Here is a 124,246-nt window from a genome sequence, read left to right as displayed (position 1 = left end):
TCCTCTTAAAAAATGAGTATCTTTAAACTCAGGTACTGAGATGCTAAAGTATGAACCTTTGTTTCCTAACTTTCTATTTCATAGCTCTGAGTGCTGTTGATCAATCTGTACTAAATGCATCCATATAGCTGACAAAAGTTCTCCCTAAATACCAAGTATTTAATAGAAATTTCTTTTTCAATAGATAAAATGACTCTTGAAGTATTATTACTATTATTTTATTATTTACTTTTATAAAATAATCATGTTTTTCTTTTCTTTTTAAAATTTTAACTTATTGATTGATTTTAGAGCAAGAGGTGGAGAGAGAGAGAGAGAGAGGAAGGGAGGAAGAGAGAAACATCGATTTGTTGTTCCATTATTTATCCATTCACTGGCTGATTCTTGGATGTCCTGACCAGGTATGGAGCCTACAACCTTGGTGTATCGAGAGGACACTCTAATCAACTGAGCTACCTAGCCAGGGCCATGATGATTTTCCATTAGTTACTTGAAACATATAGAATCATAGCTGAGAATTTTTAGTACATCTCATGTTTTTAAGCAATGTCCTAAATGAGGATTGGTATCTCTCAAACTCTAAAATTAAAATGAGAATTTAGAGGCAGGTGAACAAAAAATTACTATTCACAGGTCTCCAAAGATGCAGAGGGCAAGTCCTAGGAAAGGCTGATTATCTACATGAACAAGTCCTATAAACTGGCATCTCCTTTGAGCATCGACAATCCTAAACACAGAAAAAGTCCAGTCCACAGGGGTAGCTTCCCTAGTCAAGCTTATGGAGCATAATTATAACAAACTAAAAACTTAGTACCTTTTTAAAAAATAGAAACTGAGAAATATAGCTATTGTAGTCTGGATATTCATGTTTCCATATCAACCCAACATACAACTCAATACAGGAAGATATATTTATATGGTTGCTTGGTGAACTGGCACTCAAAACAAGGTGAGCTGGTTGTATGGTTGGTGTCAAAACCATCCCCAATGAGGGGATCCATATTTTGGTGCCAGGACGCCCTGTCCCTAGAACAATGCTAGGAATAGACAACCTTTTTTCTTTATTTTAATTATTGATTTTAGAGAGAGGAAGGGAGAGAGACAGAAACATTGATCTGTTCCTGTATGTGCCCTGACTGGGGATTGAACCCACACCCTTCACATTTTGGGATGATGCTCTAATTAACTAAGCTAACTGGCCGGCACAGGAATAGATAATCAAATATTGTCATTCTAGCTTCCTCTTTTATAGATGGAAAGCAGGCCAATTCCTACCCATTAACAAATTTCCTTCTTTAGACTAATTCAATGCAAGCATTACTCATGTGTATAGCAATGAAAATCCAGTTGTGTCTTTCTAGCTTTCCACCCAAATCTCTGAATTTTGGGTGTTTACAATCTTGCAAGTTATTTCTAAAGACTATTTATTTTGTCTTGTATTTTATTTTTTTTCTAATCTCAAGTTTTAAAGGTAAATTAAGTTCACTTTGGGAAGTACCATACTGTTAGCCCAGCATACTACTTACATGAATTTTTCACATACTCTTTGTAGAGTATTTCTATTTCAAACAATAAAATTTCGGATTAGACAGACCAATTATAATCTAGTCAATATCACATAGTGTTAAGAACCTTGAAGACAGAAAAACAAAGCAAGAAAATTAAAATAAAACAAACAGAAAAGAGCCCTGAAGATAGAACTATCTTCTTGGGAAGGTGTTTTAACCTGTTTTCTTATCTCAGAATGTTGTTTTGAAGATAAAATGAGGTATTATCAATGCATGTAAACTGATTGACATGGTGTTTTGCATGTAGTAATTCTGTTACTTACATTATTAATCCTGAGGCTAGATTTTTGTTCAGTTTTTAAAATTAGATTTTGATTTTTCCCAAATATTTATTAGCAAATCATCAAGAAGCTACTATTTTACTAGGTGGAGACAACTGACAATTTTTACTATTGGGTTTAGAGCTAGCATTATAAAGTGTCTGAAGAAAAATAAAGCAGGGTAATGGGATGAACAGTAATGGACATTGCCTGACTGGTGGTGGCACAGTGGATAGACCGTTGACCTGGGACACTGGGGTCCCAGGCTCAAAACCCAGGGGTTGCTGGCTTGAGCATGGAATCATCCACATGATCCCATGGTTGCTGGCTTGAGCCCAAGGTTGCTGGCTTGAGCAAGGGGTCTCTGGCTCAGCTGGAGCCCCGGGGTCAAGGCACATATAAGAAGCAATGAATGAACAAGTAAAGTGACACAACTTTAAGTTGATGCTTCTCATCTTTGTCTCTCTTGTCTTTCTCTGTCTCTCTTCCTCTCACACTTAAAGAAATAAAATAAAAGAGTAATGAGCATGTTAATTTAGATAGAGTGGTCAAGAAAGGTTTCCCTCAGGAGATGGCATTGGAACAGACTGGAATGAAAGGAGGGAAGGAACTGTATGACTGAGCCATTCATTAGGTGAATGGGTGCTTGTTAGCTGCATCCTTTTGGTTCTTAGTCACATGTCTTTGTATGGGTACTAAACTATTTCTATGTCTATGATTTCGGATGTCTAGGAGATCTTACATTCCAGGACGGAAGTGCCTACACTTCCCATGCTCTTTAAATAGCCGTCAGCAATTACACATTTCCCGTTACCTAGTAGTACTTTTTGGTTTGTCAGTTCTGTAAATGAACTTATTATCAGAAGTCTTTTGAAGAGAAAGGTAAACCGCTCACAAAAATTAGGGGATATTTCAAAACGAATATGAAGCAATAAAATATCTCCTAATTTTTGTGAGCAATATATTTGGAAGAACCTATCAGAAATAATCTATGGTATATAGGAAAGACTTTTGGAGTCAAGGGAATTGGGTTTGAATTCCAGCTTACCACTGGCTGTATATACTTGCATGTGCCCCCTAACTCTACTCAGTCTGTTTCTTTATCTCTAAAATGGGGATGATAATGTTTAATACACATAATTATGATCAAGGGCAAATGAAATAATATGAAAAAATACTTGGTATGTAATAGGAAATCATTAAATGTTAGTTTACTTTGAAAGCTTGGAATATCCTTAAAGATAATAGACTGGGGTGGTTCACTGCTTAAAATAATTATTAAGTATATTACACAATACTAAAAGTAGAAATAAGAAATTTACATCATAATATATCATGGAATTATGGTTAACATTGCTTACTATGTTACAAGAGCTATTCTAAGCATGTTACATAGATTAACTCATTTATTTCTCACACTGACCATATAAGATTAGGGCTGACCTACCGTGGTACAGTGGATAAAGTGTTGACCTGGAACACTAAATTTGCAAGTTCGAAACCCTGGGTTTGCCTGGTCAAGGCACACATGGAAGTTGATGCTTCCTGCTTCTCCCTCCTTCTCTCTCTCTCTCTCTCCCCTTTCTAAAAATGATTAAAGTCTTTAAAAAACAAAAACAAGTTTAGGGCTATTGTTATGCTCATTTAACTCAGGACAAAAATGGGGCAAAAAGAGACTGCTTGTCATCACACAGTAACCAGATAAGTGACTTTGTATCAGAGACTTCCTTGTTTGTATATTGGATCAAAGGTTTTGGTTTCTACACTCTAACAACGGTAGAGTTGAAATTATAACCAAGATAGCTTGACATCAGAGCTCATGTTCTTAAATACTAAATTATACAATGGTAACTTAAAATTATCCTGTTAGAAACCATCATCTTCCATCTTCTCTTTCCTAAAGAAGTATCACTGTAGAAAGTGACAATAACAACAAAGATAGAGCATAAAGTTTAAGTATAACCAAGTTTCTTTTTAAAATTTTTATTTATTGATTAATTGATTTTAGAAAGAGAGGGAAAAACCAAATGTTGGGCAGATGAAATATATTATGTTCACTTTTTTTTTTATTACAGAGACAGAGAGAGAGTTAGAGAGAGGGATAGACAGGAATGGAGAGAGATGAGAAGCATCAATCATTAGTTTTTCATTACACATTGCAACATCTTGGTTGTTCATTGATTGCTTTCTCATGTGCCTTGACCATGGGCCTTCAGCAGACCGAGTGACCCCTTGCTCGAGCCAGTGACCTTGGGCCCATGCTGGTGAGCTTTTGCTCCAACCAGATGAGCCCGCGCTCAAGCTGGCGGCCTCGGGGTCTCAAACCTGGGTCCTCGGGATCCCAGTCCGACGCTCTATCCACTGCGCCACCGCCTGGTCAGGCTATGCTCACTTTGTTAAAGATGGTGCTGCCCACGTGGAAGCCCATCACGCAGGTGATGGTACTGGTTGCCCTTCTTGCTTGGGATGGGTGTGATTATATTAATGTGTGTTGGGGTGGGCTGTGGGCAGGCTTGTAGCCTGGGGCTTGGTTTTGGAACTAAGCCTTTCCCACTCTTTTTGATGTGGGGTGGTGCACTCTCATGAGGAATCCCATTATTCCTCAGATAAGAGCAGTTATCCGGCCCCGCTGCACTTCCGGAAGGGGCACCTCTTTCATTGGTGGTCAGTGAGAGGAGCACATATCACTTGTTACGGCTAGCAGTGACAAATATGGAACCGGATATTGACCATCTCATTAGCCAAAAGCAGGCCCATACTTCCCATTGAAATACTGGTCAGCTTGTTGATTTAAATTTACTTGTTCTTTATTTTAAATATTGTATTTGTTCCTGCTTTTTTTTTTAAACTTTAAAATAAGATATGTGCAGTGTGCATAGGGATTTGTTCATAGTTTTTTTTTTATAGTCCGACCCTCCAACGGTCTGAGGGACAGTGAACTGGCCCCCTGTGTAAAAAGTTTGGGGACCCCTGTATTAGAGACTTCTTTGATTGTATTTTGGATTAAAGGTTTTGATTTCTACACTATAAAATGGGGGCAGACTGGGAGCTTGCTCTCTCGGTTCCTGAGATTAGCATTAGAGAGGAGAGCAGAGAAAGGCCATGTGAAGGAGGCCAGGAGAGACAGCCAAGATGGTGGAATTCTAAAGGAGAAGTCAGTTAGTGCAGAGTTTGTGTAGGAGAAGGAGATGAGGAACAGAAGTGAATAAGGCTGGTGAGCTAGAAACCTTTGATTCTAGGAAACTCGGATAAAGTCAGTAGCTTTGTTAGCACTGAATGAGTGGGTTTTGGAGCCCAGTGTGTGTTTTTACTTGCCCACCGGGTGCAAGCTAGGATTAAAGGTAATGACCCACCAGTTCTTGGCTCTGTTGTTTCATTACCGTCTGTCTGAATCCAATGCGAACCTGCATGGGCCAGGTGGCTACTGGCTTTACACCAAACAAGACATTGATTTGTTGTTCTACTTACTTATGCATTCTTTGGTTGATTCTTTTTTTTTTTAGATTTTATTTATTCATTTTTATTAGAGAGAGAGGGAGAGATAGAGAGAGAACAGGGAGAGGAGCAGGAAGCATCAACTCCAATATGTGCCTTGACCAGGCAAGCCCAGGGTTTTGAACTGGCGACCTCAGCATTCCAGGTTGACACTTTATCCACTGTGCCACCACAGGTCAGGCCTCTTTGGTTGATTCTTGTATGTGCCCTGACCAGACCTTAGTATATTAGGATGATGTTCCAACCAACTGAGCTACCGAGACAAGGCTGATACATAACCAGGTTTATAAAGATAGTGTAGATATATGGATATGCAATAGAGCAAATGCAGTAAAATGCTAATGTAAAAATCCTTCAGGAATGCTGTATATTTGAGATTTTTCATAATAAAATGTTAAAAATACTAAAAAAAGAGAATCAACAAAGTAAAAAAACACCCTGTTAATGTTAGAGATCATTTTATATTATATTTAAAGTTTATATTATAAAGTTTACAGCCAACATTGCAATATTAAGGATGATCTATTGTGTAATTTAATATCCTCTATCTCAAAACCTACTCACTTAAAGAAAAGTGGCTGCTTAGTGGCTGGGGGTAGGTAGAAGATGGAGAAAGGAAAAATGGCTGCTTGGTACTGATCAGAGACTAAGAAAGGCATCTAATCTAAACAGATGTCTAAAATTCTGAGACCTCCTCTTTTTTTTTATTGTAGACAATGTATCAGTAATATTTTTGAGGGATTGATCACAGGAGACATAGTTGAACAACACCCAGAAACCAATGACTTTGGTTTTCTAGAAAATGTAAATAAGCCTGACCTGTGGTGATAGAGTGGATAAAGCATTGACCTGGAATGCTGAGGTCATAGGTTCAAAATCCTGCGCTTGCCCAGCCAAGGCACATATGAGAAGCAACTACTACGAATTGAATCTTCCTGCTTCTCATCACCCCTTTCTCTCTCTCTAAAATCAATAAATAAAATCTTAACCAAAAAAAGCACAAATAAAATTCCAATGACAAAGATACATACATGATAAAAGCAACTTGGGTTCTATCAAATTATTTAAAGTCTTTTACAATGAGTTAAAGACTAATAATATACCAGCTTTAATATATTATGTACAGATAAGGTCATAATCATTTACAGATGCTAAATGATAATCAATTATTCCAGGCTTATAAATAATAGTTACCATGATATTATGCTGAGCCACAAGTAGTTATGTATTAAACTAGATAACCTGATCATATAGAATAGTATTTTAATACCATATCATATACCTTTTTATTACTTTAAGTATAAGCACAAATATGGTAGTAAAGTAACAAATGTAGTATTTTGTGGAATAGAGAAAAAAGTATAAAATTTCTGTTTTGTATATTTCAGGTTGGCAAAGACAATCACATACACATATAGATAAAAATCTAAACACTAATCTTTGACAGGCTGGAATCCAATGGTGACATTAGGCATAGACAAATGTACCATAAAACACATGCAACAAAATGCACACAAGAAGGAGAAAAATACAGTGATACAGAACAGGAGCATATATAACATTGTAGAAGTACGAGGATGACTGACAAAAGTGGGCAGTTTTTTAATCAAGACAAGTGTTAAATGGAAGTTATTAAAATAAAGGTTTAAGAAAATCACTGGCTTTCAGTCCCATATAGGCATTTAAAACTTCTTATTTCTTTGGTCTGTTATCTAGTAGCACTGTGAAAACAGTATATCTATGGTATCTTCTCAAAGAAGACACCCAGATACCTTTAGCCAACAGAAAATACCACCGAGGTCAACTGTAATTTATTTGGATAATTTAAGTGCTGTAACTATGATGGTTACTAGTTACTAGTTAGAGATAATTTTTGTAAGTAGAAACCCATTTATCAGTTAATTTTTTAGAATTCCATCTACCCTAAATCTACTAGAGCTAAGCGGACTAAGTTTTTCATCAATGACCTCTGACATGCAGGTAAATCAAAACATGAACAGGGTAATAGTTTTGAGTTCTTATACAGCCTCAATTATGTGTTAGTCAACTCAAGCAACCATTATGTACTCAATAATAGGTATGACACAACTCTGGACATCAGTAACACTATAAGCAGACAGGTACAGGAAGCCTGATTATACTGAGGTTTATATTAATTTTTGGTGTTTACATTCCTAAGAAGCATGGAAAATAATAATGTCTTCCTCATTAGAACCTTATAGTAGTGGTCTACCAGGTTTCTCTATTTGTTGTATTAATAACCAGACTGTGAAGAATAACACTGTCTTGAGAGAGGGAAAGGTAGGATGCCAGGGTGGGGATAAATTACTAATTGCCAGTGATTGTTGTGAATATAAAAAAGTTTTCCTGAGGATTAAGTCTTCTACTGAGGGTAGCAACAGTTACAAGGAAAACTCTTGTCTTTAAACATTAAAATTGCACTGGCATACATGATCCGGAAACAAAGTAAATAAAACTTTAAAGCATTATTTAAAGAATAAGAAAACAAGATTAAGCATTGTTTTAAAAAACAGTAGGGTAAGTAGCCGATCCTTAGGAAGGCATGAGGTTGCTTATTATGAAGCATTTATAGAGTCTGATGCATTTTCAAAGCCGGTTTACAATCATTACCACAGCACGCCCTTGTGAGGTAAGTGTATTATCAGCTGTGGTTCATAAATGAAAAAGCTGAGGCACTGAATGATTAAGTCACTCGCCTAAGGAGAATGAGTCAACGTCGAGTCATAGTTGACCTGGCCTAACGACTCCTGAGGACCAGTCCAGGGCTTAGTCAGCGGGGCCCCGAGTGGCTTCCCTGGCTGGCACCTGGACTTGGGCTATTTCCCTTCACATTATAAAGCAGAATAGTGGAACCGGGAGGACGGAACTTCCAAATAATTTTTACTTCCACGCAAGATTTAGCCCTGAGGTCTTAATCTCAGGATTTGGGCCAGGAAAAGCTGCCGGGTGCACCCTCCACCCCTACCTGTGGCGAGTGGGTACTGCGGGCAGTTTCGGCCACCCCTGTCGCAGGATGGCGAGTGACCACCAGCGCTAGCGGAGCCGGGGGAAGCTTGATTGCTTAAATAACTACTCTCCGTCGCCGCAGTCACTTTTTGAAACTAAGCAAATGGTAGGAAGTCAAAAAGAAAATTAAATAAACACACAGGCAACTTGTCCTAAGACCTCGACTAAACAAATGAAGCCTTACTGTGCGTTCTGAGCCTACAGTTCCAACCCTCCGGGGAAGGTGAGAGGACTGGGCAACAAATGGCACAATAGGCATGCCCGGCAGTAAGTGCGACAGCAGCTTCCCAGGCGGCAGAACAGTGAACTGAACACCACTCACAGCACGCGGGTGTCCGCCGCGCTGAGAACCGCGGTCCTTACCCACCGGCCACGTGACCAGTCCTTTTTAAAAAAAAAATTTCTTTGCCCTTAAAAAAAAGAGAGACAGAGAGAGACTGCACTTCCCAGAAGCCTCTCGTTACTCACGCAGCCGCAGTCTTGCGCAGGCGCCGCCAAGGCCAAACGGACACGTCCGTCACGTGGACATTAATCGACCAACGCGGTTTGAACCTCATTTTTTCCCTCTCACCCCCCCTTCAGGAGCGGTTGTGCGATCAGATCGATCTAAGATGGCGACTGTGGAACCGGTGAGTATTGCCTTTGGCCCCCACCCCCACCGATCCCCGCGCTCCGTCTCCCTTCGGACTGCGGGACTCCGCGGGACGGCGTTCCCGGCGCGCACGCTACCCCTGGTCGCCCCCTCCCCCTCTTCTTGGCACTGACCTCCCCGTGGGCAACTGGGGGCGCCCCGGAGGCTGGCCGCCGCGGCGTGTAGCGCACACGTTCTGGTGGGGGCCCGAGAGCTGGGGGAGAGGGGTGGGGGATGGGCAGCGCCGCGCCTCCTGCCGAGTCGCGAGGTGGCCCACATGGGTGGAGGGTGGTCCGGCCCCTGGGAACCGGGATCGGTGGGGATTGCAGTGCGCGGGGCTGGCTCCGAGCGGGCGCCGGGGGCCCCGGAGGGTGGGCGGCCAGCCGGCCTGGAAGGAGATGGAGGAGGGAGCCCCGGGGCTGCCTTTCCCTCCGCCCGCCCAGCGGCTCGGGCGCGGGCCGCGCGCGGGTCCTCTAGACCGGTGGGCCAGAGAGCCGGTGGGCGCGCAGCACGCGCGGAGAAGCTGCGACTTTGCCGAGGGAAGCCGACAGGGGCGAGCGCATGTTACTCCAGCGCGCCCGAGAGTTGCCGGGTTTGGAGGCAGGGGAGGCGAGAAAGGTTTGGGGTGGGGCGGAGATCCCCGTGTCTCGCGGGAAAGCTCTCAGAGTAGGATGAAGGGTGGAAGTGGTGAGAAGCGGGATCACTTTGTTCTCGCCCCTCCATGCTTGAGACTGGGCTGTCATGGAGGAGGGAAAGGGGAGGAGCAAGGCCTACCGATCGCTGCTGCGGGGCTGGTTGCCGGCCGGACCTGCTGCATTTCACACACGCCTGTCTTCCATTCATTCATCCTTTCCGCGCAGTGCGCACGCCTCAGAGAATGCGAATGGGTCTAGATCCAGTTCTTACGAATTTGTATCTTCCAAAATATTTTTAAGGCACGCTTTATTGGAAATAGGAACTTAACTTTTAAAATTAATTTTCCATTTATTTTCTCTCCATTCGTTCTACAAACTTTTTTCTCAAATTAGGCACCATTTAAAGGTAGTTGAAACAAGCTGATCCCAGAACAGAAAGCTTGTAGTTACCGCCCTAAAAAGAGGGTATCTTCGTCATAGTCTGGGTTTGCCGGCACGGGCTCACTGAAACTTCTAGGTCTGTGTTGCCGTTTAAGGACTGTCACATCTAAGTGATCCTGTTTTAGAGGCATAATGGAGTTTATTAACAAACAGAAAACCCTTGACACACGAACCAGTTCTAGACCTGGGTTGCCAGATGTTTTTGTTTGTCTTTAATGGTAGTTTGTGATTTTGGTTGGTAATGGTCTGCCATTTGCTTTGCCTCTTTAAGGACTTGTATAATTATGACTATTTCAAAAACTAGTCATGGAAAGACCTGTAGAATAGAAAAAAAAGAGACTTTTTCCCCCCATCCCATTGATAAAAACTATTCTTACCTTGTTGCTAGAATTTAAGGTTATTTTTCTTTTTCATTACTTGTTTTATTGGTATGACTTTTCATTTATGTGCCTGGAAATTAGATTGACTGCAAAACAGTCTCTTAAATTGCTGATATAATTTAACCGACTTTGAGACATTCATGTTACATAGGTAAAGCTTAAGTATGTAACATATTAACTTAAAACCCTTTTAATGGGTCTTATGTTCATTTTTGACTGGATCTACTGGCCTACCCACTGTACCAATGTCGTTAAAAGTCATACAGCTGGTAATAGGGGCAAGGCTAAAACTTCTAAACAATAATGTATTTATTCCATGAAGCTTCAGTAACATTTAGATCATTTAGATTTTGCAGAGCGATGCAATTTTGTTTCAACAGCACAAGCCAGATCTACTGAGTGTTGTACTATTTTGAGTCAGTAAATATTTAGACTCTAATCCATAAAGTTAGGACATTCTACCAACAAAATTATGTACATGTGCTTCAGTATCTTGTTTAATGTAAACGTTTAGTGAGCTTAATTCCCAGTTATTGATATAGTATAGTGTTTGTTTAGTGCTGTCCCAGGATTATTTGGATACTACATTTAAATTTGACGAGTAGGAAACATAAAAACCTAAAGTGTTTGAAGGTAGAAACCAGACTGAAATTAGAGTAGTTTGAGGATGTATATAAAAGAGAATCAAAATGTTCATTTTTAGTGAAAATGCAGATATTTAGTACTTTCAGTGCACTTTTGTCCAGAGGTTATTTAGAATTCTTTTTGGCAGCTTTAGTGAATTTTTTTTTAAGCAGCTGATTAGTATTGGTTGCAGTTGAGGTATCCCTGCCGAAGCTGACAAAATAGCATGTTTGTTCATTGCTATTTCAGCTAGCTTCTGAGTTTCCTGGTTTTCCTTCCTGCTTTTCTGCTGGGCATAATAAGCACTTAAAAGAGTCATGGTCTTTTCCTACTTGTCCCAACTTTCAAAGACATTTGGGGACTTTTTATCTATGTAAATTACATAAAATATCAGTCATTTCCATTTATTACTATCGTGATTTTTCACAAGTGTTTGTATGAGTTCAGTTATATTAAATTTGTTGAGAAGCTTGATAAGGGCAAATTAAAGAAAACATTTTCCCTCTTTACAGGTAAAATGGCAAAATTTTGAACATTGGGGTAAACAGTACTCTCCTGTTATTCTGTTGGCATTTGAATTATGGTTGGACCAAAATTAGACTTAATATTAGTTGGTGAAGATGGCAAGGCAGTTTCCCCAGGCAGTTTTGTCTCCAGTGGGTCATGTTTCTTTGTAGTTATAACTTCATTCTGTATTCTTGATTATTGGGCTGTTTTTGTTTGTTTTATAGTTTATAAGGTTAATTAATATTGCCACATTAATTTTTTTTTGTTAAACTGAAGGTATATAATTTTACTTGTTTTACACTGTCTCTTGAATTTTTTAAACTGTACATTAATTTCAGGAGTGATATCAACTTGGATGGTTACTTGATCCGTTTCATTTTTTATACTCTAAAAACATGATTTGTATCGCAAAGAGTTTATTTATTAAAAGTAAATAAGGCTTAAATATATATTGGCAACTATGTTGTTTTATAATTCAGTGTTTTTTTGTTGATCAAAGGCTACTGATAGACAAGCAGACCTTGCAAATTAATATGTGTTCTTGCTTTTAGGAAAGAACCCGGTATATCAAAATTCATTCATAAAGCAACTAAATAGTTCTGGTGTTCACATTCCAATTTCACTTCATTTTATACTTTGAATTACTAGTATGCATAATTGACAGAGAAATTCAGTTTAAAAATAGAAACAGTTTACACACTGAAGCTGTAGTGAATAACTTGTGAAATCAGTTATGTAAAAATCCAATTTGGGTCCTAGCTGGTGGTTCAGTGGATAGAGCCTCGGCTGGCATGTGGATGTCCCAAGTTCCATTCCCAGTCAGGTCACGTAGAAGTGACCATCTGCTTCTCTCTCCATCTCTCTCCCCCCCTTCCCTCCTTTGAGCAAGTGGCTCAAAAGATTCAAGTGTGGCCCTGAGGTAACTAGCTCAGTTGGTCCAAGCACATCAGCCTCAGGTGCTAAAAATAGCTCGGTACTCATCAGCATCAGATGGGGTTGCTGGGTGGATCCAGGTTAGGGAACATGTGGGAGAGTCTGCCTTGCTATCTTCCCTCATATCACCTAAAATAAAATACAGAAATTTTTAAATAAAATATTTTGTTTATATATGGTTAAGAATCTAGAACAGGGGTCCCCAAACTTTTTACACAGGGGGCCAGTTCACTGCCCCTCAGACCATTGGAGGGCTGGACTATAAAAAAAACTATGAACAACTCCCTATGCACACTGCACATACCTTATTTTAAAGTAAAAAACAAAACGGGAACAAATACAATATTTAAAATAAAGAACAAGTAAATTTAAATCACCAAACTGACCAGTATTTCAATGGGAACTTTGCTCCTCTCACTGACCACCAATGAAAGAGGTGCCCCTTCTGGAAGTGCAGCGGGCCAGATAAATGGCCTCGGGGGGCCGCATGCGGCAGTGGGCCATAGTTTGGGGACTCCTGATCTAGAAGTACCAATAGTTCTGAATAGAACAAGGAACCTGTGAAACTAGTTGTAGCAATGGTAATTTCTACTTTTTTCTTTGCTACTACTGGAAATTTTCTGACTCTTTTGATACCTGTGACTTGCTCTTTGTTATAGAAACTCTTTTGAGAAGTAGAAGCAAACATAGTTCAGTCTAATTTTAGTATCTGTGACCTTGAAGACTGAAAATTTTAGCAGAAAAATGGAAATAAGATACCTTACAGTGATTTTCATGTTCTAATGCAGTAGTCTGAGATGAGTTTGTCAGTTCCGAAGAATTAGATAAAGTTCATACTCCATCAATATGTTGCATGCAGGTGTATCCCTGCATACATGGCATACACACCTTTTCTTTGCTAGGAAATTCATATAGCTGCCTTTTGGTTATCAGTCCTTGCCATTAGCAAGAAATGCAAACAAAGCTTATGATCCACAAACTCTTATCTCTACCATAAAAATCACTAGTGTTTCTTCAAAAGTTCCTATTTGTGTCTGGAAAAAAAGAGATCACTTTTGTCTTTTATGTGCTGAATATTCAGTTCTAGAACCTGAGAATAGGGTCAGTAGAATAAGATTTTTTGCTCAGTTGGAACTTTTGATACATTGTTTCACAGAAACAATAGGAAGCTGTAGTTTAGTCACACTGGGTTCAGTAAGTTTCTGTGGAGTTATGACAAATTTAACCGGCGTTAGATTTCCAGCAACTGGCTTAATAAAAATAACCTTTTGTACATGATCTATTAAATCTGTTTATAATATAGGCAGATCTTTATTTATTTATTTTCTCATTGATTGGGGGTTGGCGGGGGAAGGGAGGGAAGGAAGCACCGGTACGCCTTCTCTTTAGGTATCCTGACTGGGGATGGGACCCATGACCACCAGTGCACTGGGACTTTGCTTTATCCACTGACACACCCTGTCAGGGCTTTTATTTCTTACTTATTTTTTTAACTGATTGATTTATTTAGTGAGAGATGAAGGGCAAGGGAGACAAACATCGCTCTGTTCCTCTTTGTGCCCTGACTGGGGATCGAACCCGCAACCTTCACATTTCCAGGCAATGCTCTAGCCAGCTGAGCTATCCGGCCAGGGCAGGGCTTTTATTTATTAATAATAGCTAAAGTATAGCACTTGCTGTATGTCAGGTACCACACTAAATGCTTTACATATATTTAATCCTTACAAGTAGCCTATGGAAGTATATTGATTATTCTTATTTCACAGATGAGGAAACCAAGGCATAAAGAGATTAAGTAACTTTGTATGATTTACTTGTCCAAGATCACACAGCTAGTAAGTGGTGGGGTGGAGTTCAAATTAAAGCAGCCAGTTTCCATAACGTGTGTTCTTAACCATTACACTCTTTCCAATAGGCATGTAATGTGCTTTCCCTGTGCAACTTGGGAAAATTAATTTGATAAACTTCACTAGATATTTTACTATTGCTGTAAGAGAAAACCCCTGGACATGTGTTTTTAGGCTACTACACTGTTTGATAACTGAAGTAAGAATCATAAGAAAACAAATAGCACCTTGGTGTCTGTATTTGCGGACTAAACAGTAACACTGGTTCTATTTTAGTAATAGGTCCAGAACTTTACGGGTAGATTCCTCGAGAAGGTGAGTGGTCAGTTTCCATTGCCACTTTCTCATTTGATTTCTGGATCTTGTCAATTCAAATGATTTGTCAGTTAAAATATTTTGTTAGTGAAAACAGTAGTATATTTTTACAAATTTGAGATTAGAAATTTATTCTCAATTACCCTTGCTTTAGTAATTTTGGTGAGAGGTTTGGCAAATATATTGCTCACAAAAATTAGGGGATATTTCAAAATGAATATGAAGCGATAAAAAGCATTTGATTTTTTTTTTTTTTTTGTATTTTTCCGAAGTGAGAAGGGGGGTGGGGAGTGGAGGCAGACAGACAGACTCCCACATGCTCCCTACCAGGATCCACCCAGCATGATGCCCACCAGTGGGCGATGCTCGGCCCCTCTGAGGTGTTGCTCCGCTGCAATGAGAGCCATTCTAGTGCCTGAGGCAGAGGCCATGGAGCCATCCTTAGTTCCTGGGACAACTTTGCTCCAGTGGAGCCTTGGCTGAAGGAGGGGAAGAGAGAGAAAGGAGAAGGGAAAGGGTGGAAAAGCAGATGAGCGCTTCTCTTGTGTGCCCTGGTCAGGAATCGAACTTGGGACTTCCACACCCCGAGCTGACGCTCTACCACTGAGCCAACCGGCCAGGGCCAAGCATTGATTATTTAAATTATTTTTGTGACAGAGACAGACAGAGAGAGGGACAGATAGGGACGGACAGACAGGCAGGAAGGGAGGAGAGATGAGAAGCATCAATTCTTTTTTTTCCCGTTTCTTTTTTAGACAATTCATTTAACGAGGTGACATTGATCAATTAGAGTACATAGATTCAGAGAAAAACATCTCCAGATATTTTTTGACATTTGATTATGTTGTATACCCATCACCCAAAGTCAAATTGTCCTCGTCACCTTTTATTTGGTTTTCTTTATGCCCCTCTCCTCCCCCCACCTTCTCCCTTTCCTTCCTTACCCTCCCCCTGGTAACCACCGCACTCTTCTTGTCCATGTCCATGAGTTTCAATTTTGTGTTCCACCTATGTATGGAATCATACAGTTCTTAGTTTTTTCTGATTTACTTATTTCACTCAGTATAATGTTTTCAGGGTCTATTCATGTTGTAAATGATCCGATGTCATAATTTCTTAGAGAAGCATCAATTCTTCATTGTGGCTCCTTAGTGTCCTTAGTTGTTCATTGATTGCTTTCTCTTATGTGCCTTGATGGGGGGGGGGGCATTGGCTATAGCAGAGCAAGTGACCCCTTGCTCAGCCAGCAACCTTGGGGTCATATCTGTGATCCCATGCTCAAGTTAGTGACCCGGCGCTCAAGCTGGTGAGGCCCCCCCTTCCTGCTCAAGCCGATGCCCTTGGGGTTTTGAACTTGGGTCCTCCGTGTCCCAGTCCAACGCTCTATCTACTGCGCCACCGCCTGGTCAGGCTGACCGTTTTTTATTCAACAAGAATATCAGTAAAGCAAATGACAAGTCAAATAAAGTTGTCTGATTATGCAAATGAGATGCAAAACAAACTTATTTCATTGGTGAAAATACACTATACAAAAGGCTGAAAGTACTGGAGTATCTGCACGTTCCCTGATCCCCTAATATTTGTGAGCAGTGCAGTTAAACCAGCAGTTTTCAACCTTTTGAATCTCAGGGTACACATAAACTAATTACTAAAATTCTGTGGCACACCAAAAAAAGCATTAAATTTTTTGCCGATCTGAGGGAAAAAAAGGGTAGAATTTTCATTCATTCATATAGGACAGCTATTGTTGTGTTGGCTGTTGTCATTTTTTATTTGACAATCTAAGGGAAAAGAGGTCAGTGTCCCTTATTGAATAATCAAGTATTACATGTTTTAAAAATTCTTGCGGCACACTGGTTGTAAGTCACTGAGTTAAACAGTTGTTTTGAGAAAGTATCAGCTATAATATGTTCTTATTCGTAAAAGCTAAATTGTTTTGGGAAGGTAGTAATAAGACCATAAGAATTCCCTGAAACTCATGGCTTTACAGTAACCTTTAAAGTTAGAATGTAAAATTGCATGTTTTCAGTTGTATATTTAAAAATTTTTATTTCAAATATTTTTATTTATTGGTTTTAGTGAGAGAGGAAGAACAAGAGAGAGAGAGAGAGAGATACAGGAGCATAGATTTGGTCCTGTATGTACCCTGACTGGGGATCAAACCGGCAACCTCTATGCATTGGGACGATGCTCTAACCAACTGAGCTCTCTCTGGCCAGGGCTAGTTGTATATTTTTTAAATTAAATAAAACATTTTTCTTTTTTTAGTTGTATATTTTAAACTTGTACTCTAAAATGCTATACAAAAATTATATTCTTTAAGTTTTTATTAACAAGACAAGAAAATGTGGTATTTTAATTGGAAAGATAAAATACATCTTGTTTCTCCTAACCCCCTTAATATCTTAGGATAAATACTTTGTATAGGTGAGAAATTAATATTTCAGATGCTTTAAAAAAAATTTCTATCAAGGTCACATAGTTCCTAAATGAGAGATCTGGAATTCAAAACTGGGTTCTCACCTCAAGCTTTATTCCTCTCCTGTTCAAAAAAGAAACACATTTCAACCCAAAACAAAAAGTCCAATTCTTTATCTTCAGTCAAACTCCTCCTACCCTAAGGATGAAATCAATGCATAGGACAACACAGTGGATAAAGCCTTGACCTGGAATGCTGAGGTCGCCGGTTGGAATCCTTGGGCTTGTCCAGTCAAGGCCATGGTGGGGAAACAACTACTATGAAGTGATTCTTCACGCTTCCCCATCCTGTCTGTTTCTCTGTCTCTCTCAAAAAAAAAAAAAAAAAAACAATGCATAGATCATTATTAAATCCAATTAAGTTAAATACAAAATCATATTTAAAAGGTGATTTATGGGCAGTGGCAATAGTGGGGACAAGAGTCATACCCTTTTTTTTTTTTGAACTTTGTAACCTTTATTTTTTTAAATAAAGCTTAGGATTATGAAATCTCTTGGATTTTGGTTTAATCAGTGGTATTTAGCTTTTATTTGTTTTTTGTTACTTTTATCTTGATTTAGTAATATATGCTCATGGTTGGAAATTTATTTTATTTTTTAAGTTAAAGGAAAAGGGATGCGCATCTGGGGCTTCTCACAGCTGAGCTGTTTTTAGCACTTGAGGTGTCTGCGGTGCCTTGCTCTAATCAGAGTCATGGCTGTGGGAGTGCAAGAGAGAGAGAGAGAGAGAGAGAAGGAAGGGGGAGGGAAGAGAGCAGATGGTCACCACTCCTGGGTGCCCTGACCGGGAATCGAACCCAGGGATTTCCACACTCTGGGTTGACGCTCTACCACTGAGCCAACCAGCTGCCAGAGCATGGTTGGAAATTTAAATGAATCTCTTGAGCAATCTGGTGAAGCCTACTGCATCATTCTCAGAATTCTGTTTTAAAATACATTATATAAAATTCTTAGGATTACAAAAGAGTTGTTTTATTTAAGTATACAAATAGTGAATTAACATGAAACCTTAAGGACACTGCCTGGCACAGGCTAAGTCCTATCTTACTGTGAAAACCCATCTCCTACCTCTCTTCTTCAGCCACCTAGTGCTCTCTCCAGAGTGTCCTCTGTTAATCAGTTTTTTGAGGATTCTTCTAGAAATGGGTGTTCCAAGATAACTTTCTCTGATGATAGAAATGCTCTCTATATAGTATGTGCCATCCAGCATGGCAGATACTAGCTGCACATGGCTATTGAGTACTTGAAATATGACTAGTACAACCAAGGAAATGAATTATAAACTTTAATTAATTAATTGAAATGTAATTTTAATTACTTGAAATTTAATTCCATATGTAGCTAGTGGCTACCAAATTGGACAGTATAGTTCTAGAATCCAGATAGTCTACTGTATACAAACATGCATATTGTATTTGGCTTAATTTTGTACAACTGAATGTGACCAGTGTGGTTGGAAAAGTTATTGTTTAATTTTATCCTAGGAAAACTTCTGTCTATATTTTAAACTTTCAAAGATTAATTGTATGGTCTTGTATGGAATTGTCCTGGCATTTTTTGTTTTTTATTTTTATTTTTGCTATTTAAAGTGTGTATTCAAAACTCAAATTTTGTGCAAAAGAGTTTACAGTGAAATCTCCTCAACTGATCTCACCCAGGGGGATCAGCTCTGGAGGTAGCTAGCATTGTCACTGTTTATCTTTCCGTAGGGGTCCCGTGTGTATGTGTGTTTATGTAGTGTATGTATTTACATGTGCAAATGTGTATATTAAAAAGTTAAATGTTAGTCAGCTGTACACACCATTCTGGCACATTGTTTTTTGTTCAATATGTCATTTAGAGTATTGTATATCAACACGTAAAACTTCACTTTTTTTCTGATGATGTGTATTACATGGTTTAGCCTTAAATGTGCTTATTTATAGATTGACATTTAGGTTATTTTCAATCATTTACTATTTCAGTGCTCTGATCAATAACCTTTTTATCTATATCATTCCATACTTGAAGTAGGATGTCTGTAAGGTAAATATTTTGGCAACAAAACTGAAAATTGAAAAAAAAAATACTGGTCAAATAAAAAACACTCCTGTGACTACAGTTGGCTGTTACACTACTTTTTTATTTTTAGCGTTTTTCCTCTTTCAAACTGAATGTTTATATGTAGAAAAAATATAAAATACATACGTGCATAAGTGTTAGAGTAAGAGACTGAAAACCCATGTGTCCGTGACCACATTCATATTTCTTTGACCCCCATCCTTACTTTGTTAATTATTTCCTTGAATTTTTAAGTAGTATAATTATCTTTAGAGTTTAATCTCCAGTATGGTATCTTTTTTAGTTATGTTAGTTTTGAAAAACTAAAATTTTAGATAATGTAAGGAAAGGATAGTGTTGCTTCTGTTAGAAGAAGTTTCCAAGAGAAGACTAAGCGGAACACCTTTTCCGGGTTATCGTCTGGCTTTAGCTTCCTGGAATTTCTACTAGAGCCCCTCTGGGGAAACCAACAGGCAAGATCATAAGGTGTTCTGAGAAACACAGGACTGACAGTGATCTGATGGGGCTGCGGTGTGCACAGATAGAGAACCTATATTTAGGAGAGTGGTCTGTGGGAGTGACTGCTCTGGATATCTTATTTTAAGAGTTAGGCTAAAGCTGATCTGTTCTGGTGTGAAATATTTAGCTGTTCCAGGGAGCAGAGCACCAAGGAAAGAAAGGGAGCTTCATTAACACATAGTTAAATATAGATAGTTGAGCCAGACAATCAAGTGTGTGTGTGTGTGTGTTTGTTAGTGTGTTAGAATAATAGGCCTCTTTGTCATCACAGCCTTACCAAATGAAGGTAGCCTGAATGACATTGCTCCAGTCGGTACCACTGCTCTCTGTATTTGGTGCACACCTGTCTTTCTTGGATCTCCTTTACTGGGCTCCTGATTGTCTCACCTGACTTCTTTGTTTGTTTTTCCATTTTTAAAATAAAAATTAAAAAAACCCTACCCCCTCTCATCTGACTTCTGAATTGCACCTCTCCATATGTTGTGTCCCTTCCTGTGACTTGGTTTCTTACTCACCTTGATGGCTCACATCTCCAGTTGTTTTTTGAGAACAGTTACAGGAGAGATTTTGAGACCATAACATCTTAAGCAATACATATCTGTAGTTTGGCTAGGTGTAGAATTCCTTTTTTCAGAACTTGAAGTCATTATTCCATGGCCATTTTATGTTGTGGTTGTTGATAAGTCAGAAATTATTCTGATGGGTGTTTTCCGTTTTGTTTTTTAATGGGACCAATTCCCCGGCAATTTGTAGACTCTTTCCTTGTCTCCATTTCACAGTGACATGCTTTAGTATGAGTATTTTTATTCATTGTGCTGAGTACTTATTGGACTTTTTCAGTATGGCAACAACTCTTATTCATCACTTCTGACATTATTTATTATTTTTCTCCCTCTCCCCCCCCCCCCCCCCCCCCGGGAACAGTTATACAGATAGGGAGTCTCCTGGTCTGGTTCTCTGACTTAAAAAAAAATCTTGCTCTCATTTTCCATCTCTTTTTGCTTTATTTTCTGGGAAATTTCTTTTCCAACCTTTTCTGCCTGGGAATTTTAATTTTCAAGTATGTTTTCTCTCTCTTGTTTTTTGAATGGTCACTTTTATAGCTTCCTGTAATTGTATGCATACAAAATCTTAATTTAGCCTTTTCAGGATATATATAGACACTTTTTTTCTGAAGTTAGAAGTGAGGAAGCAAACAGACAAATTCCCACTTGTGCATGACTGGGATCTACCCAGTATGCCCACCAGGAGGCGATGCTCTGCCCATCTGGGGCGTTGCTCCCTTGCTGCCTGAGGCGGAGGCCATGGAGTCGTCCTCAGCCCCCAGGCCAACTTTGCTCCAGTGAAGCTGCAGGAGGGGAAGATAGAGATAGAGAGGAAGGAGAGGGGGAGGGGTGGAGAAGCAGATGGGCACTTCTCCTGTGTGCCTTGGCTGGGAATCGAACCCGGGACTTCCACATGCCAGGCTGATACTTTACCGTTGAGCCAACTGGCCAGGGCTTATAGGTACATATTTTAAAAGGCATTTTCTTTTTGCTGTTTCCTCCAAGTTGCTTATTTTCTTTTTATTTTTGAACCCATATGGCAGCATTCCTGGTGACTTGGAGTAGGGAGAGGGGATCTAGTTATTTCATGAATGGCTCTCATAGAATTCTCTTTAATTACCTCCTTTCTTCCTTCCTTCACTACTCCCTTTTAAAGGTGCTGCCAGGTTCCTAAGACTTTAAGGATCTGTGTATGTTGATCAATTACCACCTTTTTCTCCATTTACATTCCAGCTCTTTTTTCCCCCTACTCTCCCCATAATTGTGGGCTTAATTTTTTTTTTTTTTTTACTATAGTTTCAGTGGAATTTTGAGAGGGAACAAAATTGGCATCACTCATTCAAATAGTTAAGTGCTCTTCCTGGACCTTATAGTTACCAAATGACTGAAAAGAAAGGCAATAGGTCGGGTCCCGTCTGCCCGGCATGTGGATGTCCCAGGTTTGATTTGCTGTCAGGGCACACAGGAGAAGCACTCATCTGCTTCTCCACCCCTCCCCCTCTTGCTTTTCTTTCTCCCTCTCTCCCTCTCTCCCTCTCCCCCTTCCCCTCCTGCAGTCATGGCTCAATTGGAGGGAGTTGGCCTGGTTTTAAGGATGGCCCTGGATGGCTCTGTGGCCGCTGCCTCAGGTGCTAAGAATAGTTTGGTTGCCTGAGCAGTGCCCTAGATGGGCAGAACATGCCCATAGGGGGGCTTGCTGGGTGGCTTCCTGGGGCACATGTGGGAGTCTGTCTCTGCCTCTCCATCCCCCTTAAAAAAAAGAAAAAAAGAAAAGAAAGAAAGATATAACACAATGACATTTTAGAAGTAACTTATTTTTGCATCCTGATTATAGAATGCAGTGTTACACTTTTTCTATAACTATGCCAGAGCCTTCAAGTGCCCAGGAATTATATATCTAAGAAGCAATTTCTAAGATCCAAGATTTATAAATAAAAGCTATACAATAAGAACCATAAGAAACGTCCAAACCTGTAGAGAATTTTTATGCGTTTTTTTGACCCAGACTCATGACAGTAGCCAGGAAGCAAATTCCCAGTGGATTGAGAAAATGCTTCTAGAGAATGGCAGTTTTGCACCTTTTTTACACATTACAATCAAAGGAGGAGACTTAAGGGGGTTACATGAAATTCATTGGAGATAGATTAGGGAGGCAGGAGAAAGCGGGGGGGGGGGAGGGGACCTATGGGATTGGATAAAAATAAAAGGCACATACAATTTATTTTATTTTATTTTTTTACATAGGGGGGTATAGGTGAGTTAACAGTCAACAAAATCGCAGCTCTTGGTCTCCTGCTGTGGTCGCTGACCTTGTCCTGAGGGGTGTGGAAAAAGGAAAGTCCCCTGACATTCCAAAGGCATGTTATTGCAGATGCAGAAGGACAGTAGACAGGCTCAGTTAAGGTCAAGATTGATCTTTGTGCCTGTGACGTGACCACCTGCCGGATTGGCTTCTATTAGGAGGTTTTCATTTTAGACCATCCTATGTGGTTACTTTAGGTCTCTGAGTTTCTGAGGCTGCCTCTTCTGAGCTTGTCAGGTTTAGTATGTGGCCCCTTTTTTGTCCACAGGAATACAATGGAGGACTTTAATAAAGGAAGAACCATAATTTGCTTCTGAAAAATATTTATTATTGGAAATATGTTAATTTTTTCTGGATATTTAAATTCAATACAAACTGAATCAGAATGCCAAAATCTTTGCAGGTAGGACCGGGAGAACTAGACTTTATGCTGGATTCCACAACCCACCTAAAATCACCAGCCTAAAATACTTACTGTCTGGCCCTTTATAGAAACAGTTTGTAAGCCTCTTCTTTATAAAATGATTGTGAAATTTATTTAAAAGAATAAATAAGAATTGGCAGTAAATTTCTAAAAAGGAAGAGAAAAGGGACGCTGGCGAACTTGCTTTACAAGAAAAAAACATTGCTGAACAAAGGTAACTGTTTTTGGAAGATTTTATTTATTCATTTTAAAGAGGGAGGAGAGAAAGAGAAGAGGGAGGGGAGCAGGAAACATCAACTCCCCTATGCGCCCTGACCAGGCAGCCCCAGGGTTTCGAACCAGTGACCTCAGCGTTCCAGGTTGATGCTTTATCCAGTGGGCTGCCACAGGCCAGGCACAAAGGTAACTTTTAAAAGGCAAAAGATTTATACAATATGAAGAGAAACAAGAGTATATAGACACAAAGGTAACTTTTAAAAAGGTGGTCTTGGTGCATGCAGGGACTGACAAATCATTGCGACAGACTCGGTCCAGAAGTAGACTTAAGTATACGTTTGGGTTTTGGCATAATTTTGTAATAACAAATTTTAAACATTTAGATCAGTATGAGGAAAATAAAAATGATCAGTAATTACAACAACTAGATGTCCTATGATAATACTTTGGTTTCCCAGTTTGTGGGTTTTATTTTTTCTCATTGTATCCTATTTTGTGCCTTTCTCTTTTCCTTTTAAATAGACTTTTTCAGAACACGTTTTAATTCACTACACTATTGAGAGGACAGTGCAGAGGATGCTTTCTGTTATACCTCCTGCCCTCCTGGTACATTTGTTATACTGGATGGACCACACGGACACATCTTTATCACCCCCATCCATGGATGACATTAAGATCTACTCTTGTAGATTCTGTGGGCTTGGACAAGGGTATAATAGCATGTGTTTACCATTATAGTATCATAAGTAGTACAGAGTAGTTTCACTGCCTAAAATTCCTCTGTTTCTGCCCATTCATCCCTCCTTTCTATTTTTTTTTTTCTTTCTTCTGAAGCTGGAAACGGGGACAGACAGACTCCCACATGCGCCCGACCGGGATCCACCCCGCACGCCCACCAGGGGCGACGCTCTGCCCCTCCAGGGCGTCGCTCCGCAGCGACCAGAGCCACTCTAGCGCCTGGGGCAGAGGCCAAGGAGCCATCCCCAGCCCCCGGGCCATCTTTGCTCCAATGGAGCCTCAGCTGCGGGAGGGGAAGAGAGAGACAGAGAGGAAGGGGGGTGGGGTGGAGAAGCAAACGGGCGCTTTTCCCATGTGCCCTGGCCGGGAATCGAACCCGGGTCCCCCGCACGCCAGGCCGATGCTCTACTGCTGAGCCAACCGGCCAGGGCCCCTCCTTTCTTAATTTATGGGATCCACTCATGTTTTTATTGTCTCCATAGTTTTGCCTTTTCCGGAATGTCATATAGTTATAATCTTTTCAGATTGGCTTCTTTCACTTAGTAATATGCATTTAAGGTTCCTCCACGTCTTTCACAACTAGATAGCTCATTTCTTTTTAGCACAGAATAATCCAGTTGGATGGACCTCAATTTATTTAGGACTTCTCAAATTAAAAATAAAGTGTCTTATCCTGATAAGCCAAGGTTGAGGGTTAAGTCCTGGGCAGGGCACATAGATAAATTAACCAGTGGGTCCATAAGTAAAGTAGAAAACAAATTGGTTTGTTTATTTCCTTCCCTTCTCTCCCTCTACCTCCCTTTGCCTCCCCTCTCTCCCCTTCTCTCCTCTCCTCTCCTCTCCTCTCCCCTCCTAGAATGATTGGAGCAAAATGCATATTGTCCTGGAGAAGTAGAAGTATTTCTTTTTACAAGTATTTTGAGGAATAGTACTGTAAATTACACCAAGTTTGAAAAATTAATTATAACAAAGTTTACACAAAGGGGGAAACGTCCAAGTTGGCAATGGTAAAAGTCTCTTGACTTTCTTACAAATGGTGTCTTTGTATTTCCTCAACTTTCAGAGCTCAAAGTATTTTTCTAGGAAAAACAAAATGAATATACATTGTATTTCCTATATAGCTTTATGTCTGAGGGTCACTTACAGACACTCGTCTGCTGGTGTCTGGTCCATCACTTTCTTGTCTCAGTCTTTCGTGGGTCTTCCATCACAAAATCATCATGTAGCCCTGGCCAGATAGCTCGGTTTGTTAGTGCATCCCGAAGCAGAGGTTGCCAGTTCGATCCCTGGTCAGGGCACATACAAGAACTAATCTCTGTTCCTCTCTCTCTCTCTCTATCTCCCTTTCTCTCTTTCTCTCTCTCTCTCTTTCTCTCTGAATCCCTCTCTCTACCCCTCTCAAATTAATAAAGTAAACATTAAAAATGTTTTCTAATAAATCATCACATGGCCCTGGCTGGTTGGCTCAGTAGATAAAACATTGGCCCAGCATATAGACCTCCTGGGTTTGATTTCTGGTCAGCACACAAGAAAAGTGACCATCTACTTCTCTCCCACTTCGCTCCCTCTTCTCAGCCCACAGCCAGTGGCTCACTTGGTTCCAATGGACACTGGTCACTGAGGATAGCTTTCAGCATGTCAGCCTCAGGCACTAAAAATAGCTCAGTTGATTTGAGCATTGGACCCAGATGGGGGTCACGTGGTCGGGGCGCATGTGGGAGTATGTCTCACTGTCTCCCTCTTACTTAAAAACATTTTAACAATAAATCACATAGGATTGTTTATTTTGGGCCCTCTTCTTTTTCTTAAATTTATTGGGGTAACATTGGTAAATAAAATTATATAGGTTTCAAGGGTATAATTCTATGATACTTAATCTGTATATTGCATTGTGTGTTCCCCACCTAAAGTCAAATCTCCTGTCACCACATATCTTTTTCCCTTTACTATCCCTCCCAACCCCCTTCTGGTGACCACCATATTATTGTCTTTGTGAGACTTTGTTTTGTTTGTTCATTTGTTGCTTTCAGTTTTATATCCCACATGTGAGTAAAATCATATGGTTTTTGACTTTTTTCTGTCTGATTTATTTCACTTAAGATATTGTGAAGATCCATCCATGTTTTTGTAAATGGTAGTGTTTCATTTTTTTCTTATGACTGAGTAGTATTCCCTCGTATGTATGTACCACATTTTTATCCAGTCATTTATCTAAGGGTATTTTGGTTGTTTGCATGTCTTGGCCACCATGATGCAGTGTATATAGAGGTGCATATATATCCTTGCAAATTAATGTTTTCAAATTTTTCAGGTAGATACGCAGAAGAGGGTTGCTGGGTCATATGGTAACTTTATTCTAAATTTTTTGAGGAGCCTCCATACTGTTTTCCATAGTGGCTGTACCAGTTTACATTCCTACCAGCAGTGAATGTGGGCCCTCTTTTACTTCATTCTCTGGCTTTTGAGTTCTTTCCAGTGGAACTTTTCTTATTTGTACTTGTGTCTGTCTCCTCTCAAAACACTGATGAAATGTTTTGCTTGAAACAGTTAATATCAACTTACCATACTTTCTAATAAAGCTGCCAGTTTCTTCAGCCTTTTCATCAGTGTTCTCGTGATGATTCTGAACGGCATTAAACACTTGTACAGCACCCCTCATTGCAGTTCCCTGAAGACTCTTCCGTTTCTTTATCTTTGGCAACTTCTGGCTTAACTCTTCCTTTCCCATTCCTAAAAATAAAAAATAAAGTACTGTAATCAGAATTGATACATGGGGTCTCAGAGTCTTTTCCATGAAAAAAATTTCTCCATATGAGCAGAGCTTTAAATTGAAAAAGGTTTTTATTTTGCTGAATCTACACATGTTGTTTTCCTACTTCAGCTTTTTAGTTTAGGACACAGAGGTCACCCTTTAATTCTTGATATAGACTAGCAAGAAGACCTATGAAATCCACAGGCACACCTTTCTGATGAGTGATGTCCGATTAGCTTGTATTTCTTTGCTATAGACATATATTTGAAAACTAAAAGCCAAAACATTTTGATTAATTGGGGTAATATTGAGTGTTTACAGCAAAGTTTTTATTTCTTTGAAGGCAAATGGTGAGATTCTACCTGTTCTTGTGCACTAGTTAGTTAGTTATACTAATGATTTGTGGGAGGGTGGAGGGTATGGGAAGCAGGGAGGAATGCATCCTTTGCTAAAACGAGACTTGGGGGACTGAACGCTTGGAATTTGGAAGAGTAAATATGAAGTCTGTTTACATATCTTGTATTAAAGAATTATTTCTCCTCAGAGGTAGTTACTTGTATCCATAAAAGAGGCTTTTATTTTACACAGACATGTATTTCTGAGACACTTGTACACATAGACTTTTAGTATGGTGTCTTGCATAATAGTGTAAACCTCATAATTAATTGTTGGCATTTACTTGTTTTCTGTCCTAGTAGTCTAGTGGATTTCTGTGTGTGTTGGGGGAGGGTGGAGTATATCATGTATGCCTTTTTCCTAGTTTATTGGCAGTGGCATGTACTTGCAATATAGTAAAGTTGTTGAGCCTCAGGCTGTGGTGCAAAGCATAGTACAAGTACATGGTTCATGCTGCCTGTGTACCTTGGTAAAATATATAGTTACTGTCCATTTCTGGGTACTTCTGAGAGTGAATGAGAGTTATAGTAATAACACTAAAGTAACAAACAGATAAAACTAGAGCGTATGTTGACCCTACTTGAGCACTGAGAGTCCTGGGTTTGAATGTAGCATACAGCTAGGACATTAACTTCCCTCTTAGGAAGAGAAGAGAGGAGAGAATAGAATTGTGAAGACTAAACATATTGAGATAATATCTAATGTGTTAAAATAATGTATATAAGAATGTGTAGCTGCTGCTTAGTGAGTTTTGCCAATCAAGTAAAAATTCATAGTTTGGGTGAAGTATGAGAGTTGGTGTTACCGCCTTAAAAAGGTAAAGCCATCATCCTTTCCAATTCTTATTTGCTTACCCTTTTGCTCATTATTTCATATCTCTTTTTTTTTCAATGATTTTATTTATTCATTTTAGAAAGAAAGAGGGAGAGAAGGGGGGAAGGAGCAGGAAGCATCAACTCCCATATGTGCCTTGACCTTACAAGCCCAGGGTTTTGAACCGATGACCTCAGCATTTCCAGGTCAAGCTTTATCCACTGTGCCACCACAGGTCAGGCCAGATTGTCTTTTTTTTTTTTCCTACAGAGACAGAGAGAGAGAGTCAGAGAGAGGGATAGATAGGGACAGACAGGAACAGTGAGAGATGAGAAGCATCAATCATTAGTTTTTTGTTGCAACACCTTAGTTGTTCATTGATTGCTTTCTCATATGTGCCTTGACCGTGGGCCTTCAGCAGACTGAGTAACCCCTTGCTCAAGCCAGCGACCTTGGGTCCAAGCTGGTGAGCCTTGCTCAAACCAGATGAGCCCGTGCTCAAGCTGGCGACCTTGGGGTCTCGAACCTGGGTCCTCTGCATCCCAGTCTGACACTCTATCCACTGCACCACCGCCTGGTCAGGCCAGATTGTCTTTTGAGTCAGAAATATATTAGATTACTTTGAGAGAGCCATATCTGTTAAATTAGCATTTCTTGTTTTGTCTGGGTAGTTTTAAACCTAGAAATATTGGTAAAACATGGATATTTATTTCAAAGAAGTTTCCAGTGAGATTTGCTTCTGAAGGAGAGCACCAAGCTGAGAGGGTAGGTAGAGGGATTGTGGAACTTGGGAAAAGAATTTGGTTTGTTTTTTTTGTTTGTTTGTTTTTTTTAAGCTTGAAACGGGGAGAGACAGTCAGACATTAGACTCCTGCCTGTGCCCGACCGGGATCCACCCGGCACGCCCACCAGGGGGCGATGCTCTGCCCCTCCGGGGCGTCGCTCTGTCGCAACCAGAGCCATTCTAGCGCCTGGGGCAGAGGCCAAGGAGCCATCCCCAGCGCCTGGGCCATCTTTGCTCCAGTGGAGCCTTGGCTGCGGGAGGGGAAGAGAGAGACAGAGAGGAAGGGGGGGGCGGTGGAGAAGCAAATGGGCGTTTCTCCTATGTGCCCTGGCCGGAAATCGAACCCGGGTCCCCCGCACGCCAGGCCGACGCTCTACCGCTGAGCCAACTGGCCAGGGCTAAGAATTTGGTTTTTAACTGAATAGAACTTTAAAACTATTTTACTGTCTGCTCTTTAGAAAGCAACTATAAAAATAACAAGTTTGTAAAATATATTTAGTTCTCAAGATCATATGATAATCTATTTCCTTTACTTCTTTGGCAGTCTGACAATTAAAAAATATCTGATTGAATCAATTTTAGACATATCCCATGAAAACACCTGTTCTGGGGGTCTCAGGGAGAATTTTGTGAAGTTGGTGATACAAATTATCATTTAGTCCCCTTGTGCCTTTTTAATGGTGATCCTGTTTCAGATACTTAAGTAGTTAATAGATTTACAGAGAATTTTAAGAGGATATACAATTTCAAAATACTTCTATTGTCAAATTCAGCTTATATTTATTTAAAGTCATTGGCTAATTAAGACATACACATAATGAGAAATTAGGAGATTTGTAATTGAGGCTTAAGTTTAACTGAGGAATGACCTGAAAGCATTTTTATGTTCTTTTTTTTTTTTATTATTTATTTTTATTATTATTATTTTTTTTTGTATTTTTCTGAAGCTGGAAACAGGGAGAGACAGTCAGACAGACTCCCGCATGCGCCCAACCGGGATCCACCCGGCACGCCCACCAGGGGCGAGGCTCTGCCCACCAGGGGGCGATGCTCTGCCCCTCCGGGGCATCGCTCTGCCGCGACCAGAGCCACTCTAGCGCCTGGGGCAGAGGCCAAGGAGTCATTCCCAGCACCCGGGCCATCTTTGCTCCAATGGAGCCTTGGCTGCGGGAGGGGAAGAGAGAGACAGAGAGGAAGGAGGGGGAGAGGGTGGAGAAGCAAATGGGCGCTTCTCCTATGTGCCCTGGCCTTGAATCAAACCCGGGTCCCCCGCACACCAGACCGATGCTCTACCGCTGAGGCAACCGGCCAGGGCCTTTATGTTCTTTTAAAAATAAAATATTTCTTTGTTCTGATTTGGCCTTCAATTGTAAATCTTTTTTTTTTTTTTTTTTTTGAGAGAGAGGGACAGATAGAGACAGACAGGGAGGAAGAGAGATGAGAAGCATCAATTCTTCGTTGTGGCACCTTAGTTGTTCATTGAATGCTTTCTTAAATGTACCTTGACTGGGGGCTACAGCAGAGCGATTGACCCCTTGCTCAAGCCAGTGACCTTTGAGCTCAAGCCAGCACTGCCCTGGGGTCATATCTATTATCCCGCGCTTAAGCTGGTGAGCCTGCACTCCTCCTGGCAACCCTGGGGTTTCAGACTTGGGTCCTTTGTGTCCTGGGCCGATCCTCTATCCACTATGCCACCACCAAGGTCAGGCATAAATCATGTTTTGGTCAAATAATTGAATACAATGGGTACCATTGTGGACATCATTTCTCATTGTATATGTTGCCATAGATTCACAGGTGTGGGTACTGGACTTTCCCCACAGAAAGGACCACCCCTGTAGAATTAGCCTGAAAATTTTAAGTCATATCCTATGTGAATTTTTGTTTTGTTTTACTTAAGGTGAAAAATAAGAAAGAAAAAAGGCATTCTAATGATATAAATTGAAGTAAAGATGTTCTATAAAGATAGTAAGTTTTTAAAAAAGCATAAAATGATTTTATAATGAGGCATGTCTCACTTAACAGTCTCATTTTTTCCCGCAATAATTTCCAATGTAATTATGAAATCAAGAAACTCACAGGTTGAATGGTTGATAGTAAGCTTTTTGGTTTAAATTTCTGCTGATTAAGATTACATTTTTGAATTAATAAATCTAGTCATTAGAAAATATGCCCTTTTATATGATTTTTAATATTAATGTTTTCATAAGTAATTTCAGTCATGATTTCTAAATCTTATTAGATTTGGTCTGCATATGAATATTTTCAGAGTAGTTGATTATTTTGAATCTTAGCTTGGAAACACTTGGCTAGTAAAACTTTTTCTTTAGTTAAAGGTTTGAGAAATTTGTATAAGTTTAAAATTTGATCATGAGACAAACTGTAGATAGTAACAAAAGAAACATCAATACTATGCTTATGTTAAAAAAAGCTTGCAAATACTGGAAAGATAATTGTCTATGGTTAATAAACATTTTCAGCCTGACCTGTGGTGGTGCAGTGGATAAAGTGTCAACCTGGAAACACTCAGGTTGTCGGTTCAAAACCCTGGGCTTGCCTGGTCAAGGCACATATAGGAGTTCATGCTTCCTGGTCCTCCCCCCTTCTCTCTGTCTCCTCTCTATAATGAATAAATAAAATCTTTAACCTAAAAAAATAAAATAAAATAAATAAATAAAGAAACATTTTCAGAGTGTTTTAGAGTATTCATCTTAAAATATAGTATGTAAATATATTAAAATTGAAGACTAAAAGATTTTAAATTGATGTACTTATTGATGGAAACCACCATACATTAAAGATGAGTAGCTATTTTTATTTTAGTTACAGGAAAAATTCAAAGTTACATATTCTTACTAAAACATCAATTAAAGTAGAACTTTTAGTTTAAAAGAACACTTTTTAAAATTCTAAGAACTGAATATTTTTTCCTAAGTTTATTACCTGCTTTAGTTCCTGTGTGTCCAGAGACTTTATGCTATCTTCCATCATTTTCCTAATGATGAAAAGTCGAATAACAAAAGAAGGGTGACGTTTTGGGCCTCGTGAAACTTGGAATCCATTGTTCTTTTTGTACAGCTGAGGTAAAAGGTTTAAATGTGAATTATGTCCTCTAATGAGAAATTTGAACTTAAGAGTAAATTTTTCTTACCGTTTATCTTTTAATTTAGTGAGAGAAGCTATAGTACTTAACTTTGGGAGGAAGAGTGGCCATTTTATTCACACACCCAACATTGCAAATCTATATATGTCCAACCCTTTGACAGGACCATTATTATTATTTTACTCTCCATAAAGCATTATTTCTCCTTTTTATAGCCTTTTATAGATAGATCCTTCCCAGTGTTTTTTATTCTCTTTCGTACGTCCATTCTCCCATCTGGAATTTTTTCCCCTAGGTGGAAGACTTTTCTTTGGTGTTCCTCTTTCTTTGGACTCGTGGTATGTGGTGTGTGTCAGGGGTCTGTCGGTGTGGGTCTATATTTCTCCATTTCTGAAGGATATTGTTTCCTAGACACCAAATTCTACATTGACAGTTTTTCTTTCAGCTTAAGATGTCACTCTGTTGTCTTAAGGCTTTCATTGTTTCTGTTGAGACATTTTAGCTTTTATTCTTACTGTTCCTGTGAAAGTAATGTGTATGTATTCTCCCTCCCCCCACTGTTTTTAATATTATCACTTCATCTTTAGTGAGTCTGGTGTGTCCAGGTGTAGTCTTGTTTGTATTTATACTATTTGGAGTTCCCTGAGCTTTTTGAATCTGTAACTTAAGTTTCTGATAAGATTTAGTAAATTTTGGTTATTTCTTTCTGTATTGTTTTCTGTCCATTCTCTCACCTCTTGTCCCTGAACATTTTGAACATCTTCCACTTGTTTTTTTTTTAAAATACATTATTGATTTTACAGAGACAGGAGAGAAAGGGGAGCATGGAATGGGAAGTAACAACATAGTTGCTTTATGTTAGTTGTTCATTGCTTGCTTGCTGTATGTGCCTTGACCAGGGAAGCCCAGGGTTTCGAACCGGCAACCTTGGCATTCTAGGCTGAAGGTTTATCCACTGCACCACCACAGGCCAGGCCCCACTTGTTTCTTACTATCTATTCTTTACCCTTTCTCTGTGTTTGAATATTTTTTATTTGCTTATTTTTTACTTCACCAATCCTTACATCCTGTTCAGTTCAGTCTGTTATTCAGTGGGCTCTTAATTTCAGACACTATAGTTTGCAGTTCCATAATGTCTATTTGATTCTTTTAAAAACAGATTTTATTTCCCTTTTCAAATACTTTTTTAAAAATTCTTTTCCCCCATCTTCTATTTTACCATAGTGATAGTAGTTATTAAGTCTTTGCCAACTGCATTATCTGGATTATATCTGCTTGCCTTTCTATGGACAGTTTAATGCCTTGATCACTAGTTAAAATTTTTTTCCATATCTAGTAATGTTTGATTGTTAGTTAGGTATCATAGGTAATATTCGTAGAGGCTCTGGATTATGTAATCCATAGAGCCGTGATGGCGAACCTATGACATGCGTGTCAGCGCTGACACGGGTAGCCATTTTCGATGACACGCAGCCACATGTGGTCGCATACCAGAGAAGTGTGGGGCTGCATGCTGAGAAGGATGTTTCATCCTCGGCTCCTGCACAGCCAGGTGCAGTAGCCAAGGATAAAACATTTGCTGTAGTGTAGACACTTTGTGCTGGAGGTCTGTAGGCCAAAAACAACAGAACTCCGGCACAGAGCGTCTAGTTCTGGGACTTCCGGTTAGGCCATTAGGGGATCTTTGACCTCACTTCTGGCCTGCGGAGCAGGGAGCAGCGGAATGCCTCGGGGGACACATCTCTTGGGGCCTGTGATCGCCATTACCAGCAACCCCATAACCACAGCAACCATCATCCAATCTACTGTTCTGGGGTGTCCTGGATTTCTAATTGACCATCATTACTGAGATAAGTGAGGGGGAGGCTGGAAGAGGTGAGGGCCTGTGTTATGGCTGCCGTTTCCCGCCATTAGAAATAGAGGCAGCCATCTTAATTTATATAAGATGCAATTTGCAGAATTTCAAGACAGCATCTGGGCTCAGGGATTGTCAATTTGAGGTCAAAGCTTGAGAATCTGGAAAGGTGCCGCTTGGAGAATCAAGAGTGCCACTACGAACAGGAGGTTTGGAGTGCCTGGAACCGATTACCAGACACTTTTAGCACCCTGAAAAATATAGCAATGGCTTTACTCACAATTTTTTCCTCTACGTACTTTTGTGAGACCTTATTCTCAGCGTTAAATAATATCAAAACCAACAAAAGAAACAGATTGACAGATGAAGTTAGTAGCACTTGCTTGGGCTTGAAGTGTACAAAATACCAACATTCAATTGAAGATTTAGCTAATGAAATTCAGCAACAAAAAGTCACTAATAGGCAGGTTAGTTAAAGAATTCCCCTCCCCCTCACTTATCTTAGTTCACGGCACTCCACACAGTAAGTTAAAAAATATCAAGACCAACAAAAGAAACCAACTGACAGATGAACAAAGAAGTCACTAAGCAGGTAAGTTAAATAATTAGTTTTTGGTTTATTAAATACAGTTATATATTACAATTATACATTTTTGTTATTTAAACTATAAATATCGCAAAATTATGTTTTTTTTCTCGAAGTGACACACCAACCAAGTTATGCTCCGTATTTTGGTGAATTTTGACACACCAAGCTCAAAAGATTGCCCATCACTGCCATAGAGTTTGGTTCTTGGAATCAGTTAATTTATAGGTAGATTACTTTAATCCTGTCAGGGACTGCTTTTAGGATTTGTTAGGCAGATGTATTTCACCTGATTCCTAGTGCATGGTCATTGTAGAAGTTCATCTGAAAGTGAGGATTTCCACCCACCCACTGTGGTTGTATCTGAATTCAGTCTTCTTCATCATGTTCAGCCTTGAAGTCTTAGCTCAGTTGTTCTTGGCTGGGCCGCTCAGAGTTGCACTCTGAGCATCCCAGTTTAGGAGTAAACCAAGGACCTGTGAGAGATTTTTAGATAGATTTATGAGGCTCGATCCTCTGCAGCTTACTTTTATCCTGTCCCCAAAAGCCCACCAGCCTTGTCATTCCTAATGTTCCCAATTTTCTTTATTCATTGAGAATGTCTCTGTAGGGAGACCATTCATTTTAAGCTAGAGGGGCAAGAAATGGCATTTAGATTATCATCTGTATGAAGACTTAAATCGATTGTAATGAGGACATACTGTTAAAAATGGTGATTTTAACATGGACTACTCTGTAAATTTTAGGGCTTTAACTATGTGTAAACATTTAAATTTACTCAAACAAGCCAGTAAGTTACAGTTGGGTATATAGCACTGTGATCGTTGACATTACAGTTGTGAGCAAGATCAAGACATAACCCCTGCATTGAGTGACTCAGGCTAGAAGAAAGTAGTTCCTGGACATAACATTCTGCTAAGAAAAATGTAGTTTGCAAAATAAGTACTTATCACCTATCTGCTCCGAGATCTTTTAGATCATGTGCTGGTTTACATAATCTTGCCAAAGTGACCCTGTATCTGTTGTTTTGCTGCTTCATTTTAATTGATAGTCAAACTCTTGTGTGGACCGTGCCCCCCTCCCCACTTTGTATCTGCTTCTGGTGACTTTGCTTGGCTCTCTGTTTTGTTGCCACCAGTTTATAATAGGATGAAGCGCCAGAGGGAGCAGTGTGGGGAACACCAGTTATCCCCAGGCTCCTTCTTTTCGGACATGATATGACAATGTTAATTAAGTCTAAACTAGCCCGACCATGTGATGGCACAGTGGATAGAGCGTCGACCTGGGATGGTGGGGGACAGGTTTGAAACCCCAAGGTCAGCGGCTTGAGCCGGACTCATTTAGTTGGAGCGCAGATTCACCAGCTTTAGTGCGGGGTTGCCGGCTTGAGTGTGGGATCAGAGACATCACCCCATGGTCACTGGCTTGAGCAAGGGGTTACTGTCTGAGCTGGAGCTGCCCCCCCCCCCTTAAGGCACATATGAGAAAGCAATCAATGAGCAACTAAAGTGCCGCAAATACGAGTTGATGCTGCTTCTCACCTCCCTTCCTTTCTGTCCCAGTCCCCACTAAAAAATAAAAAAGAAAGTCTTAAGTCTAATCTAGAAAACGATTTAAGTACAAGCCTTTTCCCATAGGGCCAAATGGAAATGACCAAAGTTGCTCAACTTTTAAGTTACTGTATGTTATAACAGTGTGATATGAAGGCAAGGACCTTCATATATAGTATTGACTTGATCACTTCATGAAATTTTTTTAAAATTGTAGAATAGTTATACTTTCCATAGTTTAGTATATTTAGTATATTTTCTCCCCTTCCCACTTTCATATATAGGTGATTTTCTTAGCTTTGGTGCATGGTCTCTAATAATCTTGCTGATAATAAAATATATTAGTGGAAGATAACTATATATAGAATCATTGTTATTTTTAATTTGAGAAATCCTTTTCTCTTAATGAGGATATGTTAGAATGGAGAGTCTGCAACTTTTCTTAGAGGTTTGTCATGGTCTATTTTATGAAATGTTTCTGTAATTCTTTAAGAGATAATATTGGGGCCTGACCTGTGGTGGCGCAGTGGATAAAGCCTCGACCTGGAAATGCTGAGGTCGCCGGTTCGAAACCCTGGGCTTGCCTGGTCAAGGCACATATGGGAGTTGATGCTTCCAGCTCCTCCCCCCTGTCTCTCTCTCTCTCTCCTCTCTTTAAAAAAAAAAAAAAAGAGATAATATTGGCACTGTTGGTTCAAGTTTATTTAGAGTACTACTGTCTTAAATATGTTAAGAAATTTTAAATAATGTTTTATTATTTTCCGCCAGGAAACCACCCCTACTCCTAATCCCCCGCCTACAGAAGAAGAGAAAACAGAATCTAACCAGGAGGTTGCTAACCCAGAACACTATATTAAACATCCTTTACAGAACAGGTAAGCTTTCTGATATATAGTTTTCTGATTAGGCGACAAGGTAAATGGTGAATAGGACAGGTTTGGAGGGAAAGGTTCGATAAGATTAGTTTTAGATATGTCAGGTTCAGGGTTCCATTTTCACTTGGATGCCCCATGTCTAACAAGGGAGCTCAGAAAGGAGAACTGCTTGAGAGATTGGGTTAAAATTCAACAGTAATTGGTGGTGGTAAATTGAAGCCACAGTAGTAAAGTTCTTTTAAGAAGAGAACAAAGGCTTTGATATCAGCAAATAGGGGATCTTTCTTTCTTTGTTCCCTTCCCTTCCTTTCCCTTCTTTCTTTCTTTCTTTTTTCTTTTTCTTTTCTTTTTTTGTGGAGAGTACCATGAAAGGTATTGGTATAGAAACTATATAAATCATACATATATAAAAACGTCAAATATCCATTAGATTAAACAATAAAAAAGTCTAAATGACCATTTGATTGAATGATAAAAGAAAATCCTTGCTTAATGTAGGAGCAAGTTTAGTAGAGTATAGATCAGTGGTAGCCAACCTTTTTATACCTACTGCCCACTTTTGTATCTCTGTTAGTAGTAAAATTTTCTAACTGCCCACCGGTTCCACAGTAATGGTGATTTATAAAGTAGGGAAGTAACTTTACTTTATAAAATTTATAAAGCAGAGTTACCGCAAGTTAAAGTATATAATAATAATTACATACCAAGTACTTTATGTCAGATTTTCGCTAAGTTTGGCAGAATAAATCTTTATAAAACAACTTTCTATAGTTAAATCTATCTTTTTATTTATCCTTTGTTTGCTCCACTACCGCCCACCATGAAAGCTGGAACGCCCACTAGTGGGCGGTAGGGACCAGGTTGACTACCACTGGTATAGATGATGAAAAAAGTAGTAGTTTGAAGAGTGAGTAGAGTGTATAAAAATGTATAGAGCAGGGGTTCCCAAACTACGGTCCGCGGGCTGCATGCGGCCCCCTGAGGCCATTTATCCAGCCCCGCTGCACTTCCAGAAGGGACATCTCTTTCATTGGTGGTCAGTGGGAGTTTGGAGGTTGATTGGTTTGTATTTAAAACTAGTTAGCGGATGCATCCTGTGCTCCTGGAGTACTGTATGTGGCGGCACTGCAAAGCGCAGCATCGCTCACGTACAGTACTACTTCCAGTGACTCCGGATGCACTCATCACAGCTCCGGAAGTGCGTCATATCACTTGTTACGGCTAGCAGTGACAAATATGGAACCGGACATTGACCACCTCATTAGCCAAAAGCAGGCCCATAGTTCCCATTGAAATACTGGTCATTTTGTTGATTTAAATTTACTTGTTCTTTATTTTAAATATTGTATTTGTTCCCGTTTTGTTTTTTTTACTTTAAAATAAGATATGTGCAGTGTGCATAGGGGTTTGTTCATAGAGTTTTTTTTTTTTTTTACAGGGACAGAGAGAGAGAGGGGGGGATAGACAGGGACAGACAGACAGGAACAAAGAGAGAGGAGAAGCATCAATCATCAGTTTTTCGTTGTGACACCTTAGTTGTTCATTGATTGCCTTCTCATATGTGCCTTGACCGTGGGCCTTCAGCAGACCAAGTAACCCCTTGCTCGAGCCAGTGACCTTGGGCCCAAGCTGGTGAGCTTTTGCTTAAAGCAAATGAGCCTGTGCTCAAGCTGGCAACCTCGGGGTCTCGAACCTGGGTCCTCGGGATCCCAGTCCAACGCTCTATCCACTGCGCCACCTCCTGGTCAGGCCATAGTTTTTTTTATAGTCCAGCCCTCCCAACGGTCTGAGGGACAATGAACTGGTCCCCTGTGTAAAAAGTTTGGGGACCCCTGGTATAGAGCAAGAATAGGCAATTTGAAATTGGCTGTGAAGGAGAAAAGAGAGCTCTAGGGCAGTGGTCCCCAACCTTTTTTGGGCCACGGACCAGTTTAATGTCAGAAAATATTTTCACGGACCGGCCTTTAGGGTGGGACGGATAAATGTGTCACGTGACCGAGACAGGTATCAAGAGTGAGTCTTAGATGGTTGTAACAGAGGGAATCTGGTCATTTTTTAAAAATAAAACATCGTTCAGACTTAAATATAAATAAAACGGAAATAATGTAAGTTATTTATTCTTTCTCTGCGGACTGGTACCAAATGGCCCACGGACTGGTACCGGTCCGCGGCTCGTGGGTTGAGGACCACTGGTCTAGGGGATTTGGAGTTCGGAGGTTGGTTGGTTTGTATTTAAAATTAGTTAGCTGAGATTAAGATGAGTTTAAGTTTTCATAGTTACAGTGTAGTAGTTGAGTGGTAGTTCATTGTATGGTTTTTCCAATTCCTTTCCACCTCTTCCCAGTATGTTTGTTTTTACAGGCAATTCCCAGGTTACAAACGAGATAGGTTCTGTAGGTTTGTTCTTAAATTGAATTTGTATGTAAGTTGGAACAGGTACATTTGCCTATTAAATGCAACTTAAGACAGATGTTTGTCTTAAAACAGTATTTATTTTTACCTTTCTGTGCATATAAATACTTAAACATTTTTGAAATACAACCTAAACAATCTTGGATGTTTCAGAAAATGATGGACTTGTTGAGAGGATGAGACTGGTATTAAGAGTCGGTTTGATTCTGCTGCTGGAGTCAGTTTCTTTTTTTTTTTTTTGTATTTTTCTGAAGCTGGAAACGGGGAGAGACAGTCAGACAGACTCCCGCATGCGCCCAACCGGGATCCACCCGGCACGCCCACCAGGGGGCGACGCTCTGTCCACCAGGGAGCGATGCTCTGCCCCTCCGGGGCGTCGCTCTGCTGCTACCAGAGTCACTCCAGCACCTGGGGCAGAGGCCAAGGAGCCATCCCCAGCGCCCGGGCCATCTTTGCTCCAATGGAGCCTCGGCTGTGGGAGGGAAAGAGAGACAGAGAGGAAGGAGAGGGAGAGAGGTGGAGAAGCAGATGGGCGCTTCTCCTGTGTGCCCTGGCCGGGAATTGAACCTGGGACTTCTGCACGCCAGGCCGACGCTCTACCACTGAGCCAACCGGCCAGGGATGGAGTCAGTTTCTTGAAGGAGGCCTCAAGGGAGGTTTGTGCAGAGCTTTTCTTTCTTTCTTTTTTTGTTTTTTTTGTTTGTTTGGGGGTTTTTTGCATTTTTTCCGAAGCTGGAAACGGGGAGGCAGACAGACTCCTGCATGCGCCCAACCGGGATCCACCAGGGGGCGATGCTCTGCCCCTCTGGGGCGTTGCTCTGTTGCATCCAGAGCCACTCTAGCGCCTGAGGCAGAGGCCATGGAGCCATCCTCAGCCCCTGGGCCATCTTTGCTCCAGTGGAGCCTTGGCTGCGGGAGGGGAAGAGAGAGACAGAGAGGAAGGAGAGGGGGAGGGGTGGAGAAGCAGATGGGCGCTTCTCCTGTGTGCCCTGGCCGGGAATCAAACCCGGGACTCCTACACGCCAGGCCGACGCTCTACCACTGAGCCAACCGGCCAGGGCCAGAGCTTTTCTTTTTCTCATAATAAATGGCCCTGTAGACCCTCAGGCCTTCAGTAACTATATGGTAAACTTTGCTGAATCTCTCTGTATAAGGATCTTGTTCCTCTTAATTTTGCCATTCTTGCTTTAATGAGACAAGAAGCATTAACTAACTCTTCTGTAGAAAAAATGTTCAGTTCTAGAGTTTGTAGGTCCCTGTTTTCTTCCCTAAATGCTATCATCTGCAGCTGTAGTTCCATAAGGTCTTCATTGGTTAGTTCTTTGCCATAAGAGTCGAGTAACTATGATATTTTCACTGATGTCCAACTGCATTTGATTACCAGTAGCCCTTATGGCATTCTGTTCATAAGTATGAATTGTGTGTAAGTTGGATGTTTGTAACTTAGGGAGTTATTGTACTTAATTGTCTTTCTGGTTTATGTCATGAAAATTAACATGAATTTGCCTGACCAGGCGGTGGTGCAGTGGTTAAAGCGTCTGCCAGGGACGTAGAGGATCCAAGTTCGAAACTTCGAGGTTGCCAGCTTGAGCCGGAGCTCATTCATCTGCCTTGAGTGCGATGGGCTCAACAGCTTGAGCGCGGGATCACTGGCTTGAACACAGGATCATAAACATGACCCCATGGTCTCTGGCTTGAGCCCAAAGGTCGCTTGAAGTCCAAGATCACTGACTTGAGCAAGTGGTCACTTGCTCTGCTATAGCCCCCTGGTCAAGGCACATGTGAGAAAGCAACCAATGAACAACTAAGGTGCTGCAACGAAGAATTGATACTTCTCATCTCTCTCCCTGCCTGCCTGTATGTCCCTTGTTTGTCCTCCCTGTCTCTCTCGCAAAAAGAAAGAAAATTAACATGAATTCACCTGAGAGTTAATGATGGGAAGAAAATGACAATATATAAACATTCTAAGAATCTGGAGGAAAGTAAATTGGAATTGAGTTCTGAAAATATTTAAGTATTTCAATTTCTTTGATTACCCCCATACCTGTTTATTGATTTTCTTTAAAGATCCCATAAGTTTGTAATTTAATTTCATTTATCTAGAAAATATATTTTCCCTTTTTGGCCTGAATATTTTTTACCATTTCTTCATTGTAATGGTAGACCTATGGAAATAGTGTCCAAACATGTTTTATGTCATTTTTTCCCCCATAGATGTCCTGTAATATAGCATATCCTTTAGTGAGGAACATATTCAGTCTTTAGACAGGGATTGTCAGCTAATGAGTGAACTATCAGAGGTCAATAAATCCTTCCTCAGGAAAGCATTGTACCAAAGATATTAAATGGGAATAGTTGATTAGTGGGAATTTTATACAGTTCAACCTCACACTAGTACCAAAACCCTTAAAGTGTTTTTTCATCTTTCAAGGGTATTTTTAAAAAGCTAGCTCTCTGTGCCTTCTAGCAGTATGTTCTTTGTGTTGCTATTAATGTGGGAAGAAGTTACCAAGGCATATATCCCTCACAGCTTGTATGAAATATAAGAAAAGATTTCTGAAAAGTGGCTTCATCAGTAAACAAACTGATTAAATCCTAAAATGATGTTTTTGGAGATTTAATTTTCTCTATACACCCTACTTGTGTAAAATTATAAATATCATTTGGAAAAATATTCTAAGATGCTTTATGGTTCAGATTTTGGTAGTTTTCTCATTTTTATAAATGTTGTGAAATTTATGTTGCTTTCTTAAATGATAACCTCTAATTATTATTATTTTATTTATGTATTTATTTTTGCATTTTTCTGAAGTTGGAAACGGGGAGACAGACAGACTCCCGCATGCGCCCTCCTGGGATCTACCCGGCATGCCCACCAGGGGGCGATGCTCTGCCCATCTGGGGCGTCGCTCTGTTGCAACCAGAGGCATTCTAGCGCCTGAGGCAGAGGCCACAGAGCCATCCTCAGCGCCCGGGACCAACCCTGCCTCAATGGAGCCTTGGCTGCGGGAGGGGAAGAGAGAGACAGAGAGGAAGGAAGGAGAGGGGGAGGGGTGGAGAAGCAGATGGGCGCTTCTCCTGTGTGCCCTGGCCGGGAATTGAACCCGGGAATCCTGCATGCCAGGCCGACGCTCTACCACTGAGCCAAACGGCCAGGCCGATAACCTCTAATTATACAAGTAAATCAGCAAGTATATAAAGTACAAGTTTTCTCAATTTATATACATCCTTATATATTTTTGTGCACTTGTGTGAATATACCTTTAGGGTACAATTTCAGATTTCCTACCTTTAACAACCTTTATAAATACTGCCAAATTATTATATTTTACTAGCTTAGACTCTTAACAGTTTGAGTGTTCCTATTTCTCACATCTTTGCCAACCATTAGTCTTTATAATTGTTGCTAATTGTACTGTCTTAGTCTGATTTGAGAAAAACAATGCCTTGTTTTAAATTTGCATTTCTTTTATTAAAATTTCAAAACAACTTAATATTGTAGTAAATCATTTGTTTTTAAACAGACTGTGGACAGTCTTTTTATTTCTTTTGGGTTATCTTTTCAAGGTTATTTTCAAATATTATACTGTATATTAGTGATGCTAAATCAACCAAGATGGGGATTAGGATGAAAATGAGTTATCTAAATCATTTGGCTTTTAACATCGTCTGTGGAATTATATATAAGGTCTACCGGCAAGTTCTGTCCGTTTCTATCACAAGTTTCGACACGTAAGCACATGTTTATTTGGCGTATGTGTGCCTCTCTATTTTTATCACTTAATGTATACAAACAAAGTTGATTCACGTTAGTCTTATGTGTGAAGTAATAGTGTACCCATGGCTACGCCACTGTAATTTTTACGAATTTCAACAAGGAAGAAATGCTACAGAAACATGTCTGTCGCATCCACCATATTCCCCGGACTCAGCACCCTTCGACTATCACTTGTTTTTGTCCTTACAAAATTTTTTGAAGGGCAAAAAATTCAGAAATGAAGAAGATATCAAACAAGCACTGGTTCAATTTTTTGCATCAAAAGATAAAACATTTTTCAAAAATGGGATATACAAATTGCCCTCACGCTGGCAAGAAATCATTAATAATAATGGCAATTATATTATTTAATAAAGTTTATTGATGGTAAGAAAAATTTGTATTTTGTTTTATTCCAAAAACAGAACTTTCCGGTAGACCATATATATATATATTTCAGAGACTCCTAATTTTTTTATAGTACAGTATCACCCTTGCCTCTGGGTTTCATGTCAGTCTTAGGAAAACCCACACAATTATATTAATAGCTGCATAGTAGTCTCCTATATGGGTGTATTTTATTTTATTTAAATCAGCAGCTCTCAAACATTTTGGTTTTATGACCTGTTTATACTCTTTTTTTTTTAACCTTTTAAAAATTTTTATTTATTTATTTTTACAGGGACAGAGAGAGAGTCAGAAAGAGGGATAGATAGGGACAGACAGACAGGAAGGGAGAGAGATGAGAAGCATCAATCATCAGTTTTTTGTTGCAACACCTTAGTTGTTCATTGATTGCTTTCTCATATGTGCCATGACCGTGGGCCTTCAGCAGATTGAGTAACCCCTTGCTCGAGCCAGTGACCTTGGGTCTCGAACCTGGGTCCTTCCTCATCCCAGTCCAACGCTCAATCCACTGTGCCACCGCCTGGTCAGGCTTGTTTACGCTCTTAAAAATGATTGAGGACTCCACAGAGCTTTGGTTATGTAGATTTTAATTTTTTTAATGAAAAAAATATTCAAAATAAAATATTATGGGAAGAATAGCATTTTGTATATATTTTCAAGTACCTTAGAAGTTTATCTAGGTTTTTATAGCTGCTTCTGCATTCAGGCTGTGGGGATAAATTGTTTCGGAGAAAGTATAAGAAAATATGACCTCATACACGTATGTGGTTGGAAAAGGGAGGAGAGTTTTTAATAGCCTCTTAAAATAATTATGAATATTAAAAAAATAATAATTATGAATATTCTCTATGATACTAGGCTCTTATAGGTTAGTTGCAATGTAGAATCTGAAACTGTAAAGAACTTTTCTTACTGTGTTAAAATCCATTGGTTTATTTTGTATTGGAATGAACTTTTTACCCATACATGATTTTGTAACATCCTGGTCATTAGGAAAATACTGGTTTTAATAAGTTACACATCTTCCAAGTATTGACAGTTTTTATTAATAGCACTGAAACAATAACATTTACTAGTATCACTACTATACTCATCAGAAATGTCTATTTTAGTAAGTTGTCAAGCCAAGAGTGATTAGCTTCTGGGGGGGAAAAAAACCCCATTTTTTTTCAAAGCTCAAATTTCAAAAGGCTTACTCTGTTCAGTTTTCAAGAAATAACCATGGTTTATCAACCATTCTACCAAATTAAAATGGTGTTCCATGAATAAAGCTGATTCAGTTACCTAAGAATTGATTTTGATATGCAGTTGTTATGCTTTTTGTGTGTAGAATATGGAAAAGGAGTGTACACAGACTGAAATTCAATGAAACTAATAATTTTTACTGCTTCATCAATGGCATTCTTTTTTTTTTTTTTTTTTTTTGGTGGCCCATTAGCTTTAATCCTAGCATGCACCCGGCGGGCAAGAAGTACACATAGTGGGAAAACACTTCCCTTCCTTCCCATTCAGGGTTCCCAAAGCCACTGACTCATTTGAGTTTCTTAGAATCAAAGGTTTCTACCTCACCAGCCTTACTCACCTCTGTTCCCCATCTCCTTCTCTCTACACAAACTCTGCACAAACTGGCTTCTCCTTCAGTACTCTGCCATCTTGGCTGCTTCTCTGCTGCAATGCTAATTTCAGGAACAGATTGAGAGAGAGAGAGAGAGTGGCATTCTTTTTTAATTGATTTTTAGAGAGACCAAGAAACATCAATTTGTTGTTCCATTTATTTGTGCATTCATTGGTTGATCCTTGTATGTACCCTGATGAGGGATTGAACCCACAACCTTGGCATATCAGAATATACTCTGACCAACTGAGCTACTGGGCCAGTGCCATCAGTGGCATTCTCAACTGAAACTGACAGTGTTGCTATTGTAAGAGTTGGTGATAATGAAAGATACTGTGTCTACTAGTACAGTTTGGTACCAGCTGATTTACCAACCATTGCTTTTGCACCATTAATGCAGCTGTTAACACAATGTAAAATAAACTCACATCTTCACATTATTATGAAAATACCTTTTATTCATTAGAGTGCCTGAAAGGGTCTTAGAGTCCCCTAGGGTCTGCAAACCACACTTGGAGAACTGCTGATTTAAAAATTCCTTGTTGATGGGCACTTAAGATTTTCCAAATTTACCAAAATTAAGAACATTCTTGTACAAACATTTTTGTTTAGTCAGATCTTTGCATGTTTAATGGCTGACTGCAGTAAAAAGAAAGATTAAACTAATTTTATTGCTCTTTAAATTGAATTATACTGGTAATTGACTTATAACATATATAATGATTTGATATTTTATAATTATTGTGAAATGATCGCAACGGTTTAGCATCTGTTACCATACATCATCACAAAATTTTTTCTTGTGATAAAAACTTTTTAAGATCTACTCTCAGCAACTTTTGAATCTGCAATACAGTATTATTAACTGGTATCACCATGCTGTATATTACATCTCCATGATATATTTATTTTATAATGAATTTTGTATCTTTTGAGCTTCTTCACTCATCCCCTACAGACACCAATGTGTTCCAGGCATCTATGAGCTTTTTTTTTTTTTTTTTTTTTTTTTTAAGATTTTATGTAAGTGAGAGTGTATGGTATTGTCTTTCTCTGTCTGGCTTATTTCACTTAGCATAATGCCCTTAGGTCTGTTTTTGTTGTTGCAAATAGCAAGATTTCTTTCTTCATTTTATGGCTGAATAATATTTATGTGTATGTGTCTGTGTGTACACGTACCATATTTTCTTTATCGAATAATATTTATGTGTATGTGTCTGTGTGTATACGTACCATATTTTCTTTATCCATTTATCGATGGATAATACGTTATTTCCTTGTATTGACTATTGTATATGTGTAATGCTGCAGTGAACATGGGGGGGCAAATATCTTTGAGTTAAAAAAGTTTGCAGGCCCTGGCTGGTTGGCTCAGCAATAGAGCATCGGCCTGGCGTGCAGGAGTCCTGGATTCGATTCCCGGCCAGGGCACACAGGAGAAGTGCCCATCTGCTTCTCCACCCCTTCCCCTCTCCTTCCTCTCTGTCTCTCTCTTCCCCTCCCGCAGCCAAGGCTCCATTGGAGCAGGGTTGGTCCTGGGCGCTGGGGATGGCGCTGTGGCCTCTGCCTCAGGCGCTAGAATGGCTCTGGATGCAACAGAGTGATGCCCCAGAGGGGCAGAACATTGCCCCCTGGTGGGCATGCTGGGTGGATCCTGGTCGGGTGCATGCGGGAGTCTGTCTGACTGCCGCCCCGTTTCCAGCTTCGGAAAAATGAAAAAAAAAAAAAATTTGCAAATACTCTCCCCTTCCCTCCCCTGCCCTCCCCTCCTCTCCTCTCCCTTTCTTCCTTTTCTTTCTTTCTTTTTGGAATAAATACCGAGGGGTAGGATTGCTGAATTGTATGGTAGTTCTATTTTGAAGTTTTGAGGAAAGATTAAATTAATTTTAGAACTCCAGACTACAGTGTACTTGAACTTGTGTATATTTTAATAGGTTTTCTCTCTTTGCTTTTTGTGTCTTTGATAGTAGGTTTTTTTTTAAATTTTTTATTTATTCATTTTTTTTAGAGAGGAGAGGGAGAGACAGAGAGAGAGAGAGAGAGAGAGAGAGAGAGAGGAGAGACAGAGAGAGAGAAGGGGGGAGGAGCTGGAAGCATCAACTCCCATATGTGCCTTGACCAGGCAAGCCCAGGGTTTTGAACCAGCGACCTCAGCATTTCCAGGTTGACGCTTAATCCACTGTGCCACCACAGGTCAGGCCTTTGATAGTAGGTTGACAAATACTAATACATCAAGTAGATGATAGAATCTTATTTTTATTTCTGAGATTGTTAAGCATTAGTTATAGAGTCAGTGAAATACGTCCATTTGTAAACCCTGTCTTTAGGCAACATTTTATCAATGAGAAGATGAAATTTCCCTTGAGTTACTTTTGGTATAGTAATTCAGTGCATATAATTCTCAAAATAAATTACCTTGAGATAATAACATTTAAGTGTAACTTTGTAACATGAGTTTATCTTCAAAGTATTAGAGTAAAACCTATTTTAACAGAAGTATATATACAGCTATATAGAAAAAGCTGGTCTACATTATTGTAGAACACATCAGTAGCATTACTCAATAAATCCCTTTATTTTGTTATTTTCCATTTGTGTCTTTGAGTAAACAGTCACATTAAATATTTTTTCCTCTTCATAGCACTTCTATTTCTTTGGCTTGTACTCTTTTGTTTCTCTGAAAACTCAACTTTTCTCTACTTTCCTTTCAGGTTAAGTGCTTCTCCTGTGTTTTTCTTAAGTTACTATGCTTGATTAGTGTAGCACTTAGCAAACAGTAATACACCTAAATTTCTGTGCATTCTCCTGAGGGGTGAATGAAATGGAAAAATAGAGAAAGGTACTCATTTGCCACTGTAATAACCATCATTTAAAATTACTTATTGATTTATTTTTAATTTTGATAAAATACACATAACATAAAATAAACCAGTTTTTAAATGTATAGTGCAACCTGAGCAGGTAGTGATGCAGTGGCTAGAGCATTGGCCTGGGATGCTTTGGACCCAGTTTCAAAACCCTGAGGTCGCCGGCTTAAACACCAGCTCATCCAGCTTGGGCATGGGATCATAGACATGACCTCATGGTACTGGCTTGAGCCCAAAGGTCACTGGCTCAGCTGGAGTCCCCCTCCCCCAGGCACATATAAGAAAGCAATGGAACAGCTAAGGCAGTGGTAGTCAACCTGGTCCCTACCGCCCACTAGTGGGCATTGCAGCTTTCATGGTGGGCAGTAGTGGAGCAACCAAAGTATAAATAAAAAGATAGGTTTAACTATAGTAAGTTGTTTTATAAAGATTTATTCTGCCACATTTAACGAAAATCTGACATAAAGTACTTGGTAAGTAATTATTATTATATGCTTTAACTTGCTGAAACTCTGCTTTATAAATTTTATAAAGTAAAGTTATTTCCCTACTTTATAAATCACCATTACTGTGGAACCAGTGGGTGGTTAGAAAATTTTACTACTAACAGAGATACAAAAGTGGGTGGTAGGTATATAAAAAGGTTGACTACCCCTGAGCTAAGGTGTCACAACAAGTTGATGTTTCTCATATCTCTCCTATCCTGTCCCTCTCTCTTGCTCTCTTTCACAAAAAATAAAAATAAAAATGAATGTACAGTTTAGTAGTGTTAAGTGAATCCACACTGTTGTGCATCTAGTCTCTGGAATTCTTTTCATCTTGCAAAACTAAAACTCTACGCCATTAAATAACAATTCCCTATTTTACTTCCCTTTAACCCCTGGCAACCACCATTCTTTTTTTCTTTGAGAATTTGAAAATGAACTCACACGGTATTTGTTTTTTTGACTGTCTAATTTCACTTAACATAGTGTCCTCATGGTTCATCCATGTTGCAATTGTTATAATTTCCTTTTTAAGGCCGATTAAAACTTATTATGTTTTATGTTTTTACCTCCTTTTGTTTATTATTTATATATCCATAAACATATGCTGCAATGAAAATGGATGGAAAACTTCCAATTTTATTGACACTGACTTTTTATTTTTAGATGGGCACTCTGGTTTTTTAAAAACGATAAAAGCAAAACTTGGCAAGCAAACCTTCGGCTGATCTCTGAGTTTGACACTGTTGAAGACTTTTGGGCGTAAGTAACCTGTTCATTTTATTATGCTTATTGTTTTATTAGTATGTATTTTTTCATTTTAAGTCATATTTACAAAATGAAGGTTAAAGTGAAAAGTTAGTGACTATTCATCTAGATGAAGTCTGCCATTTTCTCACAACTTTAAATTGGTGATTATTCCTTATCAGTTTTAGTAAGCTTCAGTCTTACCGTCTTTTAGCCTTGCATGTTCTCTTTTTGGTCCTGAGAGATCCTTCACTTTATTATCACAACTAGCTGGAACTCGTTCCCCTTCCTGGTTCCCTGGGTATATTTGCACTGTACTTGAGCACTCCAGAGTTTGTTAGCTCTTCATTTCTGCAGATTATTTTCAGCGTTAACACCTGGGATTTCTTTTTATAAGAATTCTCAGATTTCAGAAGCTGAAATGTTTAATATTCAGGGTTTGCCAAAGATTGACAGTATCTGTGAAGATTGTTTATTAATTTCATTATACTTTGTGATCACCTATAAAAATAGTTGAAAAAATTTTAAGGTATTGTTTCAGATTTAGCAAAAAAATTGGGGGGCGGTCATAAACCTGTGCATGACTTCAAATTAAAATGTAGAAGTTATAAAGTCTTTCTCAAGAAGATTTGGAATATTGATTTTCTAAGAACAAAGTTCATTTATTATGTCATACTTGAAAAATGTCTGAGGAGAACATATTTCAGAACTTGAAAAATAAAATTTGTTAAAAACATTTTTAAAAACTTTAAATTACCTAGCAGTTATCTAAAATATTCTAATTTGTGCATCTAGTATATTTTTAGATTGTATGTATATAGAATACTTGATGCTACCTTTGTGTTTTAATGTAATCACCTGAATATATTCTTTCCATACAGAAGAACAGATAATGGTCAGAAAATTCCTACATGTATACTTCCTCTGGGGCAGAAACAATATTTTTCTGTATGTTTCTAATGCTTTGCTCATATAGGCATTTTGTATGCATTTGAGTCACTGGGAAAAAAACAACCATTGACTAATTAGAGAAAACTAAATTGTTAGCTAGCCACTTTGAGTGCTCACTTTTTATTGAAAGTGTTGGATTTTTTTATTTAAGTACTAGAACTACATTTAACTCCTCAGTAATTTATTGGTCTAGTTTAACTGTGGTTAATTCTTTTTTGCCCTTCCTGAAAACATTGTATTTTTCTTCTTCAATTGTGTTTATTCAAGAGTACTCTAAAACAGTTTCCAGTTTATGGGGGAGGAGGAGCAACGAGTCTTGAACTATTGCTCTCACTGTATCAGATTGGCATATATCTAGTTTGGCTTTCCCCAGTGCACAGAATTGTGTTTCTGATTAGAATATGGCTCCACACGTTAGTTATGTATAAGCAATGTCATTGCATAGTTGATTTTTATACTGCTATTGAGAGACAAAAAGGCATCTTTCAGCTTTCTGTAAATATCTAAGTCATTTCTCAACTTCTCGTTTTCTAGCAAATTTTCTGGTACACAACTGTGGAGCCCTTTTGGATTTATCTAATTTGTCTGTAGTGTTAGGATTCTGTTTAAATGTGCCATTACAAATTCTCATAAATTTATTACTAAGAGAACTTACAGCACCATGAAGGAGAAAAGAGACCTTTTCTACCTTGAATGCCATTGAAGAAGGCTACTTCCACACTATCCATTAATTCTATAAAAACAGTGGTGGCTACTTTTATAGTAAACTTAGTATCCAGGCCTCTTTTGTTGTCTGTTGGAAGTTGTCAGTGATAATGTAGTTCAGGAAGAGTGATCATTAGGTACAATGACTCAACAAACCTTATTTGGTCTTACACTGTCTCATTCAAATTGGGTTTGTATGTTATCCTCTAGACCAGGGGTCCCCAAACATTTTACACAGGGGGCCAGTTCACTGTCCCTCAGACCGTTGGAGGACTGGACTATAAGAAAAACTATGAACAAATCCCTATGCACACTGCACGTACCTTATTTTAAAGTAAAAAAACCAAAACGAGAACAAATACAATATTTAAAATAAAGAACAAGTAAATTTAATTCAACAAACTGACCAGTATTTCAATGGGAACTATGGGCCTGCTTTTGGCTAATGAGATGGTCAATGTTTGGTTCCGTATTTTTCACTGCTAGCCGTAACAAGTGATATGACATGCTTCTGGAGCTGTGATGCGTGCGTCCCGCGTCACCGGAAATAGTACTGTAGATGAGCGATGCTGTGCTTTGCAGCGCCGCCACATACAGTACTCCAGGAGCACAGGATGCATCCGCCACCAATGAAAGAGGTGCCCCTTCCGGAAGTGAAGTGCGGCAGGGGCTGGATAAATGGCCTCAGGGGGCCGCAGTTTGGGGATCCCTGCTCTAGAGTGTGATCCAAGGGATGCCAGACTCTTTCTGAAAACTGCTTGAAATACTCTTAGACTGGGTTAATACAGAACCAAGAGAATCTGACTAAGGATAAATAATATGATCCTTCAACATAGCTAGTCATGATTTCTGCATCTTATATTGGAGACAGGCATAAACATTTCTACTCTGTTGCCAATTTTATAACAATTTTACTGTAAAAGGTTTTAGGATATTAAATGATTTAGCTTTCTACCTTTAAGCTAGTGAATATCTAAGTCATCCCAACTGTTACTGTTACATTGATTTTTAGGTAATAGTTTAGAAATAAAGATTCAAGGGTTTCACCCAACATTAAGGGGTTAAATTCCCAAGGAGTGTGGCCTGGAATTGGTGTTATTGTTTTATGTTTTAAAGCTCTCCAGATGATTATTATGCCGACTAACTAGTAAGTCTGTCATGTTTGGAAACCATTGGTCTGTTCTATATTCTTGGATACTTTCAAGGATAATAATGGTGGCTTGTTTCAGCCATACAGTGCTATGCTGATGGTCAAGATACTCCTTTCCTTTATCTCATTTTTTTTTTTTTTTTTTTTGAGAGAGAGAGGAAGGGAGAGAAATGAATGAGAAGCATCAACTCTTGGTTGCATCATTTTAGCTGTTCATTGATTGCTTTTCATATATGCCTTGACATGGGGGGGGTGTTGGGGGGCTCAAGCCAAGTCAGTGAACCCTTGCTCAAGCCAGTGACCTTGGGCTCATGTCAGTGATACTACGCTCAGGATTTTGAATCTGTGACCTCAGAATCTCAGCTGAACACTATCCACTGTGCCATCACCAGTCAGTCTTTTTCTTTTGACTTATCTTTTTATGTGTTTAAAATTGCTCATTAGCCTCATAATTTTTTTCATCTATTTAAAGCCACATCATACCCCTAATCTCAGTTTCTTACATATAAACGCACTGAATTTTAACTAATAAATCAAAATATATTTTGTCAGAATAACATTATTAGCCTGACCAGGTGGTGGCACAGTGGATAGAACATTGGCCTGGGATACTGAGGACCCATGTTCGAAACCTCAAGGTTGCCAGCTTTAACATGAATTTATCCTGCTTGAGCGCAGGCTCACCAGCTTGAGCACAGGGTTGTCATGTCAACTTGAGCGTGAGATCATAGACATGACCCTGTGATCGCTGGCTTGAGCCCCAAAATTGCTGGCTTTAGCCCAAGGTTGCTAGCTTGAGCAAGGGGTCACTGGCTCAGCTGGAGCCCCCCAGTCAAGGAACATGTGAGAAGCAATCAATGAATAACTAAGGTGCCACAACTATGAGTTGATGCTTCTCATCTCTTTCCCTTCCTGTCTGTCTGGTCCTGTCTGTCCTTCTTTATCTCTCACTAAGAAAAATAAGAGTAAGATTATTAAAAATATTTTCTTAAGTCATCAGATGTTAATTCTTGAACTGACCATTATTAAGATCTGTTTAGCCCATTTCAGAAATTGAATCCATAGAAAAATTAGTGAACGTAAACTTATCTCAATTTTTAACATATTTTTCTAAATGTTACATAAGCACCTAACCTTTGTGTTGCATATTCTATGTTTATAATTATCCTTTTCTTTTGCCTAGTCTGTACAACCATATCCAGTTGTCTAGTAATTTAATGCCTGGCTGTGACTACTCACTTTTTAAGGTATGCCTAATTGGTGATTTTATATATATGTGTGTGTGTGTGTGTGTGTGTGTGTGTGTGTGTGTGTGTATATGTATGTATGTATGTAAGTATATTATAAGACTGGACCATTCAGGTATTCATTAAGAAATCTTGCCACAAACTTATATTCTCCTGTGTTTAGTATAAATATCATATTTTTCGCTCCATGAGACGCACCTGACCGTAAGACACACCTAGGGTTTTAAGGAAGAAAATAAGAGAAAAAAAAAATGAACCAAATGGTGTATTAAAATATTTAATAAAATATCATATTATTTGCTCCGTAAGACGTACAGGCATTTTTTTGGGGGGTGCTTCTTATGGAGCAAAAAATATGGTAAGTGAATTAAGTGAAAGTCTTGCCTCCATGGGCATGCACTGGCAGAGTGCTTTGACTGTCCAGTCTGATCTCTTCTTTATGTATTTGAGTAGACTGAAATCCAGAGTTGGTCAGGAATTTTTTTTTATAAATAAATTTTTATTTTAATGGGGTGACATCAATAAATCAGGGTACATACATTCAAAGAAAACATTTCCAGGTTATCTTGTCATTTAGTTCTGTTGCATAGGAATTTTTTTTTTCCAGTTATAGTTTACATTGAATATTATTATGTATTAATTTCATGTATACAGCATAGTGGTTAGGCAGATATTTGACAAAGTGTATCCTTAATGCCTGACCTTTTAAGTACCCACCTGGCACTGTATATAGTTTTCACAGTATTATTGACTGTATTTCTTATGCTGTACTTTATGTCCTCGCGGGTCAGGAATTGTTAACATGGGGTATGTGGGTCCTGAGCTATTTATAAATGGGTTTTATCAGGTATTAAGAGATGAGGCATTCCTTAATTTGAAATTGCATAAGTTGTGCATAAATTTTGCATGTTTTTCTAGGTATAGAAGTATATGTAGCTTCTCAAAACTTCTTACTCAGAATGTTTAAGAACCTCCAAATTAGATGAAACCCAAGGTTTGATAGCTAATAAGTCCTTAAGTCAGTACTCTAATTCTGCAGTCCCATCCATGCCTCTGGCTTTAAGTCCTATATGGTTTTTTGTTTTGTTTTGTTTTTTCTCCATCCATAATAGTTTTATGGGGAATAAAGTAAAAAGTTGACAGGGTATTGCTTGCTGTTTCTAGTGATGATCTCTTAAAGTAACATTATCTAATATTGTTCTCTTCTAACCTTATAGGATGGTATTAAGCCTATGTGGGAAGATGAGAAAAACAAACGAGGAGGACGATGGCTAATTACATTGAACAAACAGCAGAGACGAAGTGATCTCGATCGCTTTTGGCTAGAGACAGTAAGGTTTTAAATAATAAAACAGTGGCCTGACCTGTAGTGGCGCAGTGGATCAAGCATTGACCTGGAACGCTTAGGTCGCTGGTTCAAAACCCTGGGCTTGCCTGGTCAAGGCACATAGGGGAGTTGATGCTTCCTGCTCCTTTCCCCTCCCCCCCCCCGTCTCTCTGTCTCTCTTCTCTAAAATGAATAAATAAAAATAATTAAGATCTTGAGGAGCTTAACTACCAGAGAAACCTCCCAAACTCACTATTCTAAAATCTAAAGAAATAAAAGAATAAAACATTTTTGGAATATTGAAATACTAAAACTAATTTACATTATGTTTTACATTGATTTTTTTAATCAAAGAGGAGATAAAGATGCCCACTCTAGAAAATCCAAGCCAGTAATTAATTTTGTTCTATCCTGTGAGTCCTGTGTATTATACATGCTAGTACAGTGAAACCTCTTGCCACATTACAAATCAGATATAAAGTGATTGGCAGTTGATTCTGACCTGCCTCAACAAGCTCATTCTGATTATTACATTAACTTCAAAAGTATAGAACCTCACATTTTGTATAATGTGAAGGGGAGGGAGGGGGGGAGGAAAAGAGGAATCAGAAAGACAGGGAGGGTCATGACGAGCACAGAGCCCCTGGACTTCCACAGCTCCTTTGAAGGACTGCACAGGCTTCGACAGGCATTTAACATCTTACAACCCTCTTAGAGTATTGTTTTATATACTAAACTTTTTAGATCAATGAGGCAAACAAAATTGTAGCTTGATGTCATTCAGCTTATTTGTCTTAATATAACTAGGAACTTCTGGCTTCATATATATTAAATACAAGATAATGGGCATTTTCTACTGTGAGAGGTTTTAAACCTCAAGCTTTTAGGAGCAGGAATTATAGTCTCTTTTGTTTATAGTTAGTATTTGAGTTGAAGCATTTAATACAGATTTGAGTGATTTTCTTCTTTAAAGAAGAGGCTTAATTTTGCTTTTGGGAGAGATTATAAATAAATACTATTTTAGAATTCTACGTTAAAAAGTCGTTTCAGTTTGGAAGATGACAAAAGTTCTGGAGATGATGGTGATGGTTGCACAGTATTGTGAATATACTTAATGCCACTGAACTATATTATTAAAAATGGTTATATTTGTAAATTTAATGTTTGTATATTTTCTACAATTCAATATTAGAAAGTATTTTGGAAAAACAGCAAGAATCAGGCAAGTACTAAGCAACAGTATAGCAAGTAAATATTAATAACATGCCTTTTATACAGGTTCAGACATCATTTGCCCAAATTGCTGAAACAGTTAAAACAACTTTTTTTTTTTTCTTTTTTTAGAGAGAGAGAGTCAGAGAGAGGGGACAGGAACAGATAGATAGGAACAGAGAGATGAGAAGCATCAATTATTAGTTTTTCGTTGCGTGTTGCAACACTTTAGTTGTTCATTGATTACTTTCTCATGTGTGCCTTGACCATGGGCCTTCAGCAGACCGAGTAACCCCTTGCTCGAGCCAGCAACCTTGGGCTCAAGCTGGTGAGCTTTTGCTCAAACCAGATGATCCCACCTCAAGCTGGCAACCTTGGGGTCTCGAACCTGGGTCTTCCACATCCCAGTCCGACGCTCTGTCCACTGTGCCACTACCTGGTCAGGCAAAACAACTCTTAATGTTCTTAATATTAACCAAAGACATGAAGGAGCAAATGATTTTTTTGAAAGTCAGGATAAGGAATAGTATATATAAATATAGTACATTTAAATACATTCAAAAAGTTAACTCTTGATTGAAAAACTGTTGTTAGTTTTTTATGTATACAAATATATGAGACATTTGCAGTTGAATAAACTTTAATAATCTATTGGATATAATTTGGGATTATGTTTTGTTTTTAAGCTGCTGTGCCTTATTGGAGAATCTTTTGATGACTACAGTGATGATGTATGTGGAGCTGTTGTTAATGTTAGAGCTAAAGGTGATAAGATAGCAATATGGACTACTGAATGTGAAAACAGAGAAGCTGTTCAACATATAGGGTGAGTTTTGCTTTGTGTATTTCTTTTAAAATATTAAGATACCCAAAAGCAGAGTACTTTTTGTAGTTTTAGAAGTACTTATATTTGTGGAACATTACATTTTTAATTGTATTGTCTTTTTTTTTATTAAATTTAATACAGTGACATTGATAAATCAGGAACATATATTGAGAGAAAACATCTCCAGATTATTTTGACATTTGATTATGCTGTATACCCTCACCCAAAGTCAAATTGTCTTCTGTCACCTTCTATCTGGTTTTCTTTGAGCCCCTCCCCTCCCCTCACCCCTTCTCTCACCTTCCCGCCCCACCCCCTTCCCTTGCCATCACATTCTTGTCCATGTCTCTGAGTCTCATTTTTATGTCCCATCTATATATAGATTCATATAGTTCTTAGTTTTTTCTGATTTACTTATTTCACTCCGTATAATGTTATCAAGGTCCATCCATGTTATTGTAAATGATCCGATGTCATCATTTCTTATGGCTGAGTAGTATCCCATAGTATATATGTACCAAAGCTTTTTAATCCACTCCTCCTCTGACAGACACTTGAGCTGTTTCCAGATCTTCGCTATTGTGAACAATGCTGCCACAAACATGGGGGTGCATTTCTCCTTTTGGAACACTTCTATGGTGTTCTTAGGGTATATTCCTAAAAGTGGGATAGCTGGGTCAAAAGGCAGTCCGATTTTCAATTTTGTGAGGAATCTCCATACTGTTTTTCACAGTGGCTGCTCCAGCCTGCATTCCCACCAGCAGTGCAGGAGGGTTCCCTTTTCTCCACATCCTAGCCAGCACTTAATTCTGTGTTGTTTTGTTGATGAGTGCCATTCTGACTTGTGTGAGGTGATTTTTTCTCATTGTGGTTTTAATTTGCATTTCTCTAATGATTAGTGATGTTAAACATTTTTTCATATGCCTATTGGCCATCTGTGTGTCCTCTTTGGAGAAGTGTCTATTCATTTCTTTTGCCCATTTTTTGATTGGATTGTTTGTCTTCCTGGTGTTGAGATTTACAAGTTTTTTATAAATTTTGGTTATTAACCCCTTATCAGACGTATTGTCAAATATGTTCTCCCATTGTGTAGTTTGTCTTTTTATTCTGTTCTTACTGTCTTTAGCTGCGCAAAAGCTTTTTAGTTTGATATCGTCCCATTTGTTTATCCTGCCTTTTGTTTCACTTGCCCGTGGATATAAATCAGCAAATGTATCACTGCGATAGATGTCAGAGAGCTTACTGCCTATGTTTTCTTCTAAGATGCTTATGGTTTCACTGCTTACGTTTAAGTCTTTTATCCATTTTGAGTTTATTTTTGTGAGTGGTGTAAGTTGTTGATCTAGTTTCATTTTTTTGCAGGTAGCTGTCCAATTTTCCCGACACCATTTGTTAAAGAGGCTGTCTTTACTCCATTGTATTTTCTTACCTCCTTTGTCAAATATCAGTTGTCCATAGAGCTGTGGGTTTATTTCTGGGTTCTCTGTTCTGTTCCACTAATCTATATGCCTGTTCTTAGGCCAGTACCAAGCTGTTTTGAGTACAGTGGCTTTGTAGTATAACTTGATATCAAGAAGTGTGATACCTCCCCCTTTATTCTTCTTTTTTAAGATTGCTGAGGCTATTTGTGTTCTTTTTTGGTTCCATATAAATTTTTGGAATATGTGATATATATCTTTGAAGTATGTCATTGGTATTTTACTTGGTATTGCATTGAATTTATAGATTGCTATGGGTAGTATAGACGTTTTAATAATGTTTATTCTTCCTAACCATGAGCAGGGTATGTGCTTCCACTTGTTTGATTTTTTTTATCAATGTTTTATAATTTTCCGAGTACAAGTCTTTAGTCTCCTTGGCTAAATTTACTCCTAGGTACTTTATTTTTTGGTTGTAATAGGGAAGGGAATTGTTTCCTTAATTTTTTTCTGATTGTTCATTGTTGGCGTATAAAAATGCGTCTGATTTCTGAGTATTAATTTTATATTCTGCCACTGTGCTGAATTCATTTATCAGGTCCAGTAGTTTTTTGACTGAGACTTTAGGGTTTTCTATATACAATATCATATCATCTGCAAATAATGATAGTTTTACTTCTTCTTTTCCAACTTGAATGTCTTTTATTTCTTCTTCTTATCTGATTGCTCTGGCTAGGACTTCCAGGACTATGTTGAATAAGAGTGGTGAAATGGGGCACCTGCCTTGTTCCTGATCTTAAGGGGATTGCTTTTAATTTTTGCCCATTGAGTATGATATTGGCTGTGGGTTTCTCATAGATGGCTTTTATCATGTTGAGGTATGTTCCCTGTATTCCCACTTTGCTGAGAGTTTTGATCATGAATGGAAGTTGGTTTTTATCAAATGCTTTTTCTGCATCTATTGAAATTATCATGTGGTTTTTCTCCTTTCTTTTGTTTATGTGATTAATCACATTGATTGATTTGCGGATATTGTACCAGCCTTGCCTCCCCAGAATAAATATCACTTGATCATGGTGTATGATTTTTTTCATATATTGCTGGATCCGGTTTACTAATATTTTGTTGAGGATTTTAGCATCTATATTCATCAGGGATATTGGCCTGTAATTTTCTTTCTCTGTGTTGTCTTTGCCTGGTTTTGGAATCACTATTATGCTATACGCCTCATAAAAGGAGCTTGGAAGTCTTCCTTCCTCTTGAATTTTTTGAAATAGCTTGAGAAGAATAGGAGTCAGTTCTTCTTTGAATATTTGGTAGAATTCACTTGTGAAGCCATCAGGCCCAGGACTTTTCTTTATTGGGAGTTTTTTGATAACTGTTTTGTTCTCATTTGGTGTAATCGGTCTGTTTAGGTTTTCTGATTCTTTAAGATTAATTTTTGGAAGATTGTATGTTTCAAGGAATTTGTCCATTTCATCTAGGTTGTCTAGTTTTTTGGCATACAGTTCTTCATAGTATTTTCTTACAATATTTTGTATTTATATTGTGTCAGTTGTTATTTCTCCACTCTCATTTCTAATATTATTTATTTGAGTCCTCTCTCTTTTTTTCTTGGTGAGTCTAGTTAAAGGTTCATCGATCTTGTTTACCTTTTCAAAGAACCAGCTCCTAGTTTCATTGATCCTCTGTATTGTTTCTTTAGCCTCTGTGTCATTAATTTTGCTCTGATCTTTATTATTTCCTTCCTTCTACTACATTTAGGCTTTACTTGCTGTTAATTTTCTAGTTCTTTTAGATTCAGGGTTAAGTTGTTTATTTGAACTTTTTCCAGTTTCTTAAGGTGTGCCTGTAGTGCTATGAACTTCCCTCTCAGGATGGCTTTTGCTGTGTCCCGTAAATTTTGAGTTGTTGTATGCTCATTATCATTTGTTTCTAGGAATTTTTTTATTTCTTCTTAGATCTCATTCTTTATCCATTCGTTATTTAACAACCTGCTATTTAGTTTCCATGTGTTTGAGAATTTTTGAGCTTTTCCGTTGTGGTTCATTTCTAGTTTCATGCCATTGTGATCAGGAAAGTGCTTGATACGATTTCAATCTTCTTAAATTTGTTGAGACCACTTTTGTGCCCTAACATGTGGTCTATCCTAGAGAATGTACCATGAACACTTGAAAAGAATGTTTATTCTGCTGCTTTAGAGTGAAAGGTTCTGAAGATATCTAGTAAATCGAGTTGATCTAGTGTGTCCTTTAAGTCTGCTGTTTCTTTGTTAATTTTCTTTCTTGAGGATCTATCTAGTGATGTTAGTGGGGTATTTAAATCCCCTACTATTATAGTATTGCTGTTGATCTCGCTCTTTATATCTATCAAAGTCTACTTTATATATTTAGGTGCCCCTATATTAGGTGCGTAGATATTTATAATAATTATATCTTCCTGTTGGATTGCTCCCTTTATCATTATATAGTGGCCTTCTTTATCTCTTACTATATTCTTTGTTTTAAAATTCATTTTGTCTGATATAAGTATTGCTACCCCAGCTTTTTTTTTCATTTCCATTTGCATAAAGTGTTTTTTTCCATCCTTTTACCTTCAGTCTATGTGCATCTTTTGTTTTAAGGTGTGTCTCTTCTAGACTGCATATGTATGGGTCCTGTTTTCTTATCCATGCAGCTACCCTATGTCTTTTGATTGGATCATTTAACCATTTACATTTAAGGTTATTACTGATATGTAGTTGTTTATTGCCATTTTATTCTTTAAAGCTGTATTCCTCTTTTCCTATGTTCTTTTTCCACTTTGATCTGTTTATACCATGTCCCTTAACATTTCCTGCAGCATTGATTTGGTTGTAATGAATTCCTTGTTGTTTTTTGTCTGGGAAGCTTTTTATTTCTCCTTTAATTTTAAATGATAGCCTTGCTGGATAAAGTAGTCTTGGTTGTAGATTCTTGTTCTGCATTACTTTGAATATTTCTTGCCATTCCCTCTGGCCTCAAGTGTTTCTGTTGAGAAGTCTGATGTCATCCTTATGGGGGCTCCTTTGTAGGTGATAGCTTTTTTTCCTCTAACAGCTTTTAATATTTTCTCTTTATCACTTAGCTTTGGTATTTTAATTATGATGTGTCTTGGTGTAGGTTTCTTTGGGTTTCTCTTTAATGGAGTTCTCTGTGCTTCTTGAACTTGTGAGAGTTTCTAATGCATTAATTTAGGGAAGTTTTCAGCTATGATATGATTGAACAAAGTCTCTATCCCTTGTTCTTTCTGTTCTTCTTCAGCAACCCCTGTGATGCAGATGTTATTTCTCTTCATGTTGTCACAGAGCTCTCTCAGCATTTCCTCAGACTTTTTGAGTCTATTTTCTTTTTTTCTTCTCTGCTTTCCTGCCTTCATTCAAGTTATCCTCCATCTCACTGATTTGATACTCTGCTCTATCCACCCTGTTTTTAATTCCTTCCATTGTGGTCTTCATTTCTGATATTGTGTTTGTCATCTCCGACTGATTCATTTTTTAATATTTCAATATCCTTTTTTATATTTGCTATTTCTTTATTTAGGTGTTCGTAATGAACATCCATTTTTGTTCTAAGGTCCCAAAGCATCCTTACAATCATTATTTTGAACTCCACATCCAGAAGTTTGGTTATTTCCATATCACTCAGTTCATCTCCTGAAGGTTTCTCTTGTGGTTTCATTTGGATTGCACTTCTTTGTCTTCTCATAATGTCTATATTTGGGTGTTTTGTTTGTAGAGCTGGTTGAGTCTAGGCTTGGTGTTGTCTGCCTCCAATTTTCAATTGTGTTATTTCTAGGTCTTCTTGGATTTGCATCAGCTATTATTTGTTACCCACTTTCGGTTTTGGGCCACTTTGAAGTCTTGATTTGTTTGTTTTCTTAACAGGTGATAGTCTTGTTTACTGGTCTCCTAATTGTATTGTCTTTATGAATACTTTTATCTATTTTGACATGTGGCATATTAATCTATCAAATGAGAATATATCTTTTTCTACTTTAAAATTGTAGTGCTAAGTGTATAATACTCATAATATTCCAGTTAGTATTGATGAATATTGTACATATATTTTGTGCCTGTTTGTGTATATTGTACATAAAGTTTTTATTGAAATTTAAGTGACATTATCTTGGTTTTGTCTATGTTTAAAACTTGTATCTCTAAGGCTTAAATTTTTTTGGTAAACATTCTTTACAAATCTGTCTTTTTCCCCTACCTCTAGACATCAACGTAAAGTAGTAACTAGGATTTTCTTACTGCATTTAAATTAGTAAAATTTGATTTTAAATTTTGTGTTAAAAGTAAATATTGATTGTAGTTCATAAAATGGTTCATTGTTTTTTGTTTTTGTATTTTTACGAAGTTAGAAGCGAGGAGGCAAACAGACTCCCACATGTGCCCAACCGGGATCCACCCAGCATGCTTACCAGGGGGCGATGCTCTGCCCATCTGGGGCATTGCTCCCTTGCATCTGGGGCCATTCTAGTGACTGAGGTGGAGCTCATAGAACCATCCTTAGCGCCCGGGCCAACTTAGCTCCAATGGAGCCGTGGCTGCCAGAGGGGAAGAAAGAGAGAGAGAGAGAGAGAGGAAGGAGAGGGGGTGGCATGGAGAAGCAGATGGGCACTTCTCTTGTGTGCCCTGGCCGGGAATCGAACAGAGGACTTCCACACTCCGGGCCGACCAGGCAGGGCCAAAATGGTTCATCCTTTGTGTGTGATTTTTTAGACATGAATTCTCCTTTAACTTCTTTCTGAATTAAAAGATCTCATTCTGTACATTTCTGTAAGAGAAAGGAGTTGGTTGTTGGTATGTCATTATATTTCTAATCTTTCTGTCAGCATCAAAACTTAATTGTGGCCCTGGCCGGTTGGCTCAGCGGTAGAGCGTCGGCCTAGCGTGCGGAGGACCCGGGTTCGATTCCCGGCCAGGGCACATAGGAGAAGCGCCCATTTGCTTCTCCACCCCTCCGCCGCGCTTTCCTCTCTGTCTCTCTCTTCCCCTCCCGCAGCCAAGGCTCCATTGGAGCAAAAGATGGCCCGGGCGCTGGGCATGGCTCTGTGGCCTCTGCCTCAGGCGCTAAAGTGGCTCTGGTCGCAATATGGCGACGCCCAGGATGGGCAGAGCATCGCCCCCTGGGGGGCAGAGCACCGCCCCTGGTGGGCGTGCCGGGTGGATCCCGGTCGGGCGCATGCGGGAGTCTGTCTGACTGTCTCTCCCTGTTTCCAGCTTCAGAAAAATGAAAAAAAAAAAAAAAAAAAAAAAAAAACTTAATTGTGGGAGTTTTATATTTCTTTGAAAACAAGTTAAAGAAATTTAGTATTAATTTCTTCCCTCTGAAAAATTTGTATTTGTCTCAATATTAAAAGTTTTGAAACCTTGATAAAACATTTGACTTCTAAGGATAGATTTTTTTTTCTCCACCCGTCTAAGTTATGTGACTCGGTGCTCTTGCTTTCTGGCATTTTTAATGATTTACTGTAACTGAAGGGAATACGTTGTATCATAATGAAAATCTAAAGATAAAGGTTATAATTTTAGTTATAAAATTGTTTTTAGATGCCTTCATCGAGGGAAGGTATTGAAATCTTTTGGAGGGCAGAGTATAAAACTATCTTAGTGTCATACTGGGGAATTTAGTTCCATGAAAATGTATACCCTTTTATTTTTATTTAATTTTGATGCTATTTTTTGAAATTTTGTTATTTTTTTCTTAGACTAAAGATCCAGATTCCTTGTCATCCTTCTCCCATACTCACTTCCCTTATTAGTTGTAGCTATGCAGCCTTAATTTTGGTTGTCAGCGTTCAGATGTGCTTCATTCTCTTGGCACTACACTCTTGACCTTATGGCTTTTAAAAGGGAGATTGCTGTAATTTCACAGATGAGATTAGCTCTTTATTTTTATTTATTTATTTATTTTTTTTTTTTCATTTTTCTGAAGCTGGAAACAGGGAGAGACAGTCAGACAGACTCCCGCATGCGCCGGACCGGGATCCACCCGGCACGCCCACCAGGGGCGGTGCTCTGCCCCCCAGGGGGCGATGCTCTGCCCATCCTGGGCGTCGCCATATTGCGACCAGAGCCACTCTAGCGCCTGAGGCAGAGGCCACAGAGCCATGCCCAACGCCCGGGCCATCTTTGCTCCAATGGAGCCTTGGCTGCGGGAGGGGAAGAGAGAGACAGAGAGGAAAGCGCGGCGGAGGGGTGGAGAAGCAAATGGGCGCTTCTCCTATGTGCCCTGGCCGGGAATCGAACCCGGGTCCTCCGCACGCTAGGCCGACGCTCTACCGCTGAGCCAACCGGCCAGGGCTAGCTCCTTATTTTATAGTGTCACAGCCCCTATACATATCTGCTTTGGCACTTAACATATTTTGTTCTTAAAATAGTGTCCATCTTATTTAAAAGTTAGGTTGAAGAGTTAGTATAAAGTAAAAATTATGTTCCAAATTACCCAGAAAATATAAAAATAATTGCCTTAAATGTTTAATTTTTGTGTGTGCAATTTTGTAATAGGTATGGTAAATGAATTGTGCAGTACCATACAGTATTTACTAGGGTTTGTATATAAAATATAATTGTAGCATTTTTAGATCAGAAAATTTAAATAAACGTGTATGTAATTGATTTTCCTTCTTTTTTATTAAGACAGATAGGGACAGACAGACAGGAAGGGAGAGAGATGAGAAGCATCAATTTTTTGTTGCAGCTCCTTAATTATTCAGTGAATCCTTTCTTATATGTGCCTTGACCAGGGGGCTACAGGAGAACAAGTGACCCGTTGCTCAAACCAGCGACCTTGGGCTTTACACCAGCAACCTTTGGGCTCAAGCCAGTGACCATGGGGTCCTGTCTATGATCCTGAGCTCAAGCTGGTGAGCCCGTGCTTTTAAGCTGGATGAGCCCACATTCAAGCTGGTGACTTCAGGGTTTTGAACCTAGGTCCTCTGCATCCCAGTCCGACACTCCATCCACTGCACTATTGCCTGGTCAGGCTTGATTTTACTTTTAATGTTAATTATAATGTATTACAGTTCCACCATGTATAAATTTGTGATTATTTGTTTATAGATAATCAAATACTACAAACTCTGAGCTTAGGAACTGTCCCTGCTTTGCTTATTATTGATTTATTAATAATTACCACAGTAGCTGATATATAGTAGACTCAAATATTGGTTGAATGATTAACCAAGATTGTTGTGAAAATGAAGAGTAAATTTTGCTAAAAGGAAAAGGGTATGCAATTGCTTTTCTTACTCTGTAGCCTAATTATTTTTCTTATAATACTGAATTTGCATGTATGAATAAAAATTAATACTACTTTTCTTCTCTTTCTTCTAGGAGGGTATACAAGGAAAGGTTAGGACTTCCTCCAAAGATAGTGATTGGTTATCAGTCCCATGCAGACACAGCTACTAAGAGCGGCTCCACCACTAAAAATAGGTTTGTTGTTTAAGAAGACACCTTCTGAGTATTCTCATAGGAGACTGCGTCAAGCAATCGAGATTTGGGAGCTGAACCAAAGCCTCTTCAAAAGCAGAGTGGACTGCATTTAAATTTGATTTCCATCTAAATGTTGCAAAGATATAAGAGAAGTCTCATTTGCCTTTGTCTTGTACTTCTGTGTTCATCTCTTTTATTTTTATTTTTATTTTGGCTAGTGTCCACATACCCAATCAAAGAATTACAGTACACACCGTCCCCAGAATCCATTAATATGTTTCTCGCCCACTCTGTAATAGCTTAGAATAATTACCATTACAAACACATTTTACCCATCCACAATGTTCAAAAAGAACTTGCATTTCTATACTTACAGGAAAAGAATTCTGTTTATGTTCCATTGTATATGGGAGCATATTTTGCTGGTTTGAAAGAATATGATGCATACAGTTTTCTAGCAATTTTCTTTGTTTCTTTTTACAGCATTATCTGCTGTTACTCTTGCTGATGGCTGCTAGATTTTAATTTATTTGTTTCCCTACTTGATAACATTAGTGATTCTGATTTCACTTTTTCATTTGTTTTGCTTTTGGTTTTTTTCCTCATGTAACATTGGTGAAGGATCCAGGAATATGACACAAAGGTGGAATAAACATTAATTTTGGGCATTCTTTGGTAATTTTTTGTTTTTTTTGTAACTACAAAGCTTTGCTACAAATTTATGCATTTCATTCAAATCAGTGATCTATGTTTGTGTGATTTCCTAAATAATTGTGGATTATAAAAAATGTAACATCGTAATTACATTCCTAATTAGAATTAGTATGTCTGTTTTGTATCTTTATGCTGTATTTTAACACTTTGTATTATTTAGGTTACTTTGCTTTGGTTATAAAATGGCTCAAGTAGAAAAGTGGTCCCATTCATATTAAGACAGTGTACAAAACTGTAAATAAAATGTGTACAGTGAATTGTCTTTTAGACAAGATTTGTCCTTTTATTTCTCCATCTCTGTAAGAAGACATTTGTACTTATTGCAAGGCAGTCTCTATTGTTTACTCTTGTAGTGTCTTCCACATGAACAGTTTAAATTTGGAGCACTAGTTTGATTATTATGTTTATTACAGTTTTTAATAAATTGAATAGGTAGCATCATATATATGTAATTAAATAGATGTGGTGGCTATCTTTGATTTTTATGAAGTAAGCACAGTCCCTCAGTCAGGTAAATTATATATACTCTTACTATTTACATACAACTCATGAGAATTGTGATCTTGGTGCATCACTATTTGGTAGGAATAGTAGTTGTAAAAGTGGGTTGTATAAGTGTCAAAATGATAGCATAGGGAAAGAGTGCAGGTGGTGGGGCATGTGCATTGAGAATTTTGTTAGTGTTGCTGTCTAAAGAGACTGAAATAAGACATTGGTAAATTGGTATAGTATGGATTTATGTAAACTTGGAAATTTGTTCTACTCTGTGTAGGCATCATTTAAAAGCAGATTTGAAATTGTGTTGCCTGTAATAATATATCATTATAGAGTTCAGATTCTGTGAAATGAGTTATGGCTATTATAGACAATGTGTAGCCAAACTATAGGTAGAATGACAGTCATTTAGTTAAGAAGAAAATTTTTCTTTAAATGAAAATGGAAAAACTTAACAAATCCTATATAAAATTAAAATGAAATCAGTAGTATTAATTTCATTAAGAATTTTGGAGAGTTTAAAGGGTACTGCAGGCTAACATCTGAGTGCTCTCGATACCACTAACAACTCTTGTTCAGTGTGCTAGAAACACACTGACTCTTGTGTTTATAATCTCAATTTATTGTACGTAATACCTGTTTAGCTTGAATGATTGGTTAAGGTGATTTATTGTCTCTTGATGTGTGTACCACTCAGGAGCTTGCTTAAAAGTGGTGGTGGTAGTGGTGGTGGTGTGTTGTCAGTGGGAATTGAAGTTGTTAAATATGTATGTTCTACTTCCTTAATTCTAAGAGGCAGTCCATTTTAAGAAGCATTCGCTTTTAGGAGTGGAGGAAGAATAATGCATTAAATGTATACATTTCTAAATTTTTTAAAACCCTGAATTATAGCATTGATTATCCTATCATTGCTAATTTAGAATCATAATTTTATTTTAAGTGTTTTTTTTTCCCAGTGGGGAGAAATAATAAATTATCTGAGTCACTTTTGGCAAATGCCTCCTAAAGTATTACCGTGATGTGCAACTTTTCATAACTTCATTAGCATGTTTTCTAAATAAGAGATTACACTGCACGTGATTTTCTTACTTTTCCCCCTATCCAACAGGATATTATAAATGAATATATTTTCATAATAGAGAATTAAAATAATCTTTAATAGATTAATAGTAAGTAGTTCATTGTAGAGATGTGATGATATATTACATTTAACCAGTTTAATTGCTAATCCAGATTTTACAGAAGGATTTGAGGCATACTATATAAGAATTAAATAGTTATAACACTTATATAGTGATATCTGTCAGGCAGCATTCCAAGCTCTTTAACACACAATAATCCTTTGATGTAGCTGCTGCTATCCCCATTTTACAGATGAAGAAGCAGAACCATTGAGGAATTTCATTCTACAGCTGATAAATTGCAAAGTGTGGGTTTGAATCTGGAAATTTGGTTCCAGAGACCCTGTAAATTACATTATACTCTCCATAGTGTAGATCCTATCTGATAGGCTATAATAAATCACACCCGATTTTAGCCAGTTTATAGGCCAGGCATAAACAGTTCATTTTACTTCCTGTGGTAGTGAAATATAATGGATTGAGAATTCCCCTGGCTCTCTGTTAGCAATCAACTAAACTAGTCATTTGGGGGCATTTCGAGAACATGGAGACAGGTACAGGAGTTTATAGGTTAAGTGAATATTTTCATATACAATTTTACATGTTTATTATAAGATAAATGGCAAAAATAAAATATTTGGTCGATAGCAGCTGAGATATTTTTATTTTTAAGATTTTATTTCCTGATTTTACAGAGAGAAGGGCAGGGGAGTGAAGTATCAACTCATCATAGTTGCTTCAGTTTGGTTGTTCATTGCTTGCTTATTGCTTGTTTTATGTGCCTTGACTGGGCAAGGCCAGGGTTTTGAACCAATGACCTCAGCATTCCAGGTCAATGCCCTATCCACTGTGCTGCCACAGACCAGGTGCAGTTGAGATTCGTAAATACTAAAACTTGCATTTTAAAAGGATAATTTTAACTTATTAAAGCATTTACAGTGTTTTATGTTTCAAAATTAAAACAAGTTGATGACAAGTCTCTGCTACTTTTTCTAATTGTTATGGATTGTCTTTATTGTGTAGGGTAAGAAAACAGAATCTTCTCAGAGTAAGACCTAGACGAATACAAGGTATTAGGCCAGATTGACATTAAAAAACAAAACTAGGTCAGTGCTTTCCACGGTTTCTGTGGACTAATAAGAGACATTGAGTTTCTAGGAACTTATACAGCATTTTAATATTGCTGTGATATTAAAGCATGCAATCATTTTTCTGGTAATTTTTAAAAATGTACGAATTATGTATGTCTTTTAAAAATATATTTTACAAAATTATGTCAGAGTGCAGTTTGAGAAACACTAACCTTAGGTTGTTCTTCTCAGTAGCCAGAGCCAGTTCATTTGTCCATTAATCCCTAAAGCAGCTGGGTTTGTTCTCTATCTGCTCGTCATTTCCTCACAACTAATGGACGTAGTGTCAACATTTCAGTCCTAATTGGTAGCATCTTTCAGTAATATTCTTTAGTGTCCTCTTACAATGAATTGCAAAGTAGATATTGGTCTGCCTTCTTAGTACCTTAAGTAGTTTTAGACTTTACTATTCTTGTGACTATTGCTTCCATTGCTGGAAGGAAAAATGAAATTGAAGGCAGGCAATCACGTGACACTGTCTATTCCAATCTAGAGGAACTGGCTTTTTCACGTTCTAATTTTGCCCTTTTACTTTAGAATTTATAATTTCTCATATTTTGCATTTCACATGCACCTTATATTCCTATGTTTCCCCCCAGAATGTTATTGAATACCTCTGTTTATACACTGTAGGTGCTGAGCAGAGAACAAAAGGGACTGGCCTCGGCTCTAAACGCTTAAAGAGCAGACATACTCAAAATAAGTCTACGGTTCTATAGATAGTGACGGAAATGGAAGTTTTAGGATTTATATTACTGCACATTAGTAGTCTAGGGGTAAAGATAAAATATTTGCTCTGAAGACCCTTTCTGCTCCAACCGTCTATAAACAGACCGCCCCATTATATAGGAGAACTTGACCAAACCCTCACAGGCAAATGATAGCTTTTCGAGACTTTAATTTCTACTTTATATTACTGAACTTCGTATGACTTTTCTTTTTTAAAATTTATTTTTATTTTTTCGTATGACTTTTCAAGTAAAGTTATCTGGCTTTTTTTGGTTATGTGATTGCACTTTTTAAAAATTTCATTGGACATAGGTTTTGAGCACGATGAACCATGTTAAGTGTGACTGTGTCTACATGGTGTGGTTTTATAGACGGCAGTCCTCTCTAGCTGTCTTTCCAAAATACTGACTGTGGGTTTTTTTAATGTTTGACCAAACATAATATATGCTTATTTTATTTTCACTACAGAAGAGTAGAAGGTGAAAATATCCTGTCTCCTTCAATCCTACTCTTTTTCAAGGTACCACTCAGAGTTCTTATAAATGTCTGTAAACTTTCTGTGCATACACCACATATATCTGTGTGCATGTGTCTAACTTTTTTCTTTGGGCACTGTTTTGCTAGCATTGTTTTCTCATTGAATACCTTGGACATTTTTTACATGTCATAGTGCATGTAGAACATTATTTTTAATTGTCTAGTGATTCATTATATGAATGTATGCCTTATTGGACGACTGTTTTCATTTATTCCTTCCTTGTCATTTCTGCCTCTGCAGCCCCCAGTGCAGGTTGTATTACCTTCGTGCACTATACTCTTGGCATGTATGAAGAAAAGGTTTTCTCGCAGTACTAAGTGGCACCCTTCTCTACCCCTTCTACACCCAGACCATTTATGTTACATACATGAATCATCATCAGTTTTACGATTGTGTTCAACAGTGTTAATTTGCAAGTTTTGCAGTTTGGATTCTTGTGATATTTGGGGGGGGGGGGGTTCATTGCTTTATTTTTTTTAATAAGCCAACATTGTTATAAATGTAAGTAACAGTTTGCTACTTCGTACTTTTCCCTAAGACAAGAATAAGCTAGTAATTACTTCTATTTTTGGTCTGTAAACATTGAAAAAACTTGAATCAAAAACAATATTTGACCTCATTTGTTTTTAAGCCTTGTTAATGAATTTAACTTCACAGTTTTGGAAAGAGAGTACTTCCGAAACACATCTTTATAACCAGTTTGTCTTTGTTTTTAAGGGTAACATTTTCTTGCTTTAGTTTTGTCTTCAGCCTTGGGGCACAGTTGTGGGGGAGTGGCCTGGGCGCGATGCCTGACACTTTGTGTAGGTAGAGTGTACTCTGTATGTGCTGCATAAGGCTGGTCCAGGTTGTCCCTGCTGTCCCTTGGCTCGGTATATATGTTAACATATTACATTCACATTGGGAACTTTAATTATTGCAGTGTCCTGTACTTCTCTAAGTATAAGGAACCAGAATGATATTTAAGGGAATCATAAGTTCTTATTTCACATACTTTTTCTATTGCTTACCTTCTCATGCATTTTTTTAATAATGCTGCTATTTATAAGGGTTCTGTCTTTAAATGTTTATATCTTTCATCTCTACTATTCTTAGTTATCTATCTTGTCACTTTATTTGATACAGTGACTTCAAGTCTCTGTCCTAAGCCATGACTTTCCTCTTGTGCTTCAGATCCATGTTTCTCCCTGCCTATTGGACCTCTTTGTCAGGAGTCAGCAAACTATAGCTCACAGGCCATATTTGGCCTACATTCTGTATTATAAATAAAGTTAGTTAAATATGGTCTCGCTCATTTATTTACATATATGTATGGCTGGTTTTTTGTGCTACAGTGACAGTTGGCTAATTGTGACAGAGACTGTCTGACCTGCAAAGCCCAGGACAGCGGTTCGAACCGCTGCCCTAGGATATTTACTACCTGGCCCTCTATAGGAAAAGTTTGCCGACACTTAATTCTAAGTGTTGTGTAGTGATAGTATTGACAAAAAGTAAATATCCTTTTTCTATTTCCTTTTTACTTCTAGCAAACTCCATTTCCACCTCATGGCTTTATCAGTCCAGTCAACTAAGTATGATTTGCATTGTTATGTACTTCTTCTTACCTTCTGCTTAGTGTCTGAGTCCACTGCAGTTTCTCTTGATTGTCCCTGTTACTGTCTGGGTTCTTTAGCTACAGGACATTCCAACTGCCCTCGCTAGTTTTGCCCATGTGCTCAAGTGCTCATTGTTTATCTGTAAATTAAGACTTCTACTGCTCTTTAGAAAGCAGCCAACGGAACCAGGGTTCTCCCAAAGTGGAAAATACTGGAGCTTATATACTTGCTATCAAAGTGATAGTGTTTTAATGATAAAAATGATTGCAAAATGTTACCTGAATCATCCAACAAAGTCTATTCTCACTCTGTAGGACTGTCTTAATATATTTTCTAAATTACCTGAATGGCATGTGATATGCGTTTGTTTCTTTACTATAGGAAGTAAAAATATGAAGAAGGGGGGGATGTGAGAATGATTAAGCCAAAAGTAAGAGTAATCACCTTACTATTATTGTCTGTGTCTACAAAGTGGGGTTTTTTTTGGAGAGGGTGATTTTTAATAAGAGGTAAAGGGGTGAGAGAGGCAGAAGAGGGTAAAGGGATAAATGGTGATGGAAGGAGACTTGAAGTGGTGAACACAGTACCATATACAGATGATGCATTATAGAATTGTACACCTGAAACCTATGTATAATTAATGTCACCCCCATAAATACTTTAAAAAGCAACAAAAAGTAAGGGTAGCATGCAAAATGCATTCCATAAAGCCCATTCTAGTGGCCAAATGAAAGGGAGAAGCAAGTAATTCAATGATTCTAATCATGGTTGAGCAACTGCCATTTACGGGACACAATTTTTGGTGTAAGTTATCTGAAGGCCAGAGAAAGACTACTCAGTAGATATTCCACAGTAAGTTTAAAGAAGAAAGAAAGCTACCTGCTCCAGAAAAGCACACACATGCTTTGGAGTAAGATGAGTTGAAGTCCTAGCTCTGGCCGTCTGACTCAGTGGATAGAGTGTTGGCCTGGCTTATGGACACCCCAGGTTTGATTCCCAGACAGAGCACAAGAGAAATGACCATCTGCTTCTCTCCCTTTTTTCCTCCTGAAACCAGTGGCTCAATTGGTTCAAGATTGGCCCCAGATGCTAAGGATAGCTCAGTTGATTATCATTGGCCTAGATGAGGCTTGCTGGTTGGATCCCAATTGGGGTGCATGTGGGAGTCTATCTCCCCTCCTCTCACTTTAAATAAATAAAGAAAAGTGGTAATGCTGGTTTTATATAGGTGCTATGTGAAATGTCTTTTTTGGGGGGAAGGACATAATTTCATTTCAAGACTAGTTGCCTATTTAAGGCCACACATTTCAAGAAAACCCCTATCATCTGTAATAACATGAATACTTTGTATAGCAAAGAGCCTATCCAAGTTAGCCTTTACTAAGTTACAAATTAGAAGGTAGAGGGATTATGTACATTAATATTTTATTACACTGGAATTTATTCAGAATATTTATTACTCAATTTCCCACAAGTATTAAAGAGCAGACTTATAAATAACCTTTCAACAAATATTTATTGAGCACCTATTATTTCCTAGCCATTGCTCACTGTTGAATAGACTGGAGAACAAAATAGACATGGTTCCACTCTCATGAAGATCATGATCTGTAAATTTATATAATGTAAATGTGAAAATACATTTATTAAATGATTACTATATGCCAGGCTAGTTAACACTAATGACAAAGCAGAAAAATCTCACCTAATGAAGCTTTTGTTCTAATACTTCGTTGGTAATTTCATCTTTCTCCTTGTATTCCTAACAGTTTTTGCCTTACACAATTCAACATAGGTACTTGATGCTAAAAGAGGACAAGTTTCATGGTTAACTGCATGCTTTATTATATAGAGAAATTGCTGATATTCCGCATTGCAGTAAATGTCACTGATATTGCCTGCTTTGAATCCCCTCCAAGAACAATTGCTTCTTCCTATTTCCTGAAGTGCATATGGCTTTAGTGTAGGTTGGAATCTTAAATAAGTAGGCTTCACTCCAGACTAGTAATTAGTTACCTTTGTGTGAACTCTGAGTAAGTGGTTTTCTTTTTTAACTTTGTTTTGACAATTTTAAAGTTACAGAAAAGTTGCAAGAATAATACAGAGAAATACTATATACCCTTCACCCAGATTCATTAAACGTTAACATTTTACCACATTTAATTTATTCTGTCTAAATTGTTTTCCTGAATTGAGAATAAGAGAATAAAGTGACATTCTCCTTTGCCCTAGATATTTCAGCGTTTCCTAAAATAATGTGTAATTCTTAAAAGCAAGGATATTATTCTCTTACATAACAATAATACAGTGATCAAAATCAGGAAATTAGCATGAATACAATAGTATAATTTATAGATCTCATTCAGTTTCATCAACCGTCCCAATAATTTCCTTGATAGCAAATGAAAACCTGTTTATATGTCACATTCAGTTGTCATATCCTGTTAGTCTCTAATCTGGAACAAGTCCTCAGTCTTTTTTGTTTAATCAGGAACAGGTCCACATGATTTCGATGTAATTTTCTTCTGGGTACAAAAGTAAGTCGCAGGTATATCTTGACATCTTGTGCTTTCTCTACTTCAGCTCTGAAATTTATGGTTCTCCATGGAGCAGTGATTTCTTTAGTGGAGAATAGAATTTAGTCAAGGTCTGGACAGTTGTTACAGTCATTGCTTCCAAGGTGTCATTGCTGATAAGTTCTCACAGCAGAGAGAGCTCGGAAATAATAGATGCGTTATATCCTCACCCACACACATCTCTATTTCTAAAATTTTTAAAGGATTTATAGGTTAATTTTTTCTGTGATCCTTCATACACACATATATCTTAAATCCATGAGTTTACCCTGATATCTCTAATTCCAACAAACATTCCAGAGGATCTTTCTGTTCTCTTTCCATGTGTAATCTTTTGTGATTAAAATGCAAAAGCAGGGTAGCCCCAACATACTTAGTTCAATCCTAGAAAAAACAAGTTTCATAATTGCTAGCCTATACTTTCCAGATTAGAAAGCTAAGAAGTCAAGGTATGTTTAGAGTTCATTTTATCTTTAGATTTAGGGCATTTACCTTAAATACTGTGTTGAAAACTTAGGTTCTTTGTTCCCCTCATCCCTTCAGTGTAGCTCTTACTTGAAATATTTTATTTATTTATTTTTGTATTTCATTTTAGGTTCCCCTGCTCCCATCATTTCTTGTTTCTTTCCTCCCTCCCCCCCCCCCTTTGTTTTTCTTTTTTCTCTTCCTCTCGAACCTTTTTTCTTCCCTTTCCCTTCTTTTCCCGTCTCTTTTATTTTTCCTCCCCCCCCCCCCCTTTCCCCATCTCCCTTCTCTCTTCCTCCCACTTCTTCCCTTCTTCCTTTCAGGTGTAAAACAATATGGTTCCAAAAGTCAGTATGGTTCATAAAATTATACTCAGGAAAACGGCAATATTTCCTCCCCCCAATTCCTTCTGTCCTCTCTAATCCCGTCCCTACCTACTTCCGGTAACTAACCAAACTCATGCATCTTGTAGGTTATGCCTTTATTTCTTTTTGCACAAAGAAAAAGATACATACAAAAGGTAACATGCTATAGAGTTTTTGGCATTTTGTTTATTTCACCTGACAGTGCACCCTGAAAATTATTCCACATCTATTCACAGAGATCTTACTCATACAACTGCTGAGTACTCACTCTATTGTCTGTCCCATAGTTTATTCAACCGCTCTCCTATGTATGACTGTGTGCATTCCAGTCTATGCAATTACAAGCACTGCTGTGATAATCTTGCAGAGCTGGATTTTCATGTATCTTCAGGTTAAACAACTAGAAATGGGATTGTTTGGTTAAAAGGTAAGTATGTGTAGTTTTATTAATCCATTAATGTTTGGATCAACATGCATTGTCACATGCTGTGTTAGGAGCGTCTGTTTCCCTGTGGCTTCATCAACAGTGTATGTTGCTAATATTTTAATATTTCCCAAAAGAAAGGAGAAATGCTATTTTAGTATAGTTTTAATGTTCTCATTTTGAGTGATGTGTATATTTTAAGGACTAGGTCTGTGTGCGCGCACACGTGTGTGTTTAAAATGGTCTTTTACCCATTTTATTAAGTTGTTTCATTCTTGTATTTTCAACAGCAAATCAGTAGTCACCAAGTCATCAAATGTGCAGCAAGGATTGAAAATTGCTGCTCTGTTTAATATAAAACCTACACTTTGGCCACATTGGTAGTCCTTTCCCACCCAAGGGTGTGTGTGTGTGTGTGTGTGTGTGCGTGCGCGCGCGAGCATTTGTAGTCCTTTCCCACCCAAGGGTGTGTGTGTGTGTGTGTGTGTGTGCGCGCGCGCGAGCATTTGTAGTCCTTTCCCACCCAAGGGTGTGTGTGTGTGTGTGTACATGCGTCCCAATGTGTGTGTGTGTGTGTGTGTGTGTGTGTGTGTGTGTGTGTGTGTGTGTGTGTACGTGCGTCCCAAAGAGAATGTGAAACGTGGTGTTCTTGGTTTCCTGGTTCCAGGTCCTAAACCCATATGTTTTCCTATTCTTATATTGCATCTAATGACTTGCATTCTGTGAGCAAATGAATCCACACTCCCTTTCTAACTTGTTGGTTGGAGTTCAGTGGCTACTAGAATAGCCTGAAGAAAACCATTTTTAATAATTTTCATATTATCTGAAGACATAGTCTTCATTTCTTGGTCAGGTTTTTCATTTTCTGATAGTATCTTTGATGTGCCTATTTATGTTTTTTAGTAAATTGTGAGTGTATTTTTCTGGTATTTCTCACATTTTCTGTTGCTCTGCCTCCTTAATACCATTAAGCCATCCACTCCCTTTTGCTGACGACAGCCCACACTTTAGTTCTTACACTGGTTGTTGTAAAGAGGGACCTGTATTTGAGGGCATAGGTGTATTTTTTTTATTTGAATTTATTGAGTTTACATTGGTTTTCTAATGATCCTGGTTTCAAGTGTGTAACTTAATAAAACTTCATCTGCACATTGCTTCATGTGCCCATTGTCCCAAGCAAAGTCTCCGTCCCCCTTCTCCCCACCCCTTTGCCCACCTCCACCCAGTCCCACCCGGCTTTCCCTGTGGCTGCCACCACACTGTTCCCTGTATCTGTGTGTTATGTATATGTTTTTTGGTTAGTCCCTTCACCTTTCATCCAGTCCTTTAACATTCCCTTCTGACAGCTGTCAATCTCTCCCATGTATTCATGCCTCTGTTTCAATTTATTTTTTTAATTAGGTTTCACATATAAATTAGGTCCCATAGTATTTGTTTTTTTCTGCCTGGCTTACTTCACTTAGCATAATAATCTCCAGGTCCATCCATGCTGTCACAAAAAGTATAATTTTTTTTACACCTGAGTAGTATTTCATTATGTAAATATACCTCAACTTTTTATGCACTAATCTACTGATGGACACTTGGACTGTTTCCAGATCTTGGCTATTTAAGTAACACTGCAGTGAACATAGGGGTACATATAGACTTTTGAATTAACGTTTTGGGTTTCTTAAGAAACAGTTTCTGGAAGTGGAATCGCTTGGTCAAAAGGCAGTTCCATTTTTAATTTCTTGAGGAAACTTCATACTGTTTTCCACAGAGGCTACACCAGTCTGTGTTCCCACCAGCAGTGCCTGAGGGCTCCCTTTTTGCCACACCCTTGCAAACACTTGTTGTTTGTTGATTTATTGATGATAGCCATTTTGGTGGTTATCAAGTGATGTCATTGTGGTTTTAATTTGCATTTCACTGATGATTAGTAACGGTGAGCACTTTTCATGTCTGTGGGCCATCAGTATGTCCTCTTTGAAGAAGTATTGATTCCAGTCCTTTGCCCATTTTTTAATTGGGTTGCTTGTCTTCCAGGTGTTGAGCTGTATAAGTTCTTCATATATTTTGGAAAGGAACCCCTTATCAGATGCATCATTGGCAAATATGTTCTCCCATTCAGTAGGTTCACTTTTCATTTTGTTGATGGTTTCTTTTGCTGTGCAAAAGATTTTTGTTTGATGTAGTCCCATTTGTGTATTTTTTCCTTTGTTTCCCTTGCCCAAGGAGATATGTCAGCAAAATATTGCTTTGAGAGATGTCAGAAATTTTACTGCTTATGTTTTCTTCTGAGATTTTTCTGGCTTCACGATTTTTAAATCTTTTATCCATTTTGAGTTTATTGTTTGTATGATGTAAGTTGGTGGTCTAGTTTCATTTTTTTTTCATATACCTGTCCAATTTTCCCAGCACCATTTATTGAAGAGACCGTCTTTACTCCATTGTGTGCTCTTGCCTCCGTTGTCACATATTAATTGACCATAAAGACATGGATTTATTTCTGGGTTCTCTGTCTGTTCCATTGATCTGTATGCTTGTTCTTATGCCAGTACCAGGCTGTTTTGATTACAGTGGCCTTTGTGGTATGGCTTGATATCAGGAAGTGTGATCCCTCCAATTTTGTTCTTCTCTCAAGGTTGCTGAAGCTATTTGGGGTCTTTTTTGGTTCCATATAAATTTTTGGAATATTAGTTCTAGATCTGTGAAGTATGCCATTGGTATTTTAATAGGAATTGCATTGAATCTATAGATTGCTTTGGGTAATATAGACATTTTAATGATTTTAATTCTTCCAATCTATGCACACACTATATGGTTCTACTTACTTATATCTTCCTCAGTTTCTTTCTTCAATATCCTGTAATTTTCCAAATACAGGTCTTTTACCTCCTTGGTTAAATTTAATCTTTGGTACCTTAATTTCTTTGTGGTTGCAATAGTAAATGGAATTGTTTTTTTAAATCTCTTTCTCCTGTAGTTCATTATTGGTGTATAAAAATGCCACTGATTTCTGAATATTAATTTTGTCTCCTGCTGCTTTGCCAAATTCATTTATTAGATTTAGTAATTCTTTTGGTGGAGTTTTCTATGCACAGTATCATGTCATCTGTGAATAATGACAGTTTTTCTTCTTCCTTTCCAATTTGATATGTTTTGTGTGTGTGTGTGTGTGTGTGAGAGAGAGAGAGAGAGAGAGAGAGAGACAGACAGACAGACAGACAGACAGGAAGGGAGAGATGAGAAGTATCAATCTGTAGTTGCAGCACCTTAGTTGTTTATTGATTGCTTTCTCATATATGCCTTGACTGGAAGCTCAAGCTGAGCCAGTGACTGTTCAAGCCAGTGACATTGGTCTCAAGCTAGCGACCATGGGGTCGTGTCTATGATTCTACACTCAAGCTGGTGACCCCTCACTCAAGCTGGTGAGTCTGCACTCAAACCATATGAGCCTGCACACAAGCCAGCAACCTAGTGACCTAGGGGTTTCAAACCGGGGTCCTCAGCTTCCCAAGTCAGCGCTCTATCCACTGCACCACCACTTGGTTAAGCAACTTGGATACCTTTTATTTCTTCTTATCTGATTGCTATGGCTAAGACTTCCACTACTGTGTTAAATAAGAGTGGTGAAAGCTGATATCCCCATCTTGTTCCCAATCTTAAGTGGAATGCTTTTACTTTTTGCCTATTGAGTATGATTTTGGCTGTGGGTTTATCTATAGCCTTTATTATGTTGTGATATGTTTCCTCTATTTGCACTTTGCATAAAGTTTTTATAAATGGGTGTTGGATTTTATCAAATGCTTTTTCTGCATCTATTGATATGATCATGTGATTTTTATCCTTCATTTTCTTTATGTGATGTATCATGTTATTGAATTGCAAATATTATACCAGCCTTGTCTCCCAGAATAAATACCATTTGATCATGGTATATGACATTTTTAATATATTGTTGGATTTAGTTTGCTAATATTTTGTGAAGGATTTTAGCATCTACATTTATCAGGGATATTGACCTATGGTTTCTTTCTTTGTACTGTCCTTATCTGGCTTTGGAATTAGGATAATGCTGGCCTCTTACAAAGAGCTTGGAAGACTTCCCTTCCTTTGAATTTTTTTGGATAGTTTGAGAAGGATAGGTGTTAGTTCTTTGAATGTTAGGTAAAATTTGTTTGTGAAGCCATCCAGTCCAGGACTTTTGTTTGCTGGGAGTTTTTTGATAACTGGTTCAATTTCATTAGTTATCAGTCTATTCAGGCTTTTAGTCTAGTAGTTATATTTTTGCTAGTGCTCCCCGAGATCTGCCACCACTGGGTGGTCTCTATTGATTTCTAACGTACAATGTCAGGTCCAAAATGTATACGATATTTATGTTTTGGTGTGTATACTTTACTGGATTATACTATTTCTGTGTTTCAATGAGAAGTGTCACAGGTTTTCCTCCTCGCTATATTCTTGTTACTTTTGTCCAGGGAAAGATGCTGATTTGTACAGCTATTTCACCTGAGAAGTCCATATTCCTCTTCATTGTTATTTCATTGTAATTATGGGAAGGGAGGCATATTTTTCCTCAATCTATTATATTCAATTGGAAACCAGATTTTGGTCATTTTTAATTCTTTCTGAGGTCATCTGTCTTTAATGTAGAAGATTAATTTATTGTTATAGTTTATATCTTTGGTAGTAATATTTCAGGTTTGTTTTAAGGCTTGATACTTTTTCAGTGTGTTGCTTTAAATTATTTGCTTATGTCTTTCTAGTGTTTTTTTTTTTTTGATTCTTGTAGCAGATATCTTAAGTTTTCAAACATCCTTAAACTTGTATCCTTTGTTCTTTGTCAGTGTTGATTATTCTGTGACATGTAATATTTTTAGCCCCTTTCTTTAAGAAAGTGCTTCAAAATTGTCAATGTTTTTTTAAAGGCTAGATTATTATCAATTATAATAATAATTATTATTATTGTTATTGTGAGAGAGAGAGAGACAGGAAAGGAGAGAGATGAGAAGCATCAACTCATAGTCGCAGCACCATAGTTGTACATTGATTGTTTTCTCATATGTGCCTTGACCTCGGGGCTCCAGCTGAGCCAGTGACCCTTTGCTCAAGCCAGCGACCTTTGAGCTCAGGGCATTGACCATGGTATTGTGTATTGTGTCGATGATCCCACACTCAAGCTGGAGACCTTAGGCTTTTGAACCTGAGACCTCAGTGTCCTAGGTTGACACTCCATCCACTGCTCCACCACTGCTCAGACTAGATTACTTTTAATACTTCATTTTTTACAATGCTTTTCTTTAATTAAGTAGAAATTTTGACAATTTGCACTGTTTTATAATCACATTTACAGCATTTAAATTTATCTCTATTTTGTCTTATTTACTGCCTGACATTGAAGTCATCATTTTAAAAATAAATCAGCTTTAATCTAACTCTATAAATGATATTTGGTTATTAAAATTTTAAACAATTTATAAAAGCATGAGTACTATTGTTAATATTTTGATAGTCAGATGTTCATGCTTTCATGATATTCATGTAAACATAGGGCTAATTAACATATGTTGGGCTGCAGTTGACCCAAATCTTTAACTAAAAGTAATGCCAACAATAGAAGTTCATTAGTGAAATAGCAGATAATGAGGCTAGATGATGACAGTTACAGGACTTACAGCCTTGAAGTCAGGGGTTTGAACTGGTTTCTCTTGATTTTCTTGTCTTCCCTATTAGAGTTATGAGATGGCTGTCACAGTTCCAGCCATAACTTTCTCAGATAACTATGTTCAAAAGCAGGAGCAAGGTACCCTTTGTGTATCTCTTAAGGAAAAAGGAAGTCTTACCTAAAAGACCCTAGCAAATTTTTACATTTGTCAGGTCGCATGGTCATGTCTCAACTGCAAGGGAAGCTGGAAAAGAGTGCTTCTGGCATTTTTGGCTTCTATACAGAGAGGTAGACTGATAGCAAGAAAGAATGATAGGAAATGGCTGTTAGACAACCTATATAGTATCTGTCACATGTATAATTGTACATAAGGGGGATATGTCTTGTGTGTTTTTTGGTGTAAAAATTTTTCAAAAGAATTTCTTTTCTTATCCATATCCAGACCCCACATAACCATTATTAAAACTTTGTTACCTCACCTTTCACTCTGCTTATATGTGCACACATGTATAGAGTAGAGGTTTAGTCATTGTTTTAGAAAATGGGCTCACATTGTATACACTTATTTGTATTTCTCCTTTCTTGCTTTCTATATAATACAAATCCTCCTGTCACCAGGCACAGATCTAATCTCAGTTCTTTTAAAGCCTCTGCAATCTATGCTGTGTATGTACCACATTTTATTCAACTATATCCTTATTGATGAGCAAGCATCCTTGTTTCTAATTTTCTTCTTCTTCTTCTAGTATTGCCATTATAGACATCCTTCATATGTATATGTCCTTATATTTTAGAGTTTTATTTCGATTATGGGGCTGGTGACTCATTGCTGGGTTAAAGAGAATGTTATCAAACACATGCATAATTTTATATAATTCAAACATGTTATTATATATTCACATATCGCCCACAAGTATAGAAGAGTTCTGTTTCATTAGTGCCCTCACTAGTGTTAGGTATTCGCTCATTGTATGTTTGTTCATTTTGTCGACAAATATTTATTGAGTGTCTTATATTATTAAATGTAGTAGAGTAAAAAAGTTTACGCCCTCATGGAGTTTAGTGTTGACCGAGGGAGACAGGCAGTGAACAAATACCATGCAATAAAACTAATACAATCTAATAAACAGTCTACAAGTACCTAAAACAATCAGTTATACTAGGTAACCAATAGTGTTGTGAAGGAAAATAAAGTAGGATTAAGCAGGTGGAGCGTTACGGGAGGGGAATCCTAGATTAGATTGGGTGATCGGGGCACATTTCTGAGCAATTGACTGGAGCAAAAACCTGATTTGAGTGAAAGAGCATCCGTGTTAATATCTAGGGAGAGAATGTTTCAGGCAGAGGGGACAGTGTGTTTTATTTTGGAAAAAAAAAAAAATCACTGGCTAGACTGTGACTGAGTGGAATGATAGAGGATGAGTGGAAAGAAAGGTCAGAAGAGGTGGTTTAGAACTAGCTTACATAGGCCTTGTCAACCACAGTAAGGGCTCTGGTAAGGCGCTGAGTCAGGCTCTTAATTGTTGACAATCTGCTGGGTGTAAAGCAGTATGTCATTGTTACTTAAAAGCTCTCTGTATAGTAACATTTTGAAGATATTTTCATATGTTTATTTGGATTTACCCTGTTGCTTATTAATATTTACTCTTCTGCATAATTTTTTTGTTCATTTTTTTGTCAAGCTGCTTTTTACTGTTGTTTTCTAAGAGCTATTTATTTGTTTTACATTATAAATACTTTTACAAGTATATCATTTAATGATTTGAGTTATGGTATTTTTTTCTTATCCACAAATTTAAGTTTTTGAACTCAAATCATATATGTATGGCCTGACCAGGTGGTGGCGCAGTGGATAGAGCATCGGACTGGGATGCAGAGGACCCAGGTTCGAGACCCCGAGGTCCCCAGCTTGAGTGCGGACTCATCTGGTTTGAGCAAAGCTCACCAGCTTGGACCCAAGGTCACTGGCTAGAGCAGGGGGTTACTCGGTCTGCTGAAGGCCCATGGTCAAGGCACATATGAGAAAGCAATCAATGAACAACTAAGGTGTCACAACAAAAAACTGATGATTGATGCTTCTCATCTCTCTCCGTTCCTGTCTGTCTGTCTGTATCTATCCCTCTCTCTGACTCTCTCGCTGTCTCTGTAAAAAAAAATAAAAAAATCATATATGTATGTTGTTAGTGCTTATAGATGTATGACTATTCTATCTGCATGAATTGCTTTTTATATAATGTCTCTCCTGCTTATGGCTTTTAATATATTGCACATTGGCTGATATTGGCAGAGAGAAAAGGTTTTGCCACTGACAAGCTTGTGACTTTGGGCAAGATTTTAACTTCTCTGTATGGCCATTTCTCATCTGTAAAATAGGAATTATAACCATCTACCTCATAGGGTTGTTAAGATGATTAAAAGAGTCAATACTTCCAAAGTGCTTAGAACAGTGCCTGGCACACGACACTGTACATGTGTCTGTTTCCCAGCCAAGATAGCCTTCACTTTGCGGAGTGAAAAAAATGTTCCCAGACAGGAATATTCAGAGACTATACCAGCTGTCGACACCATCTTAGCAACATACTCAAGAAGGGACACAAATGTGATTAAGAAAGGAGCTAAACTGATGTATTGTTAGAAATTTTTTAAAAATTCAATACTGATCTTTTGGGGGAGTGGGGTAGGGAGATGACTCCTATTCTCTCTTTTTTTTCTTTCAGTCTAGAAACCTGTACGATTTATTATTGAGATAGTTTTGTGAAACTAATCTATGGGTATATATTTTCTCAAATAATTCAAAGAGGCTTCTAACCTCTCCAGTCTACAGAATTAAGTTTTATTTGTTTAATTATTGCCTTTCTTTCATCTGTATTTCATTAACTTTTCCTGGCACTCTGATTTTTTTATGAGATGCTATTGGGTCTGTTCAGGTAAGTTGTCATCCTTTCTCTTGAGTTCCATTCTTTTACATGCTTGCCAAATGTTTTGAGATAGGCCTCTGACTTGACTTTTAATTAATGGGGGCCGACACAGTGATTGTTCTATCCTTGGATTAAGCCACTTAATTTTTAAAATTTTCATCCGTGGTTTGTGATTTGTAATTAGACTTCCTTAGCACTTTCACTTTGTATGTTTAAAGTGGCTGCTTTGCCTTTGAGCAATTCATTTCAGGAGGTAATCTCGGTTCTGGGTGTTCTGCTTGTTGGCTGCTAGGTGAGGGGCTTTGTTCTTTTTCTTTGCATCCATGGGTACAAGTCCTGCTGCTGACCTCGGTGTAACTACACTAGTTCTGAGAAACAGTAGCCATTCTGTCTTGTAGCCTTCTAGTACTCAAGTCAAAAGGTTGTTTAGCCTCTAGGAGAACTTTGCTCCCTTGATTTCTCAGAGTCTGGGGCAGGAAGGACTGAGTCAAAGTATCAGTTCCTCCTACACCCAAGGGCCAGAGCTGTGACTTTTCACTCTTCATTGGGGGTCTTGCTCTACAGGACCCCTGGCTTTCATCTGGCTTAGAAGGGAAAGTCTGGAGTTCCCTCATTCTGAAGAGATCTGAGCGGATTTGAGATTGAGCTCGTGCATTCTACCTGCCTACGTGGGAGAAGTGGGTATTTGGGCTGGGGTTGAGAGAGTTGAGCAGTAGGAATGCATTCATACCACCATCTTCCCGGAAATCTCCCAATTCTGAGATCTTAATTTTGGGTCTGTTAGTGGACACCTTCATGTAACTTTTCCAAGAAGGATTATTGGATGGTATATTTTCTTAGCCTTTGTATAGCTGAAATGTTCTTTTTGTTTCTTTTTACATGTAAAGGACACTTCAATAGGTATAAATTGTTTAACATTTTAGTATTAAAGAGTTTTCTCTGAAAACTTTATAAATAATGGTTAATTATTCTTGCTATTTCAAATAGCAGTTAGGCCCATCACTAATGTTTACAGGGCCCCAGGCAAAGGTTCAAATGGAGAGCAACATACAGTATGTCTAAATATTTAAAATGTTTGAATCAAGCTAACAAACTTAAAATATATTGTTTGTTCTTACCTTGGCAGATTTTCATCATAATAAAAAGATGTGTAGCATTATTATATTTATAGAGCAAAGTACAAAGTATCAGAAATGACTGAATTTAATTATGAACATATCTGGGTGTTGAACAGCAGTGTTTGGGTGAGTGATAAAGACATCTGTCTTTTTTTTTTAATTTTTATTTATTCATTTTAGAAGAGAGAGAGAGAGAGAGAGAGAGAGAGAAAGGGGGGAAGAGCAGGAAGCATCAACTCCCATATGTGCCTTGACCAGGCAGGCTCAGGGTTTTGAACCGGAGACCTCAGCATTCCAGGTCGACGCTTTATCCATTGCACCACCACAGGTCAGGCAAGACATCTGTCTCTGATGAACACTTGTGTTTCTTTTGTTCAGCCCTCTCCAACAGGAATAACTGCTTGTTTTGATTCTCTTCTTATATATTTGGCTATTCTTCCTTTGTGCTTACCTTTTCTTTTTAAATTTTTATTTGAGGAAACTTTCTCATTTGTCTAGCATTCATTCTAGCAAAATCATTACATTCTTATAATAAGAATTTTTTTGTAATTTCTCTTGACAGGAATATGAATTATAAAAAATGTATTCTAAATGTATATTTAAATATTTTCATCAAAAATTAAAATAAATACTAAAATTATTTAGTTTCAAAGTAGTTGTTTTAAATATTCAAAATTACTTATTAAAACTAAAAGACAAAATACAAATATAATTAATGTCTCAATTTTAAATAAAAATTTTAATTAAAAATTTTTAATTTTTTTGAAGCTTTAGTAAAATATTATTTTATGGCTTATATAAATAAAACTCAACAAAATGTTCATTTTGTTACCAATGTAAAGATTTAGTAACTTACTTTACATACGTTCAACTTTTTATATACAAATGTATGAGTAAAAATGAGTTGCTTAATGTTGCAAAGTATTGCACTTTTCCGTACCTGATGTGAATATGTTCCTATTTGTGAGTCATTATATCTTTTTAAAATCTAATCTCATTTAGTCTCTTTTAACCTAGAACAGTTCTGCCACTTACCCCCTTGACATTGCCTATTAGAGGAAACCGGATCAGTTGCTGGTCAGATGGTCTGCACTCTGGATTTGTCTGATTGTTTAACTTATTTTATTTCTACTATTCCCATTAACTGGCAGTTTAGCCCAAAGATTTGGCTAGAATCATATTAAATTTTTTTGGCAAGAATGCTTCATAGTTAATACTGTGTATTTCATATTGTCATCCCATCAGTGAACATGTGTTCAATTTGTTCACTTTGCTAAGATGACAGTGCCTCACATGTAAGATATGCTTTTCTTTTGCAATTAGCAAGTAACCTGTGGAGTGATACTTTGGTTCTGTGTCAGGAAGGGAGAGGGCAAGGGAGGGGAGGAGAAAGATAGAGAGAGAGAGAGAGAGAGAGAGAGAGAGAGAAAGAATTGTTGTTCTACTTATTTATGCATTCATTGGTTGTTTTTTTGTATGTGCCCTGATTGGGGATCAAACCCACAGCCTTGGCGTGTCAGGATAATGCTCTAACCAACAAAGCTATCTAGCCAGGGCTTGCCAATGGTTAAATATCCTTGTCTGAATCATTTCACTAAGATTTGAAGAAAGATATTTCTAATAATTTCTAATATATATGTTAGCTGACATTTTTCTGTAAATTATTTTACCTCATCAACAAGATATAGATTCCAGTCCTTTCCCAAAGGTAAAGATAAATGTTTAAGTCTTGCCTTACAGAGTAAAATGGTTACCTGCAAGGGATGAAAAGGGCATGGGGAGAAAGCATGGACACAAGACTTCTATGAGTATCACCTGGCATGCAGTTTTAAGCTTCTTTACCAGTGTCTTTTGTATATATATTAAAAAAACCAATAGGTATGTACAATGTAAGTGTTCAAATTCAACTCCAACAATAAAAAAGCCTATTTTAATTTCTTATTGGTGAGATCCATGTAGAGGAAATAATTATCCCAAGCAAATGTTGAATGTGCTATTCCATCTGTACATCCTTAACAGGATCTAAGAATAAAAATTACTGCAAAGAAATTCTGAAACTTCACTACGTAATTTTATTGCTGATAGTAGTACTGGTATTAGAATTGATCAGGACCCAAGATTTTCACTGCCAGAAAAAAAAGATACAAATATATAATACCAAAAGTTCAGAAGATCCCTGTAACATTAAATTTTATATATTAATATGAACTTATTTAAAAATATTAAGGATATTTCCTATTTTTGGCCATGGAAAAAGCCTAGTGCTAATTATACCCTCGCTGCTAAGAACAGGTATATGATTTCACTCACAGATATCACACCTCAATGGCAGAACTGCAGAGCTGGTTAAATCCAGTGCTCCTTCCGGGTGCCTGCACCTGTGCAGCTGGTTGGAACTGGAGAAAAGCACAACCACATAAGTCTATTACCCTAACTTTAAGTGAACCATAGTGCCTCATGGTCCATTCACTGTGCTTTCTTGATTATTTCACCTCTCTTCTCACATTTCTAAATGTCTTTCTTTATCTGGTATCTGACTCTGACAGTTTTGCTTCTTAATTCTACAAGAAAAGGGAAACAATCAGAAAAGAACCTCCTTGGCTGCCATCACCACATCTACGCTATACAACTACGTACATTCTGGCTTCTCATCTGCTGCTACAAAACTTCCCTTTCCTCCACTTAATCAGAACATCTCATCCCCTCCCACCCTGCTCAGGGACATTACTCCGTCATTCTCTCCATCATCCTCTCTATCATCATCAGGTGTCCCTTGCTGTGAATTATTCCTATGAGCACATAAATGTTATTTACCCATCCTTGAGGAAACATCTAGCCCCACTGTCTCTGCCAGCTACTGTCCTGATTTTCTGTGTTGCAGCAGAACTCCTCAAAAAAGCTCTATAGGACCCATGAAAATATCCATGTAAATTTATAGAACATTGTTTCTCCAGGTTTTCCTCCTAGTCAATAACACCATCAAAAGAGAATCACTATTTTGTCTTCTCTCATTATGCCTGATCTAAAATTTTATATAAATGTGTCACTTAATATAATGTCTGTAATATTCATCTATTTTGTTGCAAGTATCTTTAGGTGTTGGTTTTTTGGGGGTTTTTTAGGGGCCTTCCGGCAAACACCGAAAGACCTACTAGACAAATTCAAAAAGAGCTGTAAGCACTTAGGTGTTCTTTTTAATTACTGAGTAATATTCCATTGTGAGACTATGCCGTAATTGATTCATTCTTCTCTTGATGGACATTTGTGCTTCCAGTTTTTAACTAATATGAATAGTGCTGATGTGAACATTCTTAAAACACATTTTGGTGGACATGTGCACTAGTGTGTATGCACCTAGAAGTAGAATTGCTGGATCCTAGGGAAGGCGTATGTTTCATTTTAGAACAAAATGCCATCAGTTTTCCAAACTGGTTATTTCATATCTTCGTTAATATTTGATATTGACAATCCTTTTTAATTTTAACCATTCTGGTAGGTTATGTTATATTTTAATTATTTCTGTGGCAAATAATTATATTGAATGCCTTTCCATATGCTTGTTGTCTATGAGATTGTTCTTCAATATCCTCTTTAGTGACAAACACTTTCAGGTCTTCTGCTCATTTAAAAAAGTTGGATTGTCATTTTGTTACTGATTTAGGTGTGAGTCTTTTATTGGATTTAAGTATCATTAAAATTTTCTCTCGATCTGTGATTTGCCTTTTTAGTTGCTTGTGTCTCTTTTTTTTTGTTTGTTTGTTTTTGTTTTTTTTTTGTTTTTTTCATTTTTCTGAAGCTGGAAACAGGGAGAGACAGTCAGACAGACTCCCGCATGCGCCCGACCGGGATCCACCCGGCACGCCCACCATGGGGCGACGCTCTGCCCACCAGGGGGCGATGCTCTGCCCATCAGGGGGCGATGCTCTGCCCATCCTGGGTGTCGCCATGTTGCGACCAGAGCCACTCTAGCGCCTGGGGCAGAGGCCACAGAGCCATCCCCAGCGCCCGGGCCATCTTTGCTCCAATGGAGCCTTGGCTGCGGGAGGGGAAGAGAGAGACTGAGAGGGAAAGCGCGGCGAAGGGGTGGAGAAGCAAATGGACGCTTCTCCTGTGTGCCCTGGCCGGGAATCGAACCCGGGTCCTCCGCACGCTAGGCCGACGCTCTACCGCTGAGCCAACCGGCCAGGGCTGCTTGTGTCTCTTAATGAGTAAATGTAGTTCTAATTTTAATGAAGTCAGTCTTTTATGATTAGTGTCTTTTGTGTTCTAAATAACTTGTCTTGAAGAAATTTTTGTCTATTCCAAAAGCTTTAATTTTTTAATTTTTAATTTATTGTGCTGACATGGTTTCAAGTGTCCCACTCAATAGAACACCTTCTACACCCAGCACCATGCCACCCGTGCCCCATGCAAAGCCTCTTTCCACACCGATTGCCCCCTCTTTCCCTCCCACCCCTACTTCCACACCCCATTCCCCCCTGGCAATTACCACCCTGTTGTCTGTATGCATGTGTTATGTGTATATGTTTTTGACTAATCCCTTCATCTTCTTTGATCCAGTACCCTCTTACCCCTTCCCTCTGACAGCTGTTCTTCTGTTCCCTGTGACCCTAACTCTATTTCTATTTTGTTCCTCAGTTTATTGTGTTCATTAGATTCAACATATAAGTGAGATTATATGGTATTTGTCTTTCTCTGCCTGTCTTATTTCACTTAGCATAATAATCTCCAGGTCCATCCATGCTGTTGCAAATGATAAGATTTTCTTCTTTTTTATGGCCATGTAGAATTCCATTATGTAAATGTAGCACAACTTTAGGATTTACTTATCTACTGATGGACACTCAGGTTGTTTCCAGATTTTGGCTATTGTAGACAAGATTGCAATGAACATGGGGGTGCATATCTTCTTCTGAATTAGTGTTTTTGGATTCATAGGATATATTTTTAGAAGTGGGCTAGCTAGGTCCTAAGACAGATCCATTTTAAATTTTTGTGTGTGTGTGAGTGTGACAGAGACAGAGAGAGGGACAGATAGGTACAGACAGACAGGAAGGGAGAGAGATGAGAAGCATCAATTCTTCGTTGTGGCACCTTAGTTGTTCATTGATTGCTTTCTCATATGTGCCTTGACTGGGGTGGGGGGGGGGGGGCTACAGCAGAGTGAGTGACACTTTGCTCAAGCCAGCAACTTTGGGCTCAAGCCAACGACCTTGGGCTTCAAGCCAGTGAACTTTAGGCTCAGGCCAGTGACCATGAGGTCATGTCTATAATCCCACGCTCAAGCCAGCAACCCCGCACTCAAGCTGGTGAGCCCGCACTCAAGCCAAATGAGCACATGCTCGAGCTAATGACCTTGGGGTTTTGAGTCTGAGTCCTCTCTGTCCCGGTCCTACACTCTATTCACTGCGCCACCACCTGGTCAGGCCATTTTTAATTTTTTGAGAAAATGCCATACTGTTTTCCACAGTGGCTGCATGAGTCTGCATTCCCACCAGCACTGCAGGAGGGTTCTGTTTTCTCCACACCTTCACCAGCACTTGTTTGTTGATTAGTTAATGGGAGCCATTCTGGCAGGTGTGAGGTGGTATCTTGTTGTGGTTTTAGTTTGCATCTTTCTGATGATTAGTGACAGCAAGTCTTTTTTGTATGCCTACTAGCCATCTGTACGTCCTCTTTGGAGAAGTGTCTGTGCAGGTCCTTTGCCCTCTTGTTTGTTTGTTTGTTTTTGTTTTGTTTCCTTTTTTCTTTTTAGCCAGTTGGTCTGTGTGGGCTTAGGAAATAAGTTAAGAGGCAAAAGAAGGGCCTTTAGACCATAGGAGAAAGAAAGTGAAGATATATGTGTCTAGGGGAAGGAGAGGGGGATAAGCTAGAAGGTGCTTCAGAGAGAGCATGCCTGAGAAGGAGGTGGGGAAGAGTGCTTGGGTGAGGGTGAGACTGATAGAATGAGAGGAGGAGAGGGTAAGAGGATGAGAGGGTAAGAGGGGACAAGAGAGAAAAGGTGCGAGAAAGAGAGAGAAGGGGGGAGAGAGAGAGAACATGCCTGCAGGACTTCTGGTTCTTTGTCCATTTTTAAATTGGATTGTTTGTCTTCCCAGTATTGAGTTTTGTAAGTTCTATATAAATTTTGGTTATTAACCCCTTATCAGCCTGACCAGGTGGTGGTGCAGTGGATAGAGCGGACTGGGATACAGAGGACCCAGGTTCGAGACCCCAAGTCGCCAGTTTGAGTGCGGGCTCATCTGGTTTGAGCAAAGCTCACCAGCTTGGACCCAAGGTCGCTGGCCCGAGCAAGGAGTTACTCCATCAGCTGAAGGTCCACGGTCAAGGTACATATGAGAAAGCAATCAATGAACAACTAAGGTGTTGCAACGAAAAACTGATGATTGATGCTCATCTCTCTTCGTTCCTGTCTGTCTGTCCCTGTCTATCCCTCACTCTGACTCTCACTCTGTCTCTGTAAAAACAACAACAACAAAAAAAAAACCCTTATCAGATGTATTAGCAAATATGTTCTCCCATAGAGTGTTTTTTTTTTAATTTTGTTAATGGTTTCTTTTGCTGTACAAGAGCTTTTTAGTTTGATGTAGTCCCATTTGTTTATTTTGTCCTTTATTTCCCTTGCCTGTGGAGATATATCAGCAAAAAATTGCTAAAAGTGTTGTCTGAACTTTTTACTGCCTATTTTTTCTTTTGAGATTTTTATGGTTTTGTGACCATTTTGAGTTTATTTTTGTGAATGGTGTAAGTTGATGGTCTAGTTTCTTTTTCTTTCTTTTTTCTTTCTTTCCTTCTTTTCTTCTTTCTTTCTTTCTTCTTTTTTTTCCATGTACCTGTCCAATTTTTCTCATACCATTTATTGAAGATATTGTATTTACTCCATTGTGTGCTCTTGCCTCCTTTGTCAAATGTTAATTGACCATAATGGTATGGATTTATTTCTGGGTTCTCAGTTCTGTTCCATTGATCTATATGCCTGTCCTTATGCCAGTACCAGGCTGTTTTGATTACAATGGCCTTATAGTATAACTTGATATCAGGTAGTGTGATACCTTTAATTTTGTTTTTCTATCAAGGTTTCTGAGGCTATTTGGGGTCATTTTTTTGGGTTCCATATAAATTGGTTCCATATAAATTTTTGAAATATTAAGTCTAGATCTGTGAAATATGCCATTGGTATTTTGATAGGAATTGCACTGAATTTATAGATTGCTTTGGGTAGTATGAAAAGTTTAATGATGTTAATTCTTTCTATCCATGAACACTTGTTTGTATCTTCCTCACTTTCTTTTATCAATGTCATAATTTTCTGAATATAAATCTTTTAACTTCTTGGTTAAATTTATTCCTAGGTACTTTATTTTTTTTTTGTTGTAACAGTAAGCAGGATTGTTTTAATTTCTCTTTCTGACAGTTCATTATTGGTGTATAAAAATGCCATTATTTCTGAATATTAATTTTATATCCAGCCACTTTGCCCAACTCATTTATGAGGTCTAGTAGTTTTTTGGTGGAGACTTTAGGGTTTTGTTTGTACAGTATCATGTCATCAGTAAATAATGACAGTTTTACTGCTTCCTTTCCGATTGGGATGCTTTTTATTTCTTCTTCTTGTCTGATTGCTGTGGCTAGGACTTCCAGAACTATGTTGAATAAGAGTGGTGAAAGGGGGCACCTCTGTCTTGTTCCTGATCTTAAGGGGATTGCTTTTAATTTTTACCCATTGAGTATGATGTTGGCTGTGGGTTTCTCATAGATGGCCTTTATCATGTTGAGGTATGTTCCCCGTATTCCCACTTTGCTGAGAGTTTTGATCATTAATGGGTGCTGCATTTTTTCAAATGCTTTTTCTGTGTTTGTTGATATAATCATGTGATTTTTCTCCTTCCTTTTGTTTATGTGATGTATCACATTTATTGATCTGCAAATATTATACCAGCCTTGCATCCCTGGACTAAATTCCATTTGATCATGGTATTTGATCATTTTAATATATTGCTGGATTTGGTTTGCTAATATTTTGTTGAGGCATTTATCATCTATGTTTATCAGGGATATTAGCCTATAATTTTCTTTCCTTGTAGCATCTTTATCTGGTTTTGGAGTTAGGATAATGCATGCCTTGAAAAATGAGCTTGGAAGTCTTCCCTCTCCTTTAGTTTTTTGGAACTACTTGAGAAGGATAGGTGTTAGTGCTTTGAATGTTTGGTAAAATTTACCTGTGAAGTCATCCAGTCCAGGGCTGTTGTTTGCTGGGAGTTTTTTGATAACTGTTTCAATTTCATTTGTTATAATTAGCTTGCTTAAGTTTTCTGATTCTTCTAGATTCAGTTTTAGAAGATTGTATGTTTCTCGGAATTTATTTGTTTTGCCAGGTTGTCCAGTTTTTTGGCATATAGATATTCATAGTATTTTCTTACAATCCTTTGTATTGCTGTGGTGTTAGTTGTTACTTCTACTCTTTCGTTTCTAATTTTACTTATTTAGGTCCTCTCTCTTTTTTTTCTTTATGAGTCTAGTTAAAGGTTCATCAATCTTGATTACTTTTTCAAAGAACCAGCTCTTGGTTTCATTGATCTCTTATATTTTTTTTAGTCTCTATGTCACTTATTTCCAGTCTGATGTTTATTGTTTTCTTCCTTTGACTTCTTCTGGGCTTTGTTTGTTGTTCCTTTTCTAGTTCTTTTAGGTGTAGGGTTAAATTTTTTATTTTTTTATTTTTCCGAAGCTGGAAATGGGGAGGCAGTCAGACAGACTCCCGCATGCGCCCGACCGGGATCCACCCAGCATGCCCACCAGGGGGCGATGCTCTGCCCCTCTGGGGCATTGCTCTGTTGCATCCAGAGCCATTGTAGCGCCTGAGGCAGAGGCCACAGAGCCATCCCCAGCGCCCGGGCCATCTTTGCTCCACTGGAGCCCTGGCTGCAGGAGGGGAAGAGAGAGACAGAGAGGAAGGAGAGGGGGAGGGGTGGAGAAGCAGATGGGTGCTTCTCCTGTGTGCCCTGGCGGGGAATCGAACCCGGGACTCCTGCACGCCAGGCCGATGCTCTACCGCTGCGCCAACCAGCCAGGGCCTAGGGTTAGATTTTTTACTTGAGGTATTTTTTGTTTTGTTTTGTTTCTTATTGAGGTATGCCTGTAATGCTATGAACTTCCCTCTCTGGACTGCTTTTGCTGTGTCCCATAGATTTTGGGTTGTTGTATGTTCATTTTTATTTGTTTCAAGAAAATTTTTGATTTCTTCCTTGATCTCATTGTTATCCCATTTGTTACTTAATAACATGTTATTTAGCTTTTAGGTGTTTGAATGTTTTTCACTTTTTCTATTGTAGTTAATTTCTAGTTTCATGCCATTGTGGTAGAGAAGATGCTTGATAATATTTCAATCTTTTTAAACTTATTGTTAAATATTTTGTGTGTGTCCTAACATATGGTCTATCCTAGAAAATGTACCATGTGCACTTGAAAAGAATGTATATTCTGCTGCTTTGGGTTGAAAGGTTCTGAAGATATCAATTAAATCCAGTTATTCTAGTATGTCGCTTAAGGCCACTGTTTCTTTGTTGATTTTCTCTCTGAAGGTTCTATCCATTGATGTCAGTGAGGTATTAGAATCCACTACTATTATTGTATTGCTGTTAATCTCTCTATGTCCATCAAAATCTGCTTTATGTATTTAGGTGCTTTTATACTGAGTACATAACTATTTACAACAGTTTTATCTTGTTGTATTGCTTCCTTTATCATTAAGTAGTGACCTTCTTTGTCCCTTACTATAGGCTTTTTTTTTTTTTAGTGAAAGAGACAGAGGGACAGATAGGGACAGACAGGCAGGAACAGAGAAAGGTGAGAAGCATCAATTCTTTGTTGTGGCACTTTAATTGTTCTTTGATTGCTTTCTCATATGTGCCTTGACCAGGGAGCTGCAGCTGAGCCAGTGACCCCTTGCTCAAGCCAGTGACCTTGGGCTCAAGGCAGTGACCTTGGGCTTCAAGCCAGTGACCTTTGGGCTCAAGCCAGTGACCCTGGGGTCATGTCTATGATCCCACGATCAAGCCAGTGGCCCTCTACTCAAGCTGGTGAGCCTGTGCTCAAGCCAGATGAGTATGCTCTCAAGCTGGCAACCTCAGGATTTTGAACCTGGGTCCTCTTGTTTCCCAGGCTGACACTCTATCCACTGTACCACTGCCTGGTCAGACTATATAGCCTTTGTTTTAAAACTATTTTATCCAATGTAAGTATTGCTACTACAACTTTTTTTTTCATTTCCATTTGTATGGAATATTTTTTTCCATCCCTTTACTTTCGGTCTGTGTATATCTTTTGTTCTGAGGTGGGCTTCTTATAGGTAGCCTATATATGGGTCTTGTTTTCTTATGCATTGAGCTACCCTTTGTCTTTTGATTGGAACATTTAATCCATTTACTTTTAAGGTTATTGATATATACTTATTTATTACCATTTTATTTTTCAACCTATAATCTTCTTTCTCTTGATTTCTTCTTTCTTTTCCTCTTATAAGAAGCCTTTAACTTTTCTTGCAATCCTAGTTTGATGGTAATCAATTCCTTTAGCCTTTTTTTGTCTGGGAAATTCTATTTCTCCTTCAATTTTAAATGATAGCTTTGCTGGATAAAGTTGTCTTTGTCATAGATTCTTAGTTTTTATCACTTTGAATATTTCTTGCTAATCTCTTCTGGCCTGAAGTATTTCTGTTGAGAAGTCAGATGTCAGCCTGATGGGGGCTCCTTTGTACTTAATTGCTTTTCTCTTGCAGCTTTTAGGATTCTTTCTTTGTCTCTTACCTTTGGCATTTTAATTATGGTGTGTCTTGTGTAGACCTTCTTGGGTTCCTCTTTAATGGGACTCTCTGTGCTTCTTGCACTTGTGTAACTTTTTCCTTCACCAATTTAGGGAAGTGTTCAGCTATGATTTCTTCAAACCAGTTTTCTATGTCTTGTTCATTCTCTTTTCCTTCAGGAACCCCTATGATGCAGATATTGTTTCTCTTCATGTTGTCACAGAGCTCTCTTAGAGTTTCCTCAGCCTTCTTGAGCCTCTTTTCTTTTTGCTGCTTTGCTTCTGTGCTTATGTTTATCTTGTCCTCTAAATCACTGAGTTGATCCTCTGCTCATCCAGCCTGCTGTTGATTCCTTCCAGTGCAGTCTTTATTTCTGACTGGTTCTTTTTTATGGTTTCAATGTCCTTTTTAATGCCTACTGTCTCTTTGTTTAAGTTCTCACTGAGATCATTCATTCTTACTCTAAGATCCTTGAGCATCCTGATAACTTTTATTTTAAACTCTATGTCTGATAGTTTGGTTGCTTCCATTTCATTTAATTCTTTTTCTAGGTATTTCTCTTGTTGACTTATTTGGGGGATATTTCTTTGTCTTCCCATTTTGTCTGTGAATTAGGTAGCTCTTCTCTGACTCCCAAGTTTTGTTGTAATGTTTTTATGAGGAAGGTGGGGCCAGTGGTACTAACCTCCAGGCCAAGGGAGCTTCTTGCTCTAGGAATGTTTCTTGAGGGTTATATTTACCCTCCTGTTGTCTGTGAGTCTTGAATGCTGTTGGCCTTTTGTGGTTGGAGTTATCTCTTCAGGCTGGCTGGCTCTGAGGGTCAACCTTGATCATGTGTATTAGACACTGTGCAATGTCTGTCCTTGGGGCATAGTTATTCTCAGCAGGGTCTGGTGGCTGCTGGACATCCTCTTTGGGCATGCCACTTGTGTGGCTATCTGAGTCTAGTGTTGGTATAATCTGCAACTGCACCAAACACAACTGGTTGTGTTGGTTCTGGGTCTTGGGCAGAGTTTGGGCATGGGTTGATGTCAGATGTTGTTTATAACCCACCATGGACTACGTGTCTGGAACTACCACTCTGTTCACTGTTTGTGTCTGTATTTTATGTGCCTGAAGGTGTTTGGGAGGAGCCAGCCTGTGTATAAAGATTGAATTCCTCCTGCTTAGAGCTGACAGGAGCTCCATAAAAGCCCCAAGCTCTGTAAGATTTGCCTCTCCTTTTCAGCTGCTCCACCTCCTCTTGCAGCTGCCTGGTCTTCCCACAGAGTCTTCTGTAGAAAGACTCTAGTGTGAGCTCAGATTGGCCTCACCCCACCAACCCCTCCACAAGTTGCAAGCTCGGTAGCTTAGGGCAACTGAGGTAAAGAGAACATTGTTAGTGGGACCCCCTACCTGGGGAGGGGATTGGTCTCTTGGTTAGAAGCTCACTACAGGGAAAGTGGCCTCAACTCCAGAGCCTAACCCCTCAGCCACTGCTGGATACTCCAATTCTGTTTCTCCCCAGAGAGGTGAGAAGCTCCATCGCCATCTTGGATCCCCTTTAAAAGTTTTATTTTACACATTAAGAAATGTGATGTATATATTCACATTACATGTTGTATATTATGTTGTAGGGACCAAGTTTTATTTTGTTCCATAAAACTATATAAATGTCCCAAACCAATTATTGAAAACCTATTTATTGCCTTATAGACGTGCATTGTTATCTGTCATAAACTTTTTCTGACTATTCTGTTCCATTGCTCTATTTGTATTTCCTTGTGCCAATCTCACACTGTCTTAACTACTGTAACTTTGCACTAGGTCTTGAACCAAATATGTTCTTTTTCAAGCTTGTTTGGGCTCTTCTGGTTCTTTTTATTTGATACCTCTAAGTCAAAGTAATACACATTTATGGACAATGCAGATAAGGCCAATTTTAGGTTAGCAGCAACCAGTTCATAGAAAAAAAATCTCTATATGATCCTTGAAGCACATATTTTAATAAGTCTCAGATGACAAAAATCTTACCAATACTATTTTAAGTTTCCAAAATTTGCCTATTCTCATTTCTTCATTCCCCCCTGTCCAATCATGTGTAGAAAGGTATCAGTTTTTAAAATGAGGGTGAAGTTATTGCTTTATAATAGATCAGTATTATTCTTTTTGAGAATAGTAGCTAGAAGCTCCTTCAGGCTGTTGGCAGCGTGTAGTCCATGGTTGTAGGATAGTGGTTCCCATTTCCTCGTGAACTGTAGCTCTCAGCTCCCAAAGATTGTTCATATTTCTTACCAGATTTCCTGCTTTATTTTCAAAGGCAGGAATAATAGCACATTAAATGCTTCTCACACTTGGAATGTCTCTTACTCCCACTTCTACCAGCTGGAGAAAACTATGCTTTTTTTGTGGCTTGCATGATTACGTTAGGCCTACCTACATACTCCATCTTAAGATCACTGATTAGTATGCTTAATAATGTTGAAAAATTTCTTTTGCCGTGTAACTAATATAGTCATGGAAGAAACATTAGGGAAAAGAGACCATTAAAATTCTGTCTGCAATAGAAGTTTAAAGGAACAAGGACAGGATTATGTCTGTACATGATTAAATAGAGGTACCATGCAGCTATAAAGAAATTTTAAATATAAGTCTTCCTCTGCAATTTAAAAATAGTCTGAATGGGAAAAAATTATTAAAAAGAAAAATACACAAAGAAAAATAGTTAAAATATCAGAAATAGGGGATGCTGAAGTTACAAATATTAAATTGCACATCTTTTGGCCCTGGCTGGTGGCTCAGTGGATAGATTGTCAGCCCGGTGTACAGATGTCCTGGATTCAATTCCTGGTCAGGGCATACAGAAGTGATCATCAGCTTCTAACCCCCTTCCTCTCCTCCTTCTCTCACTCTTCCCTTCCCGTAGCCAGTGACTCAATTGATTCGAGTCTGGCCCCGGGTGCTGGTTCAAGCTTGTCAGCCTCAGGCATTGAAAATAGCTTAGTACTCGAGCATTGGCCCAAGATGAGGTTGCCAGGTGAATCCCAGTCAGGGCGCATGCAGGAGTCTGCCTCACTATCTTTCCTTCTCTCACCTAAAAAAAAAAATTGCACATCTTTTGAACGAAGTGTCACTAACCACTTCTGTCATTAATTATATGTATAATGTGAAGACTGTTCTTAAATTCTACTCTAACCAATACAAGATTTTTATGTGTGATAATTTGAAGATGTATTTATTTATTAAAAGCTTTTACAAAAGTGTCTTAATAACTATCTCTCAGATGTAGTTTCTACAAAATAAAAATAATAAAATTGAAAGTCTGTTTGTTTTTCTTAACTGATTGTTACAGAATGGATCACTAAGGCCTTTATCAAGGAACCAATGGAAAAAATTTAGATACACTATAATTAACCATCACAATATTCCAAACTAATAGGAAGTGGGTGACTAATTCTATTCTAACATAGACACTTAATGCTACAATTATTTTTTAAAAAAACTTTTAAAGAGTATTTTTTTAAACTAATGTTTGTTAAATTCAGGTTAACAAATTTCTAAAGGAAGTCTATTTTAAGATATTAGGGGTCTGACCTGTGGTGGCGCAGTGGATGGAGCGTCGACCTGGAGCACTGAGGTCGCCAGTTCAAAACCCTGCACTTGTCTGGTCAGGGCACATATGGGAGTTGATGCCTCCTGCTCCTCTCCCGTTTCTCTCTCTCTCTCTCTCTCTCTCTCTCTTTGTTTCACTCTCTCTCCTCTCTAAAATGAATTTTTAAAAAGTTAAAAAAAAAGAAGTAGAGGGTTAAAAAAAAAAGTAGCCCTGGCCGGTTGGCTCAGTGGTAGAGCGTCGGCCTGGCGTGCAGGAGTCCTGGGTTCGATTCCCGGCCAGGGCACACAGGAGAAGCGCCCATCTGCTTCTCCACCGCTCCCTCTCTCCTTCCTCTCTGTCTCTCTCTTCCCCTCCTGCAGCCAAGGCTCCATTGGAGCAAAGTTGGCCCGGGCGCTGAGGATGGCTCCATGGCTTCTGCCTCAGGCACTAGAATGGCTCTGGTTGCAACAGAGCGACGCCCCAGATGGGCAGAACATTGCCCCTTGGTGGGTATGCCGGGTGGATCCCGGTAGGGTGCATGCAGGAGTCTGTCTGACTGCCTCCCCGTTTCCAACTCCAGAAAAATACAAAAAAAAAAAAAAGTATTAGTAATTACTAAATAAGCATGAACCAGTTTTGTGGATAGTTTGCATTGTACAGTGTACTGTTTCGCATTCTAAGAATGAGTTGTCAGACATATGCTCCAGATAATCTCAGAGTATCCAAGTTCACACTTCATTATCACTTGATCCTTAGATACAGAGGGCTTCAATGTGTTACTTAGAAGCTATTGTCTTTGTCTCATTTTTTCATACATATAACATATAATCTGAATAACAGTAACCCAAGGAAAAAGCAACTTCCCCATTCTACCAGTTACAAGCCTCCCTCTTCCTTATTTATCCACATACCTGCAAGATTTTTTAAATGTTCTATATTAACTGGAAAAGCATGAAAATTGATAAGAACATACTTTATATCCACATGGGTTTTCTGTGTTTCATTTATGTACCAGGGTTTTCATAATAATTTCCAAGGTTTTTACGAGGTGAAAGAAAGGCAGCATGTCATAATAGAAAGTACCCTGAAACAGGGATCCAGAAGGTCTGGGTTCTGGTCCTGACTGCTGCTACCTACTTGAGTAATCTTGAACAGTCTTAACCTTTCTCTGGTCCTAATTTTTCAACCAATAGGTTTACTAGATCATTGTTTTCCAGAGTGTATTTCATTCACAAATGTTAAATGCTAAAAGAAGTTTGGGAAACTTTGCACCTAGATAAAGAGGTTTCCTTAATGCAGGACTGCTTATAACTTTTTTTTTTTTTTTTTGCATTTTTTCGAAGCTGGAAATGGGGAGGCAGTCAGACAGACTCCTGTGTGTGCCCGACTGGGATCCACCCGGTGTGCCCACCAGGGGGCAATGCTCTGCCCATCTGGGGCATTGCTCTTTTGCAACCAGAGCCATTCTAGCACCTGAGGCAGAGGCCACAGAGCCATCCTCAGCGCCTGGGCCAACTTTGCTCCAATGGAGCCTTGGCTTTGGGAGGGAAAGAGAGACAGAGAGGAAGGAGAGGGGGAGGGGTGGAGAAGCAGATGGGCACTTTTCCTGTGTGCCCTGGCTGGGAATCGAACCCGGGACTCCTGCACGCCAGGCCAACGCTCTACCACTGAGCTAACCGGCCAGGGCCAGGACTGCTTATAACTTTTAATGTGCCAATGTGTATGTGAATTTCCAAGGGACAGAAACATTATTTAGGATATTCTAACCTTGCCAGACTTTACTTACTGATTTTTTTTTTTTTTTTTTGAGAGAGAGAAGCATGAAGCCTCAGCTCATAGCAGTTGCTTCCTGTATGTGCCTGACCAGGCAAGCCCAGGGTTTTGAACAGGTGACCTTAGTGTTCTAGTTCTAGGTCAATGCTTTATCCACTGCACCACCACAGGTCAGGTTAAACTTGCCAGATTTTAAAACCTTTTTTATTGAAAAGCACTTAATAGAAACACTTTAGAAATGGTGAACCAAGAAATTTCTGAGTTCTTTCTTTCTTAAAAAAATTTTTTTTAAAGATTTTGTTTATTGATTTTACAGAGAGAGAGAGAGAGCGGGGGTGGGGGGGAGGACAAGAAGTATCTACTCACAGTTGCTTCACATTTAGTTGGTCACTGAATGTTTCTCATATGTGGCTTGACCAGGCAAGCCCGGGGTTTCAGACTGGCAACCTCAGCATTCCAGTCTGACGCTCTAAACCAGCACCACCTCAGGCCAGGCTGAATTATATTTGAATACCATAATTCTATATTGATATCGAGGTCATTTTTCTAATCCTGTAAGAATTACACTCATATCATGGTATTAGACTTTTGGTCTACTGTTTTTGAAATTTATCTAGGGAGCAAGAGATGCAGATGAGTAAGTTCACAAATGTTTAGTAATGTAGTCTTGAAATCTAAAATATATCAGAAGGGAAGTATGGAGACTTATGACATTGTTGGCAAAATTACCACTTGTGGGTAAAATACAACTTTTCTGACCACAGGAATGATAAGTTTTAGACTTTGCATTAATATTTTTTCTCTGATTTTACTGAAATTGAAATAAAAGTAAATCACTATTTTAGGTTTTTGAAGAATGATTGTTAAAATTATTAAAGAAAAAGATTTATGAAACCAGAAGTCTTTAATAACAGATTTAAAAATAACAGATAGATCTTCCATTAACTCTTCCTGTTTAATTTTTGAGAAATGACATGTTTACACATCATTTGCAATTTAAAAGGATCATTTTTACACTTGTTAAGCTGCTCCCCTGTGAAGTTATTTTTGAAGTATCTTTTAACCATGATATGTTTTGAACACATTTATTTTATTGGCATTGAATTTAAAATTCTGTGGTACCCCTTTGTCAGGCATTTTAGACCGATGCTTCCCAGGTTATTGTATTTCATGGATCAGTAAATTTGTATTTCTAAAATTGGGGAGGCAAGTTTCCCAATATTTTTATTTTGACAAGTGAGAAAAATAAAAGCAACTAGAAAAGATAATAGAAAAAATATAAAAATATTTACAGAAAAATAGTTTCTATTAAGTGCTTTTCTTTTTAAAAATTTTTATTTATTGATGAGAGAGAAACACTGATTTGTTATTCCACTTATTTAAGCATTCATTGGTTGAATCTTGTATTTGTTCTGACGGGATAGAACCTGCAACCTTAGTGTATCAGGACAGTGCTCTAATCAACTGAGTTACCCAGGTAGGATCTCAATTAAGTGCAAAAGAACATTTTAACATTACAAATTTAGAAAGAATATATCATTTATTAACAAAAAGTCGATGTGATCAATCCAAAGCCAACAGGAATCTACAATCTGGGGTGTGGATAAAGGTAATATTTTATTAAGGTGAACAGTTTATAAATTGAGAAAACACAGCCTTTGGAGGAAATATAGGGATGCCCACTTAAAAGTACTCCTCTTAGCTCCTGATTGGTCCATTCTTTATGCAAATGAAGAATCCATATTTCCACAGTTTGGTTGGTCCAAACTGCAGTGTCATGATTAGTCAGAATTGTATATCTTCATTGGTTATTTTGGAGCCACTCTGATTAGTAAAAATGCAAATGAGGATATAGCTGCACAGCTCTGATTGGATAGGGCTTGTCTGAGGCCATTGGTTGAAATATAATTTCAGGAACTCCTTTATAAGGGTCAGCTCAAACAGCAAGAACAGTGCAGGAGCTGAGGCAGTCCAGTCTGTAGCTTTTCCCTGTAATGCAGCGTTGGTGAGAGACCCTCTGTAAACAAGCACTACTAGACTCTGATTATGAGTTTGGGCCCATTGAACCACAAGGAGTCCTTTTTGACAAGTATTAACTTCTCAGGGTCAACACATCAGAATATAAGTGTTATTTCAATTTTAGCTTCATTACAAGTTAACTGTTTTGCTTCTTTCTCCCTCTGTTTTACATGGACAAGGAAAACTTTATTTCAAAACTTCTTTGATCCAGGGACCTGCCACTGTTTACACTGGAGTATAAAGGGGTTGGGAGACTGAGGTACATGATCCGTCCAAGGCAGTAATTTGCCACCATAAACCACTTCTATGCTATGTTGTTGTTGTTTTTTAATATCCTTTGTTATTTCTTTTACACCTGCTGTTTCTGTTATGACCACTTTTCTTCTTCTTTTTATTCATTGACACATAGTTTATTCATTATTTTCTTTTTTTCCAAGTGAGAGGAGGGGAGATAGACAGATTCCTGCATGCGCCCTGACTGGGATCCACTCAGCAACCCCTGTTTGGGACCAATGCTCTGCCCATCTGGGGTTATGCTTGCAATAAGCTATTTTTAGCACCTGAGGCAGAGGCTCCAAGGAGCTATCCTCAGTGCCTGGGGCTGATATGCTTGAACCAGTCGAGCCAAGGCTGCAGGAGGGGAAGAGAGAGAGAAGGAGGAGGGGGAGGAGAAGTAGATGGTTACTTATCCTGTGTGCCCTGACCAGGAATCGAACCCAAGACATCCAACGCCAGGCTAGCTCTACTACTGCGCCAACTGGCCAGGGCCACATAGTTTATTCTTCTGCTTCCTCTACCCTAACTGGGAAACTCAGAACCAAATATACACTACACTGCTTCAAATACAGTAAGTCCCAGAGTTATAAACATCTGACTTATGCACAACTCATACTTAGGAGCAGAGTGCCATAAGGGTATTGGTAATCAACTGCAGTTGGACATCAGTGAAAATGATATCATAGAGTTACCCAACTCCCATTACAAAGAACTAATCAATGAAGACCTTATGGAACTACAACCGCAGATGATAGCATTTAAGGAAGAAAACAGGGACCTAGAAACTCCGGAACTGAAAAATGTTTCTACAAAAGAGTTAGCTGATGCTTTTGTCTCATTAAAGCAAGAATGGCAAAATTAAGAGGAACAAGACCCTTATACAAAGAGGTTCAGCAAAGTAGACTGTACAGTTACTGAAGGCCTGAGGGTCTACAGGGCCATTTATGATGAGAAAAAGAAAAGCTCTGTACAAACCTCCCTTGATGCCTCCTTCAAGAAACTGACTCCAGCAGCAGAATCAAATCCTGACAAATACCAGTCTCGCCCTCTCCAACAAGTCCATCATCTTCTGCATCATCCAAGATTGTTTAAGGTTGTATTTGAGAATGTTTAAGTATTTATATGCACAGAAAGGTAAAAACAAATACTATGTTAAAATAAACATCTAAGTTGATTTAATGGGTAAATGTACCTGTTCCAACTTAAACAAATGCAACTTAAGAACACACCTACAGAACCGACCTCGTTCATAACCTGGGAACCTATACAACAAAGCCATAGAAGGAAGTCAGAGGAGGAAAGGGAGGGCATCCGTGAGGCTATGTACCCACTCTGTAAGAACCTCAGGCACTGGGGAGGTGTCTACTGGTCACACTGTGTCCCTCTCTAGATCCACGATTTTTCATACACCAAGTCTGCAGCTGCCCTCTTGCACTGTATGGTCTCCTGATGGGCAGATAACACATTTCATGTAAAAGGACCAAAATCATGACTGGAGAGGTCATACTTTCTGGTTCGGTTACTTGCTTTTGTATCAAAAAAAAATTCTAACTACTAGGGGTCCTCAAGTTATGACAGTCTTGGCATATGACATTTTGGGTTTACGATGCTCTCTTCCATAAAAACTTAAAAAAATTGAGATGTGTTTCAGCTTATGCCAGTAGGGTCATACTTACAGACCACATGGGCGAACTAGTTTGGAATAAAGGTAAGAATTTTTTTTACATTCATTTTTTGGGTCATTTTTTCTGTTATTACAGTACAGTGTACAGTACAGTATATTTATGTCCTTTTCCTTTTTCTGTGGCTTAGTTGTGTTTTTACGTTCTAGATTATGATTTTACAACTGTATTAGGATAGGTGGCCCTGGCCGGTTGGCTCAGCGGTAGAGCGTCGGCCTGGCGTGCAGGGGACCCGGGTTCGATTCCCTGCCAGGGCACATAGGAGAAGCGCCCATTTGCTTCTCCACCCCCCCCCCTTCCTCTCTGTCTCTCTCTTCCCCTCCCGCAGCCAAGGCTCCATTGGAGCAAAGATGGCCCAGGGCGCTGGGGATGGCTCCTTGGCCTCTGCCCCAGGCGCTAGAGTGGCTCTGGTCGCGGCAGAGCGACGCCCCGGAGGGGCAGAGCATCGCCCCCTGGTGGGCAGAGCGTCGCCCCTGGTGGGCATGCCGGGTGGATCCCGGTCGGGCGCATGCGGGAGTCTGTCTGACTGTCTCTCCCCGTTTCCAGCTTCAGAAAAGTACAAAAAAAAAAAAAAAAAAAAAAAAAAGGATAGGTAAGTGATTTAGGCTAGAGTGTGTTTCGACTCACACCAAAATTTGGGTTATTGTCACTGTTGTAGGAATGGAAATATGTCATAACCCTAGGACCCCCTGTATCTAATTTTCTAATTATCAAATTAGGTAAAATTCCATTTCTTCACCAGCTGTGAAGCAAATGATACACGTGTTCAGTCTTGTTCCTTTCATCCTTTTTTGGCAGTTCTCAATAATCTGCTCAGAATCACGTGGAGATGTTTGTATAGAGACTATAATCTCATGGTTTAAATTTTAAAAATAGAAACGGGAGTTCAGTTTATGGTCTTTGTCAGTCCACGGGGCCAGTTGTCTAGTACTTGTTCCTAAAGGCCTTCAGAGTTATTAGTTTCTTGTCTACCCTGGGGCAGGAGGTGGGGAGCATTCTTCTTGCTCAGCCACAAGGTGTATACAAAGAGGATTTTTCCCTAACTCTCCTGGCCTTTGATCCTATCTCTTTCTTCTCCCCTCAGAATGCAGTGAGTTACCTGATTGATGAGTTTGGGAGAAAAGCTGGTTTGTGGAACTCAGCCCTCTCCCTCCTCTCCTTTATTTAGAGAGCCAAGATGACTCCAACAAAACTTGCTCTGCAATTCCATATTGGAAAATGTATAGGGGAGGCTTCCACATAGGAGGCTTATGGACCCCCCACTCAGGTGGATGAGACTGCTTGCTTCTGGGGTTTGGTATTGGAAAACCCACTGTTGACTCATATCTTAGTTGCATTCTCTGATATGAGCAGTATCAATAATAAAGATAATATTTTGAAGTCTCTTTGCCACTCTTTGTTTGCTATCAACCTCAACATATCCTTCCAGAGATACAGATACAGGTAAATCCTCCCCACCCCTTTTTTAAAAAGTATGTGGTGGTATACTAACCACACTGCTTTGCATCTAGGAGGTCATTTGTTATCAGTACACAGAGAAAGAATGTCCTCATTTTTCTTTAGGGATGAATAGAATTCCATTGGGTGGAAGGATCATAATTCATCTTATTGGTCCCCTATTAATGGGCATTTAGGCTATTTCCAATCTTTTGCTATTACTAATATGTTATAATGAATGATGTTATACATGTTATTTTGCGCACATGCAAATATTTACCTTGTTGAAAAAATCCTACAATTAGTATTGCTGGGTCAAAATTTGCATGTATATTTTGATGCATTTTTGGTTTTTGAACTTAGTCCATTGAGCGGTCTACCTGGTCATGTAGCTCTACTCAATTGTAGCTTTATAATGCAGTTTAATATTCAATGTGGTATTTAAAAAAGAATTTTCTACCATTTTTGCTGTGTTTTTTTTCATTTTTGCTGTTTGTATCTTAATTGAAATCACATTACATTTTTTGCACTTAAGGAGAATTGACACTTTCATGAGTAATTTCATTCTACGATATGTCTTTTAGTTACTCAAGAATCCTTTTGTGTCCTTTAGTAGAGTTTTAAAATTTTATTCATAGATATTATGAACATTTCTAATGTTTATTCTCAAGTATTTATTTTAAATCCCTTTGTTTTTTATTTTGAAAACATTCAAATTTAAAGAAAAGTTGCAAAAATAGTGTTAAGGGTTCTCACATTCCCCTTACCCACATTCACCAATTTTCAACATTTTGCCATATTTTATTATTCTCTTTCTTGATATAAATATGTATTTTTCCCTGACTATTTGGAGGTATGTTGCGTTTATCATGCCCCTTCACCTTCATCCTTTAGTGTATATTTTCCACAAAAGTATTCTCTTATATAAACATTATAGTAATTGAACTAAAAAAATTTAGAATTGATAAAAAGCTATTATTTAATTTAAAGTTCATATTTCAACTTGTCAATTGTCCCAGTAATGTCCTTTGTAACAACCTTTTTCTTTCTTGGTATAGGATCCAGTCCAGGGTCACTTTCTGTAGTTGGTCATGACTTACTTTCCTTTAGTGAATTGTTCCTCAGTCTTTCTTTTTCTTTCTTGACAGAATAATATTGTTGAAGCATACCTGTCAGTTATTTTACAGTTTGGGTTTTACAATCATGGTTAGATATAGGATATGAACTTTCGGTTGGAAAACAACATAAATGCCACTTACTGTGTTCTCAGGGTATCACAGCCACAGACTCATTTATTTCTTATTTTGATGATATTAATTTTAATAATTAATCCATTTGTTTCCTCTATCTTCTAATTAGTTAACACATGTATGCATACATATATAATTATCATTGCTTCTGGTGTTAATTTTGTACTCAGGTACCTGCTGGGAGACATGAGTATCTTGTGTTTCTGCACACCTTGTGAACAGAAGCAACTGTGTGCCCCCATCTGGACACTCTTTCTAAGATATTGTAGTGAACAGCCTTGGAAAATAGAGGTGGCACCTTCCTCTGCAGTAGAGGAAAATGTCATTTACTCTTCCATATTGTGGCCCTTGAATATAATCTGATAAAAGTATACCTTTTATCACAAAACCCACTCAACAATGGGCCAATTTTTAAGAAATTTATAGTCTCTACTATCCACAGACATCTGGTGGTGTTGCATGTTGGAATAACCTTCAAAAGTCCCTGCTACTAAAAAATATTTCTGACTCTACCTCCCTCACCTCCTTCTGGTTCGCACATCTTAGTAAGGCAGTTTGGTCCCTGAATGCAGCTGTCCCCAGGAAGGGATCATTTCTTCTCAATGCCTTCCTGGGCAGTGATCAGATTTGGAGGGTTATATAGACTTATGGGGAATCTAACCCTGACCATTTCTGGGCGTGATGTACCTTTCTTTCCTCTACAAGCAATGTTGGGCCAGCCTCATTGGTACACTCTCCAAGTGGCAGCCAGTCAAAGGTTGCATAGAGGATATAAATTTAATTCTGGTCCAGGTACTTGGGTTCTCTTTTTGGATTGACAAGATCCTAAATTATAGGATAGTGACCACTTAGTCAAGCACACTGTTCATTAAGTCCCTATGTGTTCAGAATGGAAGACATAATAGGCCTATGTAAATTTTGGGGTTTTTTACATTTATTTATTTATTTATTTATTTATTTATTTATTTATTTATTTGGTGACAGAGACCATCAGAGAGAGGGACAGACAGACAGGAAGGGAGAAAGATGAGAAACATCAATTCTTCATTGTGACACCTTAGTTCTTCATTGATTGCTTTCTCATATGTGCCTTGACTGGGGGCTACAGCAGACTGAGTGACCCCTTGCTCGAGCCAGCGACCTTGGGCTCAAACTGGTGAGCTTTGCTCAAACCAGATGAGCCCATGCTCAAGGTGATGAGCTCAGGGTCTCGAACCTGGCTTATCAGCATCCCAGTCCGACGCTCTATGCACTGCGCCACCACTTGGTCAGGCTAAATTTTATTTTAAATATCCAAGTCTATTGGGCACTCAACATTTCCAGACAATATGTCTGGGTCCACGTAGGGTAGGACTGGAAAATAAAGATGAAGCTATTGCTGCCAAACTGGGAAACAGAGAGCAACATCCAAGGACCTGACAAGGGAACACCCTCAATTGCAGTGGTGTGGAGGCAGGAGGGACATTAACAATATTTTTCTTCCAGAATCACCTCTGGAGACTGTCTCATGAAGAAAGTGCTCAAAAAATGCTCTGGTGTGGCTCTCCCAAATTGTTGCAAGTGCCTTGAGTTTTATTGACTCCTGGGTCTGCCATCGCCCACCAGGTATATGGGAAGCCAAGGGAGTGTGACATCCTAAAGGTGAAGTGAGGAAAAGTGTTCCAAGAAGTATGCAAGGATGAACTGTGCAAATCCTGCTGCCGGAGTGTGTAAGATAGGACTTAGAGTTGGTGACTGATATGCTGACATGGAGGTTGTTAACAGGTTATCTTGCATCTTACAGTTTCAGTGATAGAGACATACCAGTGAGAAAGGAATGACAAAGTAGAGATGATTGCTTTCTTAAGTTTTATTTTTATAAGAAGGGATGAGGGAGAGAAATGGAAGCTAAATTCTCATCTTCCATGGTGGAAGGTAAATAGATGATCTGTAACTCGATGATATTGGTTTGATCAATATCCAGGATTTACTTTATTAAGACTTTGTAAGCCTTATTTATAGATGAACCAGGTGGTAACTTCTACTTTGCTATGCCTGTTTTTGCAGAACATGAGAGGAGTTGGAATATAGCACACAAATGGAGAATTTGACCCTAGAATTATTTTTCTAACATACTTTACACAAATTCAACTCTAAACTCTCCACCATTGTCTAGATTTCTTTTCACAAATTTTATAAGTGTTATATATTTTCTCACATTAATGAAATTTATTAAAATCAGAAGGAAGGCAAGAGTATATGCATCTAGATAAGGGTAAATTGGTAGATTTGTTGCAAAGATGTTGAGAAAGTTATTTTCTGATTGCAGCTGTTTTCTCAGTGGAATAAAAAGCAAGTCCATCAGTTCATCAGTGAGAGTGAGAAAGGTCAAGGGGCTGGAAATATAAGAAGAGGGAAGAAAGTGTGAAACAGCTGTAGAGGAAACCGGAGAGCAAATAAACAAGAAAAATGAAATAGGATTTCCCAGGCATGCTGGGACCCCTCTTGAGATTTGTGCCCTCCAATTTACACTAGTACCCCTCAGTGTGCTGGGTGGTTCCTTTCCAGTCATATTTAACTGCTCAGATTTGAGAACAGAGTAGGCAGATCATTAGATCAGGTTTGTAACTTTGCCAGGCAAGGACAACCGAAGGCAGAGTGGCAGGGAGAGGATGTTTCATGCAAGAGCATGATGATGATGATGAACCATGGCATCTTGGCTGGATAAGGAAGAAAATAAAGATGTGAGATGATTGCTGGATAGTCAAAAGGAAGTAGAGTGGAAGGAATGGATGTCCTGGAAGAGCAAAGAATTGTAGGAGTGATGATAATTGAGGGAGTAAGATAAAATCACAGATCTGAAGGTGATACTGTTGTTGGTAACAGCAGTGTCTAGATATGACTACTAGTGAATTCAGAATGTAAAATGTAGGAGGAACTTGCAATTATCTTATTTGAAGAGCAAAGGACAATGATGACAAGTAAAGAACAATCTACTGGTGCTATTAACTTCACCTAGCTTAGCGAGGATTTCATGATAGTTTAGCTGTTTGGAAGACCCAAACCAACATGCCACCCTGCTGTGGATAAGGTAGCTGAAGGGAAAGAAAGCAATTCACCTGAATGAATATCACTCCAAGTAGCCCAAAACATTTTTTTTTTAACTTTATTGATTTTAGAGAAAGAGGAAGGGAGGAAGAGAGAGAGAGGCAGAGAGAGAGTCAGACTCAGGAACATTGATCTGTTCCTGTATGTGCCCTGACCAGGGACTGAACCAGCGACCTCTGCGCCAATTGAGCTATCTGGCCAGGGCATAAAGAACAATTTTTAAAAGGTCTCAAATTGGCCTCAGATTTTAATAAGATTCTCTATATACACATTTGCTACTAAAAAAAAAAAAAAAAAAAAAGGAACTGAAGCCATTCAAATGCAAACTACATAGATTCCTTATAAGTTATTGACATTAAGTTAGACAAGAAAAAATGCAAGAAAAAGATATCACAGAACTTCTATCATAGGTTATCAACATATTGGCATACAGTCTATCTGAGCAGAATAGCTCTCAAACTGCTGCATATTACCTTAAAACAAACAAACAAAAAAGGAAAACAGAAAAAAGTACAAGAAAGAATAATGGCTAAATCGACTCCATGTCAGAATTATTTTCCATGCTGATGTTATCAGAAATATCTCCATGATATAGGCAATGATGGCAGCTACATCTGAATCTTCTGAATCTTGATTCAAACTCAAGTTTCCTCGCCTCTGGGGTTTTCTGAAGCAGGGATATGGTGCGATATCTAATAATTTGTGATATCCTTTGCATCCTTTCTTTCCGAGCTGTTGCCAAAGTCCTCACTCCACATCTCTTCCTGTAGATGGTGCCTTCACCCAGCCCCAGTCCAAGCCCCTTTAAGTTTTTTGCTGTCCTGTTAAGGGGGGCTTCTGGTAGAAGGGAAGGGAACTTGGTACTGGGGTGGAGAGTCAAGTTACTGAGGTTCTTTGCTAGTACTTCTGACTCAGCTTGAGCGCCAGCAGAATCTTCTTCATGGGCATCTCAGATGACTCTGGGGTCGAGGTTGGGCTAACCTTTGGTGAGTCCATTGGAAGTCTAGCCAGAGCCTGAAGCTCCTTCTAGATCCCCACAAAGGGTTGGGGCAAAAGGGGAGCTCAGAACTCTCAAATTGCCACAAAGTAGTCCAGAGAGATCCGTATAGCCCAGAAATAGCAAAAAAAATTCCAAATTCAAACAAAATGTGGTGAAAGGAACAGCTAACTGAAAAGTCTAGGTCCAGTTTCTTCTTAAGAACTACAGGTAAGCCAATCAGCCAGCCTATTTAAATGCAAATGGTGATGATTAAGGGATTAAGGTAAAAAACATTTTTAAAATACCCATTAATGGATAAATAGAATGTGCTACATCTAGAAAATGGAGTATCACTTTGTAATAAAAATTTTTTTTTGCCTGATAGGCGGTGGCACAGTGGATAGAGCATTGGACTGGGATGCAGAGGACCCAGGTTCGAGACCCCGAGGTCGCCAGCTTTAGCACAGGCTCATCTGGTTTGAGCAAAACTCACCAGTTTGGACCCAAGGTTGCTGGCTTGAGCAAGGGGTTACTCAGTCTGCTGTAGCCCCACGGTCAAGGCACATATGACAAAGCAACCAATGAACAACTAAGGTGTCACAACAAAAAACTGATGATTGATGCTTCTCATCTCTCTCCGTTCCTGTCCCTATCTATCCCTCTCTCTGACTCTCTCTGTCTCTGTAAAAAAAAAAAAAAAATTTTTTTTGATATACTGCTATAATGTAGATATACTTTGAAAACATTATGCTAAGTGAAAGAAGCCAGTCACAAAAGACCTCATTTTGTATATTTCCATTTGTATGAAGTGTCCAGGATGGAGAAATGTATAGACATAGTAAATAGATGGGTGATTGCCTCGAGCTATGGGAGGAAGGATGAGGGAAAGGTGGATTGACTGCTAATTGGTACAGGGTTTCTTTATACGGTGATGAAAATGTTTTAGAATTTTAAACTGTGTGACTATACTAGAGACATTGAATTGTATACCCTCCATAGATTAATGGTATGGTACATGAATATCTTAGGCTGTAATTTTTTTTAAACAATAGAACTATATCTTCAAATAATCAGCAACTGAATACAATATCTGAGAACATTGAGGGTCAAAGAGATTCAATGATTTACTTAAAGGTCATGCTACATCCAAGATTTAAACTGGGGTTGTGAGCTCTGGGACCAAACTCCTCACTTTAATACACTCTGTGATGACATTGCTGATTTAATGTTTGTTCTATTTTCTCTGTCTATTTTTTCTTAGTATATTATGAATGAGTTCTTTCAAGAGTGGTAGGAGGACAAATATATGAGGTAGAATGACTATCCTCAGCAGGAATGAGCTGGTGCAAAGTTGTGGGAATTGGCTGTGGGAAATGGCAAGTCTCTAAAATTGGACCTCTTCCTTCTGGTACATGAGTGTTTCGTGGATTTAAGATCCTTTGTTTTCACTATACTGTGTTCTTTCCTTTCAACTATAAAGTCTTGGGCATCTACAATATGCTAGGCACTTTTTCCTATGTAAGAGAAATTACTAGTGCCTACCTAGTCCTTCCTCTTAAAAATATCAAGGGAACAGAAATTGAGCCTATTGATAGCTATACTTGAGCCAGCAATTCATGGTCTTGAGCTCTGCATGTTATGATCAGTTCTCTAAACCATTATGGGATGACTCTTTCTTAAATATTCTTGAAAAAAATGTTTCAAGTAAAGAGAATATTTGAAATTGTCAGATGGTAATTTTTTTCTTAATTTTTAAGGATGAGTTACTTATTTAAGCATTTGAGTTGCTTCTTATGGAAATGCTGTGGGTTTTAGCACCATTAGCATTGTTAAATATAATATAACCTACTTGTACATCTGTATAAAAGACATTCAATATATAGGAGTATCCATTTATCTGTCTATATCTACCTATTATCTATCTATCATTTTTTAAAGCTTATAAACTCTTTAACTATTATATGGTTGGTAGGCTGATAAAATTATAGGAACTGATGGTATCTTAAAATGCTCCAGTACAATTCTTCTATATCATAAGGAAACTGTGGCTGGAATTTGCTGTAAACATCTGACCTCTGAGCGGTTCTATTTTCCCCTTCATTTTTTAAAATTTTTTATTAATTTTAATAGGGTGACATCAATAAATCAGGGTACATATATTCAAAGAAAACATGTCCAGGTTATCTTGTCATTCAATTATGTTGCATACCCATCACCCAAAGTCAGATTGTCCTCCGTCACCTTCTATCTAGTTTTCTTTGTGCTCCTCCCCTTCCCCCTCCCCCTCTCCCTCCTTCCCTCGCCCTGCCCCCCAAAACCACCATTCTCTTCTCCATGTCTCTTAGTCTCGTTTTTATGTACCTCCAAGGTATGGAATCCTACAGTTCTTGTTTTTTTCTGATTTACTTATTTCACTCCGTATAATGTTATCACGATCCCACCATTTTGTTGTAAGTGATCCGATGTCATCATGTCTTATGGCTGAATAGTATACCATGGTGTATATGTGCCACATCTTCTTTATCCAGTCTTCTATTTTTTTTTACAGTGATTAAAGCCTTTAAGCAAACTCTTGGCCAATACAGCAAGAGTCCATAAAAGAGTAGTGTCCTTAACATGTTCACCAAGTCCAAGTTGGCCCCAACACCATGCCAAATCCCTGAAAAATGCAATCCAACCATAGTTCAGTCTGTTAGAAGCTGTCCCAAGGAGCAGGAGTCCAGGAAAAGTCCACCTCCAGGAAAAGTCCGCATGGCACTGGAATTGTTGTCACAATTCTATACTTTGCAGCTCACGTCCAAGTCCCAATGACCACTGCTTCTAGCTGATAATGATTCAGGTAGACTGGAAAAGCCATCTGCAGCATGTGTGGAGATGGAGCTTCTGTTCTCCTCTGCCTGGAGAGATGAAACCAGGTTGCTTTTCCCTGGAGCTCTGCGACTGTGGCTTGGTAAAGAGAACCTTGGGGTACACTGAGCTGGGTGGCAAAGGTAGATTCATAATAGAAGTTGGCAAAAGGGGGAAAGAGAGCTTTAAATTAGGAGTAGGTCCCAGCCTGAAATATGAGTGGGGTATTGAGGTAGGAGAAATAAAGGAAGCACTAATATATTAAACAAAGCAGCAGAAAATAGGACTATCAACACCCACAACAGAGATCTTCGAGGGAAGAATAAAAAACCCGACTATTCAGGCAAGACATAGTTAAGTGGCCCTTGTGCTAATGAGATCACTTTAAATACCCTAGGAAGAAATACCCTAGGCTCGTCCACAGTGTCATAGATGGGGCTGATGGCCCTGGGCCCCTTCAGCCTTCAGTGGCAAACCCCAGCATTCTGGGCAAGGTTAGGTCATAGGTGGCTGGAGCAGGGCTGAAAGAGACTAAACCCTCCCTTAGAGGAGCGAGGGGGAAGCCTACCTTCCAGTATCCCTTTTTCCTCACAGCAGAGGCATGTAAGTCTGGCAGGCTTTAGCTCAATGACCTTCCTTTCCACTATTGAAGCAGGACCCAGATGGCATCCTATGAGACCCCTTTGAGGTGTTGGAGCCTTTAAGGGTGTATCCTAAAAGCTGGTAGTTGGATGTGAGGGTGATCTGGCTGCGACATCTGTCACCCCATTGATCGCCAGGGTTGATTCGGCTGATCTGGCTGGCTAGGCGGGTGTCCCCTCCCTCCCTCACCGCTCCATGTGCGTCCCTCCCGAAGCTGCGCGCTTGGTCGAAGAGGACGACCTTCCCCGCTAGAGGAGAGGACCGTTCTTCGGTCAAGGGTATACGAGTAGCTGCGCTCCCTGCTAGAACCTCCAAACAAGTCTCAAAAGCTGGTAGTTCCCCTGATCTCTATTGGGCTTTTTCTGCCTCTTGGTATCTTAAAAGCCATGCTCAGAAGATCTCGCTGAGGGGTTTGAGGATCCCCATCCGCCTATGTAAATCTTTTCCATATATCTGGAGCTATTTGGAAAAAGACAAAACAGTGTTATTAGCTGGATCAAATAAAGAAGGTAGTAGTTTGCAGGAGAAAAAGATTTGTTCATCAGCATTCAAAAGAAATTTTAAATTTTTTTAAGTAAAAAGCATGATATGGTAGACCCATAGGAGTTCCAGGATATAACTCCCCCCTTTTAAATTTTTTTATAAATTGACCTTAAAATATTTGCTGGGTATACTTTAATAATACCTTGACTTTAAAGATAGTAAGAAATACACATAATTCGAAAGGTTTGACAAAATACAGTAAATGCTTTTGCTCCATATGCAGGAGCATTGTCAGCTTAAGCAGTTTAGGAAATCCAATAATAGAACAATGCATACAGACAATGAGCTATAACATGCTTAGCAGCCTCTCCTGTTCTGACAGAGGTTACTATAGATCCAGAATATGTATCCACTGTAACGTGAACCTAGGACTGTTTGCCAAATGAAGGTATATCCCCTTTATTTTTATTTTTAAAATTGAAGCAACATGGTGTTATAAAGATATTTGTGATGAGTGCTTCCATATTCTACAAGAGAACCTTAGATGAGGAAACTAAATAATAGAGGTTTGAAATTTTATTTTATTTTTTACTTTATAAGATTTTGGGAAAATAGGAGCTGTGATTATCAAATAAAAGGAATAAGGCTAAAAATCCCCAAACACTTTCTTGGTGTAGTGTTGGTCAAATAAGTTTGTAAATATGATATATATGTTTGCTTGCTTATAGTTTGCATTGGGTGTGGGGGACAGGCTGCAAGCAGGCAGAGTAGTTATAGCCTAAGGCTTAGTTTTAAGAGTAAGCCTTTCCCACCCTTTTAATACTAAGTTCTTTTCAAAACTAAGCTTTTCCCTACACCCTTGACTGTTGCATGATGTGGGGTGGTACACTCTCATGAGGAATCCCATTATGACTCAGATAAGTGACTTTGTATCAGAGACTTCCTTGTTTGTATATTGGAATAAAGGTTTTGATTTCTACACTATAAAATGGGGCAGAGGAACCCAGGCTGGAGGAGAGCAGAGAAAGGCCATGTGGAGGAGAGGAGATGCAGCCAAGATGGTGGAGTGCTGAAGGAGAAGCCAGTTTGTGCAGAGTTTGTGCAGAGAGAAGGAAATGGAGAAAAGAGGGGAATAAGGCTGGTGAGGTAGAAACCTTTGATTCTAGGAAACTCGGATAAGTCAGTGGCTTTGGGAGCCCTGAATGGAAAGGGAAGTGTTTTCCCACTGTGTGTATTTTTTGCCCACCAGGTGCAAGCTAGGATTAAAGGTAATAGCCCACCAGTTCTTGGCTCTGTTGTTTCATTACTGTCTCTCCGAATCCAATGCGAACCTGCATGGGCCAGGTGGCTGTGATGGTGGCCATGGCTACTGGCTTTACAGCACATAAGAGAAAGCAATCAATAAACAACTAAGATGCCACAACAAAGAATTGATGCTTTTCATCTCTCTCCCATCCGATCTGCTGCCTGTCTCTCTCTCTGTCACTAAATAAAAAAATTTAAAAAAAGTAAAATACCTCCAAAGAAGCTAATGTCCTCAGTGGACACTGAGTGAGTAGTATTCTTATATTCAATAAATAGTGCTATGTGCTATGCCTAGCCCAAGGCGGACAGATGTAGTCCTTCTGTTCTGGTGGAGAACACAGGCAATATACAGATAAACATACAAAGTAATCATTAGTTAGGTTAAGATACAGGTAGTTTATAAAATGTCAGAAAGCACTGACTTTAGAAAGAGTGGTCATGCTTGACCTGTGGTGATGCAGTGGGTAGACCTGGAATGCTCAGGTCACCGGTTAGAAACCGCAGGCTTGCCCGGTCAAGGCACAGACTCGAGAAGCAACTGCTGCGAGTTGATGCTTCCTGTTCCCTCCCTATTTCTCTTTCTAAAATAAATACAATCTTAAAACAAGAAAAAAGAAAGAAACAGTGATCAGGAGAAGCCTCAGAAGAGGTGGCACAACAGGCGTGAGGGGGATGGGAAGTTTCCAGTTGTGTGGTGGGCATTCCAGGCAAAGCACTCCATGGCCAAGGTCCTGCGTGCTGGGAAGAACCTTATCAAACTCATCAGGGAATAAGCACGTGGACTGAAAGAATGATTTGTGGCATCATCCCTTGCATTCAGTTTGTGGATTTTTGATGAAATAATTTTATTATTTCAACGTTGATATTTCAGAGTGAATGACAGGGAAGTGTCCACTAGGGCTGAGCTGGGGCCGAATGCTAGAACTTGGAACTCAGTCTAGGACTGTTTCCACTGTTGATTACAAACCTGACCTTGTCCAGATGGATTCTTCTTTTTGAACCGCTCCTCAGTGAAATAGAGCAGAAAAAGTGGGTAGCAGGAGTCTAGCCTAGGTCTGAATCTCAGCCACATACTAGTGTAATCTTGGACAAATAATTTAGTTCTTCTGAATCTCAGCTTTTCCGTTTATAAAGTGGCAATAATGCTTCCTGCCTCCTGAGGACCTTGTGGAACAACAGGAGAGGAAGTGGGCGTGCACTTAGCACAGTGGCAGGCACACAGCAGGCTCTGCAGAAACACATCATCAGAGCTGAGCTTTCCATTAAATCCACTTGTAATCTATTAAATAGACTTGACATGCAGTTTGCTCCCGGGTTATTGAGGTTATAAGAAGGAAGTTCACACTCTTACATGAATATGCTTGGAGATGTGGGTTTTTTAAAATCTTCATGGCATTTAAAAGGGGAATAGTTGCAGTGTTTTAAAGGTGAACCCCTCCCTCCCAGAGAGCTCACAAGGAGGCCCTGGTCCATGTTTCTGCTTGGCTCAAAAATATTCCTGTTCTGCTTTTGCAGCTTCAGTCATTTCTATTTTTCCTCTCAAATTTAGTATCTTCTTCTTCTTCTTTTTCTTTCTTTCTTTTTTTTTTTCTGAACAGAGTTAAGAAAAAAACCATTGTAATGCTGACCGCATTTCAAAGGGCATGTTGCAGCATGCTGTCCTCCGTGGCCCAGGGCACTTTACCTGTAAAGGCTTGGGTCTGTGGAGGCCTCAAACAAGGACACGGAGTGGGAGAGGCACACTAATGTTGTGCATCTAAGTTTGTCTTATCAGCTTTTAAAAAGCATAGATGCTTTTCTTTTTGAAAGTGAGTAAGCATATGTAGTACATTTGCTGTTCTTTCTTGCCTTTTTAAACTGTTTTCATCAGAGATTCATTCTGTGATTCTTCCCCTTGAAACAATATTATCTATTTAGTTATAGGAAATACAGACTACCTAATCCTCATTCACAGGTACCACTTCTTTTTGAAATAATAATATAGACAAAAGCGATTTTTTCTTTTCTGGTCTTGGGGACTTCAGTAACTCCTCACACTCCTCACCTCATTCACCTGAAACACCTCTGCTTGATTTTAGGGAGAGGGAGGGACTAATAAATGTTTAAGGAACATTTGTAACTTCTGTTGCCCCCACACAACCAGAGAGTCACATAGATTAGCACTTACTTCTTCTTTTCTTTATGCATGTGCACGCACGTGCGCGCGCGCACACACACACACACACACACAGCACACAGCACACAGAAAACGCAGAGGATATAAAACATCAATGTCTTCAAAGACATGAGAGCCTAAAAAAGGGCTTGAAATGGGGCAGAGGGGAGGAGACAGTGAAATCTCAGTATTTTTGAGTAGGAAAGAAAGATCGTGAATGGGAAGGTAAAAGAGAGAGGGTATGGAGAAAGACAGCATAGTGGGAGAGACAGTCTCCTCAAAGGAGGAGAAAATGTAGAGATGGAAAAAGAGCAGGAAAGAGGAAAAAAGAAGAATCACAGGGAAAGTAAAAGAGACAAGCCCTTGATTTGATTTTGAGTCATTGATACATTTTATACTGGACTGTTCCCTTGTTTGGGGCACCTCCTCACTTCAATGTAGGTTTTCTATGGTCCTGAAAGGCTGCTTATGTGGTTAACCACTATGTGTATTTCTCCAATGACTCTAATCCTTAACATTTTAAAGGTTTAATTCTGAACAGCTCCCTGCAGTGTAAATTATCTTCAAGCCGATGCTCATTAATATATTTATCTTGATTTGTTCCCTTGAGTTCAGTTTTTTGCTTCCTCAATACAAGGTTAAGTTTGAATTCCTTACCCTAGAATCTAAGGGCTTACCTTATTGATTTCTGCTCATTTCCATGTTGCCCCAGCAAAAGTCTGCCCTTTCAGCAAGGCCAGATTTCTCTGTTTCCCGCCACCTTGATGCCATTCCCTCCTTTCTGAAATCTGCTTCCTCTTTACCTTCCTTTTCCTTTGGGGTCTTGAATAAAACTCACCTCTTTTATGTTTTTTGATCATTCCAGTCTATGGCAATCTTTTTCTCCATTGAAATCTTACAACATTCATGGTTTGTAGCACTGAAGTATAAAAATAACTTAACGCAGCTATTAGGGAATGGCCAGATTACCTAATAGATAATCAATAGGTTCAGGTATTTGGGACATCTATAGGTAACTTTATCTTCAGGTACCACTCGATCCAGGATCAGATGATGTTGTCAGGGCTTCCTCTTTCTCTCAAGAGCTACTGTCCTTTGTTCTTGGCCTCAATTTTTCTGTTGCAGATGGGCTTTCTATATTCACTTAGCAAAGATGTCTCCTGGCAGCTCCAAGCTTACAGCTTCAGTTCAGCCAAAGACCCATTGGTATAGCTTGGGCGTTGTGGACTAATTATTGTACTTTCATTGGTCACACCTGAGTCTTTTGCTCATTCTTGTATTTGGTGGGCTGGACGTGGTGGCTCTACCTGAACTATGTGGACCAAGAATGAGGAGGTGGTGTATCTCAAAGGAAAACCAGAATGTTCTTCTCAGTCATAGGAGCAATGGATACAGAACAGGCCTAAATAGAAGGTGTTCACCACATCTACCTAGTTGGGCATGTAGCTATTTATATTTCTACTCAGGGTCAACATCACTGTTTGGAGTATAGGAAGAGTATCATTCTGAGTTCTTGGCATAGCAACATTCTGATTCATGTCTGGCATTGTGTCAATGAAACCGGGAATGAGAAGACCTTTTCCTGATCTGTTTCCCACTCTGTGTCTTCACAGAGGCCAGGTAGAAGGAACCCAGGGATTTTACACCCGGTAGATGGGAGAGGAACCTGATATGGGCATGAGAAGTAGGCCCATCTAAACTCTTCCCCCAGACAGCTGGACCTGCCTCTTCCCTTCCCTGCTTTGAGAAAGCAAGAGTATTGTGGTTTCCATGGCAGCGACCAGCTTGGGTCATTTACCCCACAGACTTATTTCCCAGGTCAGGGGGAACTGGGTCCTCTTATATTCTGATACACATCAGGGCCGTTGCCACAGCTACATCATCAGGAAGTTTCTGCCTCAGTTGAATGCTGGTCAGACTCACCATCATTACCCCCTCAACAAACTATTTCTGGCCTGAGTCTCATACTGTGATCTCCTCCCAAAGAGCACAGTTGCCTCAGGTGGGGCTCACTCCCCTCCAGCACCCGAGAATGCAGGTCGAACATGTCACAGTCTCTTACTGTGAAAGGATCTTCATGTGGACACCATGTGCATTTTCTCATTACTTTCTTATGTAGCTTTTATTTTCTGCTTCTCTTTTCTAAACACTATTCTCAGGATTAGCAAATCAAGTAGTCTATCTCCCCTATTTGCCCCCACCCCAAAAAAGCCTGACTCTGAAGCATTGGTTCTTTAAACTTGACAAAAAACATAAAGAGCCTCAATTGTTGTAGTTCTTTGTTGCTCAAACCGGCATCTGGTATTCTGTTCCATTTGCTTATGGAAGTGAGGGCTATTCTATGTAGCTATAGAAATGGGGAGCACAGTTTCCAGCTGTGTTGACATCTAGTCTGATACAAGCAATCAGAATAAACTTGTAACTTTCTAAATGAGTGGCCAGAGTCAACCCAGCTTCCATTGGTTGTTTTACAGCTATAACCTGTGTTATAGCTGGAACTATAACCTGGAACTCTCACTTGATGGAGAGAATTTTCTTTGTCTTTTCCTGCATTGCCTTCTCTAGGGACATGGTGTGTATGCCCTACCTAAAGCAGGTTCCCAGAGATTGCTGATCAAGTCAGCAGCTTGGCCGTCCACTTGGTGCCTTCGTTTCTCTGTAAATAGCATATATGTTATATGAAACATCTTCCTCCTTTTTTTGGAGGAAAATGCTGAGGACACTGTATAGTATGGTTTGAATCTTATTTTTCTTATTTTATTAATTATAAGTGTACAACTCAGATTTTAATATATTCACAAAGTTGTGGCACTATTAAATTCCAGAAAACTTTCATCACACCCCAAAAAAACTCTGTACCCACTAGCAGTCATTCCCTATTTCCCACTCTCCCTGGCCTCTGGAAATTATTAACTTACTTTCTGTCTCTATGGCTTTGTCTATTCTGGAAATTTCATAAAAATAAAAACATACAACACCTAACCTTTTGTGTCTGGTGTCTTTCACTTATAATAATGTTTTCAAGGTTAACTCATGTGTTAACATATATTCATACTTCATTCCTTTTTATAGCTGAATAATATTCCATTGTATAGATAGACTACCTTTTGTTTATTCATCACTTGATGTATATTTGGATTGTCTATTGTTCAGCTGCTATGAATACTGCAATGAACATTCATGTGCAATTTTTTATGTAAACATGCATTTTTAATTCTTTTGGGTCATCAATTCTCTTGGGTCTTTAATTCCACCTAGGAGTGGAATCCTTGGGTCATTTGGTAGCTTTTTGTTTAACTTTTTGAGGAACTGCTAAATTATTTCCCAAAGATGCTGCACAATTTTCATTTCTACCAGCTATGTATGGGAGTTTTAATTTCTTCACATCCTTGTCAACACCTGTTATTATCTTTTTTTTTATGGCCATCCTAATCAGTGTTAAGTGGTACCTCACTATGATTTTGATTTGCATTTCCCTATAGTTAAGAATGTTGGACATCTTTTCATATGCTTATTGACCATTTGTATATCTCTATCTCCTTTGGCTAAATGTCTATTCCAACATTTACCCATTTTTATTTTTTATTTTATTTATTTATTTATTTTTTTCCCCGAAGCTGGAAACAGGGAGAGACAGTCAGACAGACTCCCGCATGCGCCCGACCGGGATCCACCCGGCACGCCCACCAGGGGCGACGCTCTGCCCCTCCGGGGCGTCGCTCTGTCACGACCAGAGCCACTCTAGCACCTGGGGCAGAGGCCAAGGAGCCATCCCCAGTGCCCGGGCCATCTTTGCTCCAATGGAGCCTCGGCTGCGGGAGGGGAAGAAAGAGACAGAGAGGAAGGAGAAGGGGAGGGGTGAAGAGCAGATGGGCGCTTCTCCTGTGTGCCCTGGCCGGAAATCGAACCCGGGACCCCTTGCACGCCAGGCCGACGCTCTACCACTGAGCCAACCGGCCAGGGCCACATTTACCCATTTTTAAATTGGGTTACTTGTTTTTGGTTTTGTGGGGGGTTTTGTTTGTTTGTTTTTTACAGAGACAGAGAGAGAGTCAGAGAGAGGGATAGATAGGGACAGACAGACAGGAATGGAGAAAGATGAGAAGCATCATTAGTTTTTCGTTGCGACACTTTAGTTGTTCATTGGTTGCTTTCTTATGTGTGCCTTGACCGTGGGCCTTCAGCAGACCGAGTAACCCCTTGCTCAAGCCAGCGACCTTGGGTCCAAGCTGGTGAGTTTTGCTCAAACCATATGAGCCTGTGTTCAAGCTGGCGATCTCGGGGTCTCAAACCTGGGTCCTCCACATCCCAGTCCGACGCTCTATCTACTGCGCCACCACCTGGTCAGACAGGTTACTTGGTTTTTTGTTGTTTTTTTTCTTGTGGGAGAGACAGATAGAGTCAGAGAGAGGGACAGACAGACAGGAACGAAGAGAGATGAGAAGCATCAATCATCAGTTTTTTGTTGGGACACCTTAGTTTTTCATTGATTGCTTTCTCATATGTGCCTTGACCATGGGCCTTCAGCAAATCGAGTAACCCCTTGCTCGAGCCAGCGACCTTGGGTCCAAGCTGGTGAGCTTTATTTTTGCTCAAGCCAGATGAGCCCACGCTCAAGCTGGCGACCTCGGGGTCTCGAACCTGGGTCCTTCCGCATCCCAGTCCAATGCTCTATCCACTGTGCCACCGCCTAGTGAGGCTTACTTGGTTTTTTAAATTTTGTTTATTGTGGTTTTCTAAAAATAGGCTTTATTTATTTATTTTTTTAGCAAAGGAGAGAGAGAGAGGGAGAGAGAGAGAGGGAGAGAGATGAAAGAGACAGGGACAGACAGACAGGAAGGGAGAGAGATGAGAAGCATCAACTCATAGTTGT

General features: G+C 38.8%; 1 protein-coding gene, 1 non-coding gene and 1 pseudogene across 2 annotated transcripts; 1 reads left to right on the top strand and 2 right to left on the bottom strand.

The window, feature by feature from the left end:
* The first annotated feature begins 8,871 nt into the window (after window positions 1-8,871).
* Window positions 8,872-66,214, top strand: EIF4E (eukaryotic translation initiation factor 4E). Its single transcript, XM_066385428.1, has 7 exons — window positions 8,872-8,979; window positions 36,533-36,639; window positions 48,850-48,945; window positions 52,920-52,983; window positions 54,201-54,314; window positions 56,209-56,348; window positions 65,127-66,214. The coding sequence occupies exons 1-7, from the start codon at window positions 8,962-8,964 to the stop codon at window positions 65,239-65,241; spliced, it is 654 nt and encodes a 217-aa protein (XP_066241525.1). The 5' UTR covers window positions 8,872-8,961; the 3' UTR covers window positions 65,242-66,214.
* A 21,972-nt stretch (window positions 66,215-88,186) lies between these two features.
* Window positions 88,187-88,249, bottom strand: LOC136407337 (U7 small nuclear RNA). Its single transcript, XR_010751882.1, has one exon. It is a non-coding gene; the product is annotated as a U7 small nuclear RNA (small nuclear RNA).
* A 23,242-nt stretch (window positions 88,250-111,491) lies between these two features.
* LOC136405572 (developmental pluripotency-associated protein 3-like) lies at window positions 111,492-121,302 on the bottom strand (annotated as a pseudogene).
* Between the last annotated feature and the right edge of the window lie 2,944 nt (window positions 121,303-124,246).

The sequence above is a fragment of the Saccopteryx leptura genome, chromosome 5, assembly GCF_036850995.1.
Source record: "Saccopteryx leptura isolate mSacLep1 chromosome 5, mSacLep1_pri_phased_curated, whole genome shotgun sequence".
In the NCBI taxonomy this organism is placed as follows: Eukaryota; Metazoa; Chordata; class Mammalia; order Chiroptera; family Emballonuridae; genus Saccopteryx; species Saccopteryx leptura.
This window is presented reverse-complemented; position numbering and strand designations above follow the sequence as displayed.

What these genes read in the sequence shown, in the direction of transcription:
- EIF4E (XM_066385428.1), top strand. An exon ending in AAACATCCTTTACAGAACAG is followed by an intron (nt 36,640 to 48,849) that starts GTAAGCTTTCTG and finishes TTTTATTTTTAG; the next exon opens with ATGGGCACTCTGGTTTTTTA. An exon ending in ACTGTTGAAGACTTTTGGGC is followed by an intron (nt 48,946 to 52,919) that starts GTAAGTAACCTG and finishes TCTTTTGCCTAG; the next exon opens with TCTGTACAACCATATCCAGT.